This window comes from Salmo salar, chromosome 27, assembly GCF_965601325.2.
Source record: "Salmo salar chromosome 27, fSalSal1, whole genome shotgun sequence".
NCBI lineage: Eukaryota > Metazoa > Chordata > Actinopteri > Salmoniformes > Salmonidae > Salmo > Salmo salar.
The window spans coordinates 26,149,918-26,252,500 of NC_138317.1; the positions used below are offsets into that span (position 1 = coordinate 26,149,918).

The window sequence follows — 102,583 nt, forward strand, 5'->3', positions numbered from 1 at the left end:
ATCAATCAGATTCCAAACTCTCCACCATGGCCAAGACCAAAGAGCTCTCCAAGGATGTCAGGGACAAGATTGTTGACCTACACAAGGCTGGAATGGGCTACAAGACCATCGCCAAGCAGCTTGGTGAGAAGGTGACAACAGTTGGTGAGATTATTCGCAAATGGAAGAAACACAAAAGAACTGTCAATCTCCCTCGGCCTGGGGCTCCATGCAGATCTCACCTCGTGGAGTTGCAATGATCATGAGAACGGTGAGGAATCAGGCCAGAACTACACAGGAGGATCTTGTCAATGAACTCAAGGCAGCTGGGACCATAGTCACCAAGAAAACAATTGGTAACACACTACGCCGTCAAGGACTGAAATCCTGCAGCGCCCGCAAGGTCCCCCTGCTCAAGAAAGCACATATACATGCCCGTCTGAAGTTTGCCAATGAACATCTGAATGATTCAGAGGACAACTGGGTGAAAGTGTTGTGGTCAGATGAGACCAAAATGGAGCTCTTTGGCATCAACTCAACTCGCCGTGTTTGGAGGAGGAGGAATGTTGCCTATGACCCCAAGAACACCATCCCCACCGTCAAACATGGAGGTTGAAACATGCTTTGGGGGTGTTTTTCTGCTAAGAGGACAGGACAACTTCACCGCATCAAAGGGACGATGGACGGGGCCATGTACCGTCAAATCTTAGGTGAGAACCTCCTTCCCTCAGCCAGTGCATTGAAAATGGGTCGTGGATGGGTATTCCAGCATGACAATGACCCAAAACACATGGCCAAGGCAACAAAGGAGTGGCTCAAGAAGAAGCACATTAAGGTCATGGAGTGGCCTAGCCAGTCTCCAGACCTTAATCCCATAGAAAATCTGTGGAGGGAGCTGAACGTTCGAGTTGACAAACGTCAGCCTCAAAACCTTAATGACTTGGAGAAAGAGGAGTGGGACAAAATCCCTCCTGAGATGTGAGCAAACCTGGTGGCCAACTACAATAAATGTCTGACCTCTGTGATTGCCGACAAGGGTTTTGCCACCAAGTACTAAGTCATGTTTTGCAGAGGGGTCAAATACTTATTTCCCTCATTAAAATGCAAATTATTTTATAACATTTTTGACATGCGTTTTTCTGGATTTTTTTGTTGTTATTCTGTCTCTCACTGTTCAAATAAACCTACCATTAAAATTATAGACTGATCATTACTTTGTCAGTGGGCAAATGTACAAAATCAGCAGGGGATCAAATACTTTTTCCCCTCACTGTAGTAAACGTAAATCCGGAGTACCCCAATTAGTATGTTATGTTTCGTATGATATGTATTCATTTGTGGCTGTCCATAATCCATTTTGTCTTAGTTATACATTTACATTTGTATGATGTTACAAATTCCAATTGTCTGTGATGAGATTCAAACACGCAATCTTTTGGTTGGTAGATGTTTGCATTATATATTTTTGCCTTAAGTAACCTGTCTTATGTAAGTATACTAAAGGTAACATCTAGTATTTTGAGTGTCTCTTATTTACGTTTACTATATTACTTCTAGTCTGAGACTTGGCTGCACATTCGCTCTCTTTCCCCTGTGCGCCCAGAGTGGGCCTGGCAGGACAGAAAATTTGACAATGTGATATGTGAGCACAAAACATTATGTAGGCAAATTAATTTCTATTGGGGGGGGAGAGTCTGAATACTCGGGAGCCCCATTTAGCCAGTAAAATATAGCAACAATAGCCTAATTGTCAAACCCAAAATTCATGACAATTACTGGTTTAGGTTGCACATGAAAATATCTTGAATCATGCATTCTTGCTTTGGACTAAACCATTTATTGAATCCTACTTAGTAGGCCTTCACTTCTTAATAAAGCACACTGAATGACTTAAAAAAAAATGGTGTGACCTAATATCAGAAGCCATCCACCTTTGATGGGCGATCAGCAAGACAATAGAATCAAGAGCCTGTGAGACTTGAGGGTGCACTAAATGATGGCTTTGCTGAGAAATGTTCATGAAATGTTCCTCTTGATAGCAGATAAAGTAATCCAAAATATAATCAGCTGTTTTTAAGAATGTAACTAATCTGATTACTATATACACCTAATCCCCATTACATGTAATCCGTTACTACCCAACCCTGCATACAAACACACACCTCCCAGTGAAAAACACAGGGGCCGAGGTAGAGCGCAGGGCGCAACTCCAGGTTACCAGGGATGTGTCTGCGTTCAAAACAACTGGGAAGTCAGAAATCACTGACTTCTGAGTGTTCCAAGACAACTTTGAACTAGGGAAAAAACTAGCGCCGACTGGGAAAAATCCTTTTGAACGGTCATCCAACTCGGAATTCAAGTCGGGAACTCCTGCCTCTTTCTAAAACTCACTTTCCAACCTGAAGATCACTGAAGTCATAATTGTACCTATTCCCCCCCGAGTTCCCAGTTGTCTTGAAAGTACCATCAGGCCAACCGGAGTCAGAGGGCCTTCACACCAACATATCCGCTGATTCTACAGTAAAAGTAAACTGGGTCGCGTTCAGTAGCCTGGGCTAGAGGCACAGAAAAAACCTTGAAACATTTAACTGAACTTGAAGGTCAGTCAATTTCAATGTGTTTCTATGTTGTTGCCTAGGCTACTCTACTGCTATGACCCTGGGTTCTTTTCCCATTCCATTATACTGCGGTGACATTAGCCTATTATTATTGGGCATGTGAGTGCATGTTCCCATGAGAATGCATGAAATGAAATGTATGCATTCACTACTGTAAGTTGCTCTGGATAAGAGCGTCTGCTAAATGACTAAAATGTAAATGAGAAGTACCACTCTCCTGCTATTTTCTCACTCTCACTGTTTTCGAGAACAGATCAGCAGCTGAAGGCAAGGAGAAGAGAATGACTTTCTCTTGACTAAAGGAGTGTCTTCTGATGTAATGCTTTTGAAATATTTAAAACTGTACAAATGGCATCAAGCTGAATTACACACAATTTACAATAAAATTATATTTAAAAAAAGGAGGCATTACAAAACACCATAATTATACAAACATGTCTCTCCTTATTCCCTTACCCTAACACAAGTCAATACACATTCTGTATAAAAAAAGCTGTTCCTTTCTTGGAAGACAATACAACTATACTTATTTTATAGGCTTACAGGCTAGTACTATTTTATCACTCTGCAAAGAGAAGGCTCTATATGTGTACTCTTAAATGATCAAACCAATCAAGGAATAAATAGGAACCAATCAATCATTTTAAGTAATCATCCTAAATGTAGCTAGGTGACAACCACATCAGTCATGGATAAAAACCTTCCTCACAGCAGTTATATCAGCTCAAGTAAGAAAAGACAAGTGATGTACTTTGCATCTCCCTCACTCCCTTCTTAGGTGTGGTGAGGAGGATGATCCCATCTCAACACTGCTCTGTGTGTTACCCAACACAAATCAGACACAGACAAACAAAAACCACTCGAAATGCCACTTCAAATTTTGAGTGTTTTTTTGTTCAGTTTTGTTTCAAAATAAAGACTCACATCATTGTTTAGAGACAATCTACAACAGGAGTTACAAAAAATAGTTGCCCAGGCAATAAACATACACAGGTTTCTGTTATAACTATACACATTATGGTTACAGGTGGTGCTCCTAGTCATATACACAAGGCTCGCTGCCCCAAATGTACACCGTGTCACTGCCGTCTGCCACAGCGGTAATCATGGTTACAGAGGGCAAGACAGGCGACGCCCGGTCTTTTCCCGGGGGACATGGACATATATGATATGATACATCACTTTTACAGGACTAATATAGGTCAAAAAAAACAAACACACACCACTCTCCTCTTTTCTGTACAACCCATGGTTTCACTTTACCCCCCTGAGAGAGGAGGAGACTGGGCAGATAGAGGGGTTTGAGGTAGACTCAGCGATGACACTACACAGTAGAGCTACTTCCTTCTTCGAGACTTAAGTAACAACACTTTTCATATATCATGCCTAAAGAAGAGCCAATAGTGGTAGTGTTGGCAGATTTGAAATAGGTTGTTACAGACGTCTGCAAGCAGGAAGTCGCTCCGTTGTGCATGATGTCATATCACGGCGTCTACCTTTAAACTCGTGGCCCCTCACCCTCTTCCCTCAGAATTCCTATAAAAGATCTAAAAAACAAATACAGCTTCATGTTAAAGCAGAAATTACTACTACTAAACAGTGTGTCCTGTGGTGGTGGTGGTAACAATCCCCAAACTACACCGCAAACCTTTTGCGTGTTCCATAAGCGTAATGTTTTTGGACTGCTACACCAGAAGGGGAAACCACTTTAACAGTTATTTACACTTCAGTCAGACGCCAGGTCTCTCTCTGCGTTTTAAATACTTGAAGTGTAAAAAGAGTTGTCTCGTTGATTTCAGTGGATTTGTTTCAACTGTGGCTAACGGATGTTTAGTAAATGGAGAAGCCACGTTTGCAGTGTAGTTTGAGGGTTGTGGAGGTGGTGTAGTTCAGGGGTTGGGGAAGTGAATTCTATTGAAGCAGTGAGTAGAAGGTCAAACCAGAGGGTGGTGGTGGGGGGGGGGCTTTGTACAAGTACTACGCAGTATAGAAAGGGCTTTTCAAAACAAAAATTTGATATTACAATTTACAATATACAACAACTTATATGTCACAACCAAGGAGGTGAGAATATACACTGAAATGCACAATAGTTTTTCTAAGATTTTAGTTTTTTGTGTGAGTTTTTTTTTTTTTTTTATATCGTCTGATACCAAAAAGGGTGGTAAATCACTTTTACATTACAAGGGTTTACAAATGTACAATTATACAGTCAGAAATATGTGTTCACTACTAGGATACATTATAGATACAGATTCAACATCAAAAACCAGAAAAACTACAAAGTTTTATATATATATTTATATATATATATGCAAAGGTCTACACCAAGTATACACGCTATATATAGAAGCAAGACCGGAAACGAATCTCCCATGCTAAATGATCTGTGTGCTGGTAAGCTCATGGCGTGCGTGTGTAGCATGTGTGTGTGGTGTGCGTGTACGGTGTGTGTTGTCGGAGTCGGTGACGACGTCAGACAAATTAAATACGTTTCTTCCATCCCATACTTGCGATAGGACAGTGTGTGCGCCGCAGCAGTAGCAACAAAGTTAAATGATTGTAATTTATTTAAAAGAGGAATAAAGGAAAACAAAGAAAAGGGAGAAGGAATGGAGGGGGGGGATGCTTGGGTTGGAGGGGCTAAATTAACCAAGGCTTCCTGTTTAGACAGGCCCCTCCCAATGGGCTACCAGGGGGGTAAGAGTGAGCGGGAGGGTTGGAGTATTTAAAGAGGGTTCTACATGATGTAATTGGGGGGTAGGATAGTAGTTTACATGATCTCATTAGGAGGGGAATAAAGGGGAGGAGGGGGTATAGGGTTACAGGTGTCGGGAATAATGGGGTATATATGGATAGTAGTTTACACGATGCCACTCGGCGGGCCACTCCGTTCTTCATGTAGGGTATAGGCCAGGGGTTATGATACAGAAGACAAGACATTCCAATACAACGTCAGCTGTGCACAGAGAAAGGGTGGTCGGCCTTTATGTTGAATGGCCACCGTTCCTCGAACACCCAGCAGGTGATCTACTGCACACGCCCAACGTACATGTTGGTCCATCTTGTCCTTAAGGGTTAGGGCGTAAGGGTAGTAGTTTACATGATGCCATTGGGAGGGCCACAGAGAGGGCCCAGGTCCACTCCATTCTTCATGTAGTATTTCTCCAGCTTAGCCAGGATGTGTTTGCCATACGTATACTTCCTCAGAGTGGAGATGTGGGGCCGGATCTGATGGGGAGAGAGAGGGAGAAATAAGTACACACACACAATTGCATAACCATCGATACATATATTTCTAGAGCTTTGAGATAACACCAACGAAAAACCGCTATACAAAATAAATCACACACACTCACACTACTTCTCTCTTTCAAACACACACACACACACACACACACACGTCCCAACCTTGTGCATTACGATCTTCCTCTGTGTTGGTTCAGCCACGTCAATCATCTTCTGAACCACGTAGTTGGCGTACTGGTCCTTCATCATGGTGTACAAGGCGCTGTGGGGCCCCTCCGTCAGGCTACACACCTCGTCTATCAACACGGCCCGCTCTGCACGGGACGCATGGCTCACACACTTCTCCACCACGTTACTGCGGAGAGAGGCTGGGTTAGCCACGGATTCTGCTTGGCCTTCTGCGTTCTAGGCCAGGTTAACTGTAACTTTGTGACAACCACAGATAGAAAAAGGGTTTCTAAACAATGTTCCCTCTAAGCTACACACGGGCACGCAGCTCTCCTGGGACTGTCACAGAATAAATATCAACCCGTGCAGAGAAGCACGAGATTTAACTTCACTAGTTTTCCCTTTTAGTTAACACTACCTATGTGGGAATTGTGATCGAATCAACTCAAGATTAGCCACTTTCAACGCAACACACAAACAAAATTGCGCAAGATATTTTCTTGTAGGCAGAGCGCATTGGAGTAGGATTTTCTGTAATAATGGTGGCGAATAATAAATCATTTTATTTTGTACAGTGGTTTCTTGCATCAAACACATCTTCAGTCTGAAGGACAAGTAAATAAACAGGTTCATGTCAATCCCTGCATGTTATTATCAAAGGTCTCATGGAATGTAGGCCTACATTGAACACCACACATTGTCTGCTACTGTAGGCTGAATGATATAATGGTTAATTCCATGTTAAAATGTTATGGGATGCGTATTCTCCATTGTTTTTGATGGTATGTCACTCTGGTAGGCCTACATTATGATCAAATAGCCTACTTGGCCACTGTTATTACTGTAACTTAAAGCGGTTTGCGCTGAGCAGACCTGAAATTTGGTCAATGACAAGAAAATGATAAGCCAATATGATTGCTTGATGTGCGAGACTGTACCTAGCAAACTTGTGTTGGCTGAGCCCCAGTACGTTTCCTCTGATCTCAGCCACTATCTTACTCTTGTCCTCCGCTCTGCCGTGTTCTAATACATGCTGGATCACATAGTTACCATACTGGTCCTGGACAGAGAGAGAGAGAGGGGGTGAGAGAGATTTACATACAGTTTGGCATTTAGCTACTTGACAAGGCTGAACATTTGTTCAACCAGTTCCAGCCTTAAATACAGTACAGAATGTCAGTGTGATGACAACATCCTGATCTGGACATCAGCAGATGCAAAACAAACATTTAACAGTTTTGCAACAAAATGTCTGTTGAAACCGGTGGTGGCGGGTGTTACCTGCACCAGTTGTTCAGTGTGTTGGTGCAGCTCCTCCAGAATGGGCAGGGTCTGGTCTGGAAGGCAGTGTTCTAGAATACGCTGGATCACTCTACAGCCGTAGGGGTGGGTGGAGAGGGCAAACACCTGCAGAGACACACACACACACACCTTAATAACACACCTGACATAACTGATGGCTCATTCACACACCCACACCTTAATAACACACCTGACATAACTGATGGCTCATTCACACACCCACACCTTAATAACACACCTGACATAACGGATGGCTCATTCACACACCCACACCTTAATAACACACCTGACATAACGGATGGCTCATTTACACACCCACACCTTAATAACACACCTGACATAACGGATGGCTCATTTACACACCCACACCTTAATAACACACCTGACATAACGGATGGCTCATTCAGACACCTTAATAACACACCTGACATAACAGATGTCTCATTTACACACACACACCTTAATAACACACCTGACATAACGGATGGCTCATTCACACACCCACACCTTAATAACACACCTGACATAACTGATGGCTCATTCACACACCCACACCAGTGAAAAACTGATGAAAGCCAATTCCCAATGACCTACTTAACTAAACAATCACTAACGTTTACACAACTACCTCGTGAGTGGGAATGGAAACACGCAGGAATGTGACCCACCTGTCCCTTGAAGGCGTCTATTATGAAGTGTAGTGCGTGGGGCTGAACACACTCAATACACTTCTGCACCACGTGGTTGCCGTTCTGATCCTTCACACACTTCAATACATGGCCGTCCAGCTCTCGCACCATCTCACTCTGCAACGCACGCACGCGCACACACACACACACACACACACACACACACACACACACACACACACACACACACACACACACACACACACACACACACACACACACACACACACACACACACACACACACACACACACACACACACACACACACACACACACACACACAGTTAGAGATAGATGAACACACCAAAGCACAGTCAATAGTTGCTATTTTCTTGGAGGCTCCTCATACACAGACATAAACGATGTGCACACACACACGGCAGTACAATACGTACTATAACTTGTTGGTCTGAGGGGATGAACTCCAGGGCCTTCTGTATGACTCTACAGCCATACATCTGCAGGGCCAGAGACAGGACATGACCCCTGATCCTCTCTGCTAGAGCAAGCTTTTGGTCCAGACTGCCAAACTACACAGAGGAAGACCGAGAGGGAGAAGAGACAGAACAGCTAACAAACACTTCTGGATGATGTACAGTGCCTTCAAAAAAAGTATTCACACCCCTTGACTTTCCCCCCATATTGTTGTGTTACAGCCTGAATTTAAAATGGACTAAATTGAGCTGTGTCACTGACCTACACACAATACCCCATAATGTCAAGGTGGAATTACATTTTCAAAAATGTTAAATGAAAAGCTGAAATGTCTTGAGTCAATAAGTATTCAACCCCTTTGTTAAGGCAAGCCTATATTAGTTCAGGAATAAAAATGTGTTTAACAAGTCCCATAAGTTGCATGGGCTGTGTGCAATAAGTGTTTAACATTCTTTTTTTAAATGACTACCTAACACCTGTACCCCACAAACGCAATTATCTGTAAGCAGTGAATTTCAAACAGATTTAACCACAAAAACCAGCGAGGATTTCCAATGCCTTGTAAAGGGCACCTATTGGTAGATGGGTAAAAATACAAGAAGTAGACATTGAATATCACTTTTAGCATGGTCAAGATATTAATTACACTTTGGGTGTATCAATGCACCCAAAGATACAGGCGTCCTTCCTAACTCAGTTGCCGGAAAGGAAGGAAATCACTCAGGGATTTTACTATGAGGCAATGGTGACTTTAAAACAGTTACAGAGTTTAATGGCTGTGATAGGAGAAAACAGACGATGGATCAACAACATTGTAATTACTCCACAATACTAACTTAATTGACAGAGTGAAAAAGGAAGACCGTAAAGAATAAAAATATACCAAAATATGCATCCTGTTTGCAATAATGCACTAGAGTAATACTGCAAAAAAAATGTGCCAAATAAATTAACTTTATGTCCTGAATACAAAAAATTACTAAGGGGCAAACCCAACAGATCACTGAGTACCACTCTTCATATTTTCAAGAATGGTGGCGGCTGCATCATGTTATGGGTATGCTTGTAAATAGGCAAGGAATATGGTTACAGGACAAAAATAAACGGAATAGAGCTAAGCACAAGCAGAATCCTAGAGGAAAACCTGGTTCAGTCTGCTTTCCAACAGACACCGGGAGACAAATTCATCTTTCAGCAGGACAACAACCTAAAACACAAGGCCAAATATACACTGGAGTTGCTTACCAAGACGACATTGAAATGTTCCTGAGTGTCTTAGTTACAGTTACCTTAACCTGTCTGGGAACGTGGGACCCTAGTCAACAGCCAGTGGAATCGCGTCGCGCGAAATACAAAACCTCATAAATGCTATAACTTCAATTTCTCAAACATATGACTATTTTACACCATTTTATAGATACACCTCTCCTGAATCGAACCACGTTGTCCGATTTCAAAAAGGCTTTACAGCAAAAGCAAAACATTAGATTATGTTAGGAGAGTACCCTGCCAAAAAAAAATCACTGCCATTTTCAAAGCAACTAGATGCATCACAAATACCCAAAACACAGCTAAATGCAGCACTAACCTTTGACAATCTTCATCAGATGACACTCCTAGGACATCATGTTACACAATACATGCATTTTTTGTTCGATAAAGTTCATATTTATATATAAAAACAGCATTTTACATCGGTGCGTGACGTTCAGAAAATATTTTCCCTCAAATGCTTCCGGTGAATCAGCGCTACAATTTACAAAATTACTATTCGAAAACATTGTTAAAATGTAATATTGTCATTCAAAGAATTATAGATTAACATCTCGTGAATGCAACCGCATTGCCAGATTTAAAAATAACTTTACTGGGAAATCACACTTTGCAATAAACGACGTGGTATGCTCAGAAAAATAGGCTAGGCGATACATGTTAGCGCCATCTTGGAACCATCTAAAATCAAATATACTATTGTAAATATTCCCTTACCTTTGATTATCTTCATCAGAAGGCACTTCCAGGAATCCCAGGTCCACAACAAATGTAGTTTTGTTCGAAAAAGTTAATAATTTATGTCCCAATAGTTCCTTCTTGTTAGCGCGTTCCGAAGGCAACTCATAATGTACTGAAGCGCGCGGGAATTGTCGTCACGAATGTGCCAAAAAATATATATTTACGTTAGTTCAAACATGTCAAACGTTGTATAACATAAATCTTTAGGGCCTTTTTCAACCAGCGCTTCGATAATATTCAAGGCGGACGATTGCATTGTCTTACTAAACGTTTCGGAACAAAAGGGTTCCCATGGGCGCCCGCATCATAGTAGTAATGGCCCTCCCCCTGTGACCAACTTCCCAAGCCTCTCTTTGGGTCAGTTTCTACCAAACCACTTTGTAAAGACTGTTGACATCTAGTGGAAGCCTTAGGAAGTGCTAAATGATTAATAAGTCCCTGTGTGTTTCAATGGCAAAGGCTTGAAGTGATTCCACAAATCAGATTTCCACTTCCTGTTAGGATTTGTCTCAGGGTTTTGACTGCCATATGAGTTCTGTTATACTCACAGACACCATTCAAACAGTTTTAGAAACTTTAGAGTGTTTTCTATCCAAATCTACTAATTATATGCATATTCTAGTTACTGGGCAGGAGTAGTAACCAGATTAAATCGGGTACGTTTTTTATCCGGCCGTGCAAATACTGCCCCCTATCCCCAACAGGTTAAATCGGCTTGAAAATCTATGCAAGACTTGAAAATGGCTTTCTATCAATGGCCAATCTGACAAAGATTGAAGAATTAAAAAAATTATAAAAATTGGAAAATATTCTACAATCCAGATTTACAAAGCTCTTACAGAGACTTGCCCAGAAAGACTCACAGCTGTAATCACTGTGAGTCTTTGAGTAAGTCTCTAAAATCCTGTTTTCACTTTGTCATTATAGTGTAGTGTGTAGAAGAAAAAAAATATTTATTCATTTTGAATTCAGGCTGTAACAACAAATTGGGAATATATTCAAGGGGTATGTATGAATACTTTCTGAAGGTACTGTAGCAGTCAAAACACACAATTTACACACAGGTACAGGCCTGTTAGAAATGACCCCCCCCCCCAATACACACAACTCAAAGAACTTCTGGATTAGGTACCTGGCAAAAAACACACAATTGCCCACATACACACACACGGGTCTGATACCAACATAACGTTCACACAAACCTCAAAGAACTTCTGGATGACGTAGTTTCCGAAGACGTCGACCATGAGTTGATAGGCAGCCTGGAGGATCTCACTGAAGACCAGCTGACGCTCCGCTGAGCTGGCCCTCTCCAACTTCAACTGGATAAACCTGGAGGGGGGAAAATAGTTCTTCTCATTATCATCTTTGATTCAACTAGGGATGAAACGGTTACCGGTTTTACGATAAACCACGGTAAAATTCCCAACGAGTAGTATTACCGGTTCTAACTTTAATTATCAATTAAATAATTTGATTACCACAGTTTGAAAAACTCACGGTAAATACTGTCGAGCATCAACCAAAGTTCGCAACAGTCTGACGCAGGCGCAGCATGCAACGTGGGGTTTGTTTTGTGTGAAAATATGGAGGAAGGCAGTGACAGCGCTCGAGAGATTTTTCAGCCTTCTAACAGGACCAAATCTGAAGTGTGCTCTTATTTGGGGTTTTACAAGAGTGCCGAGGGAAACTTAATCGAAGATGGTCACCCTGTCTGCAGAACATGCAACACTTCAAATCTCTTGAGTGGTCTTCGTGACTACCACCCTCTAATTTATAGTGAATGCAAGGCCAATTAACTGTCAGCTCAATGCATGATGTGGGGACTTCGGAATGGGGGAAAATGTCATGGTTTGTCCGTCTAACTTGCTAATAGCTTGTCAATAAGGTAAGCTGAAGCTTTCAGTGTTACCTACTATTGTAAAAACACTACACGTTGTTCTGCTGCTGTATGCGTTGTCTGCAGACTCTATTCACCCATTACACATAACACGTTATGTAGTTTAGTTACCCAACCAACACATTCTGTTCATTTAGAATCTGTCAGTCGTCGACTTGGTTGTAAAAGCGTTCCAACAGGAGAAACACTATAGACTGATGTACAAGACAATTGTTGGGCTCATTGCAATTACTATCAGTGTCTTCTCAGGACTCATTTGTATTTATGTAAATTGTGCATGGGGTCATTGCATATACTCAAATGCAACACAGAAGATGGACTGTGTGTGTGTAATAATAATTATAATGTAACACCAATAATAATACATTTGCTATTCCCTGTCTACAGAGTGGGCGTGCAGCAGGCAAACCCAGTGATGCTACTGGTCCCTCATCTACAGTTGTGACAGACACTGAGCAAGCATTTAAAAAGACAGGCTGCTTGTGCACCCACATCAAAAAAATGCTCAAGACCTCACTCCAGCCCTTTCATATTACATTGCAAAGGACATGATGTCATTTCAAACTGTTGAGAGAGCTGGCTTTCTGAGGCTGATGAAGGTTGCCGTGCCTCACTACAAAGTGAGTGCTGCTAATTTAACTTGTTTGTTTACTGGATTAGCTTACTTAAGGTTGTGTTCATTAAAACCTGCACTAGGGAAACGTTTACCTCTCATGGCCACAGTGCCATTTTTAATGTTATTATTTTAATGTTTATGCAAACAAAAAGTACATAGTGCTGCTCATTTTATTTGTTGTTTTTCCATATAAAACTTGGTGAAATGATTTCAGTGTATGAGTACTTTTTGAACATTTCCAGCACATTTCAACAATACCAAAATAATACTGATCGTACTGATAACCGTGATAATACTGATAACCGCAATAATACTGATCGTACTGACAACCGCGATACTGATAATCGCGATAATACTGATAACCACGATAATTTTGGTCACTATAATCACGATATTACATTTTCATACCGTTTCATCTCTAGATTCAACATGTTCCTATATTTCTGCATAGGGATGAGGAGAGATGAAAGACATGAGAGAGAGGGACTGACATCATGGTTTATAAATAGAACATTACAGTTGTAAAGTCATGTAGGTAGGCCCAGCATCCAAGGAGACAACATCTGGAGTACGTCATTGAGGATGAGACAGTAGGTCTACGTTTTGGTGCTGGACAGGATTGATGAGAGATTATTTGTGTGGTCTACGTGTCTACCTGCTGCTGTGCTGGTCCTGGCTGAACTCCATGATGTGTCTACCTGCTGCCAGGCTGGTCCTGGCTGAACTCCATGATGTGTCTACCTGCTGCCAGGCTGGTCCTGGCTGAACTCCATGATGTGCGTGTCTCTACCTGCTGCCAGGCTGGTCCTGGCTGAACTCCATGATGTGCGTGTCTCTACCTGCTGCCAGGCTGGTCCTGGCTGAACTCCATGATGTCTCTACCTGCTGCCAGGCTGGTCCTGGCTGAACTCCATGATGTGTCTACCTGCTGCCAGGCTGGTCCTGGCTGAACTCCATGATGTGTCTACCTGCTGCCAGGCTGGTCCTGGCTGAACTCCATGATGTGCGTGTCTCTACCTGCTGCCAGGCTGGTCCTGGCTGAACTCCATGATGTGCGTGTCTCTACCTGCTGCCAGGCTGGTCCTGGCTGAACTCCATGATGTGCGTGTCTCTACCTGCTGCCAGGCTGGTCCTGGCTGAACTCCATGATGTGCGTGTCTCTACCTGCTGCCAGGCTGGTCCTGGCTGAACTCCATGATGTGCGTGTCTCTACCTGCTGCCAGGCTGGTCCTGGCTGAACTCCATGATGTGCGTGTCTCTACCTGCTGCCAGGCTGGTCCTGGCTGAACTCCATGATGTGCGTGTCTCTACCTGCTGCCAGGCTGGTCCTGGCTGAACTCCATGATGTGCGTGTCTCTACCTGCTGCCAGGCTGGTCCTGGCTGAACTCCATGATGTGCGTGTCTCTACCTGCTGCCAGGCTGGTCCTGGCTGAACTCCATGATGTGCGTGTCTCTACCTGCTGCCATGCTGGTCCTGGCTGAACTCCATGATGTGCCCAGCAATCTCTCTCAGCTGCAGGTTGGGGTAGCGGTTGTTCCGGAAGTCTTCCAGGAGCCGGCTCCGCCCTGACGGCATCACATCCGACATTCCGTAGCGTAGCCGTGACGACGGGAAGAGCTGGCTGCTGGGAGAGAAGAGGGAGGAGCCAGAACTGGCACTGCGATACTTCGCCTCCGCCCCCGGAGCAGCAGAAATGAAACGACCGCTGCCATTGGTCAGACCTCCTGGGGGAGGGTTCAGAGAGTAGTGATGGTTAGTACTGATAACATAATAATAACAATGATAGAATGTTATAATACACTAACCCCAAAAATACAATGCAAGTTATGTCAGCATGTTAATCGACTTCGTCACTCACCCAGGTTGAGGTTGGATGAGGAGCTGTGATTGGACAGAGATGGGGGTGGGGTTAGGGAGTGGGAGGGGCCTTGGTTGGGCAGGGGCATTCCAACAGGCCCGGGGGAGGAGCTAAAGCCCAGGGTTCCGTTGTAGAACCCCCCGTGACCAATGGGAGTGAGACTCGACTGTGTGCGTTTGTACAGGTCACTACTGCCGGTCAGAGAGTCACGACGAGAACCACTCCCACCACTGGAGTTAGCCACTGGAGGGAGACAGAGAGACCATAAAACACACACACAGCTGTCACTATAGTTGGCCCGGTAGAGGGAGTTGTACACAGAGGACAGCAGGCTACACACAGTTAAACACAAAATGAGAAGCCTCTCCATCCAGCTTACTGAATATCAGCCTTGGGTTGCACATGGATAGAGAGGGAGAGAGGTGAAACAATAAAACACCACAGACACAAATACACAGTCACACACACACACCTGCGGTCCCAAAGCCTCCCAGCGTAGCTCCCAATGTTGCTCCCAGTGAAGAGTTGCTCTGACCGAACCCCAGAGAGGCAGAGCCAGGGCCGGGCTGGGTGGAGCCTGTAGAGAAAACATACCACCTTCGTTAATCTACATTTGTTTCGGAATTAAAATGGTAAATTAAATAATATTTGCTCACACATTTTGGCCACGTTCCAGGATGACTACATTGCAGACCCCTGTGGGATCTAACATATGGATAGATATTTGACATATCAACTAAACGCGTAATGATATAGGAATCTGATGCCCGACTGCGAAGTCGATGAAACGTCTGCAATGTAGTTCGCCTGGAACACAACATCTGTCAATTCACCGTTTTGTTTTCACTCACAGTACGTTGTTTGGCTACCTTGAGAGAAGAGGGAGGAGCTCTGGGAGGAGTTGCTGAGAGAGGAGGATCCATAAAAGGAGTTTCCTGACATAGCCCCTCCCCCCTGCTGCTGAGGCTGCTGGGATTGCATGCCTCGGAACGGACCATTGGCCCCGCCTCCCATACCGCCGTTAGCCCCGCCACCCGCAGCTGCTGCAGCCGCCACTGGAGAGGCAGAGCAAGAGAGAGAGAGAAAGGCAGAGCGAGAGAGAGAGCGAGAGAGACAGTGCGATTTTCACCTTGTCAGCTCAGGAATTCGAGCCAGCAACCTTTCGGTTACTGGCCCAATGCTCTAACCACTAGGCTACCTGCCGCCCCAGATGGAGTGACAGTGTAAATGGAGGAGTGTGTTACCTGCTTGTGCAGCGGATGGAGAGATAATAACTGAGCCTGCAGGGGCCATGAGGCGTACAGGTCCGCCCCTAGATCCTGTGTTGACCACTAGCGCCCCCGTCTGGTCATAGTAGGCAGCTGGAGCCAGCATGGGATAGCCTGCAGAGAGAAACACGAGTTAAACCAGCGTTTTCCAAAATCGGTTCTCGGGACCCCAAGGGGTGCACTTTTTTTTTCTTCTTCCCCCCAACACTACACATCTTATTCAAAGCTTGATGATTAGTTGAACATTTGAGTCAGCTGTGTAGTGCTTGTGCAAAAAACTAAACGTGCACCCTTGGGGTACTGAGGACCTCGTTTGGGAAAACTTGTGTTTGACGTGTGTGTGTGTGTGTCTCAGGATTTCCGGAAAACGGTAATTGCCGGCTTTTGGCAGATTAAAAAAAACTAAAAGCCGATAAATAAAATTGTTACTGGCGACAGGGAGAATCAACAATCCCCATTGCTAAATAGTGCTTTTTAATTAATTGATGGAAATACCAGTCAACGGGAAAGCATTTGACAGTCATGCTTATGGGTCTAACGGTTAATTTGCATAATTTTGTGGAATTAAATTGGAGCGTGTGTATTTATCACATGTGCACAGCCTACAGAGAGCCTATTTTGAGCACAATATCACCTCAGCAATAGAGCTGCTGGGGTGAAAGGTGCTCTTATAAACCCAGTCATTGTGCAACAACTAAAATAAATAACTTATTAAAAACAGTTTTGATCACCACAATTAAAGAGCTACTATTTTTATTTCTCAACTAGTGCGCCTCCCATTCAAGTGCAATAGGCAAGGATGGGCATGTTATCAGAGCGTCACCCACCGCTTTGCAATGTGAGCTGCAGGTAGGATGCATTTTGAAAACTGAACATTTCACTTCATATTATGAGGCACGTCTTTCCTTGCTTCAAAGTAGCCTAGACAAAATCTGACCATGGAAACATGGAGGCAATTATTTTATGAAGACTTCCTTTCATATGCCATTGGAACCAGCATTTCTCTTGGTTTTCCTATCACCTTTCTTTGTAGAGAGAAGCCAAACGCACAATCCTAGTCATATTAGCAAACCATCCAAATTGTTGCACCTTTAGATCCTCGCTCTAAGTCTCTAGCAGAGATGTTCACCTCATCATGTGCACTGTTAAGAACGGTGTTTTCCCACAAATTGCATTTTGGCAAATGTTTGAAAATTGTCTACTTCATTACAGGAGTTACATATTCTGTTAAGATTATGGTAATTAATCTAAATGTGATTTGTCATTTTGAGTACCGTCGGTGGACGACCTAATGGGTTACACACCCAATGCATATGGTTCAGGTAAATTTATGAAATGGCCAGTAAATTAAAATATTCCCGGGTTATGTTGCCTGGGGCAACAGAAACCCTGGTGTGTGTATTTGTGCGTATGTAGGCACAAGCGTGTGAGTGTCTGCGTCTCACCAGGCACGCCGGCCGCCAGCCCCTGTCCGAAGGCGAGCGCCGAGTTGACAGCTGCGGCGGAGATCAGCTGGTCATTCTGCTGACCCTGTTGACCTTGGCTAGGGGTCAGGGGTCTCTGGTTACCGCCCCCACGCATCACCTAGGAAACACAGGACACACAAAGCAATATGAGGGCAGAGGGTCTGAAACTGGTGTTATCCTTAGTAAAATACCATGGACATAATGTGACTGGGCAAATAATGTGCATGATTGCATTAATACTTACTCTATGCATTCTGAAACAATCTACAACCACAAAGTGGTAAGCATTGAAAGACAGGCAAAAAATGTCTGACAGTAGCTTTATCTAATGGGAGAGCAGTTGAGGAGAGGTCTAGCCAATAGGAAGCCACTGACCTGTTGTTGGTTCTGCTGGTTCTGTCCTTGAGCCTGTTGATTGGCTGAGTTGTTGGCGGCTGCAGCCTGTTGCTGGAACAGATTGGCTGGATACACTCCCCATGGAGTTACCCCGTAGTACTGAGGAGGCATCACCGCTGGGCCTGAACACACAAAAGGTAAGTTGGTTGGCACATACAATGCCAGAATAGTGGGTTCGATTCCCTAGAGTACACATATGTAAAAAGTATGCAAGCATGACTGCAAGTTGCTAAATGATACAGTTGAAGTCGGAAGTTTACATACACCTTAGCCAAATACATTTAAACCCAGTTTCACAATTCCTGACATTTAATCCTTGTAAAAATATCCCGTCTTAGGTAAGTTAAAATAAAGTGGTGATCCTAAGAATGTGAAATGTCAGAATAATAGTAGAGAATTATTTATTCCAGCTTTTATTTCTTTCATCACATTCCCAGTGGGTCAGAAGTTTACATACACTCAATTAGTATCTGGTAGCAATGCCTTCAAATTGTTTATCTTGGGTCAAACGTTTCGGGTAGCCTTCCACAAGCTTCCCACAATAAGTTGGGTGAATTTTGTCCCATTACACCAGCTCTGTCAGGAGGAACTGAGTCAGGTTTGTTGGCCTCCTTGCTCGCACATGCTTTTTGTGTTCTGCCCACAAATGTCCTATAGCATTGAGGTCAGGGCTTTGTGATGGCCACTCCAATACCTTGACTTCGTTGTCCTTAAGTCATTTTGCCACAACTTTGGAAGTATGCTTGGGGTCATTGTCCATTTGGAAGACCCATTTGCGACCAAGCTTTACCTTACTGACTGATGTCTTGAGATGTTGCTTCAATATATCCACATAATTGTCCTTCCTCAGGATGCCATCTATTTTGTGAAGTGGACCAGTCCCTCCTGCAGCAAAGCACCCCCACAACAAGATGCTGCTACCCCCGTGCTTCACGGTTGGGATGATGTTCTTCGGCTTGCACGCATCCCCCTTTTTCCTCCAAACATAACGATGGTCATTATGGCCAAACCGTTCAATTTTTGTTTCATCAGACCAGAGGACATTTCTCAAAAAAGTATGATCTTTGTCCCCATGTGCAGTTGCAAACCGTAGTCTGACTTTATGGCAGTTTTGGAGCAGTGGCTTCTTCCTTGCTGAGCAGCCATTCAGGTTATGTCGATATAGGACTTGTTTTACTGTGGATATAGATACTTTTGTACCCGTTTCCTACAGCATCTTCACAAGGTCCTTTGCTGTTGTTCTGGGATTGATTTGCACTTTTCACATGAAATTACGTTCATCTCTAGGAGACAGAACGCGTCTCCTTCCTGAGTGGTATGACAGCTGCGTGGTCCCATGGTGTTTATACTTGCGTACTATTGTTAGTACAGATGAACGTGGTACCTTCAGGCATTTGGAAATTGCTCCCAAGGATGAACCAGACTTGTAGACCGCCACAATTTTCTTTACGAGGTCTTGGCTGATTTCTTTTGATTTTCCCATGATGTCAAGCAAAGAGGAACTGAGTTTGAAGGTTGGCCTTGAAATACATCCACAGGTACACCTCCAATTGACTCAAATGATGTCAATTAGCCTATCAGAAGCTTCTAAAGCAATGACATCATTTTCTGGATTTTTCCAAGCTGTTTAAAGGCACAGTCAACTTAGTGTATGTAAACTTAACCCACTGGAATTGTGATGCAGTGAATTATAAGTGAAATAATTAGTCTGTAAACAATTGTTGGAAAAATTACTTGTGTCATGCACAAAGTAGATGTCCTAACCGACTTGACAAAACTATAGTTTGTTAACAAGAAATTTGTGGAGTGGTTGAAAAACAAGTTTAAAGACACCAACCTAAGTGCATGTAAACTTCTGACTTCAACTGTGTGTGTGTGTGTATATGTAGCTCTCTCAGCAAAAAAAAGAAACGTCCTCTCACTGTCAACTGCGTTTATTTTCAGCAAACTTAACATGTGTAACTATTTGTATGAACATAACAAGATTCAACAACTGAGACATAAACTGAACAAGTTCCACAGACATGTGACTAACAGAAATTGAATAATGTGCCCATGAACAAAGGGGGGTCAAAATCTAAAGTAACAGTCAGTATCTGGTGTGGCCACCAGCTGCATTAAGTACAGCAGTGCATCTAGTCCTCATGGACTGCAGCCGGATTTGCCGGTTCTTGCTGTGAGATGTTACCCCAATCTTCCACCAAGGCACCTGCAAGTTCCCAGACATTTCTGGGGGGAATGGCCCTAGCCCTCACCCTCCAATCCAACAGGTCCCAGACGTGCTCAATGGGATTGACATCCGGGCTCTTCGCTGGCCATGGCAGAACACTGACATTCCTGTCTTGCAGGAAATCACGCACAGAACGAGCAGTACGGCTGGTGGCATTGTCAGGCTGGAGGGTCATGTCAGGATGAGCCTGCAGGAAGGGTACCATATGACGGAGGAGGATGTCTTTCCTGTAACGCAAAGCATTGAGATTGCCTGCAATGACAACAAGCTCAGTCCGATGATGCTGTGTCACACTGCCCCAGACCTTGACGGACCCTCCACCTCCAAATCGATCCCGCTCCAGAGTAGAGGCCTCGGTGTAATGCTCATTCTTTCAAACGATAAACGCGAATCCAACCATCACCCCTGGTGAGACCAAACCGCGACCCGTCAGTGAAGAGCACTTTTTGCCAGTACGGTCTCGTCCAGCGACGGTGGGTTTGTGCCCATAGGCGATGTTGTTGCCAGTGATGTCTGGTGAGGACCTGTCTTTACAAGCCCTCAGTCCAGCCTCTCTCAGCCTATTGCGGACAGCCTGAGCACCGATGGAGGGATTGCCATCCTGTACCTGTCCCGCAGGTGTGATGTTCGGATGTACCAATCCTGTGCAGGTGTTGTTACACGTGGTCTGCCACTGCGAGGACGATCAGCTGTCCATCCTGTCTTAGGCGTCTCACAGTACAGACATTGCAATTCATGGCTCTTGCCACATCTGCAGTTCTCATGCCTCCTTGCAGCATGCCTAAGGCACGTTCACGTACATGAGTAGGGACCATGGGCATCTTTCTTTTGGTGTTTTTCAGAGTCAGTAGAAAGGCCTCTTTAGTGTCATAAGTTTTCATAAGTGTGACCTAAATTGCCTACCGTCTGTGTTACGGATACAGGTATCCTGTGTGCATTTGTTTTCTCTCCTTCTGCCCTAGTCACAGGTGGCAGTCATCAGTCGCCAATCAGAAGACACACCTGCTCAGTTTCCCTTACCCAATCACATCCCCTTGGTTTAAAAGAAACCCAATCAGTTGTCTCTCTAGCTATCCGTTTTGTTTTTGCGCCTACATCTCACATTTGTCCGTTATTATGTGAGTATGTATTGTTGTGGTGTATGACTGTTTGTTTGTTGGTGGGAAAAGGGGATACCAAGCCAAGTCACCCATGGGCATACATTACCCGTAGGAAAACTTTGTCTAAGTACCCTAGTTAGAACTGGGCGGACCACCCACTGTATTTTATTGGTTAGTTAGCTAGCTGTTCATGAAGCAGGCTAGACTAGCTTAGGGTTTTTGTTGTTGATATTTATTAGTTCTTTCCTTGGATCCAGCTCAGCCCCATTACCGTGTGTTTGAACAATAAACCTTAAGTGTTTGACGGTAGATTTAGGTTGTCTTGTTTTTAGTTCTCACTGTTCCTTTTCACTGTTATGATTTGCATGAGATATGTTACGGGTCTCGTTTCCATCCTCCCTAGACTGCCGGGCAAAAGGGGTTCGTAACAGTCTGTAAGCTGTTAGTGTCTTAACGACCGTTCCACAAGTGCATGTTCATAAATTGTTTGTGGTTCATTGAACAAACATGGGAAACAGTGTTTAAACCCTTTACAATGAAGATCAGTTCAGTTATTTGGATTTTTACAAATTATCTTTGAAAGACAGGGTCCTGAAAAAGGGACGTTTCTTTTTTTGCTGAGTTTTATTTATATATATATATATATATATATATCTCACACACACACATCTATATACAGTGAGGGGGGAAAAGTATTTGATCCCCTGCTGATTTTGTACATTTGCCCACTGACAAAGAAATGATCAGTCTATCATTTTAATGGTAGGTTTATTTGAACAGTGAGAGACAGAATAACAACAAAAAAATCCTGAAAAACACATGTCAAAAATGAATTTATTTGCATTTTAATGAGGGAAATAAGTATTTGACCCCTCTGCAAAACATGACTTAGTACTTGGTGGAAAAACCCTTGTTGGCAATCAGAGGTCAGATGTTTCTTGTAGTTGGCCACCAGGTTTGCACACATCTCAGGAGGGATTTTGTCCCACTCCTCTTTGCAGATCTTCTCCAAGTCATTAAGGTTTCGAGGCTGACGTTTGGCAACTCGAACCTTCAGCTCCCTCCACAGATTTTCTTTGGGATTAAGGTCTGGAGACTGGCTAGGCCACTCCAGGACCTTAATGTGCTTCTTCTTGAGCCACTCCTTTGTTGCCATGGCTGTGTGTTTTGGGTCATTGTCATGCTGGAATACCCATCCACAACCCATTTTCAATGCCCTGGCTGAGGGAAGGAGGTTCTCACCTAAGATTTGACGGTACATGGCCCCGTCCATCGTCCCTTTGATGCGGTGAAGTTGTCCTGTCCCCTTAGCAGAAAAACACCCCCAAAGCATAATGTTTCCACCTCCATGTTTTATGGTGGGGATGGTGTTCTTGGGGTCATAAGCAGCATTCCTCCTCCTCCAAACACGGCGAGTTGAGTCTCATCTAACCACAACACTTTCACCCAGTTGTTCTCTGAATCATTCAAATGTTCATTGGCAAACTTCAGACGGGCATGTATATGTGCCTTCTTGAGCAGGGGGACCTTGCGGGCGCTGCAGGATTTCAGTCCTTCACGGCGTAGTGTGTTACCAATTGTTTTCTTGGTGACTATGGTCCCAGCTGCCTTGAGATCATTGACAAGATCCTCCCGTGTAGTTCTGGGCTGATTCCTCACCGTTCTCATGATCATTGCAACTCCACGAGGTGAGATCTTGCATGGAGGCCCAGGCCGAGGGAGATTGACAGTTATTTTGTGTTTCTTCCATTTGCGAATAATCTCACCAACTGTTGTCACCTTCTCACAAAGCTGCTTGGCCTTGTAGCCCATTCCAGCCCTGTGTAGGTCTACAATCTTGTCCCTGACATCCTTGGAGAGCTCTTTGGTCTTGGCCATGGTGGAGAGTTTGGAATCTGATTGATTGATTGCTTCTGTGGACAGGTGTCTTTTATACAGGTAACAAACTGAGATTAGAAGCACTCCCTTTAAGAGTGTGCTCCTAATCTCAGCTCGTTACCTGTATAAAAGACACCTGGGAGCCAGAAATCTTTCTGATTGAGAGGGGGTCAAATACTTATTTCCCTCATTAAATTGCAAATAATTTTATAACATTTTTGACATGCGTTTCTCTGGATTTTTTTGTTGTTATTCTGTCTCTCACTGTTCAAATAAACCTACCATTAAAATTATAGACGGATCATTTCTTTGTCAGTGGGCAAACGTACAAAATCAGCAGGGGATCATACTTCCCCCCCCCAATGTACACACCCACAGAGAGTACCAGTCACAAATTTGGAAACACCTACTTATTCAAGGGTTTTTCTTTATTTATTGTTTTACTATTTTCTACATTGTAGAATAATAGTGAAGACAACACAACCATGAAACAAGACAGAATCATGTACTATCCAAAAAAGTGTTAAACAAATCAAAATATATTTTAGATTATTCAAAGTTGCCACCCTTTGCCTTGATGATAGCTTTGCACATTCTTGGCATATTCTCAACCAGCTTCATGAGGAATACTTTTCCAACAGTCTTGAAAGAGTTCCCACATATTCTGGGTACTTGTTGGCTGCTTTTCCTTCACTCTCCAGTCCAACTCATCACAAACCATCTCAATTGGGTTGAGGTCAGGTGATTGTGGAGGCCAGGTCATCTGATACAGCACTCCATCACTCTCCTTGGTCAAATAGCCCTTACACAGCCGCAAACCAGATGGGACGGCAAATCACTGCAGAATGCTGTGATAGCCATGCTGGTTAAGTGTGCCTTGAATTGTAAGTAAATTACAGACTGTGTCACCAGCAAAGCACACCTACACACCACCTCCTCTATGCTTCATAGTGGGAACCACACACGCGAGATCATCCGTTCACCTACTCTGCATCTCACAAAAGACACAGCGGTTAAATTTGGACTCATCAGACAAAAGGAAAGATTTCCACTGGTCTAATGTCCATTGCTCGTGTTTCTTGGCCCAAGAACGTCTCTTCTTATTGGTGTCCTTTAGTAGTGATTTCTTTGCAGCAATTTGACCATGAAGGCCTGATTCATGCATTCTCCTCTGAACAGTTGATGTCGAGATGTGTCTGTTACTTGAACCCTGTGAAGCATTTATTTGGGCTGCAATCTGAGGCTGGTAACTCTAATGAACTTATCCTCTGCAGCAGAGGTAACACTGGGTCTTCCTTTCCTGTGGCGGTCCTCATGAGAGCCAGTTTCATCATAACGCTTGATGGATTTTGCGACTGCACTTGAAGAAACTTTTAAAAGTTTGTGGCATTTTCCATATTGACTGACCTTCATGTCTTAAAGTAATGATGGACTGTCGTTTCTCCTTGCTTATTTGAGCTGTTCTTGCCATAATATGGACTTGGTATTTTACCAAATAGGGCTCTCTTCTGTGTCACAACACAACTGAATGGCTCAAACACATTAGGAAAGAAATTCCACAAATTAACTTTTAACAAGGCACACCTGTTAATTGAAATGCATCCCAGGTGATTTCCTCATTAACTTCATCTGGGTAGGGGACAGTATTTTCACGTCCGGATGAAAAGCGTGCCCAGAGTAAACTGCCTGCTACTCAGGCCTAAAAGCTAGAATATGCATATAATAAGTAGATTTAAATAGAAAACACTCCGAAGTTTCTAAAACTGTTTGAATGATGTCTGAGTATAACAGAACTCATATGGCAGGCAAAAACCTGAGAAAAAATCCAACCAGGAAGTGTGGAAATCTGAGGTTTGTAGTTTTTCAAGTGATTGCCTATCCAATATACAGTGTCTATGAGGTCATATTGCACTTCCTAAGGCTTCCACTAGATGTCAAGTCTTTAGAATGATGTTTCAGGCTTCTACTGTAAATGGGGAGCGAATAAGAGCTGTTCGAGTCAGGTGTCTGGCAGTCGGTCATTATTTTAGTTACGAGCGGCCATGAGCACGAGCTCAGTTCTCTTTCCTTTATGAAGACAAAGGAATTGTCCGGTTGGAATATTTATGATAAAAACATCCTAAAGATTGATTCTATACATCATTTGACATGTTTCTACAAACTGTAATAGAATTTTGACTTTTCATCTGGACTTTAGTGCGCAAGCCTTCTGCATTTGGAATAGTGAACCTAACGCATGAACAAAATGGAGGTATTTGGACAGATTAACTTTATCGAACAAAACAAACATTTTATTGTGGAACGGATTCCTGGGAGTGCATTCCGATGAAGATCAAAGGTAAGTGAATATTTATAATGCATTTCTGACTTTTGTTGAGTCCACAACATGGCGGGTATCTGTATGGCTTGTTTTGGTGACTGAGCGCTGTACTCAGATTATTGCAAAGTGTGCTTTCTCTGTAAAGCTTTTTTGAAATCTGACACAGCGGTTGCATTAAGGAGAAGTGCATCTTTAATTCTATGCATAAGTTGTATATTTTATCTACATTTATGATGAGTATTTCTGTAAATTGATGTGCTCATTCACCAGAAGTTTTGGAGGCAAAACATTTCTGAACATTACACGCCAATGTAAAATGGGGTTTTTGGATATAAATATGAACTTTATCGAGCAAAAAACATACATGTATTGTGTAACATGAAGTCCTATGAGTGCCATCTGATGAAGATCATCAAAGGTTAGTGATTCATTTTCTGTATTTCTGTTTTTTGTGACGCCTCTCCTTGCTTGGAAAATGGCTGTGTGGTTTTTCTTGTCTAGATGCTGTCCTAACATAATCTAATGCTATGCTTTCGCCGTAAAGCCTTTTTGAAATTGGACACTGTGGTTGGATTTACGAGAAGTTTTTCTTTAAAATGGTGTATAATACTTGTATGTGTGAGAAATTTGAATTATGAGATTTTTGTTGTTTTGAATTTGGCGCTCTGCTATTTCACTGGCTGTTGGCGAGTGGGACGCTACCATCCCACATACCCCAGAGAGGTTAAGCTGGTAGAGAGAATGCCAAAAGTGTGCAAAGCTGTCATCAAGGCAAAGGGTGGCTACTTTGAAAAATGTCAAATGTGTGTCATTTCATCATTTTGATGTCTTCACTATTAATCTACAATATAGAAAAAAGTAAAAATAAAGACAAATCCTGGAATGAGTAGGTGTGGCCAGCATCGCCGCTGGACATGGAAAAGAAATGGCGGGTGCGTGTGTATCTGTGCCTTACCCAGTGTTGCAGCAGCTGCCAGTCCAGCAGCGTAGGGGTCAGTTCCAGGCGGACCCGCACTGATGATGTAAGGGTTGGGAACAAACGCGGGAGCCAGACCTGATAATACACACAAAGAGATAAAGGTCAGTGAGAGAGGAACACACACAGTCCAATAACAACTTTTTTATCACTGAATAAATTCCCAGAAATGGGTGAGCAGAGTATCATGTTGAACATGTCTTTCACCTAAAACTTACCAATGTGAGATTGCTGTGCTGCTGCCAAGGCATACTGCTGCTGTTGAGCTGCTGTCAGCTGCTGCAGTGCTAGCGCACTGGGTCTCTGAAACAACTACACACACGGGTTATTTATTTAACACACACACACTTAAAGTTGAGTCACTTAGAAATGTCATTTAAAAAATACAAATAAATCACATTTTGTCCATTAAAATATCAAATTGATCAGAAATACAGTGTAGACAGTGTGCCTAGTCTGAGAAACAGACACCTCATAAGACATCAACTGGCAGCTTCATTAAATAGCACCTGCAGAACACCAGGAAAACACCAGAAAAGATTCAGATGGGCAAAAGGACACTGGACAGAGGAACTCTGCCTAGAAGGCCAGCATCCCGGAGTCGCCTCTTCACTGTTGACTTTGAGACTGGAGTTTTGCGGGTACTATTTAATGAAGCTGCCAGTTGAGGACTTGAGTACTTGTCCTCTTGCTCAGTTGTGCACCGGGGCCTCCCACTCCTCTTTCAATTCTGGTTAGTGCCAGTTTGCGCTGTTCTGTGACGGAGTAGTACACAGCGTTGTACGAGATCTTCAGTTTCAATGCAATTTCTCGCATGGAATAGCCTTCATTTCTCAGAACAAGAATAGACTGACGAGTTTCAAAAGAAAGCTCTTTGTTTCTGGCCATTTTGAACCTGTATTCGAACCCACAAATGCTGATGTTCCAGATACACAACTAGTCTAAAGAAGGCCAGTTTTATTGTTTCTTTAACCAGAACAACAGTTTTCAGCTGTGCTAACAATTGCAAAATGGTTTTCAAATGATAAATATGGATTAGCTAACACAACGTGCCATTGGAACACAGGAGTGATGGTTGCTGATAATGGGCCTCTGTACTCCTATGTAGATATTCCATAAAAAAAAATATTAAAAAATAATGCCGTTTCCAGCTACAATAGTCATTTCCAACATTAACATTGTCTACACTGTATTTAATGAATTTGATGTTATTTTAATGGGCACTTTTTGAAATTGCTTTTCTTTCCATAACTACCGTTCAAAAGTTTTAGAACACCTCAATTCAGGGGTTTTCTTTATTTTGACTATTTTCTACATTGTAGAATAATAGTGAGGACATCAAAACTATGAAATAACACATGGAATCATGTAGGAGGGCAGGTAGCCTAGTGGTTAGAGCGTTGGACAAGTTAACCGGAAGGTTGCAAGATCGAATCCCCGAGCTGACAAGGTAAAAATCTGTCGTTCTGCCCCTGAACAAGGCAGTTAACCCACTGTTCCTAGGCCGTCATTGAAAATAGGAATTTGTTAACTGACTTGCCTAGTTAAATAAAGGTAAAAAATAAATTGGAAAAAAAGTAGTAACCAAAAGTGTTGAACAAATCAAAATATATTTTATATTTGAGATTCTTCAAATAGCCACCCTTTGCCTTGATGACAGCTTTGCACACTCTTGGCATTCTCTCAACCAGCTTCATGAGGTAGTCACATGGAATGCATTTCAATTAACAGGTGTGCCTTGTTAAAAGTTCATTTGTGGAATTTCTTTCCTTCTTAATACGTTTGAGCCAATCAGTTGTGTTGTGACAAGGTAGGGGTGGTATACAGAAGATAGCCATATTTGGTAAAAGACCAAGTCATTGCAAGAACAGCTCAAATAAGCAAGGAGAAACGACAGTCCATCATTACTTTAAGACATGTCAGTCAATACGGAAAATGTCAAGAACTTTGAACATTTCTTCAAGTGCAGTCGGAAAAACCATCAAGCGTTATGATGAAACTGGCTCTCATGAGGACCGCCACAGGAAAGGAAGACCCAGAGTTACCTCTGCTGCAGAGGATAAGTTCATTAGAGTTAACTGCACCCCAGATTGCAGCCCAAATAAATGCTTCAGAGTTCAACTAACAGACACATCTCAACATCAACTGTTCAGAGGAGACTGTGTGAATCAGGCTTTTATGGCCGAACTGCTGCAAATAAACCACTACTAAAGGACACCAATAATAAGAAGAGACTTGCTTGGGCCAAGAAACAGGAGCAATGGACATTAGACCAGTGGAAATCTTTTCTTTGGTCTGATGAGTCCAAATGTGAGATTTTTGGTTCCAACGGCCGTGTCTTCTGTGAGACGCACAGTAGGTGAACAGATGATCTCTGCATGTGTATTTCCCACCGTAAAACATGGAGGAAGAGGTGTGATGGTGCTTTGCTGTTGACAGAATTAGAATTCAAGGCACACTCAACCAGAATGGCAACCACAGCATTGTGCAGCGATACACCATCCCATCTGGTTTGGGCTTATCATTTCTTTTTCAACAGGACAATGACCCAACACACCTCCAGGCTGTGTAAGGGCTATTTGACCAAGAAGGAGAGTGATGGAGTGCTGCATCAGATGACCTGGCTTCCATAATCCTCCGACCTCAATCAAATTGAGATGGTTTGGGATGAGTCGAACCGCAGAGTGAAGGAAAAGCAGCCAACAAGTGCTCAGCATATGTGGGAACTCCATCAGGACTGTTGAAAAAGCATTCCAGGTGAAGCTGGTTGAGAGAATAAGAGTGTGCAATGCTGTCATCAAGGCAAAGGGTGGCTATTTGAAGAATCTCAAATATAACATATTTTGATTTGTTTAACACTTTGGTGATATTTCATAGTTTTGAGGTCTTCAATATTATTCTACAATGTAGAAAATAGTACAAATAAAGAAAGACCCTTGAACGAGTAGGTGTTCTAATACTTTTGACCGGTAGTGTACATACATACAGTCTGCTCACACCCAGTACTCAACCCTGTACCTTAGAGAGTGCTTCCCTATTTACAGTCATTGAACACTGGTCACTTTAATTATGTTTACATACTGCTTTACCCACTTCATATGATATATTTAAGCAATAAGGCATGATGGCTAATATACCATGGCTAAGGGCTGTTCTAGTTTATAAACTGGGTGGTTCGAGCCCTGAATGCGGATTGGCTGACAGCAGTCTCAAATCAGACGGTATACCCTCGGGTATGACAAAACATTTCTTGTTACTGCTCTAATTACGTTGGCAACCAGGTTATAATAGCAATAAGGCACTTCGGGGGTTTGTGGTATATGGCCAATATACCATGGCCACGGGCTGTAACCAGGCACTCCACGTTGCGTCATGCGTAAGAACAGCCCTTAGCCGTGGTATATTGGCCATATACAACACCCGCTCGGCCCTATATAACTACTGCTGTTCACACACTATGTGTAGCAACAAATTAAATATTATTTGAGTATATACACCAGGGATTATTGGCCATATACAACACCCGCTCGGCCCTATATAACTACTGCTGTTCACACACTATGTGTAGCAACAAATTAAATATTATTTGAGTATATACACCAGGGATTATCAACTAGATTAAACTGCGGGATTATTTTTTCTTGAGCAGATGGCCGGGGGCGGAAAGTTAATTACAAATCATTTGTAGACTGCAAATTGACCCCAAGACCAAAGAGATACAAAATTTGACTAAAACAATCATTGCAAACCTTGCTTACATTTGAATACGATCACGTCTCTGTATTATACGTGGGAATACATGGAAACAGATTTCCAAAATTAAAACTACTTGGAGCTGATTTCCTGGTATTTAACAGTCTTCTGTCCAACAAATTAAAACACCCGCAGCCCAAAGTCGGCTGCAGTAGTCCAGGGTGGTCATCATCATAACACACACACACACACACACCTGTTGTTGGTTGCTGTAGTCAAACAGCCCCACGGTGGGCTGTGAGTCCATGGCCATCTGGGAGTTGTAGTCAAACTGCAGAGGCTCCATCACAGACTCCATGGTATCCATGGTAACGCCCTGTTCCACACCAGAGAAGTCCTCTTGGGGTTTGGGACCCCCGCCTCCTCCCATGGGGACCATACCCTCCCCTCCTACACACCCCCCTACACCCCCCATCATGTCAGTGTCTGTCCCCGCAGGCGGCATCTGGCCTTGACGACTGAAGAGAGCAGGAGAGAACATGGTGAGTGAATGTGTGTGTATGCCAGTGTGAGTGAATGTGTGTGTGAGTGCCGGCGTGAGTGAATGTGTGTGTGAGTGCCGGCGTGAGTGAATGTGTGTGTGAGTGCCGGCGTGAGTGAATGTGTGTGTGAGTGCCGGCGTGAGTGAATGTGTGTGTGAGTGCCGGTGTGAGTGAATGTGTGTGTGAGTGCCGGTGTGAGTGAATGTGTGTATGCCGGTGTGAGTGAATGTGTGTGTACCTATACTCTTTGACGTCCACATCCAGGCCATTCTGCACAGGGAGCCCATTAGGGTTGATGACATCACTGATGACATCACCCTCTCCCTCCGTCATCTCCTTGAGTTTCTCTACTTCAAACGCGGCCTTTGGTTTCTCCCTCTTCTCGTCCTCCACCTCTCCATCCCTCGGACCCTGTCAGAGAGAGAGAGGGATAGAGATGTAAAAGTCGATGGATGGACAGATTGAGAACATTGTGATTGAGAGATTTATCACTGTCACTTTATTGATCAGAGTATGAGATCAATAGAGGGGTGCAGGAAGGAATGAACCAGTAAGATGGAGGGAGTGCTAAACAACACTACGTATGCAATAGAAGCTAATGCAGGAGTCCAGGTTGTCAGTGATAAAAGTGAGTGAGTTGGTTATAGTGATAGATGAATGATAGTGTAAACGAGTTTAGGCTACTTACGTAGGGTCCCTTGCGTAGGCAGGAGTCCAGTTTTTCGGCGGGAGAGGAGGAGAGGACGTACTCTACCATACTGACTCCTAAACCCCCACTCTCTGACCGCGGTGACATCACTGACCCGCCCACTTCCCCGCCACTATGGAACCCACCGCCAGGCCGACGGGACACCATGATTGGCTGAGATACCGAGTGGTCTGGGGAGGGGAAATTAGAGAGCGCCCTACCGTCAGTCTCCAAACACGCACACATTATGCTGGGCACTGAGAATTTGGTGTGTTGACCCAGTGGTGTTTTAATCCTGGGACTGGGCCCACCCTCTGTCTTACCTGTGGCCCCCCACGCGCTGTCCCTCCACTGGTCCAGAAAGATCCCTTTTGGTCCATCTTTCCCCGCTTCATCACTCTCCCAAAACTTCTTACCTGTCAGAAGCTGCTGTAGAGGAGAGACAGGAGCGAAACATTGAAAGGGACAGCGAGAGAAACGGAAAGAGAAATATGAAGTGTAAGGACATTTTCCTCAATGTCTTCGCTAAATAACTACCAAGATAACTGCTTGCTAACATTACAACGCTGAAGATTCCTACAGCAGCAGGATGTGCTGTAAGTCAGGACACTATTCAGGGCTTCAGTCTTCCTACCCCCACATGGCCTTTGGTAAGCAGTGTCTACAGTCCTCAAACTACTTGACCTCTAACACCTGACCCCTTACCTCTCCCATGGCACGCCCCTCTAGAGCCAGGGCCTGGAAGTCATGGTTCAGCTCATCCATCGACCGCACCTACAGACAGAGACCAGGTTAGAGTAACAAACACATCCCAACAGAAAGACAAGGTAGAGCAACAAACACACACATAATCACCCCTACTGAGAGGCAAGGTTACACACACCCCTAGAGAGAGGCAAGGTTACACACACCCCTAGAGAGAGGCAAGGTTACCCACACCCCTAGAGAGAGGCAAGGTTACACACACCCCTAGAGAGAGGCAAGGTTACACATACACAGAGCAACAGAGAGAGACGGTCAGCAAAGACTAAGGGTATACACTCACACACATTAACCCAGACCATTTTCTGATTTTACACACACACACACCTGGCTGTCGTGGATGTTATCACCAATGGGCCAGCGGTGTTTTCCAGGCTGCTCTCCGTGCTGCCGCTGGAAGAAGTAATCCACCATGGCATCATCCTGAGACCGACCGGCACCCGCCACGCCCTGCGACACAGGCACACTTAGCTAACGCCTCCGCCAGGTTTGCACCAAAAACTATTCATTTGTCTGCACGTCTGTCAGTCTCTGTGACATGTAATGTATAAATAGGAGACATGTTTGTGTTGGTGTCTACCAACTATATGCAGTTGTATCCATCTCCACCTTTACCTGTTGGCTAGGGGACGGGGCATGTGGGGTTTGTCCGGCCGGGGGGGCGTGTCCTCCGCTGCTCAGCACCACGGGCATGCTGGGAGTTGAAGTTCTGAGGTGGGGGCTGAATGAGTCCTGCCAGAGCACTGCTTTACCCTTCAACACACACACACTGCTCATTCCACCAAGGCCTAGGGAGAAGAGGGAGACACACACACACACACATCGTTAGTGACACAAACACCTCCAATACACACACACACACACACACACACACACACACGAGCTACACTCCTTTCAACACAATCTGGAACACACATACACATTTGCAGGGACTGGAATGAATCAACATTTATGTCCACCAGCCAGTGGAGTCAACTTGCAGAAGATAAAAGACAACATATTCTAAGTCAGGGCTCCCCAACCCTGTTCCTGGAGAGCTACCGCCCAATAGATATTCACTCCAACCCTAATCTAACACACCCGATTCTAATAATTATCTGGTTGATAAGGTGAATCAGGTAAGCAACAACTGGGGTTGGAGAAAACCTATTTTTCATACCCAGCATTTTGCAAATCACCCACATAGTGTCATAAATAACACACACTAAGCTGGGGTCAAATTCCATCTCGACAATACTTTCAGTCAATTCATGACTCGTGTGGGGGATTTCCATGTTTGATTTAACTGACAGACAAGAGTTTGAAATGGATCTGAAGCCTGACATCACCACTAGCCCATTCCCTTTCAGTAGTTATAGATGATCTAAACCGCTTGTCAAACTTATTCCACAGAGGGGCGAGTGTCTTCAGGTTCTCTTTCTTCCCTTGTATTTTTGATTGATGAATTAAGGTCACTGATTAGTAAATAACTCCCCTCGCCTGGTTGTCTAGGTCTTAATTGAAAGGAAAAACCAGCAGACACTAGGCCCTCTTTATAATGAGATTGACGCACCTTCTCTAAAGGTAAATAGGTATCGTAGGTGGGTAATATTAGAAGTCTGGTGTATTTCATCTTATGTGGCCTACATGACATGTTAGACAGAAACTCATTCTGATACAGTTTACTCCACATGATTCCACAGCAAATGCTTGCGTTGTCATATTTCAGGAGGCACGCCTGTTTCTTATACATGTTCTACTATAGACTCAGATGGCTTGGCTATGTGAGCCTAGTTATGTTCAACAACTGTTTTAAAAGGGCATCACTTGTCTTGATCAGTAGAGCATAGGAACATTGACTACAGGGTTGTGCAATGTGCCTATAGGAATATATTCTGTAGCACAAACATGCTTTTCTAACATGCGTCAGCAGTAGTTAAGACATCTGCAACATTCCACAACATTGTGTCCTGCTGTACACGGCCCAGCCAGGGGTGTATTCATTAGTTGCAGACCGTTGCAAAACGTTTTGCAACAGACCAAACCTTTTACTGTTTACTCTAGGAACGAAATGGAAGCAAACAGAACCAAACAGCTAGGGACATACCTCAATTTTTCCACTTGGAGAAAATGGTTTCCAACAGCTTACACCCCAGGTGATGTGGATTCCACCCACTCAACAGGCGAGGAGTGTGTTCAGTGGTAAGGTATTTTCTATCTAGACAACCAGGTGGTCTGTTTCTGTTTCCATGTTTTATTTATCATTGAACCGCATCAACCTCTGAATCATAAGGCCTTGTACTGATACACAGATGGAGAGGAAGAGAAGTTTTGGAAATACAGCCTGAATCTGTCAAATCGCAAAACTCCTCTCTATACCTCACACACACACCATCATGGCTCCGAGGTGTACACACACCTATCAACCACAGACACAATGAGCAGACGCCTCCATGCATTGAGCTATGCCGTAACAAACACGCCCCCCTCTGCAGGTATCGTTAGCTAGCCAGCAAGCTAGGTCCTGCCATCCAGACAACGCTTCAAGACAGCCACTTGAAATAAAAATATATATAAAAATACCCCCAGTCTGTATTGCATGAAAATAGCATTAAACTATGTTGTTCCATGCAAGCAGACAACAGCGGTGTATGCCATGTTAGACATGTAACATTAGCTACCTATTTGGAAACACCCGGAAATCAGTAGCACACAGTCTCTTGTTCATCACGCTCGAGTCGTTATGTTCGCCACCCGGAAATAGGCATTGTTGGCTATAACTGGGTTAATCATTATTTAATACCAGGGATCGATTATCACCGCGATCTACTGTCCTGTCCACCCGTGCCAGAACAAAAGCGGAACGTAGCTTTGTGTGGCAGCTAGCTAGCGTTAGCTGTCAGTCGCTGAGGCACAACATCCAACTAGCTAACTAAACAAAACAATGAGGCCATTTAGACAAATGGACGTAAGCAAATCTGTTCGTCTGGTTTTGACATATAACTAGTTAACTAGGTTCTCCATGTAATGAAGTGTTCGCTAGCCGAATAACGTTAACTAGCTAAAGTCGCATGCCATCCACGGAACTGGTTCCAGTAGCTAGCTAACGTTACCCATTTACCAACAATACACGGCCTCCAAGCCAGAGACCTGTTCAGCCCAGTCCGACACTGGCCAAACCCGGCTCCGAAACCTCCTCTCTGGACCGCACACACCGGTGACCCATTACTAGTACCAGGAGGGGCATGAGAAGAGCGCTGTCTCCATGACGCGGATATAAGCTAGCTAACAAAGGCCTGAGCTGTCTGGCAAGAGCGGAAGACAGCAACACAACCGGAGGAGGCAAGAGAGAGAGGCGGCAACACAGCCGTTAAAATAACACCCAGAACTCTCGTTCCAGTCCGGTAAAGACAATACACCGGGCGATGTGTGGTTTGATGCGGCTAGCGGGTTTCTGTGCCCACGGGAGAGGGCTACTTACAGGCGGAGAGGGCAGATGGTCGCAGATTTCAGCCCCGGTTCTCTTTCCAGACTTCCAAGCTTTCACTCCGACAACATGGCGGCTCGGAGGGGCTCAGAGACAGGCTGACGCGCTGCATCATGGGAACGGAAGATGGCGAGAGCGGAGCGCGTGCGGTTCATTGCGCCAACCGTTTCACCACTGCCAGTCCTTTGTTATGTGGCTCTGTTGACATGATGTATTCTATCGCACAATCGATAAAAATACAATAATAACCTAAAAATAAACTAAGAAATATACTAATAATTAAGTATCGTGGTCTCTCACAAACACTGGTTTGGTAAGTGTGGACAGTTTATTCCAAGTCCCAGATCCCTGGGGCTAATGTTCCCCTATAATAAACATACTGCTATTCCGGTTGGTACAGCATTTTCAGCGGACTATGGCCGTAATGGATGGAGTCCAGCCGCAGCCACGGCAACGTGCTGAGACACACAGGCCCAGAGGGTGTTCACGATCTGGATGCTCTGCTAGACTGGTGGAATGTAAACCAACGAACAGCCATAGTGAAAAGTAGGACGTAGCCTGTTACAACCAAATAAATTACCATTCAACAGTGAAGCTAGTCTAGTGTGTCACTGTCACTAGAATAGCGTAAACCAGGGATGGGCAACTGATGGTGTGGGGGCCACAAAAACCCTGAACTTATCACGAGGGACCACAGTCAGGGTCGGTTCCAGGCAAGTGACATAATGTGGTTTTATTGATTTTGGTAGTCATTCTTAGTCAGATATCATATTAACATGAAATAAGTCATAACAAAATGTATAAAATTGCAGAAAACTTGCTTTAAAACTGTAACATTTTCTCTACACCCTAAAGCAAAATGTGTAGAATTGTAGGAAATTAATTTTAAAATGGGGGTTTTCACTCTAGAATGGGGCAACTAAAATGTTTTGCTGCACAGATTTAGAGCTAATTTCCTGCAATTCTATACATTTTGCCATAGGGTGGAGAGAAATCTTTGAAGTTGTTAATATGATATCTGAGTGAGAGTGACTAACAAAATCAATGGGGTCCCCTGGTCGGTAATTAGACCATGATTGCTACAAGGTTAGGTAGCTGGCCAGACTAAATGAATTTAAAAAATGCTAACATGGCTAATTGAATGACTGTCAGTGACTGACATAAGAGAAAAACTGCTGATGCAGAACCACATTTTGAAATTGCACCTGGTGTATTCTACTATTCTAACTCTCAACAGTAAACTGTTGTGGGAGATTAATCCTCAGGAGACTCTATGCAACAACAAATGCATGGTCTATCATGGAAAATTATGCTACACTGACCAAAAATATAAAAGCAATTTCAATGATTTTACACTTCATATAAAGAAATCAGTTCATTTTAATACATTTATTAGGCCCTAATCTATGGATTTCATATGACTGGGAAAACAGATATAAATATGTTAGTGACAGATACCTTAAAAAAAAAGGTAAGGGCATGGATCAGAAAACCAGTCAGTATCTGGTGTGACCAACATTTGCCTCATGCAGCGCAACACATTTATTTGTATTTATTTAACCTTTATTTAACTAGGCAAGTCAGTTAAGAACACATTCTTAACACATCTCATTTGCATAGAGTTGATCAGGCTGTTGATTGTGGCCTGTGGAATGTTGTCCCATTCCACTTCAATGGCTGTGCGAAGTTGCTAGATATTGGTGGGAACTGTACGAGTCAATCCACAGCATCCCAAACATGCTCAATGGGTGACATGTCTAATGAGTATGCATGCCATGGAAGAAGTGGGACATTTCCAGCTTCCAGGAATTGAGTACAGATCCTTACGACATGGGACCGTGCATTATCATGCTGAAACATGAGGTGATGGCAGCGGATGACAGGCACGACAATGGGCCTCAGGATCTCTTCACGGTATCTCTGTGCATTCAAATTGACATCGATAAAATGTAATTGTGTTCGTTGTCCGTAGCTTATGCCTACCCTTACCATAACCCCACCACCACCATGGGGCACTCTGTTCACAACATTGACATCAACAAACTACTCGCCTACACCACGCCATACACACTGTCTGCCATCTGCCAGGTACAGTTGAAACTGGGATTCATCTGTGAAGAGCACACTTCCATCAAAGGTAAGCATTTGCCCACTGAAGTCTGTTAAGACTCCAAACTGCATTCAGGTCAAGACCCTGGTGAGGACGACGAGCATGCAGATGAGCTTCCCTAAAACGGTTTCTGACAGTTTGTGCAGAAATTCTTCAGTTGTGCAAACCCACAGTTTCATCGGCTGTCCGGGTGGCTGGTCTCAGATGAGCCCGCAGGTGAAAAAGCCGGATGTGGAGACCCTGGTCTGGCGTGGTTACAAGTGGTCTTCGGTTGTGAGTCCTCACAATGACATTGGAGGCGACTTATAGTGGAGAAATTAACATTCAATTCTCTGGCAACAGCTCTGGTGGACATTCCTGCAGTCAGCATGCCAAATGCACTCTCCCTCAAAACTAGAGACATCTGTGGCATTGTGCTGTGTAACAAAACTGCACATTTTAGAGTGGCTTTTTATTGTCCCCTGCACAAGGTGCACCTGTATAATGATCATGTTGTTTAATCAGCTTCTTGATAATCAAGCCAATTGACAGGTGTGGCATATCTTGGCAAAGGAGAAATGCTCACTAACAATAATGGAAACAAATGTGCTCACAATTTGAGAGAATGAAACATTTCTGGGATTTTTTATACAGGTGTGTGTGTTTGTGTATAGACAACACCAGACTGATTTAATTTAGAAAGTTTATTTATTTCTCCAAACCCCTCCCCCAATGTCTCCACACACACACACACACACACACGTCTGTATCACCCAAGTAAACCACTTCAGAAATACAGCCCTCCTATCCTCTCTTCCTTCCTGGAAATGCTCCCTGAAATAAATCAGTGTCCTTCATATATTCCTTTCATCAATATCATCAGGTCAGGCCAGTGATACTGTATCTTTAGGGATGGAGGGAAGGAAAGAGCGAGTGAATGAATGAAGTGTAAGGAGAGAAGAAAAGGAAGGAAGGATAGGAGGGTGTGAGGGAGGACGCATTCTCCCCCAAAGTCAAGGAGGACATTGGGGGAGAATCTCAATTACATACTCCTCACATCATCTCTCTCCTCGCTCCTTCTCAAAACCCATTGGATGAGAAAGCCAGAGGTCACTCCCCTCGAACATTCTCCTCCAATTGGTTTTGAGGAGGCGAGGAGAGGATGCGAGAAGTATGCAATTGAGATTCTCCCTGGGTCGTCTAAAAGGTGAGAGGAGAAATGTAAAGGGACGTGGCTACACGATCACCCCCTCACCACCAAACAAAAACAACAACCATTCATCAGCCAGATATGTACATGCACAGAATCCCCTATATATTTACCCAGAGACACTAAAGCCCAATCCCTAACCAGCCCATTTTTGCCGTGATTGTGTTTAAACAAAGTCACCCTGTCACAACAGAACTAGGGACAAGCTTGGAATTCGACTGTTCTATTACGACATCATCACATTCTAAAACGACAACATGAAGAGCTGTGCCCCATGTGACTTCGAGGCCCCTTCCACAATAGTTCAGAGGTCATCCAGCTAGTCCTGTAGTGCCACACACACACACACACACACAAAGGTCGCAGGAATGTGGAGAGCCGGTAGGTGCAGTGTTGTCTCAATATCCTCAGTGTCCATTAGGATGTGACCACGCCCAGTGTCTGCCCCTGCTTCCCCCTAGACCTGTGGGTTCCTCCCTCTGTACATTCACCTCAGGGGTGTCAGTCAGTTTACCCTTGGTTAACACATACACACACGGTTTCACATACACACATAGGTGAGTCTATCGTTCAGTTGTACTGTGACACACAGAGTGAATGTTCCATTCCCATGGCGACTCCGCTTCCCTGCTGAGGTGTTGTCTGATAGGGGCGCCACCTTCACCTACCCAGCACTGAAAGAGAGAATGATATACAGTTCCAAGGAAAAACTAAAAAGGTCACACTAAAAAGTAGATATATTTTGTTGAACCAATTCCCTCCCTAATGGTTAGGGATCACCGCGAGGTTAAGGATGAAAGGTTAGAGGTCAGGGGTTACTTACGTGTAGAGGGGCTGCAGTTGGAGGTGGGAGGTCTTCTGAGGAGGCTGGTAACCATAGGAGTCAAAGCCACCAATGAAATCAACTGACAGAGGGAGAAAGATCAAAAGCTGTCAGAACACTCAGACCCAGACCGACAGAACACTCAGACCCAGACCGACGGAACACTCAGACCCAGACCGACAGAACACTCAGACCCAGACCGACAGAACACTCAGACCCAGACCGACAGAACACTCAGACCCAGACCGACAGAACACTCAGACCCAGACCGACGGAACACTCAGACCCAGACCGACGGAACACTCAGACCCAGACCGACGGAACACTCAGACCCAGACCGACGGAACACTCAGACCCAGACCGACGGAACACTCAGACCCAGACCGACGGAACACTCAGACCCAGACCGACGGAACACTCAGACCCAGACCGACGGAACACTCAGACCCAGACCGACGGAACACTCAGACCGACAGAACACTCAGACCCAGACCGACAGAACACTCAGACCCAGACCGACAGAACACTCAGACCCAGACCGACGGAACACTCAGACCCAGACCGACGGAACACTCAGACCCAGACCGACGGAACACTCAGACCCAGACCGACGGAACACTCAGACCCAGACCGACGGAACACTCAGACCCAGACCGACGGAACACTCAGACCCAGACCGACGGAACACTCAGACCCAGACCGACGGAACACTCAGACCCAGACCGACGGAACACTCAGACCCAGACCGACAGAACACTCAGACCCAGACCGACAGAACACTCAGACCCAGACCGACAGAACACTCAGACCCAGACCGACGGAACACTCAGACCCAGACCGACGGAACACTCAGACCCAGACCGACGGAACACTCAGACCCAGACCGACGGAACACTCAGACCCAGACCGACGGAACACTCAGACCCAGACCGACGGAACACTCAGACCCAGACCGACGGAACACTCAGACCCAGACCGACGGAACACTCAGACCCAGACCGACGGAACACTCAGACCCAGACCGACAGAACACTCAGACCCAGACCGACAGAACACTCAGACCGACGGAACACTCAGACCCAGACCGACGGAACACTCAGACCCAGACCGACAGAACACTCAGACCCAGACCGACAGAACACTCAGACCCAGACCGACAGAACACTCAGACCCAGACCGACGGAACACTCAGACCGACGGAACACTCAGACCCAGACCGACGGAACACTCAGACCGACGGAACACTCAGACCCAGACCGACGGAACACTCAGACCCAGACCGACGGAACACTCAGACCCAGACCGACGGAACACTCAGACCGACGGAACATTCAGACCCAGACCGACGGAACACTCAGACCGACGGAACACTCAGACCCAGACCGACGGAACACTCAGACCCAGACCGACGGAACACTCAGACAGACAGAAGAAAGGTGAGCAACACTCACAGCTATCCTCGTCATCCTGGAAGACTTTGCTCACGTAGCAGGCATACACAATGCCAAAGAGCTGAGGGACAGATAGATAGGATAAGGTTAGTATCATGGTTTGTGTGTGTGTGTGTGTGTGTGTGTGTGTGTGTGTGTGTGTGTGTGTGTGTGTGTGTGTGAGAGATACTCACAGCCAGTAGGACCTGTAGTGCGGAGCTCAACACCTCAATGTACTGGTAGTCAAGGAGACAGCCGGAGACGGTGATGACATGGTGGTCATCAGGGGCAATGCGGGAGTCCAACACTGGTGTTACTAGGCAACCAGGGCCATGCTCCATCCACCATGACCGATGCAGCGATGTGTTGAAAGTCATCAGGAAGTCCCTGTCCTACACACACACACACACACACACACACACACACACACACACACACATATATATATATATTTTAAAACACATGTTATAAACACACAAATGTTATAAACACATTCTAAATACATAAACACACATTATCAACATGCTATAAACAAACACATCTCTTACCTGAGACAAGTGTCCCACCTCCAGGTAGAAACAGATGATAAAGGAGTTCCATCCCACCCACAGCACCAACCACACTGCATACTGACAGACACAGAGACAAAAAGGGGTGAGTGAGTGTGTGTTAAATAAACACTACATGACCAAAAGTATGTGGACACCTGCCCATTGAACATCTCATTCCATAATCATGGGCATTAATATAGAGGTGGTCCCCCCTTTGCTGCTATAACAGTCTCCACCCTTCTGGGAAGGCTCATTAACTAGATGTTGGAATAGTGCTGCGGGGATTCATCCATAAGAGCATTAGTGAGGTCGGGCAATGATGTTGGGCGATTAGGCCTGGCTCGCAGTCGGCGTTCCAATTCATCCCAAAGATGTTCAACGGGGGCATTGTCATGCTGAAACAGGAAAGGGCCTTCCCCAAACTGTTGCCACAAAGTTGGAAGCACAGAATCGTCTTGATGGTCATTGTATACTGTAGCGTTAAGATTTCCCTTCACTGGAATTAAGGGGCCTATCCCACACCATGATAAACAGCCCCAGACTATTATTCCAAACTTTACAGTTGGCTCTATGCATTGGGGCAGGTAGCGTTCTCCTGGCATCCGCTAAACACAGATTTGTCCGTTGGACTGCCAGGTGGTGAAGTGTGATACATCTCTCCAGAGAACACGTTTCCACTGCTCCAGAGTCCAATGGTGGCGAGCTTTACACCACTCCAGCCGACGCTTGGCATGTGCATGGTGATCTTAGGCTTGTGTGCAGCTGCTCAACCATGGAAACCCATTTCATGAAGCTCCTGACGAACAGTTCTTGTGCTGACGTTGCTTCCAGAGGCAGTTTGGAACTCGGTAGTGAGTGTTGCAACCGAGGACATATGATTCTTACGCACTACGTGCTTCAGCACTTGGCGGTCCCGTTCTGTGAGCTTGTGTGGCCTACCACTTCGCGGGTGAGCCGTTGTTGCTCCTAGACATTTCCACTTCACAATAACAGCACTTACAGTTGACCCGGGACAGCTGTAGCAGGGCAGAAATTTGCCGAACTGACTTTTTGGAAAGGTGGCATCCTATGATGGTGCCACGTTGAAAGTCACTGAGCTCTTCAGTAAGGCCATTCTACTGCCAATGTTTGTCTATGGAGATTGCATGGCTGTGTGCTTGGTTTTATACACCTGTCAGCAACGGGTGTGGCTGTAATAGCTGAAATAGCCAAATTCACTCATTTGAAGGGGTGTCCACATACTTTTGTATATATAGTGTATGCATGCATGTATGTATAGTGTATGCATGCATGTATGTATGCATGTCTCACCAGTATGAGGTAGCGGGATCTGAACTGCACGGTTCCAAAGATCCCCAGTATGACGGCCATGATGTGGAGGAAGTTGGCCAGGATAGGAGCCCACTGGTAGCCCAGGAAGTCAAACACCTGTCTCTGTAGTGCTGCCATCTACACACACACACACACACACACACACACACACACACACACACACACACACACACACACACACACACACACAGGTATATTTTTACTAAAAGAGTCCACCAGTACTTCTAGAGGATTGGCATGGTATTACATTGTTACAGTTTCACACGCAAACATACAGATAAGGAAACAACTGTCTTTCACACACACACACACACCACACAGTCTGCCAGTTGTTTCCATGGAAACTGCCAGGAGCACCAGCTGAGGGTGCCAGGAGCACCAGCTGAGGGACTACCCCCCCCCCCCCCAACACACACTAATAAACTCCCCAAATGACTGAAAATATGCTGTATTCCACTGTCACAATATATCACAAAAAAATAAGCACACACATACACCAACAATAGCACACCACCACACACACTATTCGAGTCAGAAAATAAAAGTAGAAATTAAAAACTGGAAATGAAAGTTGAGAGACCGATAGAGCAGGAGGACAGCGAGAGGAGAGGAGAGGAAGCTCCCTTGTTTTCCTGCTGTTACTTTCAAAAGCTGAAGGGTTCCTTTTCACGTGGTCTCCCAGAATACAGTGATCACCACACCCACCGTGTGGTTGCCAATAATGTCAATAATGTGACACACACAGCTAGTAGTTTTGAAACACTTCAGTTAGTCAGACCAGCACTCCCTCTCAGTTACACACACAGATTCGTTGAATGAAAGAGGAAAGGAAAGGGATAGGGATATAGTCAAAATATGGTCAACAACAACACCTTTTCTCATTCTCCCAATCACATTTCACCTCACCCCAACACACTCACCAGCTGCAGTGAACATATCGCCACCAGCGTGCATCTCCCGTCACAATTCCCCATCTTGGAGTGGTCTGGACGCGGCTTGGAGCCACAAAGGCTCCGGGGAAAGGACGGGTGGTCACCGGTCAGATCCAGACTGGCTGCCCGACTCAGATCACACCATGCCCGGCCAGATCTCGCCTGGACCCCGGCCTCTTGGTTCTTCTAGGTACGGAAGACTCCTTGAGATACGTTAATCACACCGACGCCAACCCATCCCGACCCGCCGTGATCATTCTGTCGGTGTGGGTAGGTAAAGGTGGCTGTGGTTCGCCGGAGGTGTCCTCTTCACGCGGCGAGGTCTGCGGTCCGACCACTAGGTAACGATTACGAATCGCCTCGAGCCGGCCACACCTTCCGGTTGGTAGCAAAAGGAGGGGGCGATAACCACACAGACAGACACAAAGAAAGACGGAAAGCTGTCATAACGGAGCAGGTCTCGCGGGTTAACGGGTAAACATAAGCATAATATGATAATGGCCAACACGGGGAGGGGAGGGAGGGAGAGGAATGAAATGAAATGAGCCGATGGAGGTGGCCAACTGCCTGGGATGGCTATATGAAATATGCCATGCACCGACACACACAAAGTGGAAATTGTGACTCACGGTTGGTTTTCAAGACGTTTGCGTTGCTTTCCCGTTCTCCGTCAACGGACGGTTTATCAGTAGGCCTCCGATGGCGTAATGCTAAAAACCAAGACTTCTCTGTCTCGCGGTGTCTTTGTCAACAATCGGTGGTGCCTGCCGGGGTGGGCGCGAGAAGGGGGGTCGATGAGGGTACATTGCAAGCCCCCCTCATTTCAAATGAGGAACTGGGCCGTGTTCCTTGATGGCGATCACTGATTTGACATGATGGGATTGGCGAAAGTAAATTAGTGACCCACTAAATTGATTTTACCTTTCAAACTTTGTCAAATAAATGCTCAACTAAAGGAGAGGGAGGAAGGAAGCAATTTTAAAGTAGTCGAAATGGGCCCCTGTATTCTGCAGACTGCATGGGGAAATCACCGCTGGTCAGCTCATTAGGCAGTGAAGATTAACAAAGGCTGTATTTCTGAGTTAAACTGACCAAGACGCACCTCCAACAACACATAACACCTCACATAATTCTACCCCAAAACAATTGATCTCAACCACTGGCATATGGGATTTTTTTATGTGAGAGTTGACGCTGCCCTGTGATAAATAGTTCCCATTCTGTCAAAGGAAGGGGGTAAAATATTTTGCTTGTCCATTCCCAGCGAGCCTCTCCAGGGTGCTGTTGGAGACACATCAGTGCGACGCTCCACCAACGTTCCGTCAAATAAAAACATGAATATAAATCATGTAGCAGATATAGGAGATGGTAGAAAGGGTATATGGCCTTTTCTGTAGCCTACAGGCTGGAGATAAAAGGGTGACAATGTAATGAGACAGACATTTTACATCATCCAGGTTTCTCCGATCAAATAGCCTAACCTAAATGGCGCCCAATCAAGTAACAAACACATCCTAAAAACAGGACAGGTCAAAGTAAAATGGGCAATATGGATTGGACAATCACAACTGTTGTCCAGGTGGGGCAGAACATATAGGACCGGCCCTGTGGGGAGTGGAAGCGGGGAGCGCGAGGCATTCAGCAGAGACAAAAGAAACAGGACTAGGAGCGAATACAAATAAAATAACGGAATTACCGGGCAGAAATAAGAGTGAGAATAATACAATATCTACGTCCATGCTCTATAATGGTAGGCAGCTAGTGGTTAAATAATTAAAATACATTTGCATAAACTAAATAATGTATTACTTTGATTAGATTGCTCAATTTTGATGTAATATTCTAAAACTCTCAATTTAACCTTATGGCCATTTAAACCCCAATTTGGTTGTATGGCTGTGTTTATTAAGAGTGTGACAGTTTAAAAAAAGGACAGGCTTACATACTAATAGTTTCAGAGTAAAGACATGTATAACACACACAAACATTCAGCTTCAACAAGAACAGGAAACGGAAGAACAACATTTTTCCAGGAAGAACAAAACATTTTCAGTAGTAGTTTATTAAGAGAAATACAAAAGAATACAGGTGTTGGTTGTTGTGACTGGAAAATATAAACTCAAAATACTGTCTCATTATTAAATAAACAGAAGCATATAAAAGTACAGAGTACTGATCATTCACACAACGGAGCAGAACACACACGCTCGGATGTACACACACACACACACACACACACACACACACTACTGAATCTCTCCCATGTAGAGTCTCTTGTCACTGGCACCAGAGAGGACTGTGGGAAAGTAAAACAAATATTTAAAAAACTTTTAGAGAGAGAGACTAAGCACTCAATGGAAAGAGGGAGAGAGTGTGAATAGCCAGAGAGATATAAAGTCATCTCACCAATAGGCTCCTCAGGGTGGAAGGCGACCTCGTTGACTGACCCAGCATGGCCTGGCAGCTTGTACAGGATCCTACGAGACGTGGTGTCCCACACATATACAAACCTGGACATACACACAGCTTATAAAGGATCATAAAAGAGGGGATTGGTGCATTTATGTTGAGGTTTTGTACTGCGGAGAGTGTGTGTGTGCGCTCACCTGTCGGCTGAGCCTGCTGCAATCTTGCTGCCGTCAGAGGACCAGGAACACCTCAGAAGGTTCTGCAGACACAGCAATGCATTATAAACAAAACCTATACAGAGTGTATTAACATGCCATAACCATGCTATAGCAGGCCACTAGCCATAACCATGCTATAGCAGGCCACTAGCCATAACCATGCTATAGCAGGCCACTAGCCATAACCATGCTATAGCAGGCCACTAGCCATAACCATGCTATAGCAGGCCACTAGCCATAACCATGCTATAGCAGGCCACTAGCCATAACCATGCTATAGCAGGCCACTAGCCATAACCATGCTATAGCAGGCCACTAGCCATAACCATGCTATAGCAGGCCACTTGCCATAACCATGCTATAGCAGGCCACTAGCCATAACCATGCTATAGCAGGCCACTAGCCATAACCATGCTATAGCAGGCCACTAGCCATAACCATGCTATAGCAGGCCACTTGCCATAACCATGCTATAGCAGGCCACTAGCCATAACCATGCTATAGCAGGCCACTAGCCATAACCATGCTATAGCAGACCACTAGGCTTATCACACATGATATGAGCACAAATATTGACACTCACACTGAAAGTCTTTTGTCCAGTTCCAAAATCAAAACACTTGAACCTCATACTCTCTGGTCAAAGGTATTTTATTTACCTTCTCAAAGTTGTGAATGTTCCCCTGGAAGATCTTCACACACCTCTCCTTGGGAGCGAATGGACGGACGTCCCAAATACGCACTGCAGGACAACGAACACATTTGTACACATAATCAAGTACTGTAAACACACACAGTTGGCGATAGAAACACAAGCGTTGTGCTACACCCGACAACTGCTAGACACGTGTATGTGACCAATAAAAATTTGACTTGTAAACACACACACAATGCATCTCACACAAACACACATACCTTTAAATATGACCCACCCACTGACCTGTGTTGTCCATGGAGTTGGAGAGGAGGTAGGATCCCTCTGAGCTCAGGCTGAGTCCAGTCAGAGAATCACCATGACCATGCATACTGTAGACCAGCTTATTCTGCCTCAGGTCCCACACCTACACACACACAGGAGTTCATCACTGTATGACACAGTAGCCTTGCCTCCTGGTAGGATCCAGGCCCGTAGCCACAAAGAATCTCAGAGTTGGAGTGCTGATTTAGGATCTGTTCATATAATATTTTTCATTATGATCTAAAAGGCTAAACTAACCTTAGATCAGCACTCCTACTGAGATACTTTGTGGACATGGGCCCAGGTCTTTCTTTCACACTATCAAAACCCACACATGTACCTTGATGTCGTTGTCGATGCCTCCAGACAGGATCTGGTCGCTGGTGTCGTTGAATGTGACGGCCAACACCTGGTAGGTGTTCTGGAACGTATGGACCGCCCCCTTCTTACGGACGTCCCACAGCTACAACACACACACACACACTGTTAACAAACACAACAATATCCTAATTACGGCTGTCCTCCACTTACAACATTCAACCAACACTCAGAAAGGTTGTGCAGGGTAGGCTTTAGTTCCAGCTCAGTGTTAACACACCTGATTCAATAAATACACTGCTCATAAGAGAACTTGATCAGGTAATCAGGCATGTTAGTAGTGCTGGAATAGACCTAAAGGCAGCACACACAGTAGTTGTCTAGAACCAGGTTTGAAGAACACTGGCTGAATTAATGCAGTCTGTGGTAGGCATGGTTACCCTGACAGTTCCGTCGTCACTGCCGGTACAGACGAGCTGGGGTCCCCGTCGAGCAGGGTAGCAGGAGTTAACGAAGGAGGTGTGGCCTTTCAGACGCTTGATTCTCTCGCCCGTCTCACTGTCCCACACTCCCACTGTCTTATCTGTACTGGCACTGAACAGCAGGCTGCACACACACAGGTGGGGCGTTAAACACACGTGATATTGACCCAACAACGACATCACGTTTTTGCCGGACCTGAGCGTGTGTGTGTGTCAATGTATATCCTACCTGCCGTCTGTGTTGTAGTGAAGCTCCATCACAGCTCCACTGTGTCCCTTCAGGGTGGCAAAGTTATCACAGTCCCCATAAACATTCCACATCACTGTAGAGAGAGAGGGATAAGTTATCACAGTCCCCATACACATTCCACATCACTGTAGAGAGAGAGAGGGATAAGTTATCACAGTCCCCATACACATTCCACATCACTGTAGAGAGAGAGGGATAAGTTATCACAGTCCCCATAAACATTCCACATCACTGTAGAGAGAGAGGGATAAGTTATCACAGTCCCCATACACATTCCACATCACTGTAGAGAGAGAGGGATAAGTTATCACAGTCCCCATACACATTCCACATCACTGTAGAGAGAGAGAGGGATAAGTTATCACAGTCCCCATACACATTCCACATCACTGTAGAGAGAGAGAGGGATAAGTTATCACAGTCCCCATACACATTCCACATCACTGTAGAGAGAGAGAGGGATAAGTTATCACAGTCCCCATACACATTCCACATCACTGTAGAGAGAGAGAGGGATAAGTTATCACAGTCCCCATACACATTCCACATCACTGTAGAGAGAGAGAGGGATAAGTTATCACAGTCCCCATACACATTCCACATCACTGTAGAGAGAGAGAGGGATAAGTTATCACAGTCCCCATACACATTCCACATCACTGTAGAGAGAGAGAGGGATAAGTTATCACAGTCCCCATACACATTCCACATCACTGTAGAGAGAGAGAGGGATAAGTTATCACAGTCCCCATACACATTCCACATCACTGTAGAGAGAGAGAGGGATAAGTTATCACAGTCCCCATACACATTCCACATCACTGTAGAGAGAGAGAGGGATAAGTTATCACAGTCCCCATACACATTCCACATCACTGTAGAGAGAGAGAGGGATAAGTTATCACAGTCCCCATACACATTCCACATCACTGTAGAGAGAGAGAGGGATAAGTTATCACAGTCCCCATACACATTCCACATCACTGTAGAGAGAGAGAGGGATAAGTTATCACAGTCCCCATACACATTCCACATCACTGTAGAGAGAGAGGGATAAGTTATCACAGTCCCCATACACATTCCACATCACTGTAGAGAGAGAGGGATAAGTTATCACAGTCCCCATACACATTCCACATCACTGTAGAGAGAGAGAGGGATAAGTTATCACAGTCCCCATACACATTCCACATCACTGTAGAGAGAGAGAGGGATAAGTTATCACAGTCCCCATACACATTCCACATCACTGTAGAGAGAGAGAGGGATAAGTTATCACAGTCCCCATACACATTCCACATCACTGTAGAGAGAGAGAGGGATAAGTTATCACAGTCCCCATACACATTCCACATCACTGTAGAGAGAGAGAGGGATAAGTTATCACAGTCCCCATACACATTCCACATCACTGTAGAGAGAGAGGGATAAGTTATCACAGTCCCCATACACATTCCACATCACTGTAGAGAGAGAGGGATAAGTTATCACAGTCCCCATACACATTCCACATCACTGTAGAGAGAGAGGGATAAGTTATCACAGTCCCCATACACATTCCACATCACTGTAGAGAGAGAGGGATAAGTTATCACAGTCCCCATACACATTCCACATCACTGTAGAGAGAGAGGGATAAGTTATCACAGTCCCCATACACATTCCACATCACTGTAGAGAGAGAGGGATAAGTTATCACAGTCCCCATACACATTCCACATCACTGTAGAGAGAGAGGGATAAGTTATCACAGTCCCCATACACATTCCACATCACTGTAGAGAGAGAGAGGGATAAGTTATCACAGTCCCCATACACATTCCACATCACTGTAGAGAGAGAGGGATAAGTTATCACAGTCCCCATACACATTCCACATCACTGTAGAGAGAGAGGGATAAGTTATCACAGTCCCCATACACATTCCACATCACTGTAGAGAGAGAGAGGGATAAGTTATCACAGTCCCCATACACATTCCACATCACTGTAGAGAGAGAGGGATAAGTTATCACAGTCCCCATACACATTCCACATCACTGTAGAGAGAGGGAGATGGATGAGTGTCGCCAGTTAGGTCAAGTGAGCGAGAGTAGTGTGTGTGTGTGTGTGTGTGTGTGTGTGTGTGTGTGTGCACGCACGCACACACTGCCTTCTATTCAGACCCCTTGACTTTTTCCACATTGCTACGTTAGTCTTATTTCTAAAATGGATTAAATTTAAAAAATCCCTCAATCTCAACACAATACCCCATAATGACAAAGCAAAACCAGTTTTCTTTTTACATTTTAGCAAAACGTATTAAAAATAAAACACTGAAATATTACATTTACATAAACGTTCAGACTCTTTACACCTTTGGTAGCGATTGCAGACTCCAGTCTTCTTGGGTATGATGCTACAAGCTTGGCACACCTGTATTTAGAGAGTTTCTCCCATTTGTGACGACCCTCCCACTCGGTCTGCCGTATTCTCTCTCTTCTTCGCTCTCGTTTTCCGTAATAGGATGTAGGTGGGCGGAGCCGGGAGGGTGGTGAAATGTGTCCCGGGATAAATACACCTCTTCCCCATTCGTTGAAGAGACTCTCCATGCAGACACACTGTTTGATTTTGGTTGTTGCATTTCTTTTTTGTGTGTCCGTTTTGTTTGCGTTGGCACCTTTCAACACCCTTCATTATCACATCTATGCATGCAACCACTCACACTACATACACCAATGTTTATTGTATATAGGTTACTTGAGTTATTAAATATATTTTTGTTATTCCTTATCTCCACGGTCTCCCTTTTTGTTCCTGGCTTCAAGACGGTTCGTGACACATTCTTCTCTACAGATCCTCTCAAGCGGTCAGATTGGATGGGGAGCATTGCTGCACAGCTATTTTCAGGTCTCTACAGATATATTCGTTCGGGTTCTGGCTGGGCCACTCAATGACATTAAGACTTGTCCCGAAGCCACTCCTGCGTTGTCTTGGCTGTGTGCTTAGGGTCGTTGTCTGAGATCCTGAGCAGGTTTATCAAGAATTTCTCTGTAATTTGCTCCATTCATCTTTCCCTTGAGCCTGACTAGTCTCCCAGTGCCTACAGCTGAAAAACATCCCCACAGCATAATGCTGCCACCACCATGCTTCACTGTAGGGATGGTGCCAGGTTTCCTCCAGGCGTGACGCTTGGCATTCAGGCCAAAGAGCTCAATCTTGGTTTCAACAGACCAGAGAATCTTGTTTCTCGAGGTATGAGAGTCTTTAGGTGCCTTTTGGCAAACTTCAAGTGGGCTGTCATGTGCCTTTTACTGAGGAGTGGCTTCCGTCTTGCCACTCTACCATAAAGGCCTGATTGGTGGAGTGCTGCAGATATGGTTGTCCTTCTGGAAGGTTCTCCCATCTCCACAAAGGACCTCTATCAGAGTGACCATCGGGTTCTTGGTCACCAAAGCCCTTCTCCCCCAATTGCTCAGTTTGGCCGGGTGGCCAGAGTCTTGGAGGTTCCAAACTTCTTCAATTTAAGAATGATGGAGGCCACTGTGTTCTTGGGGACCTTCAATGCTGCAGAATGTTTTTGGTACCCTTCCCCAGATCGACACTATTCTGTCTCGGAGCTCTATGGACAATTCCTTCAACCTCATGGCTTGGTTTTTGCTCTGACATGAACTGTCAACTGTGGGACCTCATATAGACAGGTGTGTGCCTTTCCAAATCATGTCCAATCAATTGAATACTTATTTAACCTAGGCAAGTCAGTTAAGAACAAATTCTTATATACAATGACGGCTTACACCGGCCGATGCTGGGCCAATTGTGCGCCGCCCTATGGGACACACAATCCTGGTCGGTTGTGATACAGCCTGGAATCGAACCAGGGTCTGTAGTGATAGCTCTAGCACTTAGATACAGTGCCTTGCGCCACACAGGAGCCCCACACAGGAGCCACAGGTGGACTCTAATCAAGTTGTAGAAACATCAAGGTTGATCAATGGAAACAGGATGCACCTGAGCTCAATTTCAAGTCAGATAGGATCTGGAAACGTATGTACATTTATTATGTATTTCTGAAAAAAATGTATTTAATCAATTTCAGAATATGGCTGTAATGTAACAAAATAGGGGGAAAGTCAAGGGGTCTGAATACTTTCCAAATGCGCTGTGTGTGTGAGACACAAACAGTACCAGTCAAAAGTTGACACACCTACACATTCAAGGGTTTCTTTATTTTTCCTATTTTCTACATTGTAGAATAGGGAAGAGATCAAAACTATGAAATAACACATTGAATCATGTAGTAACCAAAAAGAAAAGTGTTAAACAAATCAAAATATATCACCACCCTTTGCCTTGATGACAGCTTTGCACACTCTTGGCATTCTCTCAACCAGCTTCATGAGGTAAGTCACCTGGAACGCGTTTCAATTAACAGGTGTGCCTTGTTAAAAGTTAATTTGTGGAATTTCTTTCCTTCTTAATACGTTTGAGCAAATCAGTTGTGTTGTGACAAGGTAGGGGTGATATACAGAAGATATCCCTATTTGGTAAAATACCAAGTCCATATCATGGCAAGAACAGCTCAAATATGCAAAGAGAAACAACAGTCCATCATTACTTTAAGACACGAAGATCAGTCAATCTGGAAATTTTCAAGAACTTTGAAAGTTTCCTCAACTGCAGTTGCAAAAACTATCAAGCGCTATGATGAAACTGGTTCTCATGAGGACCGCCATAGGAAAGGAAGACCCAGTGTTACCTCTGCTGCAGAGGATAAGTTCATTAGAGATACCAGCCTCAAATTGCAGCCAAAATAAATGCTTCACGGAGTTCAAGTAACAGACACATCTCAACATAAACTGTTCAGAGGAGACTGCGTGAATCAGGCCTTCATGGCCGAACTGCTGCAAATAAATGGATGAATGGATGATCTCTGCATGTGTGGTTCCCACCGTGAAGCATGGAGGAAGAGGTGTGATGCTGTGGGGATGCTTTATTTTGAATTCAAGGCACACTTAACCAGCATGGCTACCACAGCATTCTGCAGCAATACACCATCCCATCTGGTTCACACTTAGTGGGACTCTCATTTGTTTTTCAACAGAACAATGACCCAAAACACACCTCCAAGCTGTGTAAGGGCTATTCGACCAAGGAGAGTGATGGAGTGCTGTATCAGATGACCTGGCCTCCACAATCACCTGACCTCAACCCAATTGAGATGGTTTGGGATGAGTTGGACCGCAGAGTGAAGGAAAAGCAGCCAACAAGTGCTCAGTATATGTGGGAACTCCTTCAAGACTGTTGGAAAAGCATTCCTCATGAACCTGGTTGAGAGAATGCCAAGAATGTGCAAAGCTGTCATTGGCAAAGGGTGGCTACTTTGAATAATCTAAAATATATTTTGATTTGTTTAACACTTTGTTTGTTACTACATTATTCCATGTCTTATGTCATAGTTTTGATGTCTTCACTATTATTCTACAATGTAAAAAAAAAAAGAAAGAAAAACCCTTCAATGAGTAGGTGTGTCCAAACTTTTGACTGGTACTGTATGTATACACACACTTATATATATATAAAACTCACAAATGAGCCTGTCATAGCCAGAGGAGGCCAATGTGGCTCCATTGGGATGGAACTTGCAGCAGTAGACCTCTCCCTCATGGCCACACATCAGCATGATGGGAGCCTGCAAGCTGGAGCTGCGGGGAGGGCCCTGGAGAGGGGACATGTTAGATCATCATATCACAGACAGACAGACAGACAGACAGACAGACAGACAGGTAGACGCACACACTACTCTCAGAGCGTTGCTGTATGTGCATTGATCACTAACAATCCTGGTATCGATTAAACTAGCTGATAAAGTAAAACAATTCTACTTGCTATCAGAATAAGTTTTCTGCTAGCAGTACATGCATTGGATAGCCTTAACTAGTAAACAAGTCCATGTCTCAGTCACAGCTTATCAAAGCTGCAATTGAGGTGATTTTCCGGTTACTAGTTGAAAGACTGAAAACATTGGTAGTTAACAACTCTCTGAAGCTAACTAGCGAAATTGAACTTCCCCCTTGTTGTATTTCGATGTCCCCCTCCTTTCTTACCACGGCCACCAGTTGTTGCGACTGTGCCGCGGCGATCAGCTCCGTCCTGGGCCTCTTGACTCCACCGGCAGGAACCAAAGCCATGTCCCCCGGTCTCTTCTTTGGCTCAATCATGGTTTATTAACAACTCAATAAACACGATGGTGTATAACAGAAATCGACTTAAATGAATGAACTTCTTTCAACAAACCGCTTTCGACACAAGTACGAAGTGAAGAGCGGTCTGAAGTACGTCCGGTTCTCAGCGCGATTGATTGGTTCGCCGCTCCTCTGTTAACGTTGATTGGTTATCATTGTTGTTGACCATGGCCCGTGAACCGGAAGAAAACATCTGAAACAGACTACAAAAATAAATACTCGGCACACAAGGTAGCTATAATATATAATAATGTTTCTATAAACGTGTGTAGGTGCGGATTAAGATTTGATTGCTACATATCTCCCTATAAGAAGTGTATATACGTATATTTGCCCCTTGTCTAAAGTAGGGCAAGCTAACAACGCCAAGGCTACTAGCCATAGGCTTTATAAGGTCGCTAGCCTAGCCTAGCTAGCCCATCAATCTATCTAGTGCTTAAAAACAGGAAAAGGTAAAACGACTACATTTTGAATCAGTTTGCCACCCTCAGCAACATACTGCTTGTTGGCAAAGTTACTCTGGCTGCTTACAGTAGCTAGTTGACCCCAGAGTCAGCCATGTATTCTATACTGTATGCATAGCTATTTAACATATTGCCTAGTCAGACACTGTTCCAGCTGGCTGATAAACAGTGTCTTCCTCGCCATCTTTTTTCTTTTTCAAATCTTGTCTCATTGATTGAGACAAGTGGGTGTCCACCCCAAAGTGCTGCACGTCATGATGACACTCGTCAGTCTCGATCAATGAGAGAATATTTGAAATAGACAAGATGGCGGCGTACACATTGTTGGATTACATCATGGAGCAAAAAAATGATTATATTTAATAACAGAGCATTTTCTAAATTCAAACGAACCCCCTGCAACTAGACATGGATGTTTAAAAGACTTGGTGTCTTCCAAGTCAGGAACTAAGGAAGTATCGGCAAGTTAAGGTTGGTAGAACATTCTGTGCTAGCTAGTTAGCTCAGTGATTACTCAGAACAAGGCATTAAGAAGGAGGGAGGGTACACAGTTTCAAAGCAGAGTGCCAAAATACATAACCAGACGTATTCAGTGGGGTGCAACATTACAGAATGTTTAGATTGAGGTGTTGCACCCAGTCTCCACATGATGATCATCTCCTTACCTAACCCAGTTGTCCTCCTGTGTGTCTGCAGGGAGAGAGTTATACTGTGAGTCGCCATCATCATCATGGCAGACTTCGACCATGACCAGCAGGAGCCTGCAGGACTAGATGGCTTGCCAGCCATGTACAGTATTGTGAAGGGAGAGGTGGCTTCTGTACAGACCTACGGAGCCTTCATCAAGATTCCTGGCTACAGGAAGCAGGGTAGGCTTAAGGCATCAGCATGCTTCAGTTCGGCTGGCGCCTTGAACGAGTGTGCTCGCATGCTCCCTTAAAAGACCTTTGCTTGGAAAATGAGAAAAAAGCGGCAATAGTACTGTTTGTCCATTTTGAGACGCTGTAGCCAGTATACTTCCTCAAAAATAGTCAGAATTAATCTAACATAACTCAAGAAATCTGTCATTAATTTGGAGATCTTAGTCATGCAATTTTACATTTAATTAATGTTTGGTGCATTCTTTTCCCCCCCAAAAATGTGCATGAAAACCTGTTCTCTCATTGAATAACAACAAGGACTTTATTGAAGAGTTCCTACTGTTGACCAATCACTGACGAAGCGGCTTCAGCTGTCCTCGAGAAAAAACCCTTACCGAAGTCCAAGATGAACAGAAACGTCACAAAATGTTGCCATGATATATGCACAAACTCTTCCAAATTCTTTCTACCTCTTCCCTCTATCTCTCCCACTTTCTCTCTTCTCGCTCTCTCTCAGGGTTGGTCCATATCAGTGAGTTGTCAGCCTGTAGGGTTGAGAATGTTGCAGAAGTCGTCGACGTGGGAGAGCAGGTGTGGATCAAGGTCATCGGGAGAGAGGTAACACGCAGACACATACACGTAAATAAACTCCATCTCTCCCTAATGAGAAAATGGTTCCGAACATGGCCTTACCTCTCCCTCCCTCCATCTTTCACAGATGCGTGATGACAAGGTGAAGCTCTCCTTCTCAATGAAAGCTGTCAATCAAGGAACAGGGAAAGACCTGGACCCCAACAATGTCATAGCAGAGTATGTATTTGTGTCTGTCTGGGTGCACTGATACGATGATTGGCTATTGCTGTTGTTTTGAACTGTGTGTGTGTGTGTGGTGTGTGTGTGTGTGTGTGTGTGTGTGTGTGTGTGTGTGTGTGTGTGTAGGCAGGATGAGCGGAGGCGTAGACAGTTCAAAGATGGCACAGGACGGAGGATCACATTGGAGGCTGTACTCAACACCACCTGCAAGAAGTGTGGCTGCAAAGGTACAGCCACAACATTACTGCAACATGAACACTAGGGATGGGGGGGTTGAAATATTTTCACTATTCCAATAGTATCATGAATTTCTTGGATATTCAAAACCTGCGCGTACTATAGCTGCAGCTGTGAGCGAACAGACTGAGGAAGAGGGAGAGGCGCCAAGGCAACTCAGCTACAGCCATGACTAGCTAACTTGTAGCAGCCACAATATTATTTATCATCCCATTTAAGTGCCTGTCTTGACTGGAGTAGCCTAGAGAAGCTAGCTAGCTAAGCTAATTGAGGCCACATGCTGCGCTCTCTCCTCAACCCCATTCAGATAAAACAGCCTACCTGTTGGTTTCTCGTTGTAGCCTACTCCTTCTCATTTCGCAGACTTTAATTCTGTAATTTAATTCCATCTTGCGTTGCGTTAGTGAACTCACTCCACTTGCCACACATTGAGCCGCTTTGATTGGCTAACATAAACGACAAGCTACACGCGTGAAGGCTACCAGTCTTTTTATGGGCGTACCGTGCACGTCATAAAAACAACATTGAAAAGTTTGTTTTATTAAATGAATAATTTGAAATGTCCTTGTATGTAACAATGTCACATGGGTATTTTAATTCAGAAAAAAAACATTTTCAGTGTTATAATTGGCCTTTAATAAAATGTTATCACAAAAATGAATACTCACAAGTATTCAAATACTAATGTCCGTTCGGATATTCAAATAACCGTTCATATCCCTAATGAACACATTCTCTAGACAAACGGATTCAACTAATCCTGAAGACCTTCAATCAATCCTTGAATTATGTTTGTTTGGAACTGGACTGGAACAAAAGCCTCTACACACTGGCCCCTGTTGCTTACCTCTATCCTAATGTAGCGTATGATGTTTCTCTCTCTTTCTCTCTCTGGTCTCTTTGCTAAGGACTGTTTCTCTCTCTCTCATGTCTCTTTGCTAAGGACTGTTTCTCACTCTCTCATGTCTCTTTGCTAAGGACTGTTTATCTCTCTCTCTCTCTCTCTCTCATGTCTCTTTGCTAAGGACTGTTTCTCTCTCTCTCATGTCTCTTTGCTAAGGACTGTTTCTCTCTCTCTCTCTCTCTCTCTCATGTCTCTTTGCTAAGGACTGTTTCTCTCTCTCTCAGGTCACTTCGCTAAGGACTGTTTCTCTTTCTCTCTCAGGTCACTTCGCTAAGGACTGTTTCTCTCTCTCTCTCATGTCTCTTTGCTAAGGACTGTTTCTCTCTCTCTCAGGTCACTTCGCTAAGGACTGTTTCTCTTTCTCTCTCAGGTCACTTCGCTAAGGACTGTTTCTCTCTCTCTCTCATGTCTCTTTGCTAAGGACTGTTTCTCTCTCTCTCATGTCTCTTTGCTAAGGACTGTTTCTCACTCTCTCATGTCTCTTTGCTAAGGACTGTTTCTCTCTCTCTCTCTCTCTCTCTCATGTCTCTTTGCTAAGGACTGTTTATCTCTCTCTCATGTCTCTTTGCTAAGGACTGTTTCTCACTCTCTCATGTCTCTTTGCTAAGGACTGTTTATCTCTCTCTCTCTCTCTCTCTCTCAGGTCACTTCGCTAAGGACTGTTTATCTCTCTCTCTCTCTCTCTCTCTCAGGTCACTTCGCTAAGGACTGTTTATCTCTTTCTCTCAGGTCACTTCGCTAAGGACTGTTTATCTCTCTCTCTCTCTCTCATGTCTCTTTGCTAAGGACTGTTTCTCACTCTCTCAGGTCACTTCGCTAAGGACTGTTTATCTCTTTCTCTCAGGGCACTTTGCTAAGGACTGTTTCTCGGCCCCAGGCCTGCAGTATGATCTGATACCTGAGGAGGGCGATGATGAGCCACAGCAGCTACAGAAAGAACCTATCAACCCCAACCTCATCCCACTAGCAGTCCGCAAAACCCAACCTCCACAGGACTCACACAAGAAGAAGAAAAAGGAGAAAAAAGAGAGAAGGGTAAGGACCACAGTGACAGAACTCAAGGTTTTATATTCCTGTCTCCATGGTAAGGCTTGATTGGTGCCAGGGGTATTTATCAATAGTCTACAGTGGCTCTTTCTCCCTCTCTCACTTCAATGGGCTTTATTGGTATGAGAAACTTGTTGACATTGCCAAAGCAAGTGAAATAGATAATAAACAATTAAATATGAACAGTAAACATTACTCAAGTAAAAAAATAAATAGACATTTCAAATGTCATTATGGCTATAGACAGTGTTATAATGATGTGCAAATAGTTAAAGTACAATATGGGTTGTATTTACAATGGTGTTTGTTCTTCACTGGTTGCCCTTTTCTTGTGGCAACAGGTCACAAATCTTGCTGCTGTGATTGCACACTGTGGTATTTCACCCAATAGATGTGGGAGTTTATCAAAATTGGATTTGTTTTGGAATTATTTGTGGGTCTGTGTAATCTGAGGGAAATATTTGTCTCTAATATGGTCATACATTTGGCAGGAGGTCAGGAAGTGCAGCTCAGTTTCCACCTCATTTTGTGGGCAGTGTGCTCTCTCTTGAGAGCCAGGTCTGTCTTATCTCTCTCTCGTGCGAGGTATTTATCGCTCCTGTAAAATGTAACACTTGGGTTAACACCCCCTGGTGATCATGTCTCTCTGTCCTGAGAGAAGTTGCATCAGTGACGCATTGCAGAATAACCAACATTTTAAATCGATGATTCATGTAGTGATATGGATATAAAACTCTAGCAGTTTGATTGTTCTTTCTTGTCTTTCATTGCTTCTCTCTCCTCCCCTTTCCTCAGGAGAAGAAGGGGAAGAAGAAGAAGAGGAAGAGAGAGAGGAAGGAGTCCGAAAGTGACAGCAGCAGCAGTGGACCCAGTCAGGCCAAGAGAGGGCGCCATGACGACAAAGAGGACAGAAAGAAGAAGAAACACAAGAAACACAAGTCCCACAAACACATCTGAGACTGATCTGACGGACTGACACACATACATTGCACTAAACACACACAAATTGCACTGTAGACACACATACACACAGTTAAACTGTGAACACGGACATACACAGTGTAGACTTGGATGGACACACACACACAAGTTGACACAACAGTCAGAAGCCCCTCATAGCCCCTTGCCCCTACCGTCTGACACATGCAGATCCATAGAAACCTGATAGGTGTTAGCAATATGGCAGCTTCCCTGAGCCCATCGGAAAGTGAAGTATATATTGCACCTATCCAGTTCCCTCAGATCTACCTTTAACACTGAAGAGGTTAGTGTTGTTTTCAGGACAGGCCTACAGTATAGGTGTCTCAGATCCCACAACACCTGGAGTTAACATCTCAGGAACCAAATCAAAATGATATAAAGACGTTGTAATCTGTGCAGGCCTGTGCTGTGTTAGTAATATGTGTATCTAGAACCAGTCCACCTGTCCTCACTGGTCAGGTTAGACGCATGACATGCACTACATGACCAAAAGTATGTGGACACCTGCTCGTCGAACATCTCATTCCATAATCATGGGCATTGATATGGAGTTGGTCCCCCCTTTGCTGCTATAACAGCCTCCGCTCTTCTGGGAAGACTTTCCACTAGATGTTGGAACATTGCTGCGAGGACTTAGAGCCACAAGAGCATTAGTGAGGTCAGGCACTGATGTTGGGCGATTAGGCCTGGCTCGCAGTCGGCGTTCCAATTCATCCCAAAGATGTTCGATGGGGTTGAGGTCAGGGCTCTGTGCAGGCTAGTAAAGTTCTTCCACAACGATCTCGACAAACCATGCTGAAATAGAGTTGGAAGCACAGAATTGTCTAGATTTTCATTGAATGCTGTAGCGTTAAGATTTCCCTTCACTGGAACTAAGGGGCCTAGACCGAACCATAAACTGTCCCAGATCATTAATACTCCTCCACCAAACTTTACAGTTGGTACTATGCATTGGAGCAGGTAGCGTTCTTCTGGCATCCGCAAACCCCAGATTTGTCTGTCGGACTGCCAGATGGTGATGCGTGATTCATCACTCCAGAGAAGTCGTTTCCACTGCTCCAAAGTCCAATGATGGCGAGCTTTACACCACTCCAGCCGACACTTGGCATTACGCATGGTGATCTTTGGCCTGTGTGCGGCAGCTCGGCCATGGAAACCCATTTCATTAAGCTCCTGACAAACAGTTCTTGTGCTGACGTTGCTTCCAGAGGCAGTTTGGAACTCAGTAGTGAGTGTTGCAACCGAGGACAGATGATATTTACGCGCTAAGCGCTTCAGCACTCGGTGGTCCCATTCTGTGAGTTTGTGTGGCCTACCACTTCACGGCTGAGCCATTGTTGCTCCTAGACATTTCCACTTCACAATAACAGCACTTACAGTTGACCGGGGCAGCTCTAGCAGGGCAGAAATTTTACGAACTGACTTGTTAGGATGCCACCTTTCCATGACGGTGCCACGTTGAAATTCACTGAGCTCTTCAGTAAGGCCATTTTACTGCCAATGTTTGTCTATGGAGACTGCATGGCGGTGTGCTCGATTTTATACACCTGTCAGCAACGGGTGTGGCTGAAGTAGCCGAATCCACTTATTTGAAGGGGTGTCCACATACTTTTGTATATATAGCGTACATACATCAAAGCAACACACATAGGAAGTGGTAAAGCCGTAAAGAGGAAGAATATGTATTACAGGAGATTCCCTAAAAACACGCCACTTCGATACAGCTATGACCGGAAGTTACTTTTTCATAGCAGGTTAGGAGAATAAGGTTAAGGTTAGGAAAAGGGTTGGGGTTAGCAAAAATGCTCTCCTAAACTTCTACGAAAAGTCACTTCCGGTCATAGCTGTATGGAAGTGCTGTGTTTTTAGGGAGTCCCGGTCAAACATACAGGAACCTCATGCTTGAGATATCCTGTTGGTACACGCCCCTTATTGTGTGTGTACACGAGTACTCTGCAACCATGTCATCCAGTTCTTGAAGATGTGAGTGTGTGTGCGCACAGGAGTTTGTGTAACATGGTCCATATTCCTGTATGCAAACTATGAGGGTCTTTATTAAAGATTTGAACAGTCAATTATTTCATGGTCTGTATGGTCACAAACTGTTCATGAAGCAGAGCTTTGCTCCGGTCTGGCTTGGTCATTTATGGTAATGTTGATTTTGAATGGTTTTGTTAGAGTTGATCATTATGTTGTAGGGTTCATTTGAAGGGTTTTGTTAGAGTTGATCATTATGTTGTAGGGTTCATTTGAAGGGTTTTGTTAGAGTTGATCATTATGTTGTAGGGTTCATTTGAAGGGTTTTGTTAGAGTTGATCATTATGTTGTAGGGTGCATTTGCTCAACCCCCAGTCTGTTTGTTCCATGTTGTGGTCGTAGCATGTGTGCGTAGGGATCAGTGTGAGGTGTCCTGTGTTGCAGGTCCTCTGTCCCTGATTGGCACCCAGTCTGCAACACATGATACCAATCTACACAAGCCAGGAATTCGCCCAAATTAGAACACACACTCATAGCCCAGGACACACACGCACACCTACGCAGCCAGGCGCCAATCACAATTTCTGTTTACCTAGGAGGAGCCGATGGTGGCACACACTGAGGTTGGTCTATAATTATTCTCCTCGTGATGCTCTGTGTAAACCTAGTTAAGATGGAAACTTGTCGCTGGTTTGGAACTGCTATAATTGTACCAGAAGTCAACTCCCCTTCCCTGAGCTACACACACGGCCATAACTACTCAGAAATGGGTCAAAGTGGAAAGGCTTTTACTTGGTGTTGTGGCAACACACAAACTGCCTTGATCTGTCTGAGGAGCCATGTGCTGTTTCCACACAGCAGCCTCTGATCTCAGCTTGGCACAAAATGGCTGCCGTGCCTCACCCAGATGGATCCTACTGTAACACGTGATGAGCCATTTGGCACAAAATGGTTGCCACACAACTTTGGTAGATGAGGTGACTTTCCTCCTGGCCAGTGGCAAAATTCCTGTGGTTTCATGAAACTAGTGTGTAGGTGCAGTACTCAGTGTTATAACCAATGATTTATATATACACAATGGTTAATATACAACATTGGTTGTGACTGTTGTCATGGTGAGTGTGATTGACAGAGAAGCACTCGGGACGGTTTTAGAGAAAAAAAACAAGTGAAATTTATTCAGTGTTTCATACAGAAGAGAAACACTACAAAGAGAAGGACGGTACAACAGGAGGAGTCAGGGGTTCGGTCAGACGGGTTAGAGGTCGTTGTGGTGGGTGTCAGGGGTTCGGTCAGATGGGTTAGAGGTCGTTGTGGTGGGTGTCAGAGGTAGGGTCAGACGGGTTAGAGGTCGTTGTGGTGGGTGTCGGGTTCGGTCAGACGGGTTAGAGGTCGTTGTGGTGGGTGTCGGGTTCGGTCAGATGGGTTAGAGGTCGTTGTGGTGGGTGTCTGGGGTTCGGTCAGACGGGTTCGAGGTCGTTGTGGTGGGTGTAAGGGGTTCGGTCAGACGGGTTAGAGGTCGTTGTGGTGGGTGTCAGGGGTTCGGTCAGACGGGTTAGAGGTCGTTGTGGTGGGTGTCAGAGGTTCGGTCAGACGGGTTAGAGGTCGTTGTGGTGGGTGTCAGAGGTAGGGTCAGACGGGTTAGAGGTCGTTGTGGTGGGTGTCAGAGGTAGGGTCAGACGGGTTAGAGGTCGTTGTGGTGGGTGTCAGGGGTTCGGTCAGACGGGTTAGAGGTCGTTGTGGTGGGTGTCAGGGGTTCGGTCAGACGGGTTAGAGGTCGTTGTGGTGGGTGTCGGGTTCGGTCAGACGGGTTAGAGGTCATTGTGGTGGGTGTCAGGGGTTCGGTCAGACGGGTTAGAGGTCGTTGTGGTGGGTGTCAGAGGTAGGGTTATTTTTGGGGGGATGTTTTCACTCGGCCTTGACGTAGGAGCGTGTGGAGACGACGTCACCCAGAGTCAGAGTCTGTGGAGAAGAGAGGACAGTTAGATATACAATATACACATAGATTTATATATAGATTTTTTTTTATACATGCATATATACAGTGTGTGTATGTATATGCAGACGCTCCATAAATGTACACAAAAACACACTCAGTACTGACCAGTTCGAGGGCGTTGCCGCTGACTTCGCGAACCAGAGTGGTCTCCTTGCCGTCCCACTTTTGCACGTGAACCATCTTACCACCGTCTATCGTTATTAGGGACTAGAGAGAGCGAGAGAGATGTTATGAACACACACGTCACATACTATTGACTGGGGAAAACTGGAGAGAGGCGATAAGAAGATACAATCTACTACTTATTAAGTGATTTTGAGACTGTGGTGAATATGTGTGTAATTGCAGATAAAGAATGGATATGACTGCACTTTAAACAGAGTTAGCCTGCACTATATGACATGTGGCCACCTATTGAGAGTTGACTTGCGGCTACTAGACACACACACACACACACACACACACACAAAAGTAACTATTCCTCAACAATAAGACGTGTGTGTCTGTTCTCTTTTTCACTCAGATCACGCTTAGTAGCCTCTCTCTCTCTCTCTCTCTCTCTCTGATTCATGTAGCAGCTGTCTCCGGTCACAAAGCTACAACTCATCATCCTTGACCTCTTACCTTTGACCCCTCAACCCACCCAACATTTCAAGGCCTCTGGCTCTGTTTGTCTGTTTGAAATCATTTGCTCTTCTACTGAACCCTGCATGTCATGGCGGATACAACCATTACCTATAATCCAGCATACTTAACCTCTAGATCCTGACCTCTAGTCCCTGACCTCTCACCCCATTATAAGGATACATACTCATGACAACTCTTGCAATGTATTATAACTGCATCATAATGCATTATAGCTGTAAAGTATAACGTGTTAGCCATAAAAATTACTGTAAAGTGTTATCATTAAAAACATAGAGTTACAACACCCACCATAAAGTATGATTAATCATCAGCTAGACATCTAGGACAGTGTCTAAGCACTCCTGACTCCCTGGACTCATACTCACAAAGTGTCTCAGCATCCTGATCTAGGATCAGGTCCATCCTGTCCATATAGTCTTACTAATTATGATCTAAAAGGCTAAACTGATCCTATCTCAGCACTCTTAACCCTGACCTCTTACCTTGACTTTCCTGTCGTCAGCGGTGGTCTCGTCGAACTCTTCTCCTAGTTTGAAGGAGATCTCGGTGTTCTTGAAAGTGCTCTGTGTCTTCAGAGTGACTGTGTCTCCAGCTACCTCGATGATGGTGGTGGGCTTGGTCATACCGCCAACCTGGCGTGTCGCAAAGCCCACACCTGTCAATCAAAAACACGTCACAAGTTAACACTTCAGATTCCATCTAGATAAGAACATTATAGCCTACTATCTCATATCACATCTTGATTAGAAATACTACTACTGCTGCTGCCAATACAGCCCCACCCTTACTGTAGACATTCCATTCTGAAGAAAAAGGCAACGCACGCACCCATGCACAAAAACTCTTTTGGGGTTAATGATGTGTGACTGACTGTTTTCAAGCCCATAAAAACTCCTTGTGACTATAGTGTGACTATAGGTCCAAAATAAAAAGGTCCATACTAAGGGAAGTCTTTACACCAGACAGTGCACTGCATCACTTATTGATCTGTTCTGTTTGTGGAAACTGACTGCTGATCGGACTGATCTAACGGAATCTAATTCCCACTCTTCTCTCTATTTTCTGTGTTCTTTAAACATTCAGCCGAAGTCATCAGACCCAGCTGTGAGTGATCCATTCGAGAGCACTTTCCTTCTCCCCTGAACTGAAGTAATGTTTCTGTAGCAGCTGAGTTGATCTCCCAAGGCTAATAGTGACACAGTCACACAATCCATACAACAAACAGCTAGTTTGTGGCACCTGCCTGAGTGATCAGGAGAGTTGGTTGGGGGTCAATACTATGGTGACAAGAGCAGAGGGGTCGAAGCTAATAACCCCAGGGGTCAACGAACGGGTCACACACACACACACACTATGTTAATATTCAACCCCTCCTCACAACCTAGCCTCAAAAAAGGACCACTCTTTCAGAGAATTTCACCCCCTATGTGTGTGTGTATGTGCACAGCTCAGACTACGAGTTTCTCACAGTAGGGGCATTCCCCCGCCCCCATTCAAACAGAGAGAGCGAGAGAGACGGCAGCAAGATTTGTGACCTGTTACCACAAGAAAAGGGCAACCAGTGAAGAACAAACACCATCGTAAATACAACCCGTATATGTTTATTTATTTTCCCTTTTTTATTTAACTATTTGCACATCATTAAAACACGGTATATAGCCATAAGAGGACATTTGAAATATCTCTATTCCTTTGGAACTTTTTTGAATGTAATATTTACTGTTTCATTCGTAGTTTATTTAACTTTTGTTTATTATCTATTTCACTTGCTTTGGCAATGTAAACATGTTTCCAATGTAAATAAAGCCCTTTGAATTAAATTGAGTTTCCCCCTCACCCCCCTACCACTAGGTTGGTAAGGGGGTGTATCACAACCGGCCGTGATTGGAGTCCCATAGGGCGGCGCACAATTTGCCCAGCGTCGTCCAGGTTTGGCTGGTGTACGCCGTCTTTGTAAATAAGAACTGACTTGCCTAGTTAAATAAAGGTTAAATAAAAAAAAGTATTTAAAAAATGTAATAATAATACCAATTACCACTATCTCCATGTGGTGAACCACTGTCTTTCTTTATCTCCCTCTCTGGCTCTGTTCCTACTTCTCAATCTTTCATCCAACCTCCCTCACTCTCTCTCTCCCTCCCTCTCTCCTTCTGTCCCTTTCCCTCTCTTCGTTCTCTATTTGTGTGTGTCCAACACACACCCTGTTTTCCCATGCTTAGCATTAACAGCTGCATTATCCGTTTAAACACGCATGCTCTGCTACTTACACACACACACACATGCGAGCGCCCACACACCAGTGGAGGCTGCTGAGGGGAGGACGGCTCATTATAATGGCTGTAATGGAGTCAAACAGATGAAAACCAGGTGTTTGATTCCACACCGTTCCAGACATTATGATGAGCCGTCCTCCCTTCAGCAGCCTCCACTGCCACACACATATATCAGGGTGCACACAAATACACACACCTGCATGTGTGTGTATTTTTGGGCGTATATGTGTATTTGTGAGCTCATGTGTGTCACACACTCGTGTTCACAAACACACATCAGCACAAAAACACACATGTGGGTGCACACAAGCACACACCTTTAAGTATTCATGAACACTCACACCCTTCTCACAAGTGCACACATGCACCCACAGGGAGGCACACCCCATCCTTTACCATTACCATTACACTACAAACGCACACGCTGCTCACCCAGAGCCTTCATGTATTCATCAAAGTTCTTGCTGTCCTTCAGGTTCCATGTGCCTGCGAATGCCTCAGCCATGTTGTTAGCAGTGGTGTGGAGGAATGAGAGAGAGAGTGAGAGAGAGGGACAGAGAGACTGCTATGCTGCAATCCTACTGGTCGGTTTTATACCGGCTGTTTGTGATGTCATCACTCTGAGCGGGGAGAGGAGTGAAGGGGGAGGGAGAGGAGGTGGAGAGGAGACAGACAGACAGACAGACAGACAGACAGACAGACAGACAGACAGACAGACAGACAGACAGACAGACAGACAGACAGACAGACAGGAGGGGCAGGGGGATATTAAGGAGTCCAGCAGGAAGAATAAAAGACAGTCAAAAAAAGAGGAGAGGAGTGGGGGAGGGGAGAGTAGAAGAACATGTTGCTCCAGTCAGAAAGAGAGAGAACGAGGGGGGAAAGAGGGAGGAAGCGAGAGAGGGAGGGGGTGATGATTGATTTGGTGTGAAGGTCAGGGGGAACGACATGGACATTTTCTCTCTATTTCTCTCCTGTTTTCTACCTCTTTCTCTCTCTCGTTCTCTCTCCCCCATCTGACCGCCCTCTGGTCAACGACCTCACTCTAATTATTCACTCAACAGATAGAGACAAAGATAGAGAAAGAGTGTGTATGTGTTTGTGTGTGCGTGCGTGCGTGCGTGCACACGGGTGTGTGTGTGTGGTTACCAGCAACAGAGTGACACACTGACCAGGAGTCAGGACTTACCTCCCTAACTCTGTAATGTTAATGACTCTGTAAGGATATACAGTGGATTACAGTTGATATACAGTGGATGTACAAATGTACAGTATCAGTTTAAATATATCTAAATGCAGAGAGGTGGGGGTTCCTGAGACGGCAGAGGGGTAGAGGATATAGCAGCCTGGAGAGGAATGGGGGAGGGAGGGGTGGGAGGTAGATGGCTGAGGGTGGAAGAGGCAAGGGAGGTAGGTCCTGTTGATTTATGGGCCTTTGTGAATCAAACTGGTTTAGTTTATTCAGCAGTGAGGGGCTGTCTGCTGCCCGGGGGGCTTTTGGTTTGTAGTTGGCAGTGGTGGAAAAATACCCAATTTTCATACTTGAGTAAAAGTAAAGATACCTTAATAGAAAATGACTCAAGTAAAAGTGAGTCACCCAGTAAAATACAACTTAAGTAAAAGTCAAAAAGTAATTGGTTTTAATTATACTTAAGTGTCAAAAGTAAAAGTAAAGGTATAAATCATTTTTTATCCTTTATGTAAAGCAAATCAGACAGTGTCATTTTCTTTCTTTATTTACGGATAGCCAGTGGCATGCTCCAACACTCAGACATCATTTACAAACAAAGCATTCTGTTTAGTGAGTCCGCCAGATCAGAGGCAGTAGGGATGTTCTCTTGATAAGTGTGTGAATTAGACAATTTTCCTGTCCTGTTAATCATTCAAAATGTAAAGAGTACTTTTGGGTGTCAGGGAAAATGTATGGAGTAAAAAGTACATAATTTTCTTTAGGAATGTAGTGAAGTAAAAGTTGTAAAAAATATAAATAGTCAAGTAAAGTACAGATACAACAAAACACTACTTAAGTAGTACTTTCAAGTATTTCTACTTAACCACTGGTAGTTGGTGATGTGTTTTAGTCCTTTCCAGACAAACTGCTGCTCTAACCGGACTTTGTTGGGGATGGTGGGGTAAGTTGAGCCACCCTACTTTCTAGGAAACCATACACAAAATGTATCATTTGACCAAATATTTAAGAAGAGTTCCTCATTTCATGGAGTCTGTGAAGGAAGAAACCTCTGGAAAAACTGGTAAGTAATTAGGTCCAAAAAAACGATTTTCACCAAGACAAATTCATGTATTGTGCTAGAGATTTCATGATGCTTGTATCTACACTAAAGAAGACAAGTTGGGGTCTCTAGAAACTTCAATATGAGGTCCTAAACCTAACATCCTTGTAGCTGTGTGGGCTAATACAGTAAAAATGTTTGCATTGGAACGGAATATGGAAAAATATGACCTTGGCATTCCGTAATCAGAACCATCAACTTATACATTTTAAGTTTGTTCACAGACTATATTTAACACCAAGGAAACATTTTACGATGACATTGGCCCAAATTCCCAACTGTAGGCTCATTCCTTAATATGAAATGGGAGTGCCATGCAGTTAAATACTTCTGGGACAGTTACAAAATTCATTTTGAAGTGCATGAATGTAAACATTCAATGCTGGTAGTTGGAGGGGTAGAGCTGGGGGAATGGGGTGGGAGGTTGGAGGTAGACATGTCGGAGGGGTAGAGCTGGGGGAATGGGTGGGAGGTTGGAGGTAGACATGTTGGAGGGGTAGAGCTGGGGGAATGGGGTGGGAGGTTGGAGGTAGACATGTTGGAGGGGTAGAGCTGGGGGAATGGGGTGGGAGGTTGGAGGTAGACATGTTGGAGGGGTAGAGCTGGGGGAATGGGGTGGGAGGTTGGAGGTAGACATGTTGGAGGGGTAGAGCTGGGGGAATGGGGTGGGAGGTTGGAGGTAGACATGTTGGAGGGATAGAGCTGGGGGAATGGGGTGGGAGGTTGGGAGTGGAGTCACTTCTTTTTTTATTTTATTTTTTAAAACAAAATGTCTTGTTACTTTTTGGCTCTGTGATGTGAGCTAACTATTAAATTATATGAATTTGTTTATTGTGCAAAAAAGTGATTCCGATTGTGTTTATATTGTGTTTAGGAAATCAATATAGACATGGTTTTAAGAAGGTAGTGGTATTATCCCATTCAGTACAGACATGTGTAGCGGCTTTACTTACCCTGTCCCGCAGCACAACTTACCGCAACACCAACATCCCACTGGACACACACTGGCTGAATCAACATTGGTTCCACTTCATTTCAATGAAATTACGTTGAACCAATGTGAAATAGACTTTGAATTGAATTCTGTGCTAAGTGGGATGTTTTAGAAACTGTAATGTTTACAGGAATTTTGATTATTTCCAGGGATACACAACAAACTGAAATATATGTAGATACAGTATATTTGTTAGACAGAATACAGAATATTTCCCTTGACGGAGTGATGCTGATTGTAAAAAATGGCTCAACTTACCCCACTCTACCCTACTGCTGGTGTTGGGCCAGTAACTGAATAAGTTGCTGGTTTGAACCATGAATAGGTGAAACATCTGTTGATGTGCCCTTGAGCAAGGCACTTAACCCTAATTGCTCCTGTAAGTCACTCTGGATAAGAGTGTCAGGTAAATGTGAAATTCTGCCTTGATTCCTGAGTGTAGCTTTTTCTTGGCCTCGCTATAGAGGTCCTTGTTCTTGCTCCTGTAGAACCATGGCTTGTCGTTTCTCTCTTTCTTACACACGCACACGCACGCACACACAAGTCTCTCAGACTGTCTATGTGTCTTGTGAAATATTGTCTTTAGCCAATAATGAGGCAACCAACTCCACTGGTTCTGTAAGGGACAGACAAATGGACAGAGAAACACACTCACAGAGGCTCGCTCTGAAAAACCAAAAAGTTCATACCAATCCAGTAAGTTCCATTTCAATTCAGGAGATTCCATTTTTTTTAAATTGAAGAACTGAATTTAAATTCCAATTCTAATATTTAAAAAATCTATAAAGTGCATTTGGAAACTATTCAGACCCCTTGACTTTTTTCACATTTTGTTACATTACAGCCTCATTCTAAAATGAATTAAATAATTTCCTCATCAATCTACACACAATACCCCATGAATACAAAGCGAAAACAGGTTTTTAGACATTTTTGCTAAATAAAAAACAGAAATGCCTTGTTGGGGCCTCCTGAGTGGCGCAGCGGTCTAAGGCACTGCACCGCAACGCTTGATGAGTCACTAGAGACCCGGGTTCGATCCCAGGCTGTGTCATAACGACCGGGAGTCCCATAGGGTGGCACACAATTGGCCCAGACCATGAGAAACAAGATTCTCTGGTCTGATGAAACCAAGACTGATCGAACATCTCTGGAGAGACCTGAAAATAGCTGTGCAACGACACTTCCTGACAGAGCTTGAGAGGATCTGCAGAGAAAAATGGGAGAATCTCCCCAAATACAGGAGTGCCAAACTTGTAGCGTCATACCCAAGAAGACTCGAGGCTGTAATAGCTGCCAAAGATGCTTCAACAAAGTCCTGAGTAAAGGGTCTGAATACTTATATAAATGTGATATTTCAGTTTTTATTTTTTTAATAAATTCTAAAAACCTGTTTTTGCTTTGTCATTATGGGGTATTGTGTGTAGTTTGATGATGGGAAAAAACGATTTAATCAATTTTAGAATAAGGCTGTAACGTAAGAAAATGTGCAAAAAGGGAAGGGGTCTGAATACTTTCTGAATGCGCTGTGTGTTTTCGATGAGGATGCCTTGAACTAACTAAATTGAAATGGAATTGACCTTAACCCTGGTAAGAATGTTAAATCACTCACACATACACACCCCGATCCCCTGCCCCTCCCCTCTCTCTCACCCAGTCTCACCCCTCCCCTCTCCCCCCTTCCTCTCTCTCCCCCCTCTCACCCTTCACCCCTCCCTCTTTTTCACCCTATTCATCTCTCCCCCTCTCTCACTCCCTCCCTCACCCCTCCCCCTCACCAAATTATCTCTGTGCCTAAACTGACACATGTGTGTGGCGAAATCGGTATGCTGTGTGCATATGTTCGACATTTGACACAAACAGGTGGCCAGAGAGTATAGGGGAGGGAGGGAGAGAGAGGGAGGGTTAGAGAGGGAGGGTGAGAGAGAGAGAGAAATGAGGTGAAAGGTCAAACTTATCCAACTCTTTCCTCGGCAAACATCTATAGGTGTGTGTGATTGTTATATAATATACAGTATGATATGTGAGAGAGTACAATGGTTAGCACACTTAGTCATAAATAATTCAAACTGAATACCAAAAGGACTTATTCAGGCAACTGGCAACAGGCTTACTTGTACCCACCCCTGCTCAGAAAACACACAAGTGACACATACCACCATATGCCACATGTAGTCTGGAAATGAAAGTGATATGTTGACCAAATCAACAGACACGACACTGTGAGGATAAGTGCAGTAATCCATATGTACTGATAACGAGTGTTGTCTTGCAGGAGTGTGTTTTGTTACTGTGTGGGTTCATAGGGGTCAGGATATATTGTATCTTGGGCGGCGGTAGCCTCAAGGTTAAAGATTTAGAGAAGCAGGCCAGAGCAAAGAACTTAACCTTGAGCAGGAAACTTAAAAAACGCTCATAGGGCACTGCACTGCTGGTGCCCTCTGCTCCTGCTTCGACAACCTAATGTGTGTATCAGAGAGGCTTGGAAAAAGCAGCAGACAGATTTTCATCCCGTATTGACTTACTTCTAAAGTATACCTGATTTTCTCTTATATTTTCATATATCTTGGTTCAGACCCAGGCCAGTCTGTATATTGATTATATTGATCACTATGACTTGGTGAAAACAGTTCCTTACAGACTGGAGAATATATTCTGGGTCCTCTTTAAAATGGATATTTAACATAACCAACGGACCAAATGGCAAATCTGAGGTCTTGTTGATTAACATAGAATAGAATAGTATAGATCTATTACGCAAAGAATCAGACATGGATTAATATTTGATTCTGATGGACTGAAGATTATCGGACAGTTACTAAACTTAAAGCAACGATTTTTATAGTTCCTGGGGGAACGGCCCCCACCACTTCGTGTGGCGTTGTTCATTGCTTACTTATACAACAGAAACAGTCTTTTGTTGACACAGTAGTACCCAATCCCGGACACAGGATTAGTATCACTGGTAGGTCAGCAGAGCCTCTGGAGCACAGCAGTACTAGGACACATCTGAGATATTGATTCTTACTCCTGCTATTAGATTTTTCCATTAGACCTGGATTTGAACCGGCAACCCTTCAGTTCAACCCTTCAATGTATATATCATTACTTTGGATGCACTGTCGCACTAAGGGTTATGGGTGGGACTTGAGTGCTTTCAAGGGATCAATTCTAGTGTGCTCTGTATATTCAGGTGCAGAAAGATTATGTCACACACACCCCATACTCTGAGGACACACCCTTGAAGTTAGTAGTTGTACTGTTAACACTGTTTACACACACACACACACACACGCACACACACACACACACACCTACACACACATATGCATGTACACACACACGCAAACGCACACACACACACACATACACACACACATATGCATGCACACACGCACACACACACACACACACACACACACACACACACACACACCACACACACACACACACTCACCTGTCTGCAGTGTTTGAGTGAGTGACTTGAGAGACAGGTAGTCCTGGTATCCTAATCTACAATTTAAATGTTCGGAAAGCAGCCCATTGGCTAAAGCACAAACCTAACCTGCTCCTATTGACTAAATCAGTAGTTCTCAAACTTGTTAAGTATGCTGTCTAATCAAGCTCCTACTTGTTGCACTTTAATGCAACTGAACTGAACTAGATCAACACCACTCTACTTTACATTACTGTACTCTACTCTACTGTACTCTACCGTACTGTACCATACTCTACTGTACTCTACCGTACTCTACTCGACTATACTCTACTGTACTCTACTCTAGTGGACTCTACCAGACTCTACTCTACTGTACTCTACTGTACTGGACTCTACTGTACTCTACCGTACTCTACTCTACTATACTCTACTGTACTCTACTCTACTGGACTCTACTGTACTCTACCGTACTCTACTCTACTATACTCTACTGTACTCTACTCGACTATACTCTACTGTACTCTACTCTAGTGGACTCTACCAGACTCTACTCTACTGTACTCTACTCTACTGGACTCTACGGTACTCTACCGTACTCTACTCTACCATACTCTACTGTACTCTACCGTACTCTACCATACTCTACTGTACTCTACCGTACTCTACTCGACTATACTCTACTGTACTCTACTCTACTGTACTCTACTCTACTGTACTCTACTCTACTATACTCTACTGTACTCTACCGTACTCTACCGTACTCTACTCTACTATACTCTACCGTACTCTACCGTACTCTACTCTACTATACTATACTCTACTCTACTCTACTCTACTCTACTGTACTATACTCTACTCAACTCTACTCTACTCTACTCTACTATACTCGACTATACTCTACTCTACTCAACTCTACTCTTCTCTACTATACTCGACTATACTCTACTGTACTCTACCGTACTCTACTCTACTCTACTGTACTCTACTCTACTGTACTCTACTGTACTCTACCATACTCTACCATACTCTACTCTACTGGACTCTACTGTACTCTACCGTACTCTACTCTACTATACTCTACTGTACTCTACCGTACTCTACCATACTCTACTGGACTCTACTGGACTCTACCGGACTCTACTCTACTGTACTCCACTGTACTCTACTGTACTCTACTGTACTCTACCATACTATACTCTACTGTACTCTACTGGACTCTACTGTACTCTACCATACTATACTCTACTGTACTCTACCGTACTATACTCTACAGTACTCTACTGGACTCTACTCTACTCTACGGTACTCTACTATACTCAGCAGTATATCCCAACCTTCTGTGTCTCTAAAAGAGAAAAACATCTGGACATTGACTCAATGATGACCAGACCCTGATTGCAGTGTTTCTACATCCATTCCTCTCACTTCCTCCCTTTTTCCCTCGCTCTTTCTCTCCTTCTCTCTCTGTCTCTTTCTTTCACTCTTCCTCCCACTTTCTCTCTCCCGCCTCTCTCTGTCTCCAATCCCTTTTGTATTTATCATCCCACTCTTTCCCCATAGCCTACCTCCCTCCCACTCCCCTTCTCTTTCTCTCTCCCTCTTCCTCTAGTCTAGTTTTAGTTATAGATGAAATAACACCTGTGATCTACATTATCTGAGCGTAAATAAAGTAGCTATCAGCAAAGTCAGTGCTGGTAATAAAAAATAAATGCGAGTATTAAAGCAACAAAGGGTGTTAGTTTGACCTTTTTTTTTTTTTACATATTCACATTCCACCCATATCTTGATGTCCTAATCCTCTGAAGACTATCAGACACACACACACACACACACACACACACACACACACACACACACACACACACACACACACACACACACACACACACACACACACACACACACACACATACACACACACACACACACACACACACACACACACACACACACACACACACACACACACACACACAAACCATACTAACACACCATAGTTAGAGTTGAAACAATGTCATGTCCGCAGTGGAGAGGGTGAAAAGCTTCAAGTTTCTCGGCATGCACATCACCGACAAACTGAAATGGTCCACCCACAAAGACAGTGTGGTGAAGAAGGCGCAACAGCGCCTTTTCAACCTCAGGAGGTTGACCCTCACAAACTTCTACAGGTGCACCATTGAGAGCATCCTATTGGCTGTATCACCGCCTGGTACGGCAATTGCACCGTCCGCAACAGTAGGGCTCTCCAGAAGGTTGTGCGGTCAGCTCAACGTGTCACCGGGGGCACACTACCTGCCCTCCAGGACATCTACAGCACCCAGTGTCACAGGAAGGCCAAGAAGATCATCAAGGACCTCAGTCACCCGAGCCACGGCCTGTTCACCCAGCTACCATCTAGAACGAGGAGACAGTACAGCTGCATCAAAGCTGGGACTGAGAGACAGCTTCTATCTCCAGGCCATCAGGCTGTTAAATAGTCACCACTAGCCGGCCTCCGTCAAGTACCCTGCCCTGAACTTAGTCACTGTTACTAGCCGACTACCACCCGGTACTCTACCCTGAACTTAGTCACTGTTACTAGCCGACTACCACCCGGTACTCTACCCTGAACTTAGTCACTGTTACTAGCCAACTACCACCCGGTACTCTACACTGAACTTAGTCACTGTTACTAGCCAACTACCACCCGGTACTCTACCCTGAACTTAGTCACTGTTACTAGCCGACTACCACCCGGTACTCTACCCTGAACTTAGTCACTGTTACTAGCCAACTACCACCCGGTACTCTACACTGAACTTAGTCACTGTTACTAGCCGACTACCACCCGGTACTCTACCCTGAACTTAGTCACTGTTACTAGCCGACTACCACCCGGTACTCTACCCTGAACTTAGTCACTGTTACTAGCCGACTACCACCCGGTACTCTACCCTGAACTTAGTCACTGTTACTAGCCAACTACCACCCGGTACTCTACACTGAACTTAGTCACTGTTACTAGCCGACTACCACCCGGTACTCTACCCTGAACTTAGTCACTGTTACTAGCCGACTACCACCCGGTACTCTACCCTGAACTTAGTCACTGTTACTAGCCAACTACCACCCGGTACTCTACACTGAACTTAGTCACTGTTACTAGCCGACTACCACCCGGTACTCTACCCTGAACTTAGTCACTGTTACTAGCCGACTACCACCCGGTACTCTACCCTGAACTTAGTCACTGTTACTAGCCGACTACCACCCGGTACTCTACCCTGAACTTAGTCACTGTTACTAGCCGACTACCCGGTACTCTACCCTGCCCATTAGAGACTGCTGCCCTATGTACATATAGTCATTGAACACTGGTCACTTTAATAACGTTTACATAACTGTTTTACCCACTTCATATGTATATACTGTATTCTAGTCAAGGCTCATCCTATATAACTACTGCTGTACACACTTTTTCTATTCATATACTGTCTATACACACCATTATATACATTAACAGTTGAAGTTGGAAGTTTACATACACCTTAGACAAATACATTTCAACTCAGTTTTTCACAATTCCTGACATTTAATCCTAGTAAAAATTCCCTGTCTTAGGTCAGTTAGGATCACCACTTTATTTTAAGAATGTGAAATGTCAGAATAATAGTAGAGAGAATGATTTATTCCAGCTTTTATTTCTTTCATCACATTCCCAATGGGTCAGAAGTTTACATACACTCAATTAGTATTTGGTAGCATTGCCTTTAAATTGTTTAATTTGGGTCAAACGTTTCCGGTGGCCTTCCACAAGCTTCCCACAATAAGTTGGGTGAATTTTGGCCCATTCCTTCTGACAGAGCTGGTGTAACTGAGTCAGGTTTGTAGGCCTCCTTATTTGCACACGCTTTTTCAGTTCTGCCCACAAATGTTCTATAGCATTGAGGTCAGGGCTTTGTGATGGCCACTCCAATACCTTGACTTTGTTGTCCTTAAGCGATTTTGCAACAACTTTGGAAGTATGCTTGGGGTCATTGTCCATTTGGAAGACCCATTTTCGACCAAGCTTTAACTTCCTGACTGATGTCTTGAGATGTTGCTTCAATATATCCACATAATTTTCCTGCCTCATGATGCCATCTATTTTGTGAAGAGCGCCAGTCCCTCCTGCAGCAAAGCACCCCCACAACATGATGCTGCCACCCCCGTGCTTCACGGTTGGGATGGTGTTCTTCGGCATGCAAGCTTCCGCCTTTTTCCTCCAAACATAACGATGGTCATTATGGCCAAACAGTTCTATTTTTGTTTCATCAGACCGGAGGACATTTCTCCAAAAAGTACTATCTTTGTCCCCATGTGCAGTTGCAAAGCGTAGTCTGGCTTTTTTATGGCAGTTTTGGAGCAGTGGCTTCTTCCTTGCTGAGCGGCCTTTCAGGTTATGTCAATATAGGACTCGTTTTACTATGGATATAGATACTTTGGTACCTGTTTCCTACAGCATCTTCACAAGGTTCTTTGCTGTTGTTCTGGGATTGATTTGCACTTTTCGCACCAAAGTACATTCACAGTGGTATGCTACTACAGTAGTATGCTACTACAGTGCTACTACAGTAGTATGCTACTACAGTGCTACTACAGTGGTATTCTACTACAGTGGTATTCTACTACAGTGCTACTACAGTAGGATGCTACTACAGTAGTATGCTACTACAGTGATACTACAGTGGAATGCTACTACAGTGCTACTACAGTGGTATGCTACTACAGTGCTACTACAGTGGTATGCTACTACAGTGGTATGCTACTACAGTGGTATGCTACTACAGTGATACTACAGTGGTATGCTACTACAGTGCTACTACAGTGGTATGCTACTACAGTGGTATGCTACTACAGTGATACTACAGTGGTATGCTACTACAGTGGTATGCTACTACAGTGCTACTACAGTGGTATGCTACTACAGTGGTATGCTACTACAGTAGTATGCTACTACAGTGCTACTACAGTGGTATGCTACTACAATGGTATGCTACTACAGTGATAATACAGTGGTATGCTACTACAGTGCTACTACAGTGGTATGCTACTACAATGGGATGCTACTACAGTGGTATGCTACTACAGTGATACTACAGTGGTATGCTACTACAGTGATACTACAGTGGTATGCTACTACAGTGGTATGCTACTACAGTGGTATGCTACTACAATGGTATGCTACTACAGTGGTATGCTACTACAGTGCTACTACAGTGGTATGCTACTACAGTGGTATGCTACTACAGTGGTATGCTACTACAGTGATACTACAGTGGTATGCTACTACAGTGCTACTACAGTGGTATGCTACTACAGTGCTACTACAGTGCTATGCTACTACAGTGCTACTACAGTGGTATGCTACTACAGTGCTACTACAGTGGTATGCTACTACAGTGATACTACAGTGGTATGCTACTACAGTGGTATGCTACTACAGTGGTATGCTACTACAGTGGTATGCTACTACAGTGCTACTACAGTGTTATGCTACTACAGTGCTATGCTACTACAGTGATACTACAGTGGTATGCTATTACAGTGGTATGCTACTACAGTGGTATGCTACTACAGTGATACTACAGTGGTATGCTACTACAGTGGTATACTACTACAGTGATACTACAGTGGTATGCTACTACAGTGATACTACAGTGGTATGCTACTACAGTGCTACTACAGTGGTATGCTACTACAGTGCTACTACAGTGCTATGCTACTACAGTGCTACTACAGTGGTATACTACTACAGTGATACTACAGTGGTATGCTACTACAGTGATACTACAGTGGTATGCTACTACAGTGATACTACAGTGGTGTGCTACTACAGTGGTATGCTACTACAGTGCTACTACAGTGCTATGCTACTACAGTGATACTACAGTGGTATGCTACTACAGTGGTATGCTACTACAGTGATACTACAGTGGTATGCTACTACAGTGGTATGCTACTACAGTGATACTACAGTGGTATGCTACCACAGTGATACTACAGTGGTGTGCTACTACAGTGGTATGCTACTACAGTGGTACTACAGTGGTATGATACTACAGTGGTACTACAGTGGTACTACAGCGGTATGCTACTACAGTGGTCTGCTTCTACAGTGATACTACAGTGGTATGCTACTACAGTGGTACTACAGTGGTATGATACTACAGTGGTATGCTACTACAGTGGTACTACAGTGGTATGATACTACAGTGGTATGCTACTACAGTGGTACGACAGCGGTATGCTACTACAGTGGTATGCTACTACAGTGATACTACAGTGGTATGCTACTACAGTGGTACTACAGTGGTATGATACTACAGTGGTATGCTACTACAGTGGTACTACAGTGGTATGATACTACAGTGGTATGCTACTACAGTGCTACTACAGTGGTATGCTACTACAGTGGTACTACAGTGGTACTACAGCAGTATGCTACTACAGTGGTATGCTACTACAGTGGTACTACAGTGGTACTACAGTGGAATGCTACTACAGTGGTATGCTTCTACAGTGGTACTACAGTGGTATGATACTACAATGGTATGCTACTACAGTGCTACTACAGTGGTATGCTTCTACAGTGCTACTACAGTGGTATGCTACTACAGTGGTATACTACTACAGTGATACTACAGTGGTATGCTACTACAGTGATACTACAGTGGTATGCTACTACAGTGCTACTACAGTGGTATGCTACTACAGTGCTATGCTACTACAGTGCTACTACAGTGGTATGCTACTACAGTGCTACTACAGTGCTATGCTACTACAGTGGTATGCTACTACAGTGATACTACAGTGGTATGCTACTACAGTGGTATGCTACTACAGTGGTATGCTACTACAGTGCTACTACAGTGGTATGCTACTACAGTGATACTACAGTGGTATGCTACTACAGTGCTACTACAGTGGTATGCTACTACAGTGCTACTACAGTGCTATGCTACTACAGTGCTACTACAGTGCTATGCTACTACAGTGCTACTACAGTGGTATGCTACTACAGTGGTATGCTACTACAGTGCTACTACAGTGGTATGCTACTACAGTGATACTACAGTGGTATGCTACTACAGTGCTACTACAGTGGTATGCTACTACAGTGCTACTACAGTGCTATGCTACTACAGTGCTACTACAGTGCTATGCTACTACAGTGCTACTACAGTGGTATGCTACTACAGTGGTATGCTACTACAGTGATACTACAGTGGTATGCTACTACAGTGGTATGCTACTACAGTGATACTACAGTGGTATGCTACTACAGTGGTATACTACTACAGTGATACTACAGTGGTATGCTACTACAGTGCTACTACAGTGGTATGCTACTACAGTGCTACTACAGTGCTATGCTACTACAGTGCTACTACAGTGGTATGCTACTACAGTGCTACTACAGTGCTATGCTACTACAGTGGTATGCTACTACAGTGATACTACAGTGGTATGCTATTACAGTGGTATGCTACTACAGTGGTATGCTACTACAGTGCTACTACTGTGTTATGCTACTACAGTGCTATGCTACTACAGTGATACTACAGTGGTATGCTACTACAGTGGTATGCTACTACAGTGGTATGCTACTACAGTGATACTACAGTGGTATGCTACTACAGTGATACTACAGTGGTGTGCTACAACAGTGGTATGCTACTACAGTGCTACTACAGTGCTATGCTACTACAGTGATACTACAGTGGTATGCTACTACAGTGGTATGCTACTACAGTGGTATGCTACTACAGTGATACTACAGTGGTATGCTACTACAGTGATACTACAGTGGTATGCTACTACAGTGATACTACAGTGGTGTGCTACAACAGTGGTATGCTACTACAGTGCTACTACAGTGCTATGCTACTACAGTGATACTACAGTGGTATGCTACTACAGTGGTATGCTACTACAGTGGTATGCTACTACAGTGATACTACAGTGGTATGCTACTACAGTGGTATGCTACTACAGTGATACTACAGTGGTATGCTACCACAGTGATACTACAGTGGTGTGCTACTACAGTGGTATGCTACTACAGTGATACTACAGTGGTATGCTACTACAGTGGTACTACAGTGGTATGATGCTACAGTGGTATGCTACTACAGTGGTACTACAGTGGTATGATACTACAGTGGTACTACAGCGGTATGATACTACAGTGGTATGCTACTACAGTGCTACTACAGTGGTATGCTACTACAGTGGTACTACAGTGGTACTACAGCAGTATGCTACTACAGTGGTATGCTACTACAGTGGTACTACAGTGGTACTACAGTGGAATGCTACTACAGTGGTATGCTTCTACAGTGGTACTACAGTGGTATGATACTACAATGGTATGCTACTACAGTGGTACTACAGTGGTATGCTTCTACAGTGCTACTACAGTGGTATGCTACTACAGTGGTACCACAGTGGTATGCTACTACAGTGGTACCACAGTGGTATGCTACTACAGTGGTACCACAGTGGTATGCTACTACAGTGCTACTACAGTGGTATGCTTCTACAGTGGTACTACAGCGGTATGCTACTACAGTGGTACCACAGTGGTATGCTACTCCTCTGCTACTACAGTGGTATGCTACTACAGTGGTACCACAGTGGTATGCTACTACAGTGGTACTACAGTGGTATGATACTACAGTGGTACTACAGTGGTACTACAGCGGTATGCTACTACAGTGGTCTGCTTCTACAGTGATACTACAGTGGTATGCTACTACAGTGGTACTACAGTGGTATGATACTACAGTGGTATGCTACTACAGTGGTACTACAGTGGTATGATACTACAGTGGTATGCTACTACAGTGGTACGACAGCGGTATGCTACTACAGTGGTATGCTACTACAGTGATACTACAGTGGTATGCTACTACAGTGGTACTACAGTGGTATGATACTACAGTGGTATGCTACTACAGTGGTACTACAGTGGTATGATACTACAGTGGTATGCTACTACAGTGCTACTACAGTGGTATGCTACTACAGTGGTACTACAGTGGTACTACAGCAGTATGCTACTACAGTGGTATGCTACTACAGTGGTACTACAGTGGTACTACAGTGGAATGCTACTACAGTGGTATGCTTCTACAGTGGTACTACAGTGGTATGATACTACAATGGTATGCTACTACAGTGCTACTACAGTGGTATGCTTCTACAGTGCTACTACAGTGGTATGCTACTACAGTGGTATACTACTACAGTGATACTACAGTGGTATGCTACTACAGTGATACTACAGTGGTATGCTACTACAGTGCTACTACAGTGGTATGCTACTACAGTGCTACTACAGTGCTATGCTACTACAGTGCTACTACAGTGGTATGCTACTACAGTGCTACTACAGTGCTATGCTACTACAGTGGTATGCTACTACAGTGATACTACAGTGGTATGCTACTACAGTGGTATGCTACTACAGTGGTATGCTACTACAGTGCTACTACAGTGGTATGCTACTACAGTGATACTACAGTGGTATGCTACTACAGTGCTACTACAGTGGTATGCTACTACAGTGCTACTACAGTGCTATGCTACTACAGTGCTACTACAGTGCTATGCTACTACAGTGCTACTACAGTGGTATGCTACTACAGTGGTATGCTACTACAGTGCTACTACAGTGGTATGCTACTACAGTGATACTACAGTGGTATGCTACTACAGTGCTACTACAGTGGTATGCTACTACAGTGCTACTACAGTGCTATGCTACTACAGTGCTACTACAGTGCTATGCTACTACAGTGCTACTACAGTGGTATGCTACTACAGTGGTATGCTACTACAGTGATACTACAGTGGTATGCTACTACAGTGGTATGCTACTACAGTGATACTACAGTGGTATGCTACTACAGTGGTATACTACTACAGTGATACTACAGTGGTATGCTACTACAGTGCTACTACAGTGGTATGCTACTACAGTGCTACTACAGTGCTATGCTACTACAGTGCTACTACAGTGGTATGCTACTACAGTGCTACTACAGTGCTATGCTACTACAGTGGTATGCTACTACAGTGATACTACAGTGGTATGCTATTACAGTGGTATGCTACTACAGTGGTATGCTACTACAGTGCTACTACTGTGTTATGCTACTACAGTGCTATGCTACTACAGTGATACTACAGTGGTATGCTACTACAGTGGTATGCTACTACAGTGGTATGCTACTACAGTGATACTACAGTGGTATGCTACTACAGTGATACTACAGTGGTGTGCTACAACAGTGGTATGCTACTACAGTGCTACTACAGTGCTATGCTACTACAGTGATACTACAGTGGTATGCTACTACAGTGGTATGCTACTACAGTGGTATGCTACTACAGTGATACTACAGTGGTATGCTACTACAGTGATACTACAGTGGTATGCTACTACAGTGATACTACAGTGGTGTGCTACAACAGTGGTATGCTACTACAGTGCTACTACAGTGCTATGCTACTACAGTGATACTACAGTGGTATGCTACTACAGTGGTATGCTACTACAGTGGTATGCTACTACAGTGATACTACAGTGGTATGCTACTACAGTGGTATGCTACTACAGTGATACTACAGTGGTATGCTACCACAGTGATACTACAGTGGTGTGCTACTACAGTGGTATGCTACTACAGTGATACTACAGTGGTATGCTACTACAGTGGTACTACAGTGGTATGATGCTACAGTGGTATGCTACTACAGTGGTACTACAGTGGTATGATACTACAGTGGTACTACAGCGGTATGATACTACAGTGGTATGCTACTACAGTGCTACTACAGTGGTATGCTACTACAGTGGTACTACAGTGGTACTACAGCAGTATGCTACTACAGTGGTATGCTACTACAGTGGTACTACAGTGGTACTACAGTGGAATGCTACTACAGTGGTATGCTTCTACAGTGGTACTACAGTGGTATGATACTACAATGGTATGCTACTACAGTGGTACTACAGTGGTATGCTTCTACAGTGCTACTACAGTGGTATGCTACTACAGTGGTACCACAGTGGTATGCTACTACAGTGGTACCACAGTGGTATGCTACTACAGTGGTACCACAGTGGTATGCTACTACAGTGCTACTACAGTGGTATGCTTCTACAGTGGTACTACAGCGGTATGCTACTACAGTGGTACCACAGTGGTATGCTACTCCTCTGCTACTACAGTGGTATGCTACTACAGTGGTACCACAGTGGTATGCTACTACAGTGGTACTACAGTGGTATGCTACTACAGTGCTACTACAGTGGTATGCTACTACAGTGGTACTACAGTGGTATGCTACTACAGTGCTACTACAGTGGTATGCTTCTACAGTGCTACTACAGTGGTATGCTACTACAGTGCTACTACAGTGGTATGCTACTACAGTGGTACTACAGTGGTATGCTTCTACAGTGCTACTACAGTGGTATGCTACTACAGTGCTACTACAGTGGTATGCTTCTACAGTGGTACTACAGTGGTATGCTTCTACAGTGCTACAACAGTGGTATGCTACTACAGTGAGTGTCTTCTGCTCTCTGGTGGTGAGATAGACAATGTTCCATTCCTCTGATAGTTAACTTGGACTCAGCATTATGACATCATCATACAGAACAGGACAACTTTCTGCTTGGAGAAATCAACAACAGAATTCACATCTGGCCAGACTGCCCGTATTGGTGATTCCCAATGTAGGCAAGCTCCAAGACCCTCATATACCCGTACCCCTCCTGCAGCATGCACTACCTCGGTATTGACAAACACTAAAGGCATCTGGTGGCACCTTGATTGGCTCCTTGATTGGCTCACCTTGATTGGCTCATGACAGGCTCATAGTAATGGCTGTAACGGAATTAATGGTATGATATGGTATGGAAAACATCAAATACATGGTTTCCACGTGTTTGATACCATTCCATTCCCTCCATTTCAGCCATTATTATGAGCCGTCCTCCCCTCAGCAGCCTCCTGTGACACACACTCACACAAACCCACCTACACACATACATCCTGTTATCTGATAAGTAGATCCAGGATGAGTATCCGGAATGAGACTCATCGCCGGGTACCCAGTGTTAGCAGTAACCGTGGTAACTGACCTGGTGTTAACAGTAACCATGGTGACGGACCCTTGGGGAGAGCGGGACAAAGAGACGGGCCAGACAGAAGTGGGATTCCACCTAAGCTACGCCTGAAACCAGAGAGACCACCACTCTAACTCTCTCTTTCTGTTTTTCACCTCCCCCTCTCTCTCCTCTTGTCTGTCTGTCTGTCTGTCTGTCTGTCTGTCTGTCTGTCTGTCTGTCTGTCTGTCTGTCTATGTTTTTGTTTCTTAATTTCTTTGTCAGTTTATTTTTCTTCCTCTCTCTGTTTCTCTCTCTCTCGATCTCTCCCTCCCTCTCTCTCACTGCTCAGCGAATCTCCACCACACACCTGAGGGACAGAAACAGAAATGTTCAAATCAAAGAAATTCCTATGAATTTGTTTTCACCAACTGTGTAGGGCTACACTGTAAAAAAACAACCACAAGTCTAGTTGTTTCAACTAATTATTACTTGGGAATCTTAACTACAAAAGGCTGTGAACCTGGTGACACACATAAATACATTTTAGTTTTTTGCTATAAAGCTGTCGAAGGTAGATGGTGCATACTACTTTGTTTAAATGGTACTCCATAATCACTAGGATAAATACAATTGTTTTTCTTGAACGTACTTTTAACAGAGCTGAGATTTACTTTGAAGTGCAAAGTGTAGCAATACAGGTAAATAAACATGTACAATATAATCAAGTATGTAAAATATGTAGAGTACCAGTCAAAAGTTTGGACACACCTACTCATTCAAGGATTTGTCTTAATTTCTACTATTTTCTACATTGTAGAATAACAGTGAAGACGTCAAAACTATGAAATAATACATATGGAATCATGTAGTAACCAAAAAAGTGTCAAACAAATCAAAACATATTTGATATTTTAGATTCTTCAAAGTAGCTACCCTTTGCCTTGATGAAAGCTTTGCACACTCTTGGCATTCTCTCAACCAGCTTCACCTGGAATGCTTTTCTAACAGTCTTGAAGGAGTTCCCACATATGCTGAGCACTTGTTGGCTGCTTTTCCTTCACTAAGCGGTCCAACTCATCCCAACAATCTCAATTGGGTTGAGGTCGGGGGATTGTTGAGGCCAGGTCATCTGATGCAACACTCCATCACTCTCCTTCTTGTTCAAATAGCCCTTACACAGCCTGGAGGTGTGTTGGGTCATTGTCCTGGTGAAAAACAAATGATAGTCCCACTAAGCGCAAACCAGATGGGATAGCGTATTGCTGCAGAATGCTGTGGTAGCCATGCTGGTTAAGTGTGCCTTGAATTCTAAATAAATCACAGACAGTGTCACCAGTAAAGCACCCCCACACAATAACACCACCTCCTCCATGCTTCATGGTGGGAACCATTGCTCGTGTTTCTTGGCCCAAGCAAGTCTCTTCTTCTTATTGGTGTCCTTTAGTAGTGGTTTCTTTGCAGCAATTCGACCATGAAGGCCTGATTCACACAGTCTCCTCTGAACAGTTGATGTTGAGATGTGTCTGTTACTTGAACTCTGTGTGAAGCATTTATTTGGGCTGCAATTTCTGAGGCTGGTAACTCTAATGAACTCATCCTCTGCAGCAAAGGTAACTCTGGGTCTTCCTTTCCTGTGGCGGTCCTAATGAGAGCCAGTTTAATCATAGCGCTTTTTTGCGACTGCACTTGAAGAAACTTTCAACGTTTTGAAATGTTGGGCACAAATGTGTTTACATCCCTGTTAGTGAGCATTTCTCCTTTGCCAAGATAATCCATCCATCTGACAGGTGTGGCATATCAAGAAGCTGATTAAACAACATGATCGTTACACAGGTGCACCTTGAAGGATGCACATCTCACCTGTTGTTTTGACGGAAAATGTGTACTTTTGATGCAACTGTTGAATGCTGCAGATTTGGTTGCACCCTTAAACCGGCCTCTCTCAAAAAGAGACCATGGTTTACAACATGGTCAATAATTGTGGCCCTATTCTCATCAGAGACCCCCAGCTCTTAGTCTTCCTCTCCTTTGTCCTCCAAGCATTCTCCCTCTCCCTGCCACTCTTCTTTCCCCACCAACCTGTCTTCTTTGATACATGTTTCCAAACTAAACCATTCCTAAGCCATCCTCTTTTGTCTGTTTGGTAACGAGACTAAAAACAGGACACTTGGGTAGGCTAACAGCTGAAATTGCAATCACTTTTCAAAACTCTTCACACAGTTCTCCTAACCAACTTTCAGCTTGGTACAGCAGTTCATTTCACATCCAAAATGCACTAAAACTCCCAAAACACTTCATACATGTCTCAAATCAACTCATTCTTCCATAACAGTAGCAAAGGTTGTCACCCAACAAGCACACTGTCACTCATAAAACAACGACCTAAAAACACTAACAACAGGTAGCATTACACAATGTTTTCTTTTGTAAAATGTTTTTACAAAACAAGAATGACACCTCTCTACTGTTTATAATTCACTGCAGTATATGTTACAGGAATGAATCAGACATGATGCAATATGCTTCAATATGTCATTTTTGGCATTGAGTGATTCCAAAATATAAGAATTTGTATATACACCATCTACCGATACAGATACAGTAGCAATGCTAGTCAACCCTGTCTTCTGCATTTGGCCACAGGTTCTCATCCACATCACATCTTATGTCATCTTGGGCAATACACCTAGGAAATTATCTTTTGGCATGCCTGGTCCATCCCTGGCAATCTTCTGCAGATATGTCCAGGCATTCAGCATTCATTGCGTCCAGGACGGACATTTGATCATGTGGATGGTGGTCATAAACCTTCCACCTTGTCACGCCCTGACCATGGAGAGCCCTTGGTTCTCTATGGTGTAGTAGGTCAGGGCGTGACTAGGGGGTGATCTAGTATGTCTATTTCTATGTTGGTGCTAATATGGTTCCCAATTAGAGGCAGCTGTTTATCGTTGCCTCTGATTGGGGATCATATTTAGGTAGCTATTTCCCCACCTGTGTTTTGTGGGATATTGATTGTTTGTTAGTGTGTTTGGGCACTACGTCCTCACGGTTGTTGCAAGTGTTGTTATTTTGTTTTGTTAGTTTCACTTAAATAAATATGTGGAACTATACTTACGCTGCGCCTTGGTCCGCTCATTTCCAAGATCGTGACACACCTCCATGAGGAAAATAATTCCTCTATGGGGTTGATGAATGGAGGAAAAGTGACACCATCTTAGGATGGGCTGCAAACCACTCTGTGACTGCACGGGAGTGGTGAAATGCCACATTGTCCCATACAATTACAAACGTTGGCCGATGTCACTGCAACCCTTTCCTCACCTGGCACAACCCTTCCATAGAGATCATCCAGGAATGAAATGAGACGCTCGGTGTTGTATGGTCCAATTAGCGGTTTGTGTAACAGAAATCCATCAGAGGATACTGCTGCACACATTGTGTTGTTGGCACCCCTCTGGCCCGGGACATCCACTGTGGCTCTTTTCCCAATCACATTCCTTCCTCGCCGCCGTGTTTTGGCCAAGTTGAAACCAGCCTCATCCACAAAGATGAATATGTGGTGTGTTTGCCTGGCTTCAATCTCCATTACATTTTACATTTTAGTCATTTAGCAGACACTCTTATCCAGAGCGACTTACAGTAGTGAATGCATACATTTCATTAAATGTTTTCTCCGTACTGGTCCCCCGTGGGAATCGAACCCACAACCCTGCAAACACCATGCTCTACCAACTGAGCTACACGGGACATGACTCTCTAAAATAAATCCACAAGGCAACATAAGAGTTAGGCTATTATGGTAGTTTACATTATACCTAAAAACATGTCATTGTGTGCCCCTGCCCTGTTTGGTTTAGTTCAAAACCAGTTGTGTATTTTATAGTCATTTTACCTGGACATATTGGTTCCTGAGTTGCTTGACTCGTTCAGAGTTCCTGTCAAAGGGGACAGTGTACAACTGCTTCATCCTGACTTGATGTTGTTTCAGGACTCTAGAAATATTTGTTTTGCTTACATTGTGAATATTTCCAAATGTAATGTTGTCTGCCAACACTCTGTCCCGAATCTCTGTGAGTTTTATGCCATAGTTTCTGATGACCATATCAACGATTGCAGTTTCCTGCACAGCAGTGAAAATCCTACCTCTCCCACCTGTGGGTCCTATGCAGAAATACAAAAACAATTACACATAAGTGGTTTTGGAGGCTTTGCTCAATTTACTTCTGTAATGTGCAGTTCAGTCAGATGCCCTTTCAGAATGCACATCTTACCTGTTGTTTTCCCGGAAATTTCTCACAATAGATGCCACTGTTGAGCGTTGCAGATTTGGCTGCACTCTCAGACCAGCCTCTCTCATTGATAGACCATGATTTATTACATGATCAATTATAGTAGCCCTAATCTCATCTGAGACTACAGCTCTTGATCTTCCTCTCAGTTTTCTTCCACCACGCATACATACTCCTCTGCCTCTCCCTCTCCCAGCCACTCTTCTTCCTCTGTCAGCCACTTCTCTATCTCTGGCTGGTTCCATGTTTACATTACAGTACAGCATTATTCCTAAGATGTCCCCTTTTGTATAGATAGTAATGAAATTGAAAGACAAACACCTGGGTCGTTGTTCAGCTACAATGGGAATCAGCTATAGTTGGTCTAATTGTTTTGATAGTATTTCATTTTTTAGATTTGGAATATATTTCAATACGGTATTACTGTAGAAATGTAGCATAATTGCTGTCATATTCAATTTTGTGTTATTTTAGGTTTTGAACTTAAACTTAACAGTTTTTAAAAGAGTATGTAAACATGTGCAAATTGGCCTGAGTAGAGTTTTGGTGGTGGTTGTGTCTGAGTGAGAAAATAATTCATGAAATTTGAAAGATGTAGTCATTGAATGCATTTTGTGCCAAAGCAATGAAAAATGATCCATAGTTTAGCCCAGATAGACTGCTGTTGTGCTCACTGTGTGAAGAGTTTTGAAAAAGTGACCTAAGTATTGAAAAATGAGTCCTAGCGATTTCATTCTGTTTTGAATGTGTTTTTAACAGTTTTGGAAACAGTGTGTTAGCATTTCAAAACATGTGCTGCAAATATATCGTTTTGCAGGTGGTGGAGTATGAATGAGAAAGGAGTTCATGGATTTCGAAGAATGTGGTCATTGAATGCATTTTGTGTGAAAACAATGAAAAATTATTCACAGTTTGGTCAACATACACTTCTGTTTTGCTGACTGTGTGAACAGTTTTGACAATGTGACTTCAGTTTTGACCAATGCATGTTAGCAATTGAAAAAAAACGAATAAACATTATTTTTTTTAAAGCTGCTGAAAATCCGGTGTTTCCATTTCAAACGGTTTTGTTCTATTTCAATCTTCTGTGATGTATATTTTAAGTGTAATATTGAGATATGCAAACTCAAAATGTAATACATATCATAACATGGTACAGGTGTCTTCTTTTGTTTAACCCCATAACCATGTGTGTGAAGTGTATACTGTTGTTTCAAAGTAGATTTGTTACAGACTACCAAGAAACACTCCCGGGGGGGCTCCGGGGCTGTTTGGAAACGGGCTCTAACTGTGCCAGAGCGGTGACGCATCTCTCCCGTTATCCCGGCAATGATCACATGGACTCACCTTGTTATTGTTACCGTCCCGGTTTGGCGGCAGTGTTGTTGTTATGTAGGCTAACATCCCATTCGACGCACAGGTTTCGGTTGTCCCTGCCTGCCTGCCTTCCCTTTCTTATAACTTTCGAGAGAGCGTTTTAAGTTGCACAACTGGACTCCTCCCACGCGCACCCGTAGCAACCCTGGTCTTCCTTCTATGTTCTGGTCAAAGCGGCTCAACGCGCGCATCCAGTCAACTATTGTAGCCCTATCCCTCATCTCTCTTCCAAAAACGGAAAAGGAAGACGATATTACATTGAAATAATGGCCACCGCTGCCGGTAAAGAAATGTCCAACTGAAACTCCTAATGATTGCGCTAGAAGTGAACAGGTAGGCTATGACGCCCGTGTGGAAACAACGGTTCGGATGCGGTTACGCGGCGCCAGGCACGAGATGGAGAGCGGCATGTCAGTCAAGAGGTGAAAACACTATCTTCATGCTTTAAAAGTAAAAATGATCATTTCTCTCAAATATATATATATTGTTTAGTCTTATTTCTTCTGTATTTTAGAAAAATATATAGATTTTTTTAATGTTAACAAAAAGTAGCAAATTGTGAGGCTCATCCCATGAAGAATGATCAAGATACAGATACAACTGTATCTTGGATTCTGGTCGCTGTTGTGGCTTCATCTGTGCATAAACCTCAGCGCTTTGGCCTTGTTCTTATTGTTGTGTTAGAGTTATTTTTATCAGGTGATTGTTTATAGGTTAGGATCTGCCTCAGTGAAAAGCTGACAGTGTTTTGTAGCTTGGTGGGAGATGGTGAATTTTTGGGATAGCCTTGTTAAATGGGTAAAATAGGTTCATGGTACTTACTGGATGGGGTGTGTGTCAGGGAGGGATCCCGTACCTCCTCTCCAACTCCATGGACAACACAGGTGTGTGTGTGTGTGTGTGTGTGTGTGTGTGTGTGTGTGTGTGTGTGTGTGTGTGTGTGTGTGTGTGTGTGTGTGTGTGTGTGTGTCTGAAAGTGAATCTTCAACTTTGACACTGTGTCTAATGCTTCATTAATCATGCAGTTTCAGGAAAGAACTAGGCCACGCTTTTGTTGTAGTGTGTGTGTGTGTGTGTGTGTGTGTGTGTGTGTGTGTGTGTGTGTGTGTGTGTGTGTGTGTGTGTGTGTGTGTGTGTGTGTGTGTGTGTGTGTGTGTGGTGTGTGTGTGTGTGTAAACAAATCCGGCTGATCAGATTTGAGTCTTTTCCATGGACTGCATGAGATTCTTTGAGTGCCCCGCTCTCCTGCCTAAATTATTAACGCTTCCTTAAGACACACACTCATACATACACGATGAGGACCACGCATCATGTTTCTTCCTTGCTTATCTAAGGAAAAGCAATAACCCAGTTGACCTATACAGACAGTTGATGATGACAAATTTGGAAAGTGGAAAGAAATCGTCTCAACTAACTTATCTAACTAACCCGTTGATTCTTTCATCTCTCTCTCTCTCTCTCTCTCTCTCAACCCTACACTGTTTACCGCCTTTTCCGGCTCCCTCTCTTTCTCACCCCTTTCCCCACATCTTTCATTTCTGTCTCTCCCTGCCTCCCTACCATCCTCTCTCCCCCCATCTCTCTCAGATTCCTCCCTCTGTAAACGTATGGGGGGTATTCCCCACCCTCAGGCCTGGCCCTCTGTCCCCCTCCCCCACCTTGACCCCCTCCCTACAGCCACTAGGACCCATCTCCCTCCTCCTTTTCCAGTCTTCCACACTCGTCATGCTGAGCAGAGTGCCGAGCGACCACGCTTGGTCACTGTGGTCCGACCATGCGGTCACAGCACCCTCAGGAAGGTAACGGTCCAGAATGAAATGATTAATGATTACAAAGAAGTAACCAACCCTCTTTCTGGAGAGCTACTAGGTCTGCAGGATTTTGTTCCATTCCTGCATTAACACACCTGATTGTCACAGGCGTCGTATGGATTGGACCAAAACTCAGCGGGAATGTGAATGCTCATTATCTTCTTTTATTAAATAAATGAACACTGAACAAAAAGAACAACGAAAACAGTCTTGTCAGGAAACAACTACCCACAAATCCCATAGAAAAAACACCCCTACTAAATAGGACCTTCAATTAGAGGCAACGAGGAACAGCTGCCTCCAATTGAAGGTCAAAACAATAAACTAGACGTAGAAATAGAAAAAAATTGAAAATAGAACATAGAAATACAAAACATAGAACACAACCCAAAAACCCCGACAAAACAAAACAAACACACCCCTGCCACGTCCTGACCAAACTACAATAACAAATAACCTCTTTTACTGGTCAGGACGTGACACTGATTCATAACAGAAGAAGTTGGCTTCAATGACATTTTATTCAATTATAATGATATGGTTGGCTTCAATGATTTTTTATTCAATTATAATGATATGGTTGGCTTCAATGATATTTTATTCAATTATAATGATATGGTTGGCTTCAATTACATTTTATTAAATTATAATGATATGGTTGGCTTCAATTACATTTTATTCAATTATAATGATATGGTTGGCTTCAATGATTTTTTATTCAATTATAATGATATGGTTGGCTTCAATGATTTTTTATTCAATTATAATGATATGGTTGACTTCAATGATATTTTATTAAATTATAATGATATGGTTGGCTTCAATTACATTTTATTCAATTATAATGATATGGTTGGCTTCAATTACATTTTATTCAATTATAATGATATGGTTGGCTTCAATTACATTTTATTCAATTATAATGATATGTTTGGCTTCAATTACATTTTATTCAATTATAATGATATGGTTGGCTTCAATTACATTTTATTCAATTATAATGATATGGTTGGCTTCAATTACATTTTATTCAATTATAATGATACGGTTGGCTTCAATTACATTTTATTCAATTATAATGATATGGTTGGCTTCAATTACATTTTATTCAATTATAATGATATGGTTGGCTTCAATTACATTTTATTCAATTATAATGATATGGTTGGCTTGACTCCCACATGTTCAGTACTTCATGGTTTCTTGATGACATCATATTTATGCCTGGTCAGGTGACATTGCTGTTGAACCGTAGGAGCGTGGTCTCGTACGAGCAGCTTCTATTGGACATCTCCGAGGCGCTAGGGTTCCCTCGCTGGCACAGGGCCAGAGTCACACGCCTCTACACACCACACGCACGAGAGGTAACTACACACACACACACACACACACACACACACACACACACACACACACACACACACACACACACACACACACACACACACACACAACAACACACCTCTAAATCCAGGTGTTTGTGTCTAACCCTCCAGGTGCGGGGTGTGTGTGATTTCTTCCGTGGCGAAGCAGCGTTCCTGGCATTGGGAAAGTCTCGTCCAGAGCTCCGGAGTGTCGAGGAGGCCCTGGAGGAGCTGTTTCCACAACATTCCTGTTACCGCAACGACGCACTCCGGGCCTGGGAGAGGAGGTTACAACCTTCACCTGATAAAGCTGCCAAGGCCGACAGCGGATACAGCGAGGGGACAGACATACACACACACCCTGACAAGGATACACACACAAGCCTCGACACGAACACACAGACATACAGTGTTACATACACACAGGGATGCCACCTGGACACACACACACATACTCACCAAGACACACTGACACAACCCAATACACACCCAAAAACACTGACACACCACAATACACACCCAAACAGGCGCTCCACACACAAAAACAAACACCCAACTAGACAGCCCATACATCCTATTCACACACACCTCGACACGGATGCGCACACACATACACACCCTAACACGCATTCTAACCAACACTCCACACACCCCTCTCACCCCGCCAATCACCTTCAGAGGGTCAAAGTGAAAGTTGCAGCCAGAGAGATTCTCTCCTCACCGATAGGTCCCTCCACCCAGGAGGAGGAGCTAGGAGAGGAGCTAGACACGCCCCCTCCTCCACTCTGCAGGAACTGTAAGCCTTCTGAAGGACCCAATCCGAGAGCAGGGAGGGCTCCACTTCCTCCCGTGACCAGGAAGCAAACAGGAAACGGACCAAACAACCAGGAAGTAGAGAAACCTCACGTCGGTCCCACCCCACTCCACACTGGACCAATCTGCAGGCTTGAGCAGGAGTCCTTCAGCCAATCAGAACCTTCATCCTCAGCTTCTAAACAGGAAGAGGCGAGGACTAAACAGGAAGTGATATTTGACCTCCCATTTGATGGTAGTGATGTCACCCTGTCAGACATTGAGCGTTGCTATGACATTGGACGCGTGGTCGGAGACGGGAACTTTGCTGTTGTGCACGAGTGTCATCGGCGCGACAATGGGGAAGCCTTCGCTGTGAAGATTGTGGAGCACTCAAAGCTCATTGGCCGAGAGCACATGATGCAGAATGAGCTGAGCCTTCTGGGTAGCCTGTCACACCCCCGCGTGGTTCGCCTCTTCACACACCACCACACACACACACACTCCTATCTCGTCATGGAGATGGTTGCCGGGGGCGACCTGTTTGAGGCAATCGCGGTCCGTGGGAAGTTTCCGGAAGAGGAGGCAGGGCTGATGGTGTGTGACGTCAGCGAGGCTCTGAGATACATCCACAGCAAGACCATAGTACACAGAGATCTGAAACCTGAAAACCTACTGGTGAGGGAGAGGGTGTGTGTGTGTGTCTGTGTGTCTGTGCAGGTGCGTGTGTGTGTGTGAATACAAGCATTCCAAGCATCTATCTCTGTAACCCACTCTCTCCCTGCTGCTCTCTCCCCCTCTCTCTCTCCCCCTCCCTCTCTCTTCTAGGTGGAGTGCAGTAGTCATGGTGTCAGTAGGTTGAAGCTGGGTGATTTTGGACTGGCCATGGTTGTAACAGAACCCATCTTCACTGTGTGTGGAACTCCCACCTATGTCGCCCCGGAGATCCTCTCAGAGACAGGTGACTATGTCTATCACTTTATTTCTACCTTTATCTATCACTACCTATCACTCTACAGTAGCTGTGCCTGTGTTGTGACAATTGCGATGTTTGCTCTATAACCTATTAGTTCATATGCCTTGACACTGTGATATATAGGCCTAAGACTGAGACAATAAGAAGACACAGTGGCAGAATAAACTCAAGCACACCTTTGTTTCATCACAAAACCGGAGAGCAACATCTGTCCGGTGAAGTCCACAAACCCACCATTTTGCATGTAACACACAGTAAAATGACCTACAGCATGGTCAAGCAAGTTAATGAGTACGTTAACATGCACACTAATAATTCCATATTAAATGTATTATGGCAGTAGGCTGAGTATGGCATTAGTCATGTAAACACCTTACTCTGCTTATCTTAATCAGCGTAAGGTCATAATCGAAGTAAGCATGTACCAATTAAAACACCTGGTTTTGTGTGCAATCTTTTGAATTATTAGGACTGTCACGGCCGTCGTAGTGATTGGACCAAAATTCAGCGGGGATGTGAATGCTCACTTTCTTCTTTATTAAATAAATGAACACTGAACAAAAAGAACAACGAAAACAGTCCTTGTTTAGCACACAGCTAAACAAGAAACAACTGCCCACAAAAACCCCATGAAAAACCCCTACTAAATAGGACCTTCAATTAGAGGCAACGAGGAACAGCTGCCACCAATTGAAGGTCAAAACAATAAACTAAACATAGAAATAGAATAACTAGAAAATAGAACATAGAAATACAAAACATAGAACACTGCCCAAAAACCCTGACAACACAAAACAAACACACACCTGCCACGTCCTGACCAAACTACAATAACAAATAACCTCTTTTACTGGTCAGGACGTGACAAGGACACATAAACAGCTTAATCGGCATCCCAGTGGTGTATTTGATCTGCACATTTGCCAGCAACGGGTAGCGCAAGCTTCCCTAAAATGGACGAGTGAAGTGAGAGAAATCGTTAGAGAAATCGTTAGAGAAATCGTTATTCTTTCAAAGTATGTAAACGTTTTAAACAAACTATTATATTAACCTATCCTCAATAATCGTATTATTGTGTGCATGTAACTTTGCTCAATGTTTCCAACATTTTCTGACCACTAAACAACTATTGATTTATAACCACGGAGAGTTACCGCAAGTCGCAAAGAAAACAGGAGCTGCCTCCACTATTCCAGCACCATTTCAACTTCAACATTTCAACATCATCAAATCCCCTATGCTTAGTTTAAAACTAAAATATACCAAAAACAATTTAATCCAACCAACGTAAACTAAATATGATGTGGCTGTCCATGGTACTGATGTGTGTGTGTGTGTGTGTGTGTGTGTGTGTGTGTGTGTGTGTGTGTGTGTGTGTGTGTGTGTGTGTGTGTGTGTGTGTGTGTGTGTGTGTGTGTGCATGCGTGCAAGTAGAAAAACATATTGACTCACCCTACTTGTATAGAAACACCAATGACATCCTCCTCTCTTTCATGTTGCCGAAACGGTCTATGACTGTCATACAGTACACTCTTTTAGCTTTTGTTATCCTAGGCTACCTGGCTAAAATGCTTGCTCGCTAGCCTAACTTCCTTTCATGGGCAACGATGCGCCAGGCTAGCTAGTTAACATTAGCCTTCTACATATAGCTACATATTGAACTTCCATCCTCTCAGGCCAGGGGCATAATGTATGAATTAATGGTTGGATCAGAATTAAGTAAAACCACAAGTCTAAATCCTTATCTCCTTCCATGGCTAATTTAGGAAAGGGATTATTTTAGCTAGCTAGCCACCAGAAGACAATGAGATGCAACAATTCAATTTTTTTTCTGTAAATGAGTTCTGCTTTTGATGTGATGTGAATGGTGTGAAGCCAAATCCAAACTGGCTTCCCTTTACACTTTTTTTTGGTGCACCAGGACCATTCAAAGTTGAGCTCACTCAGTTTAGCTCAACACTGATTGGCTGTTATTTTATTTATATATATATATATATATATATATATATATATATATATATATATATATATATATATATATATATATTTTTTTTTTTTTTATCAAGGGAGGCCAAATGCTCTCTGGCTTCCCTTGCATTCAATGCAACGGGTGGCAACAATGTCATACTCTTTCTGACTAGACAGCATCAGATAGATGGGCTACACATATAGAGACAGAGAGGGGACTGTTTCGCTCTCTCAGATACATTCTCCGGTGAGATACATTCAGCCTCTTGTGAATTGAAAAAAATGTATGAAACACAGACAGGCGAAAGATTAACTGTTTTATATGGGGGGGTTTTCTCTTTTTTTTGTACATTTTTGGGGAAGCCTGGCTTCCCTTAGCATCCATGAATACACGCCACTGTCACTCTATCAATCACTTACCTCTACCTCTGTCTATCACCCCTCCGCAGGGTATGGTCTGCCAGTAGACCTGTGGGCATTGGGAGTGATACTGTACGTCCTTCTCTGTGGATTCCCTCCGTTCCGGAGCAGAGACCGAGACCAAGGGGAGTTGTTCCAGATGATCAGAGAGGCTCACCTCACCTTCCTGTCACCTTACTGGGATGACATCTCAGACGGTGAGACACACACATGGTTATAGACATAAGTAGGCACATACACACATGCTTGTACAAACACACATGCACGCGCACACACACACACACACACACACACACACACACACACACACACACACACGTATACACACACATGCTCACACATATTGTACCCTGTGTGTGTATGTGTGTGTGTGTAGGAGCGCGAGGCCTGGTGAGAGCCTTGCTGCAGGTGGATCCAACAGAAAGACTGACGGCAGTTCAGACTCTGATGCACCCCTGGATTCAGACCACTACTGACCAGTACAGACCAACACAGACCACTACTGACCAGTATAGACCAACACAGACCACTAGTGACCAGTACAGACCAACACAGACCACTACTGACCAGTACAGACCAACACAGACCACTACTGACCAGTATAGACCAACACAGACCACTACTGATCAGTACAGACCAACACAGACCACTACTGACCAGTACAGACCAACACAGACCACTACTGACCAGTATAGACCAACACAGACCACTACTGACCAGTACAGGCCAACACAGACCACTACTGACCAGTACAGACCAACACAGAGCACTACTGACCAGTACAGACCAACACAGACCACTACTGACCAGTACAGACCAACACAGACCACTACTGACCAGTACAGACCAACACAGATCAGTGCTGACCAGCAGAGCCCAGCACAGCCGAGCAAAGTCCAACACAGACATGAACCGATCAGTGCAAACCAGCAGAGCCCAGCAAAGACCAGTACAGAACACTACAGACCAGTACAGAGTCCAACCACAGGCCAGTCCCGACCAGCACAGACCACTACAGAACACCACGGACCAGTACCAACCCCAGACCAACAGCGACCACCACACCCAATCCCCCCAGCGCACCACCCACCCACCCAGCCAGCCCCATCTCCTCACTCCGGCACCCAGCCAGCCCCATCTCCTCACTCCACCACCCAGCCAGCCCCATCTCCTCACTCCGGCACCCAGCCAGCCCCATCTCCTCACTCCACCACCCAGCCAGCCCCATCTCCTCACTCCGGCACCCAGCCAGCCCCATCTCCTCACTCCGGCACCCAGCCAGCCCCATCTCCTCACTCCGGCACCCAGCCAGCCCCATCTCCTCACTCCACCACCCAGCCAGCCCCATCTCCTCACTCCGGCACCCAGCCAGCCCCATCTCCTCACTCCAGCACCCAGCCAGCCCCATCTCCTCACTCCGGCACCCAGCCAGCCCCATCTCCTCACTCCGGCACCCAGCCAGCCCCATCTCCTCACTCCACCACCCAGCCAGCCCCATCTCCTCACTCCACCACCCAGCCAGCCCCATCTCCTCACTCCACCACCCAGCCAGCCCCATCTCCTCACTCCACCACCCAGCCAGCCCCATCTCCTCACTCCGGCACCCAGCCAGCCCCATCTCCTCACTCCACCACCCAGCCAGCCCCATCTCCTCACTCCACCACCCAGCCAGCCCCATCTCCTCACTCCGGCACCCAGCCAGCCCCATCTCCTCACTCCACCACCCAGCCAGCCCCATCTCCTCACTCCACCACCCAGCCAGCCCCATCTCCTCACTCCAGCACCCAGCCAGCCCCATCTCCTCACTCCAGCACCCAGCCAGCCCCATCTCCTCACTCCAGCACCCAGCCAGCCCCATCTCCTCACTCCAGCACCCAGCCAGCCCCATCTCCTCACTCCACCACCCAGCCAGCCCCATCTCCTCACTCCAGCACCCAGCCAGCCCCATCTCCTCACTCCAGCACCCAGCCAGCCCCATCTCCTCACTCCACCACCCAGCCAGCCCCATCTCCTCACTCCACCACCCAGCAGGACCCATCAACCCCCCCCCAGCCCCACAGCAGTAGCACCTCTCAACCCCCCCACCCAATTTCCCCACCCTCCATCCTATCCACAGCAACACCCAAACCCAGCTCCCTCCGACCTGGCAGAACCCCTCAATCTGCCCTCCCACTCTACCCAGCCTCCCTCCCTCCACCCACCCTACCTCCCTCCCAACACCCACCCATTCCCAGCCGAAAACCCACCCAGTCCCAGCACACCACACATCCACCAGCAGTGTCCCACCCCTCAACAGCAGCACCCAAGCCCCACTTCCCCTCAACCCATCCTCCTGATTGATGGGGTTCCTGAAACTTTAAATGCTTCTCCAGGAATTGAAAAGATCTGGTATTCTGCACAGACCCTGTTCAGGATTTGTGTATCTGGAACTCACAAATTGTCATACACTGATGTTCAGTTCCACTCCAATAAAATAGTCATCAACAACTTTACCATTTAGGTTGTAGTATTTAGTTCAGTACATTATCTAGCATAACAGATAACTCTAATAGTTTCAATACATGTTTTTTTCTGACAATGTGTCTATTACACACACTTCCTCTTTGTATTCCACTAACAATAAATAACTTTGAACTGACTTTTGATTGACGTTGTGATGTATGACAACCGATAACAACAGACCAGCCAATCAGAATCTAATATTTATTATTTATTCATTTTACCACAGAAGTATTTTAATACAGCTATTCCAGTGACATCATCAACAGTGGTCCAGGGAAGAGGGAGGAGGGTTGCATCCATAGAAATATAATGACTAGAGTGAACAAAGCCCCTCAGACCATAGAGTTAGAATTACTAGAGTGGTGGAAAGAATCATTTTCACAGTTTAACCAGCATCCCAGGATCTGGTGTGGAGGCCATCTTGGATATGCTATTGGACCCAGTTTCCAGTATTATAATTAAGAAGTAAGTTGTTATACTCTTACTAAGTGGTTTAAATGAGTGTTTATCAAGTTTAAAAACAATTTACCACAGAAATAGGTAAGTTACCCCAGCCCTGAGTTATTGGAAACCAAACCCATCCTTGTTCTAATAGAGAACGATAGACAGCACTGAGACAGGTGTAAAAGACTAGCAATATCACACACAAACATCATCACACACTAATATCATATCACACACAAACGTGTCAGAAAAATAAATCATCATTATTATAATTCTGCTTCAGTCCTCCTATTGGTCCGCTGGTCTGAAGAGAGCCCGCCCCCTGAGGCTGAACCCCACTTTCCTGCCTCCTGGGAGAGAGGAGGAGAGGGATGAAGAGGAGGAGGAAGAGGAGGGAGGTGGCTGGGTTGCAGCAGGATGCAGGGACGGCTGGCGAGAGAGAAGCTCCTTGAATACAGAGCTCATCTGTTTACTGATGTCCTGAAAGAGAGAGAGACGTTTCAGTGTCTTAGACGTACAGTATCCAGCCACATCTAGCTCCAAATTAAACATCTGCAATGCTTCAGTGTCTTAGACGTACAGTATCTAGCCACATCTAGCTCCAAATTAAACATCTGCAATGCTTCAAATTGACTATTTGCACTAAATTACTTTCAATGTATTTCATTTCAGCTGTCTCAAGGGCGAGTCCCCAAAAATGACTTAATCTCCACCCACCGGTCT

General features: G+C 44.4%; 7 protein-coding genes across 14 annotated transcripts in view; 2 read left to right on the forward strand and 5 right to left on the reverse strand.

Annotated features, from left to right (window-relative positions):
* Positions 1 to 3,469: 3,469 nt before the first annotated feature.
* On the reverse strand, positions 3,470 to 35,749 carry pum1 (pumilio RNA-binding family member 1). Of its 5 annotated transcripts, none has more exons than XM_014178116.3 (24): positions 35,611 to 35,749; positions 32,766 to 32,938; positions 32,478 to 32,600; positions 32,094 to 32,162; positions 31,712 to 31,814; positions 31,389 to 31,579; positions 30,939 to 31,111; positions 30,415 to 30,676; positions 26,684 to 26,777; positions 26,445 to 26,543; positions 17,941 to 18,083; positions 17,545 to 17,683; positions 16,076 to 16,213; positions 15,701 to 15,886; positions 15,304 to 15,408; positions 14,832 to 15,074; positions 14,430 to 14,697; positions 11,658 to 11,787; positions 8,403 to 8,537; positions 7,985 to 8,122; positions 7,296 to 7,421; positions 6,953 to 7,074; positions 6,009 to 6,201; positions 3,470 to 5,828 (listed from the first exon to the last, which is right to left on the reverse strand). In XM_014178116.3, the coding sequence occupies exons 2-24, from the start codon at positions 32,925 to 32,927 to the stop codon at positions 5,697 to 5,699; spliced, it is 3,474 nt and encodes a 1,157-aa protein (XP_014033591.1). In that variant the 5' UTR covers positions 32,928 to 32,938; positions 35,611 to 35,749; the 3' UTR covers positions 3,470 to 5,696. The 5 variants fall into 5 exon arrangements, with proteins under 5 accessions (XP_014033591.1, XP_014033589.1, XP_014033590.1 ...); XM_014178114.3 differs by having other exon boundaries at positions 15,683 to 15,886; XM_014178115.3 differs by having other exon boundaries at positions 31,712 to 31,817.
* A 2,645-nt stretch (positions 35,750 to 38,394) lies between these two features.
* nkain1 (sodium/potassium transporting ATPase interacting 1) lies at positions 38,395 to 44,846 on the reverse strand. Its single transcript, XM_014178117.3, has 8 exons — positions 44,613 to 44,846; positions 43,972 to 44,358; positions 43,031 to 43,168; positions 41,717 to 41,797; positions 41,363 to 41,560; positions 41,190 to 41,250; positions 39,739 to 39,820; positions 38,395 to 39,589 (listed from the first exon to the last, which is right to left on the reverse strand). Exons 2-8 carry the CDS (start codon positions 44,023 to 44,025, stop codon positions 39,580 to 39,582), a joined length of 624 nt encoding a protein of 207 aa, XP_014033592.1. The 5' UTR covers positions 44,026 to 44,358; positions 44,613 to 44,846; the 3' UTR covers positions 38,395 to 39,579.
* A 1,181-nt stretch (positions 44,847 to 46,027) lies between these two features.
* snrnp40 (small nuclear ribonucleoprotein 40 (U5)) lies at positions 46,028 to 54,962 on the reverse strand. The gene is made up of 10 exons (XM_014178109.3): positions 54,705 to 54,962; positions 54,187 to 54,316; positions 48,598 to 48,691; positions 48,327 to 48,492; positions 47,909 to 48,031; positions 47,551 to 47,671; positions 47,270 to 47,352; positions 46,590 to 46,651; positions 46,390 to 46,493; positions 46,028 to 46,279 (listed from the first exon to the last, which is right to left on the reverse strand). The coding sequence occupies exons 1-10, from the start codon at positions 54,816 to 54,818 to the stop codon at positions 46,230 to 46,232; spliced, it is 1,047 nt and encodes a 348-aa protein (XP_014033584.1). The 5' UTR covers positions 54,819 to 54,962; the 3' UTR covers positions 46,028 to 46,229.
* Positions 54,963 to 54,981: 19 nt separating this feature from the next.
* On the forward strand, positions 54,982 to 62,223 carry zcchc17 (zinc finger, CCHC domain containing 17). 3 transcript variants are annotated; one of them, XM_014178110.3, is made up of 7 exons: positions 54,982 to 55,073; positions 56,003 to 56,175; positions 56,684 to 56,784; positions 56,885 to 56,976; positions 57,106 to 57,206; positions 58,965 to 59,155; positions 59,963 to 62,223. In XM_014178110.3, exons 2-7 carry the CDS (start codon positions 56,037 to 56,039, stop codon positions 60,122 to 60,124), a joined length of 786 nt encoding a protein of 261 aa, XP_014033585.1. In that variant the 5' UTR covers positions 54,982 to 55,073; positions 56,003 to 56,036; the 3' UTR covers positions 60,125 to 62,223. The 3 variants fall into 3 exon arrangements, with proteins under 3 accessions (XP_014033585.1, XP_014033586.1, XP_014033587.1); XM_014178111.3 differs by lacking the exon at positions 54,982 to 55,073 and adding an exon at positions 55,707 to 55,777; XM_014178112.3 differs by lacking the exon at positions 54,982 to 55,073 and having other exon boundaries at positions 55,984 to 56,175.
* A 1,808-nt stretch (positions 62,224 to 64,031) lies between these two features.
* On the reverse strand, positions 64,032 to 67,550 carry fabp3 (fatty acid binding protein 3, muscle and heart; the record flags this gene model as incomplete). Its single annotated transcript, NM_001123578.1, is given in 4 exon segments — positions 64,032 to 64,087; positions 64,230 to 64,331; positions 65,255 to 65,427; positions 67,478 to 67,550. Coding segments are annotated over 4 exon segments (402 nt in total).
* Positions 67,551 to 93,042: 25,492 nt separating this feature from the next.
* On the forward strand, positions 93,043 to 101,552 carry dclk3 (doublecortin-like kinase 3). The gene is made up of 6 exons (XM_045709219.2): positions 93,043 to 93,382; positions 94,627 to 94,758; positions 94,891 to 96,228; positions 96,379 to 96,511; positions 98,944 to 99,111; positions 99,291 to 101,552. Exons 1-6 carry the CDS (start codon positions 93,191 to 93,193, stop codon positions 101,252 to 101,254), a joined length of 3,927 nt encoding a protein of 1,308 aa, XP_045565175.2. The 5' UTR covers positions 93,043 to 93,190; the 3' UTR covers positions 101,255 to 101,552.
* Positions 101,553 to 101,603: 51 nt separating this feature from the next.
* LOC100380863 (SLIT-ROBO Rho GTPase-activating protein 3) overlaps positions 101,604 to 102,583 on the reverse strand; it is a 31,012-nt gene continuing 30,032 nt past the window's right edge. For both annotated transcript variants that reach the window (XM_082970143.1, XM_082970142.1), the window contains exons 22-23: positions 102,578 to 102,583; positions 101,604 to 102,340 (exon numbers count right to left, since the gene is read on the reverse strand). The exon at positions 102,578 to 102,583 is cut by the window's right edge and continues 85 nt beyond it. In XM_082970143.1, coding sequence (XP_082826269.1) covers positions 102,149 to 102,340; positions 102,578 to 102,583 — 198 coding nt within the window. In that variant the 3' untranslated portion in view covers positions 101,604 to 102,148. The remainder of the gene's footprint in view (positions 102,341 to 102,577) is intronic.

Bases quoted from the DNA above. Each gene is read 5' to 3' on its own strand.
- zcchc17 (XM_014178110.3), top strand. From the start codon at position 56,037: ATGGCAGACTTCGACCATGACCAGCAGGAGCCTGCAGGACTAGATGGC. The intron at 56,785-56,884 runs GTAACACGCAGA...CATCTTTCACAG, and splicing joins TCAAGGTCATCGGGAGAGAG to ATGCGTGATGACAAGGTGAA. The intron at 56,977-57,105 runs GTATGTATTTGT...GTGTGTGTGTAG, and splicing joins CCCAACAATGTCATAGCAGA to GCAGGATGAGCGGAGGCGTA.
- dclk3 (XM_045709219.2), top strand. From the start codon at position 93,191: ATGGGGGGTATTCCCCACCCTCAGGCCTGGCCCTCTGTCCCCCTCCCC. The intron at 94,759-94,890 runs GTAACTACACAC...CTAACCCTCCAG, and splicing joins ACACACCACACGCACGAGAG to GTGCGGGGTGTGTGTGATTT. The intron at 96,512-98,943 runs GTGACTATGTCT...ACCCCTCCGCAG, and splicing joins GGAGATCCTCTCAGAGACAG to GGTATGGTCTGCCAGTAGAC.
- nkain1 (XM_014178117.3), bottom strand. From the start codon at position 44,025: ATGGGGAATTGTGACGGGAGATGCACGCTGGTGGCGATATGTTCACTG. The intron at 43,169-43,971 runs GTGAGTGTGTTG...GTGTGTGTGTAG, and splicing joins CGATATGTTCACTGCAGCTG to ATGGCAGCACTACAGAGACA. The intron at 41,561-41,716 runs GTAAGAGATGTG...GTGTGTGTGTAG, and splicing joins AGGTGGGACACTTGTCTCAG to GACAGGGACTTCCTGATGAC.
- pum1 (XM_014178113.3), bottom strand. From the start codon at position 32,927: ATGAGCAGTGTGTGTGTGTTGAAGGGTAAAGCAGTGCTCTGGCAGGAC. The intron at 30,677-30,938 runs GTACACACACAT...TGCTCTCTTCAG, and splicing joins GTGGACGTCAAAGAGTATAG to TCGTCAAGGCCAGATGCCGC. The intron at 18,084-26,444 runs GTAAGGCACAGA...TTGTGTGTTCAG, and splicing joins GGCAGCTGCTGCAACACTGG to GCCCAGCGGTGATGCCTCCT.
- snrnp40 (XM_014178109.3), bottom strand. From the start codon at position 54,818: ATGATTGAGCCAAAGAAGAGACCGGGGGACATGGCTTTGGTTCCTGCC. The intron at 48,692-54,186 runs GTGAGTTTTATA...CTCTCTCTACAG, and splicing joins TGGCTATGACAGGCTCATTT to TGATGTGGAATGTTTATGGG. The intron at 47,353-47,550 runs GTCAGTGGGTGG...GTTGTCCTGCAG, and splicing joins CAACTCCATGGACAACACAG to TGCGTATTTGGGACGTCCGT.